Source organism: Tenebrio molitor, chromosome 1 (assembly GCF_963966145.1).
Source record: "Tenebrio molitor chromosome 1, icTenMoli1.1, whole genome shotgun sequence".
NCBI classification, from domain to species: domain Eukaryota; kingdom Metazoa; phylum Arthropoda; class Insecta; order Coleoptera; family Tenebrionidae; genus Tenebrio; species Tenebrio molitor.
Genome location: NC_091046.1, coordinates 17,418,794 through 17,562,972, shown reverse-complemented (window position 1 = coordinate 17,562,972; position 144,179 = coordinate 17,418,794). Strand labels below are relative to the sequence as shown.

Below are 144,179 nucleotides of genomic sequence, written 5' to 3'. Positions count from 1 at the left end.
TCTTCTCTACCTTGGTGTATAATTACTATTATTAATAACTATTATCGGAAAGGGTTTTAACGTATCTAGTAGTGGAAAAGATAGTATATAAACCACGGTGAAGAAGTCCCTTATAGCCTTCGCGCCTTAGAACCCTTGGCACGCCTCGGGCTCTAATTTTGGCGCTCTGGCTTTAATCATGAATTTCTTCACCTTGGTATAATTATAATATACTATTGTAACTAGATTTTGATGTCGGTACACTCTAGCGAAAAATTTTTATACCCAAGTACAGTCAAAACAAGCATTTAATTTAAAATTTAATATTGACAGTCCAGGAGTTTTTTGAATTTACTACCGGGTGATCAAGAAGGACTGTTTAAGTTGGCAATACAATTAAGAAAATTTTTATTTATAACACTGTAACTGGATATGTTTTGTTGGTTTATTTGACAAATATCTGAAATAGGTATAGCATTAACACCGACAAGCCACCAACAACCGGAAGTTACTCCTGTTATACGATTTAAAATACGATTCAGTGTTACCAACTTAAACAGTCCTTATTGATCACCCCGTATAATTGAACATGTTTGTTTTCAGCAAAGGGTGCCTTTAGATATTTACTTCGAGAATAGGAATTGTTACGTTATTCTATTTTTGATATAAAACATTGCAAAGAAAGAAAAACAAGAAAAAATGTTTGGCTCTAAATTTTAGGTTAGCTGTCAACATGCTCCAATTAATCTACGCTTTAAAAAAGCACAACAATTGACGGTTTCCAACGCCTTCCCAACCCAGGATTTCATTTGAACGCGCGATATTAATTAGATTTTTAAATCAAACAATATTAAAAATCTGAAGATTGATTTTATTTTTGATGTAGGATTTGTAGTTGTGATAAGGGTAAAGATTTACACCCCTTAGAGAACTTCGGGTGCAGGCATTTGAGATTTCACTATTTTCTCTAAGGCCACAACAGTTTTTTTTTAAATAAAACAATAGGTTTATGCAATAATGTCCTTCCACTTCGATGCAGGCTCTTTAACATAAACATTGTCTATAAATGAATTGACAAAAAAAAAACACTCAGACACAAGAATCATACTGTTCAAAATTTCTTTTGAAAGTAAGATTTGGATATTTCTTATCATTTGTCATTAATCTAAACCTACCTGAAAATTAGAAGTTCTATTTGTTACAAATTGCAGAACTGAAGGATCGTGAATTATGGAATAGTATTACGACTAGTCCGTAATTACACTCCAATGAGAAACATTTTCTGCCATATAAATTCGAGCAAAACATTTTCGAGAAATTTCATTTTCAAGCAATTGATTTCGGGAAATTGATTTCGAGCAACTGCATTCGAGGAATTTGCCGGAGACGCTATACAAACTGATTCACATAACTTTCGGACCCTAACTAAAGTTAAATACAGTCAGCAATACGTTTTTAATTCATAACTTGATGTAAAAACATGAATTATTTTAAACTTTTGTATGGTTTGGACATCCCTCACAAAAGAGTCAATTATAAAAATTTTAAAATGGCAGTAATCGAGAATATTTCTTTTTATTTAAGAAACTGATTCATCATATATCGATATCATATCGATCCTTTCGTCATTAGAGCACATTTTAATTAACAAAAATTATATCACTGAACTTCAAACTTTAAAATTGACTCAAGTTGCAAAAAACCATTTTGCATTTGCAACAGCATTTTTATGGCATAAGAGGCCGATTTGAAGTTGAGTTGCAACTTGTATTGTCATGGTAACGGCACAAAATTGCAAGTTTGAGAAAGATGACGTATATTAGTAATTGATGTGTAGGACAAAGATAGCTACACATTTGCGCTGCATCACCTATTTGTCACCCTGACTTGAAATCGGGCTCGTAGTAATTTGAAATTACTTTAAAACTGTACTTATATGGAAAATATTCCATCCAAACTATGATTTTCTGGTCTTTTTGCGCCTTTATTTGGTTTAAAAATATAGAAAAAATGCTGTTGCAAATGACAAGTTGTTTTTTGCAACTTGAGTCAACTATACATATAGTATATTTGGATGAGTAATCTGTGATCCTGCTTCTGTCTGGCGGTTAACAGTATTCTTTTACGTTTCATATCTTCTTCTTGTTCAGCCATTTCGTGTAAGTAATACTTTGAATGAAAAAAAGCGAACCAAAATGAAAAAGTCAAAAATGTATTAAACTTAACTTTGTAATAACCCAGGTATCGCCAGTCTTCCGCCAAAATTTAAATATTTGAAAATTCAAATTAAACCCGCGAAATAGAACAAATTGGCCATGTCGTGATCGTCATCGAAGCGGTAGGACCCCTACGTTGTGTCTTTTGTACAAAATGGCGGCAGACTAGCTCGGGCTGCAAATGGCGGACCTGCAGGGTGAACAAACTTCGAAATAAAAATGCATAAATCGGTGGGAGGACGCCTGTATTTATTCTCGTTTTCATTTACAGTGCTGATTGATATCACACCCAATCACATGATATATAAAAAATTCAGCGGTGCGACTTTACATGACATAACAAGAAAAATACACAATAAATTTGTCTATCCACCTCTTGAGGAGTGTAGAAAGTAATAGTTCCCCCTTTTTTTTTGTTTTTTTTTTTTGTCGGGACGAAACTATACAACAAATAAAATAACAACGGTTGCTCAGAACCTAAACTCGTAATCCAAGAACAAAGCGGTACCCTGAAACAAATGATAGTTATGTTATTACGAATAGACACTGTAAATGGGATGAGTAAAACCCCCAAAAATCATCCACAAACGATGGCGCACCGTAATCTTTTCAATTGACAAAGTTACACAACATGTTACATAAGATTGCAATGACAGACACTCTAATTCCCTAATTGAATATTACGGACCTCTGACTCTCAGCTCTTCAAGATAGCACGCGGCCTACGATCGCGAAGTTAACCTAGTTCTCGCCCCCCAGTCTCCTAATTTCTACCCTAGTGACGTCGGGTCGTTCAAGTCCCTGTGACACTTAACTCGTTATGTGTGCAGTGCCCCAGGTTGTGTCCTCCGAATCGCCACTGCGAAGGCTACATATTATTATTATTATTATTATTATTTGGTATGTTGGTTAACAGGTTGTACACCCAAACAAAAACCAACAGTAAACAGCGTTATACAATGCAACAGCTCAAAAAGCGACTGTGTACCCGTTACGGGAAACGCTCAATTAAACCTCTGAAATGCAGGTAATCAATCTCTTAAATTGTCCAAGACTAATCACAAAAATATCGCACTCACTACAGTTGCTATTGAATAATGTGCAGGCAGTATAAAGAGGGGAACGATGCAGTATATTAGTAACTGCTCGCGGAACATAAAAAAAACGACCAGATCTAAGATTTGCCCGAGGCACATTGAAATAAATTTGGGATAACAAGAAGGGAGAATTAATAATGCCGTGTACGATCTTATATAGAAATATCAGAAAACTATCATTACGTCTCATATTGAGAGAACGCAGATTTGCCATATTATAAAGAACAGAATTAGGAGTACCTCTTGGAGGAAATTCAGCAATTAACTTGAACAGAAGATACTTGGCAAACTTCCTCTGAACCGACTCCAAAGCATCAACACCTCTTCGATAGATCGGCGACCATACAATTGAACAGTACTCCAATTTAGATCTGACCAAGGTAAAATAAAGTGCCCTTAAGCAACTCTCAGACCTGAATCGTTTGCACGATCGAAAGATGAAACCTAAAGTTTTGACTGATGATGCCACAATAATATCAACATGTTCGTTGAAGGTGAATTGAGCGTCAAATGTAACGCCTAAATCCTTGAAAGTGAAACACCTAGTCAATGAAGCATTCCCAATTCATATGATGAAACAGGGGCCTTCCACCAAGGCGTTCGAGAAACTCTGCGGCCAGGGGGCCAAGATCACACGTCATGAAGAGGCCCTGTGGGCGCGACAAAGGCCCCCCCAGGTCCGGCTCTTTTGGCAGGCTCCCGTTTTTCATTGCAACGTGGTGAAATTGCCCCCGCAACTACATTCCTAACTGCGACCAAACACGTGCCCCTTTTTCCTTGTGGCAAATGGAAAGCCGTTCCCGAAATGACCTCCCGTTTTCCCTAATTAAATCGCTGACGCAATATGTTCTAACTTCCCAGCCCTACCCCGAAAATGGACTCGCCCAAAGTATTTCTAACTGTTCGCCGCTAAATAACTCTGATTTTAAAGCCTGGACGCGACCAACTGATTTCCACGGTTCACCCCTTACTCTCTCTAACTTTGAAAATGGACTCGTCCCACGGATTTTAACTACCTGACAACTTTATTGCGACGTTCCTTAAAGAATTTACCCACTCTATCAATTCCTACATCACGCGAACTTATCGGAATAACAAAACGAAATAGCATACCTGCTAAACACTACTTGTTGCCTGTAACATCATCCTACCTGAATTACAACGCGCAAACTGTCGGCGACACACGAGGTGCCCACCTGTAATCTCCTCCGCGATTGGCGAATGTTGACGGAGCACGGCCTTGATTACCTTGACAATACACAATAAAATACACGACTCGAGATTCGTAACCGCAATAACTACATTTTCAACTAAAACAATAACAATCAAAACGACGATTCAACAAACACCACCGTTCACTTCGAGAGCTGAAAATCGAGTGTCGCCTCTTTCGTATAGACTACATTAAAAAGCACAGGGGACTTTCAGGGCGCCAACAGAATAGATTTGGTAACTTACTAAAATTTTCAGTGATATTCTGTTGGTACTGACATGGTACAGCCATGCTTTTTTAAATTTTTGCCATTATGCTGTTTTGCTACTTGACAAGAGTTCACACTGGTGTAAAGTGTTCGCAATTTATAGCTAAAAACGATTTTTGGACCGCTAATTTGATATTTGCTGTCTCATAGCCATCAATCTGCTTGTTGCAGATTTATTTCTTTATTTACGTATTAATTTTTATACGTTTTATTGTCTTTATTACAAGTGCTTACAGTTAGGTTTTGCTTGAAGACAAAAGAAATGGATCATTTTCCCAGAAGGAGCTTCGGGGACGTGCCCCCTTTGTTCTAAAAGTTTTTCCAGCACCAACTTGAAGAACAGGCATATTAAGAGAGTACATCAGACAGTTGTGGAGAATTGTCGGAAGAGTCACATTATATGTCCATTGTGCGAGGAAAGAAACGAAGTGAAGACGCAGGAAAATTTGAGGAAACATCTTGAAGAAAAACATGAGGTAAGTATTGAAAATTTATCACTCCAATTTTCTAGTAGTCAGGAGTATGAAATGTGGAAGAATATTAAAAAAATTGAGACAAATTATGCAAAGAACAGAGGACTTAATAATAATGGTCATAAAGAGATTCACTATGAATACAACAGAAGCAACATAAAAGGTAAAAATTAAAAAAAAAATCTACATTATTATGAGGTATTTTTTAAGGATTTAAAAGCAAGGCTTGCAAGAGGACGGGGAAGTTAATTTATATGAGTATTTATTAAAAACTTTGATTAACATAATTGTGCTATTTGGGGGTAAAATGACTGTAAACTTTTGGCCAACACATGTTGGTCATGATGAAGAGGAACTACTAAGCAAACATCTGTCAACATTGGAGAAGACAATTGTTGTAGAGAAATTAAAGTCTGGAGTGCCAGTGGATAGAATTTTGGAAGATGCAAGGAAATTGAACACACCAAAAATTGAAAGATACAATCTACTAAGTAGGATGGATGTCACTTATTTATTGAGAAAACACAATGTTGAGAAGAAGAGGGATAAAGATGGGTAATTGTTCACTTTAACTACTTCTCGAATTTTCGCGTTTTTTCTGGCTAGACAGCCTCAGGGCGTCCTCCTAGATCGTTTCCCACGCAAATGCCTTTTTTTCTCTCTTGTTGTGTTTCAAGGTCGCGCCAATGTCTTAGTATAACTAAAGGGTAAGGAAAATTCATTTGCATTGGCCACCAGCGAACGAATGACTATAGCTACTAATATAACATGTTTTTTTTTTAATAAAATTTATTGTAATCTGGAAGCATTGTATATTTAGTTAATGTATGTATCATATTATGAATGTTGTATTTATGTAGTAAGACTCATATGTTTCTTGTAGGTTCTTCTTATGAGCAGTAATCGAACCTACTGATAAATATAACAAATATCAAAATGTACTCGTTTTATTCCACTTTCCCTATTAGCTCAATCATTTTAAAATTTAAAGATAAGATGTTAAGATGTAAATATTTGGATTATACTATTAAAAGACCTGTTAATCGTAAAAAAAAAGAAAGGAAAATACGGGGTCGTTATAAATAATTGTACCATCGTAAGTGGCTGTGCGCTATGCTTTAGGTGCGCCGCTACGCCAGTTAGATATCTGACCTCACCAATTTTATATAATGTACTTGTTTATTCCAGAATAAGTTCTTTAACCGCATTATTTCATAAATAGTAAAAATATAATTTCAGTTAGATATCTGACCCCGCTATTTAAGCAATTATAATGTCACTTACTCATTACAGTTAGAGTTCTTTAACCGAATTATAGTAAGAATACAATTGTTCGTGACTAGGACTGTAATGAGGTGCTGGTATTTGTGATTTTGTGTAATTGTTCGAAGGACCTGATGATTAAAACTCAATGTTTTAATTTTAACAATATATTCAACAACAATGAAAGTGGACCGAACTGTCCGGTGGTTAATACGGGTACATACAGTTTCGTCCGGAGAAATCTTTTAATTACCTAGTCCTTAAAACGCCCTACCTGCAAAACTTACGGTTTCGGCCGGACTCAATTTTAGGGTACATGCACTTTCGTCCGGCAGTACCTGTTGTACTTAATAAAATTTATTGAGTACCTGTCTCTACCAATGTTAAGACATGTCGAAAGACAGGGTTTGCAACAATGAAAATAAATAAACTGTATATATAATTTTATTATATTTATATACATATTTACATTCAATTAAAAACTAAAATAGTGGGAAGTCAATTTAATGAACTGAAGCCGAGTAATTTGGTTATCATCTAATTGTTTTATTTTTTCTTTTAAGTAGTTTTCTCGTTTCTAAAATCTAAAATAATCTAGGAATTTTTCCAGTTGCTGATTATGTGGCCTGATTTCATTCAGCTCGAATACTAAACAGTCACCAACACTTTCGGGTTCTGTAGAAAGAGAAAAAAAAAATATTTAAAGAGAAAAATACATGAAAATTACATTTACATAAAATTAATGTGAAATTGTACAAAATAATAAGTAATTTTTTTACCCAAAAAAAGAAGACCAAAACAGTATCCAATCCATTTTCCAACTTCGGTTCTCTCTTTATAATCCTTAGATAGCCCCAATTCTTGAACTTTCCTCCACCATGCTTGACTAATATGAAATCGACAGCCTATTATTTTAACTTCATTCCATAGAATTTTGACGGCGTTGTGAATAGATTTTTCGAAGTCGATCACAATTTCTTGTGGTTGGAACTTCAAATTTATTTCCTTACATTTGTTTAACAGAATAGTTAGACATTTTGCATACGTCTCTCGTCTTTGTTAATTTATCTTTGAGCAAACAAAATGCCAACGGAATATAATGCCCATTATAGTATCCATGAAGTGTGAATAATTGTAAGAAATACTTTGGACAGTATTTGAAAGTTCCGTCCAAGAATATACGAGTACATCTGCACAAATGCTTTAAATTTACGTCGCACGAAAAACTTATTATGTTAGATTCAATATCGTTAATCATCAAAAAATTTTCTTTTCTGTTAGTAATTATTTTTTCTTTTATGTCCTCCAAAGCGCAATGCGATTCCAAACAAGATTTAGGCAACTTTGGAAACTTCTTGCGTCTTTCTCCGTATAGTATTTTTAAATTCGTAAGGAATTTTAGCTTAAGTCATAAATAAACCGAACAAAGACCCTACTTAAAGAAATTTATTGTGATATTGTACCTGTCAATCACTAGGCGGTCTCGGAGAAAAAAATTACCTGGGGTAGTACTCAAAATATTTGTCGGAGACCGTCTAGTGATTGACAGGCACAATATGATAATAAATTTCTTTAACTAGGGTCTTTGTTCGGTTTATTTAGGGCTTAAGTCAGAATTCCTTAGGAAGTTACAAGCACTATATATACACCTTTTTACAGATTTTACGTCATCAATGGTTAGTTGATCAGATTCATTTTCTTTTAAAACAGAATGGATAATTCTTTTAGGTTGCAATCCAATATCTTCAGAAGCCTTGCGTTTAGCTGCTACTGCCACGAATTGTTTTTGTAGTGCTGACTTACTGAGTTCCTCGTAAGAATGGATTAAATTATGCCGTGATATTAAAAAATTTCACCAATTGTGTAGATCGTGGCGTTGCACTTTGGAACTCTGCATCTTCATCTCGACTCACCATTCAACAATTTATCACAAAAACTGAACTTATAATTGTTAACAATCAACAATACTTTTCCACGTTTAGAAACACTTTTTTGGATGTCTAAATTTTCCATTTTGCAAACTTAGATTTTACTTTGCAACTAATTCTGAATGAGAACTGAAAATACGGTCCTGCCGATACTGATGCAGGTGCGGGTAGGGGTAGCAGTTACCGGGTTTTTCCAAAGGGTAGGTAATAAAACCCAGCCACCCCAGCGTACTATATACCTGATCTATCGTCGGACGAAACTGCATATTTACAGTTTTACAGATTTGAACTATTTGGACGAAAGTGTAATCTTTAATTTATGCATGAAAGGATTACGGGCGAAACTGTAATCGCCGGTTAATACAGAAGTCCTCTCTGTTTGAGAGTTATCTTGCCAGGTAAGCTACCTGCAGGGTAGTGCCCACCCTTGACGGACCAAACTACCTGCAGATGCGCCAACATCGCAGGCCCCTTTGAAGGGTTGCCTTCAAATGATATAAATGAGTAAATGACCTAATTAGATATTTACAATTAATGATTTAAGTATAATGACTAAAACTACAGACATGAATAATATGAGAACAAATATGACGTCTCAAGTGAGAAGGAGAATGATTAACAAACTAAAACTAAACAATATAAACACATGAACTTAAGCTAATACATAATATAAAATGGATTATAAGAACTATGAAATCACTTGTGACAAATACATGATATGTACATTACAAACATACGTCAAATTGAATAAATTCGAACATCGACGAGCATGTCGTTATCACTCCTTTCGAATGTCATTTGTCTAACGGAAGAACGCACAGTTTTTTGACACTACGCGACACAACCGCACCTTTTGCTGTTTTAACTGACACCACTCTAACAACACCGTCGTGTCCTGGATGGACCTGGACGACCCTACCAAGAGGCCAATGTAGTGGTACGACGTTGTCTTCTTTGATCAACACCATATCTCCTGGTTGAACGTTGTCGTTGGTGATGCGTTGACCCTTTGGACGTAATTGTAGTTGCGGGATGTATTCTCGAATCCATCTGCGCCAGAATTGTTGCCCCAATTGTTCGATGCGTTGCCAACGTGATAATCTGTTTATCTTCAATTCTTCGAGATTGGGCTCCAATGGCGCCGTCATGGGTTCGCCGATAAGAAAATGAGCAGGTGTCAGGACGGAAAAATCTGTAGGATCTGGACTCATAGGAGTAAGAGGACGTGAGTTTAGACAAGCTTCCACGCGAGTTAAAAGCGTATACATCTCTTCATACGTGACTGATGTGTCACCAATTACTCTTTTGAGGTGATATTTGATAGATTTTATACCTGACTCCCATAAACCTCCGAAGTGAGGTGATCGCGGTGGGATGAAGTGCCAACGGATATTTACATTATTCATTTCCTGACTAATTAAATTTTGACATTTTGATGAATTTAATAAAAGTTTTAGTTCTCGACTGGCACCTGTAAAATTTGTTGCATTATCCGAATAAATTTCTGCGACATGTCCGCGTCGCGAGATGAATCTCTTCAATGCGTTCAGGAAGGATTCTGTAGTCAAATCGCCCACTAATTCAATATGTATGGCCTTAGTGGTGAAACAAATGAACAAAGCTATGTAGGCCTTAACTCTTTGTTTACTGCGTGAGTTTCCAGTTTTTAAATATATTGGTCCTGCATAATCTATACCGGTTTTGATAAAGGGACGAGCAGGTTGCAATCTGTCAACAGGTAAGTCGCCCATTTTTTGCGTTAATCCTTTGGGATTCGCCTTAAAACACTTTACACATCTGTGAATTATTTTTCTGACTGTGTTGCGACCTGAGATGGGCCAGTAGACTTGTCTGATTGAACACAATGTCGCCTGTGGCCCAGCATGCAATTGCCGCTCGTGCTCCTGTCTTACAATAAGCTCCGTTATGTAGTGATTTGCAGGTAAAACTATCGGGAATTTTTGGTTGAAGTTAATCGGTGCATGTGTTAATCTACCACCCACTCTGATTAAGCCTTCCTTTGATAGAAATGGACTTAATGCTATTAATTTACTGTCCTTTCTGATGGTTTTGTTATTCTTTAAATCAGTTAATTCGGTATTAAAATGTTGGCGTTGAATTATTTTCAGAATTGCAACTCTGGCCTTGTTTAATTCGTCGCAAGTTAAAAAACCTGAAACCTTGTTTGTTTTGTGGTGACAATTGTGTATGAACCTTAAACATAAGGCTATGACGCGCTGCAATTTGGAGAATGATGAAAATTTTGTTAACGTCTCAAATTCTGGTGTGGCCGTTGTAGCAACAAGCGTTATTTTGCGTTTTTCTGGGACCGATTGAGTCTGATCGGGATAAGACTTGGGCCAGTTCTCAGAAGGAGTTCGTAGCCATGCGGGTCCGTGCCACCATAAATCTGAATTCATTAACTCTTTTGGGGACATACCTCTTGAAACAATATCGGCCGGGTTATCCTTTGATCTAACGTGATTCCAATCAGCTCTTGTTGTTGTGTCTTGAATCTCCGAGATTCTATTAGCGACAAATGTTTGCCAGCTATTTGCGTTCGCCGATATCCAAGCCAATACAATGCTCGAGTCTGTCCAATAATACTGTTTTTGAAGATTTAAATTTAATGTTTTTGATATTCTCGCAACTAACCGGGTTAATAATAACGCGCCACATAACTCCAATCTTGGCAGAGATATGGGCTTTAGTGGTGCGACACGCGATTTCGCACACAACAAATGTACATTTATGTTGTTATGCTGATCAATTGATCTAATATATACACATGCTCCATATGCTTGAATGGAAGCATCGCAGAAGCCATGTAATTCTATTACGACCGCGGGTGAAGAAATTATAACCTTTCGAGGAATTTGCAAATTGGGTAAGTGCCTTAAATCTGTTAGAAACTGTGACCACAGATTCTCGATCGAAGGTGGAACTTGATCGTCCCAATCTAAGTTTAAACTCCAAAGATTTTGTAAAATGATTTTTGCCCGCACGACAATAGGACTAATAAGGCCAATTAAATCATAAATCTGAGCAATTATGGATAGAATTCCGCGTTTTGTAACTGGATTTGTAGAAAAATCGGAAATGTTGTATTTGAGTTTGTCAGTCGCGCAATTCCACAACAACCCTAACGTTTTTGTGTCTGCTTGCAAATCTAGTGTTATAAATTTTGAAATTTCGGATGAATCGGTTGATTTTGGCAAAAGTTCGGCACAGTTCGACGCCCACTTGCACAACTGAAAGCCGCCGCCTTTTAAGATTGATGTAATTTCATCGCGTATTTGAATCGCTTCGTTTAATGAATTTGTACCTGTCAATAAATCATCCATGTAGAAGTCTCTTAGGATTATTTTACTGGCTAATGGATATTTTTGAATATTTTCATGCGCTAGTTGTTGCAATGATCTCACGGCCAAAAATGGAGCGCATGCTGTACCGTATGTGACGGTTTTGAGTCTATACATTTCTAGAGGTTTTGACTGATCATCACGCCATAATATTCTTTGATAATCTCGATGTGACTCTTGCATTAAAATTTGTCTGAACATTTTAGCTATATCGCTACTGAGTACATATTGATATGTTCTGAATCTAGTCAAAATGCTAAACAAATCCTCTTGCAACGTAGGACCTATCATTAATTGATCATTCAGACTAATACCATTTGTTGTTTTGGCGGATGCGTCGAAAACTACGCGTGTTTTTGTACTGATTGAGTGTTCCTTGATTACTGCATGATGAGGCATATAGTAACACTTGTAGGTTTCTATTTGACTACCTGGTACCCTTTCCATGTGGTCAAGTGCCAGGTATTCATGAATGAAATCTGAATAACTGTTTCTCAGCGCGGGGTCTCTTTGAAGTTTGGTCTCCAAAGCAATAAACCGTTTCGTCGCCGTCTGCAAGGAATTTCCTAACGGGGTTGTATCGTTTTTGAAAGACAATTGTACCATAAACCGCCCGTCTAGGTCCCGTCTGTAATTTTGCCGAAAGTGCTCTTCACAAAGGATTTCTTCCGACGAAAGATTTCGTTTATTGCCGAAATCCTCAATTTGGAAAAACCGTTCGACTTGTTTATGGAGGATGTCTGCACCAATGTGACAATTGGTCACCAGATGATTTAAGCTGTTTTGTTCCGGGCTAATGTTCAAGGCGCCGCCAATTATCCAGCCCAAATGTGTTTGTTGTAAAACAGGCTTGTTGTGCCCTAATGAGATTTGACCTTTGTTTAAAATTTGCCAGAATAATTGGGCTCCCATTAACATGTCGATGGGTCCCGAGACATTAAAGTGAGGATCTGCTAATTGGAGTGATTGTGGTAAATTTAACGTCTTTGAAGAAAACGTTTGTGCCGGCAAGTTTTCCGTCACCTTGTCAACTACGAAGAATTGCTGTTTTTTGGAAAATTTACTGAATCGTGATTTGAATTTAATATCTGCAGAATGTGAAATGGTGTTGCCTGTATTGTTAATTCCCGAAACTGTTAGTTTGGTATGCCTTAACGGGACGTTTAAAAGTTTGCACAAAGTACTAGAAATAAAGTTTAACTGCGAACCTACATCTAACAGTACTCGGCACGTATGATATTTGCCATGAATGTCTTCGACGTGAATTTGTGCAGTCGATAGTAATACATATGGCTTATCAAATTGACAATGGTTTGTAACAACTAAAGGTTCCGTTGACGATGGTTGTTGTATTGTTTCGATTGACTGAGGTGTTTCGATTATTGTTTGATTGGGTTTGTTAAAATGCAGAAGTGTGTTATGTTTTTTGTTACATTCTTTGCAGGAACCTGACTTGCAATTTAGGGCTGAATGATTGTGTTTTAAGCAATTCACACACAAGTTTAAACGTTTAACTTGGTTAAATCGTTCAGTTACTGCTAACTTTAAAAAATCAGCACACTGGAAACTGAAATGACCCTTTTTGCAAAACGAACAAGTGAGTTTATCATTCGCAGAAGCGTGATTGGCAATTGCATGCGTTTTGTGCTGCGACGATTGTGATTTCTGATTACCTGAATTTAGCGACTCTAAAAGATTGCATTTATTATTTAAAAAGTCTTGAAGGTCTGCCAATTTCGGAATTTCTGAATTCAATTTTGCTTCCCATTCCCTTTTTGTTGGAAAATCCAGTTTTTTTGTAATTATTGGGACAATTAATGGATCCCATGAATTTGTGTTTATGTTTAGAACCTTAAGCGCCTCTAAATTGGAAATGACGGTGTCTAATAATTGTCTTAGACCTGAATATATGGTTTTGTTGAGAGGAGGTGCATTAAGTATGGCTTGAACATGTTCTTGCACAATGAGTCTTGTATTTTTGTATCGTTTTTTGAGTGTGTCCCAAGCGATTGCATAATTGGCCCCTGATATTTTTAAAGATTCAATGCATTTTAAAGCTTCACCCTTAAGAACTCCCTTTAAGTAATGAAAGCGTCTAATATCGTTTAAACCTTTGTTTTCATGAATTAAACTGTTGAATGTGTCATGAAACGAGGTCCATTCTGAATAAGACCCACTAAACTGTGGTAAATTCAACTGTGGTAAATTTACATTGACTTCCTGTGAAGTATCTTGGACATGACTATCTATGACAGATTGCATCATGCTCTTTGTATCGAAATATGAATCTTCAAACGTTTCGCGATCGTTTGTCTCTGATGCGGTATTGTCAATTAATTCAATTTGGTATTGAACCTCCCTGAACTCCTTGTAGAGATCATCTAGGGCTGACATGCGTGATTTAATTTTGTTTACATTATCACCTGGTGGGAATGATGCAACAAATTTTGATATTCTGTTAAGCTGAGCTATTGTTTGATTTTTCTTGAGTATTAATTCTGCTAACTCAGGCATTTTGAAATGAAATATGTGATTGAAATGAATTAAAGCTGAATTAAATGTGTCGCTCACGGAATGGATCTGAACGGGAATGATATAGGAATATAGGATGCTCACTGACCTGACTGGTATGTCTTGGACCAACTTGGTGGACTTCTGTTGTTGTCGGATGCTGCTATGGTGATTTCGCTGATGCACGAATTAAATCACTTATCACTAATCACTAACTCGAGGATAATCCGGCTCTATGGACCAACAATATGTTCGTGACTAGCGACTCTAATGAGGTGCTGGTATTTGTGTAAATCTGTGTAATTGTTCGAAGGACCTGATGATTAAAACTCAATGTTTTAATCTTAACAATATATATTCAACAACAATGAAAGTGGACCGAACTGTCCGGTGGTTAATACAGAAGTCCTCTCTCTTTGAGAGTTATCTTGCCAGGTAAGCTACCTGCAGGGTAGTGCCCACCCTTGACGGACCAAACTACCTGCAGATGCGCCAACAACAATGTTATCCACTATTTCCAAATATCATAGCTAGATTTGTGAGCCCATCATTCATATTCTTATCAAATTATAGATATTTAACTCTGTCACATTAACACTGTTTTCAATTAGTTTCAAAACAAGAAAAACCTATACCGGGTGGGGCATCGTATACGCGCACGCGAGAAATCGCGACTTCTAATTAAATAAAATTGTCGAAATTTTTCAGACTTACCTGGCTATTGGTAAGGTACATTTCATAATTTTTTGATAATTTTTCACTTACAAACAAAGCCAAAAAAAATTAAAATGTAAATTTCAACCAAAAAGTCAAATTCTGATTTTTATACTAACCTATACAGATTCACTTCCTATAATTATTTACGAAATCTACGGAAAAAAATACCAATTAGATTTTGAATTAAAGGCAGTTTTACATTTCAACTTTCAAAATGATTTTTATTTATGACCTGCTACTTGTGCTGTCGTAAATTTAGGTGACAATGGAAACTGTCAATTTTATGGCAAAAAGGTTTAAAACGGTCGGCTATACCCTCGGCTATACCTTTGTTGGGAAATTATACCATTGTGCCGTAAATCACCCGTCTGGTTTACGTTTAAATAAAAAAGCGAATTATTTAGCTAACCAAGTCAAAATTTGTAATTATGCCACCAGGGTTTGATGGGCTAGCAGATACAGATTCATTTAGTGTAAAAACTTTATAGGTAAATTAACAGTTAATTTCAGAAAACTAATAAAACTGTTACGGCCTTATTTATTAACAAAAAAAAATTTAAAAATTCTCAAATATACCTTATCAATAATTAGTCAGGTATATAAAATTTCGCCAATTTTATTTAATTAGAAGTCGCGATTTCTCGCGTGTGCGTATACGATGCCCCACCCGGTACAGGGTGGACCATCGTATGGCATTTTTTAAATTTAACCTATTTAAAATGGTCAAAAAAAGATGAAAATTGGAGGAAATGATCTTCAATTTTGATACTACAACATGGCATAATTATTTTTTAGAAAACAACATTGATGTGAAAGTTGATTTTGATAGCATTTTATTATCAAAGTAATAAAGCAATCCGGACTTTTTTCTTACAATCTCATCCACAGGGCAATGTCGATTATGATTATATAAAATTTGGCATTTAAATCAGGATAATAACTGAATAAATCGACATTTAACATCTACGAGCAAAGTAGTAGCATATTTATGGTAGTATTTTAAAATGATGGAAATCATCAAACGGTGGTAAAGTTTGATTTACAAGGGTCTCCAATAGCTTACAAATCCAGGACGCACCGCCAGTTATGATTTACAGCTGGTTGTTTGCGGTAAGTGACCATTGTCAATCAGGAATACGACCCATCGAGGGTCGTCGTCATAAATTACTCACATTTTGGTACCAAAAATTATTACGTCAATTAATTTGAAATCAATGCTTCCTTCATAATTTTTAATATCAGAAATGAGTTCTCTGTGGTATTTTCAATCCAGGGAGTCGATAAAAAAAATTTAATAATTCTAATTTTTTTATGTTTTAGCGTCCTGACGCCATTTGGAGCGTCTGTTTGAAAAAATAAAACATCCATGTTTAGTCCAGTCAATAGAGACATAAAAATGGTTCCACCTTGCAAAAGGTACAGAAAAGTTTATACTTGGCAAGTATCTTCTATTAGGCATATTATTAATATTGCCGAGTTTGCGACCTTGGGGGGTTGTCGCTCGCCCCCCCATATTGGAGAATAGGGGTGGAAAATCACATTTCTGCGATTATTTCATTATCCGTGCGAGATACAATTCTCTACATTTTTTGTTCTTTATGTTTTTTTGTCAGATCAATAGTTTCGTAGTTACAGCCTGTAGAAATCGAGAATTTCTATTATTTTTGTACTTTTTATTCTTTTCCACACCACCACAGAGGTAGAGCAATAGGGTGCGTTTTTTTTTGATGTGGTGTCCCCGGTGGGCATAGTCCACGATGCAGTAGAAATTTACTGTTTTACTCTTTTTGATTTCTTTGTAACGTAAACGGATCCAAATGATCTGGATCGATCGGTTTAGATGAGCTGAATTCATCAGAGTTTATGAAGTCGAGAATTCCTCTTGAGAACTTTCCTCTTGTTCCTCAGGGTCATCATCATCATCATCAGGATCATTTGGCGTTTACCTGTTTCATTAGTATACACGTTGGAGTCCGATATGCCCGTAGACGGACAGACAATAAATGCTCGATTTCTACAGGCTGAAACTACGAAACTATTGATCTGACAAAAAAAACTTAAACAACAAAAATTGTAGAGAATTGTATGTTCTACATTTTTTCTAATTAGTTAGATATACGTATCTCGCACGGATAATGAAATAATCACAGACGTTCCAGAATCTGAAGATCAAGACCAACAAATACCTGAAATCAATGAATTTCTATTTTGGCAAACGCCAGATGATCTTGATGATGATGATGATGACCCTGAGGAATAAGAGGAAAATTCTCAAGAGGAATTCCCGAATTCATAGACTCTGATGGATTCAGCTCATCTATACCGTTCGATCCAGATCATTAGGGTCCGTCTACGTTACAAAGAAATCAAAAAGAGTAAAACAGTAAACTTCTACTGCATCGTGAACTATTCCCACTGGGGACACCACATCAAAAAAAAAAAACGCACCCTATTGCTCTACCTCTGTGGTGGTGTGGAAAAGAATAAAAAATACAAAAATAAAAGAAATTCTCTATTTCTACACGCTGTAACTACGAAACTATTGATCTGGCAAAAAAAAACATAAACAACAAAAAATGTAGAGAATTGTATGCTCTACATTTTCTATAACAACTTAGATAGAGGTATCTCGCACGGATAATGAAATAATCGCAAAAATGTGATTTTGCACCCCTATTCTCCAGTATGGCGGGGCGAGCGGCAACCCCCCCAAGGTCGCAAACTCAACAACATTAATAATATGCCTGATAGAAGATACCTGTCAAGTATAAACTTTTCTGTACCTTTTGCAAGGTAAAACTCCCTATTGGTTGGACTAGTTGTAGTACTTTCAGTGTAGATCACTGACCACAAAATTCAAATTTCTAGGATGATTAGAAATATGGTTTATTGAGAAAATGCTATACGATGGTCCACCCTGTATATATGTCTGTAAGAGCAAGATTGATAATCAGTTGTTATTAGTCGTTGTACCGCCGTTGTGTCTGTAAATAAAGTTCTTTTTTAAAAAGTTGTTTATTTAACAAGAAAATATAATTTGCCCACTAGTTGTTAGTTGTTATACTCGTAAACAAACATTTATAATGACCTCGTATGTACCGGGTGAGATGAGTTTTATCGTCAGTGGGAAAACATCCACTTCTAATCAATTTAAAATTCTCAAAAAATTCAGGAATGATTGTGAATCAGTCTAGAACAGTCTGTAAAAATTTCAAAATTTTTAATAAAACAGGTAAAGATTTTGTTTTAATTCAATAACTGATACATTAATTTACATAATTTTTCACTCAGAGTCCTTTCAAACATTCAGGAAAAATTTGGTGTCATTGAAATCATGAAAACATCACCGGTTTTTGAAATAAATGTAATTTGATATTAAAGCCTAAAATTTAGCTATGATTTATTATTAAATTGGGCGGTCAGTTCCACAAAAGAAGTTGACGTAGGTTATTTATGATACCCTTTAGGGACTTAAGAATTACTAGAAAAGTGGTCAACAGATGTTCTCAACAATGAGATATTTATTTATGACACTGCAGTTGTAAATCTTGATCATTTTTCGCTCTTAATGTTAAAATTGGAATAATTCAAAAACGAATAATTTTCTTTTGATGCGAATTTCGTAAATGTGTTCTTTGAATTAATTGTGAATTATAAGCGTGTACGAAAAAAAAATTTTTTTTGCTCAAAATCGATTTTTTTAATTTTATGACTCTGAATTAAGTGATAAGTGAAAATTGATTACACACATTTGAAGTTTTATATCAAGGGAATGTAACCCTAAAGTTTCTTAATTTTTACTATTTTTTTAATAGGGTTAATCGTGCTGACGATAAAACTCATCTCACCCGGTATAATGAAGTATGACAACTTAAGGCTGGGATTTCAAGTGACCGTTACGGCTTACTATAGAATGACCCATGACATGCTGCCACCTACTTAGGGATAGCTAAAGTAATTTCTTGTGCGGTCCGAAGCGGTTCCCTACCGTAAAGTCACTAAAAAGGTATCTTTTTAGTAACGTTACCCCACCTTTATTGTATTCTCAATTTGGTTGTAGGTCGTAAAATTTTATTGCATATTATGAGCGATTAACGGGCACAATGGTTGGGTTTGAAAAGGTTGGGAAGCGGCGCGTGCCGTTTGCCGTACAATGCAAATATACAAAATGTACAATACAACCCTGCTTAAAATATTACCTGCTAGTGGTAAACTAGGATTTATAAGCCCCGCAAGATCTTTAACTTAAAGTACCATAAAATTTTACGACCTACAACCAAATTGAAAACACAGTACTCTAATAGTGCTTATCACAAATCACAATGGACATAAGCTTGACATAAGGCATAAAAAATTCATGATACATGCAGTGGATATACTATTAATTTTTCCGTAACTTATGAGAAGTGACCTCAGTGAACATTATTGTTGTGTACAAAAAGATACGAAGAATCATATTCGAGTTATATGGACACATAAATTATTTTCCAATTGCCCAAATTTACAAAGTATTCTTAGGTATCTCTTATGTATTTCTTATGTCATATGTCCATTGTGAATAAGCACTAAGCATTGCGGCAAAATACAAAAAAGGCGGTTCTTCTTTTATACTGTTTTGTGCTGTGTTTGCTTAAATATTGTTGTTTGTTTGTGTAAACCGAGGTGTAAACCATGGGGCGATTAGTACTTTCAAAGCAAAAAAAAACGTTCAAAACACGCGAGATCAGCGAAAATTTCTGCTGCAAGAAAATCAGCTGTAGAAGAAATTTTAGATAAAATAATTTCTTCCAGTAAGTTTATAAATTATTATTATAAATAAATAATAAAAGTAATAAAATAGCTGTATCGGTTATACAGGGTGTTTCTGAAATAAGTACATTAATTTTAACTGGTAATAGAACTCATCAAAAGGAACAACTTTTCTCTCTGCCATTTTGGCGAAAAACGTTGCGTAGTAGCTTAAAAAAATAGGAAAGATTTTTCTAAAACCGTTCATATCTCCAAAACTAAGCTACCTAAAAACAACCAGATTCTTACGAAGTGGATTTTTTGCTATACGACTTCGGCGTTAAAACACGTTTTGTGGATGAAAATGGATGTTTTTTTCATATTAGCGCTGATCCAATTAGCCGTTGCAGTATTTAGTGGCGTAAGGTTATTTTAGTGAAAAGTCTCTCCAATTTTTTTTTTGGAATTAAACATCGTTTTTCGGCAAAATGGTAGATAGAAAAGTTGTTCCTTTTGACGAGTTCTATTACCAGTTAAAATTAATGTACTTATTTCTGTTACACGTTGTATATCGCACAGTTTTAACTGACATTCACATTCAGCATAACAGACCAGACATTATTATTCTAAATAAACAACAAAAGCAAGCATATCTTTTAGATATAGCTGTTCCAAATTCCCATAATATAACACAGACATATAACACAAAAATTAATAAATATTTAGAGCTCTCCGTTGCTATGAGAAATCTTTGGAGTTTTAAAAAAAAATCTATTTTACCACTTATAATTTTAGCAACGGGAATAGTACCGGAATCTCTTTTTAAAAATTTAAAAATTCTGGATTTAGAAAACACATACTCATGTCATATCGTGAGGAAATTCCTTAACATTGACACAGAACATAATACACAACAAAGTCAAAATGCGGAGGCGAGACGCCGGTAATTATGTTGATAAGCACTGCACTATTACTTGATAGTAATATCCGTAATAGTGTATGTACTCCGGCAAAATTGCCGTGCCGCCAGGTGGCGGAGGGATAGTAATAAAATAATAAAAGTAATAAAATAGCTGTATCGGTTATTTACTCCTTTGTCATTTTTTCATTTTTCGTAGTCGGAGATGAGAGCAACGTACCTACCAAAATTAGCAGAAGTTCAAAATCATCCGTTAATTTCTGTCAATAACGATGATGTTTCAGAGAGTGAAGAATATAATTTTACTTGGGGTTCAGTAGCAGATTATTACACCAACATTTATTTTAGAGTAAATAGTCATCAACTCTCAATGGCTACAGAAAAAGAGATTCCTAAGTTAAATGGGTAGTGAGTACTTTTACTTAGGCCCAATTTCATAATCAGGCCGTTAACGGCCTGTTTGTTAAAGTGAACTTTAAAATAAAGTCCACTTTAAGTAAGCACTAAAGTCAAATGCATTTCATAAAACGATAGCAGCATTTTTTAACTAAAGTAACCTTTATCGATTCCGACAACCGTCGAGCATTATGTTGGTATGCCTGAATCTTCCGTTGTTACTGTATCCACTTCTACGCGTCTTTGTTTCGTGTTGACCACGTGAAAAAGTAAGGTTCTGTTTTGTGTTATTGTGTGGTTATTGTTAGCCACATTGTCGGTTTTGCCGGTTTTTGCGTTTTTTTATTTATATTTTTCAATAATTATGGCTAGTGAACCAAAAGCCAAGAGAATGCGATCTAATAATTATAGAAAAGAGGAAGAATTGTTATTGCTAGAAGAAATTAGCAAATTTTGATTTGATGTAACAAAGCCATCGCAGTTGCTTTTGTAGGTACCTAATCCGAAATCTGTCAAAGAAATCGAGATCATCATAGTGTTCAAAGTAATTTTTCCTTTGTCTGTAGACTTTCGTTCTTCTGACAAACAAAAATTCTTCATCTTCTGATGATGATGAACTTGATGAATTGTTTATTACGTCCATACTTTTTATACTAATCACAAATTTTAACACTGCAGACTGCACATCCAAGACGGCGAACTGTCATGTCTGCTCCACAGTGTGCTTACTTAAGGTTCCTTTAAATTATTTTATCTAATCCCGTGGGATAAATGACACTTATCCCACTCATTTGAGTGGAATAAGGAACTTCATTACCGGGCGCATTTCATTACTCCACTCAGTGGGATAAGTAAGTCATTATTCCACTGAGTGGTGTAATGAAACTGGCTGAAATAAATAAGATGTACTTTTTTTTTTAATTGGGGGCGGTCTTAGATAAAATTTTGTACATAACACGTGGGCTAAAGCATATTACAGGAACCTCGTGTGATTACAGATGAACTCGGGCTAACGCCCTCGTTATCTGCAATCTTCACACTCGAATCCTGTAATATTGCTTTTATCCCACTAATTGTGCAAATAACTATAAAGGCACTACAATGTCACTTTAAGTTAAAGGTACGTTAACGCGCCATTAAAATAAAGCCTACGATTATGAAACTGTTTCTTATACATAAAGGGACTTTAAAAATTTAAAGACACTTTAATTTTATTATGAAATTGGCCCTTACAAATGTAATGTTTGTGACGAATGTGTATCAATACGAACCGAAAAAGCCACAGAGGATTCCGAATCTGTTGTCATTACTTCTGCTGTGTGGGGGACTCTTGCAACCGGGAGTAGTTATGCCCATTTGGTAGAACGTCTAAGTACTTTAGACATTCCACCTTTATCCGGACGACATTTTTTTGACACTCAAAGAAGACTCGGCTTTGTAAGTAGAGGTAATTTGAATAGAGAAGAACCTGTCACGTGATCTTTGCAATTTTGTTGTAATCATTATCAGTCTCAAAATGAATTTTACTTGTCAAGAACTTAACACGGGGTCATTATAAATGATTGTACCATAGTAGGTGGCTGTGCGCTATGCTTTAGGTGCGCCGCTACGCCCACTAGTTGTTACAAACATTTATAATGACCCCGTATATGTACTATATTAATTAGATTTAATTTCTGAGTTCTAGATTTTTACATTCGACTATAAAAACCCTATACCATTGGAAAGCTTGTCAAAAAAGCTTTCGACTAGTGCAATTATAAATACAGAGTGCCATTTGAAAAAAAATGTTTTTGACATTTTGCATATGCGACTGAGCAGGTTGTTGAGTAAACACTCAACAGATGCAGCAAACATTCAGGAATCAAACAGCGTCAATTATTTTATTTATGTATAACGATTTGGAAGGTACAAATTTTCGAACGGACCCCTGCAATTCGGCGAGGTAAATCATTGGGCCCCTTTTTCTCGAAAAATATCAACATTTGTATAAGGCATCATTGGCTCAATCGTTATCTTTTGTGGGGTTCTATCACAGGTTAAAATATCTGCACAACCTTCAAAGTCACGCTGTACATATTCATAACAAATAAATTATAGTAGTTTATTTAACGAGTTCGTGCGTAAATTGGCACGAGTGGGCCATTTTAAAACGCGAGTGAAACGAGTGTTTTAAAGGCTCGCGAGTGCCAAAAAAGGCCCAATTTACACACGAACGAGTTCAATACAACGTTTTTTTGTTCGACGACCCCCTTAAAGGCTCCAAATCGCTTAAAATCATTAAAATTAGCTTGACGTTTCGTTTTGACAAGTTGTGACATTTATCAAAATCCGTTCACACAGGAGAAAATTCTCAAATTCTGACAGTGTCGAACAAAAAAATATTTAATGCCTGTGATTACATTTTTTAAGTCTCTTGTACCCGATGAACTGATGCGATCAATTCAATACTTTTATTGCTTTAGTAAAAGAAAAGAAAGCTTAACTTGTAATTTTCTACTTCGCACTGAAATGATAATCAAAAACCACCTATTGCATCGGAATTAGTAAAAATAGAAATTACTTTTTTTAATTTTTTAATAGAATGCTAATAGTAGATCAAGTGAAAATCGAGATTATATTATTATTTTATTGACATAAAACACGGGAGTGAACAGAGGCAATTAACGCCAAAGAAGGCCCGTCCTTTCTTGAAAATGGATATCCGATATAGAGCATTCATTTTAAATGTTGGGTTTTGTAATAAAACTTGCCTGCTTTGACACTTGTCCGAAACTCAGTGAATCTAAAACTGTGTTCAATATATTCGGGTCCAAAATTAAAGAATGGTGGGATCGAGATCAACTTTTAGAAGACTAAGTGAAACCATTAACATTTGTTGCCAATACTGGTGAATCATCTAGTGAATTTGATTCAGATGACGATTAATCTTTTATCTGTTTACGTATTTATTCTTTACTTGCTGTAAAAGATACATGTAATGGATACTTTACTAATTACTGTTATTTCTTTATTAAGTAATCTTATTTGTCAAATACATTATTTAAAATCAACAATCTGTTTACATTTTTTTGGTCACTGATCACAAAATGTGTTTTAATTTTTTTTTACTTGTGGATATTTTAACGTCTCTTTCTTTTGCTCGTCGATAAGATGGTGAAAGTACGACGTGGTACCAGTTTTATATGAACAGAGGGATTCCTACTTTACCGTACCGATACAATGAAAATTTGCCGCTTTCGTAATTTATGGTGTTTTGAGATTACAACTTTACCCAACGTTTAAAATGAATGCCCTATATCTTTGCGTTGCACGAATTGCACGTGTTAAGGCTCGCGTTTACCTGAAAGAAATTTCGAACTTGATGTACAGTGGGTCCTCTATTTACAAATTTATATTTTGGTCAAACGGGTCAAACAAACCGAGAGACGCAGGTATAATTAGTCACAGACGCTCAGTATGGGGTAGAGAATTACGATCCTGTCCTGTTCCGTACCTAAATACGGAGATAAAATTTTTTGTTGGAAAGACAAGTCCTCAATGCCAAATCTGAATTGGCTGCACTGCAAACTGTTGTTTCATTCCATTTTATTATTTATTAGCTGACCCGACAGACGTTGTCTTGTCCAATCCAAATTTCAGTAAATTAGTTTGTGATGATGATTTATTTTCTTCCATTAAATTTGAAATAACAATGAATCTCAAGGTGTTTTATTTACATTTCGATTGCAAGATCGATGTTCAAGTGAACAATCCGATAGCGAAATAAATTGGTATAGAAATAAAATAATTACATTTGTTGGACAGATCGCGAAACAACAGAAAAGTAAAAACGGATGTAATTTTAATTTAGGCTGGAATGCGTTTTTCCAGATTTTTCTCCAAATTTTCCAAAAACATTTTTTCAATTGAGTTATTTCCATCCCGGGAACAAACCGAACAAAAAAAAAAAATCACTTAAATATGTCGTCAGTTATGATCGAGAGTGCATACAAAAATTATAATTTTTGAAGTTTGCCCTAATTTTCCGACTTTCCTTTGTAATTCTCCCGATTTTTTTTTTAACAAAAGGAACATTAAATTTTAAAAAATTAAAAATATTGAGCTAAGAATTTGTTTTAGTATTTTTTTGTAGGTACATAATATACCTACAATTTGATCGTATAGGACATTTTTCTGACTTTGAAGGTCCGACTAATAAAACTATAATATTCACCAAATACAGGGTGCAGCATTGTGTAGTTGTATTTTCCCAAAGTATTACGATTAAATCTGCATTTACTCCCTGCAGATGAGGGAATGAATATTAGTTCGGAGTTTCTACCTGATTTGTCAAGAATTATGAATGAGACAAAAATGACCCTTATGGTAAAATATTTTTAAGGTAAAATTACAATGAAACGGTTGGTTTCATCTTGTGTCCCTTCGGTGAATAATTGAATATTTTTAAGGTTTAAAGGTTTATTAGTCAAAAAAATTTGCTATAGATAAAGTATAGGGTTATATTATGTACTCGCAAGTAACGATTTTTATTCTTTACTTATTCTGTACTTGCTCATGTAATAGTAATAGTATACTATTATTTCATACTAGAAGTCTGTTCTGTATCATAATTTTATTGCAAAAATAAAAAATCATATTATGTATTTTGTGAAAATCGCATCATCTTTTTTCCTGTGGTAATGGCCGTTGCTATTGACCAATCAAAACGAGAAAACAAAAAATAACCTGATAAAATTTCTCTAAAATGCACATGTGCAATAATCTGATCAAAAATGCCGGTACCTGATTTTTTTTTTATTTACTTATTTTGAATAAAAAGGATTGGAAATAATGCGTTTGTTTTCATTCTATTCAGGAAATAATCAGCCGTATACCCCTCGTGCAAAATTTTATTATCGGCAATTTTTTTGCTAATGAACTCAAACATCCATAAATTATTCGGTCAGAAGACCAATTATTATCAAATAAAAGCCCTCGACTTCGTCTCGTGCTCTTATTTGCTAATAATTGGTCTTCTGACCTCATTTATGGATGTTTTCGTTCATTAGCAAAAAAATTTCCGATAAAAAATTTTGCTCTTGGGATATAATATGTGATTATTTCATTCATCATCATTTTCGACCAATCGTAAGGCTTTATTTTTTTAATTACAGCGATAATTTTTCGATAATTTTTTATTGTCCTTCAAATGTTTTTTTTTTAATTTTTAAGACAACGGCGAATACTAGTGTCACATTTTTTATTTTTATATCAAATGTCAACATGAGTCGTCAACTTCTGACGAAAAACTTGCAACCATTTTAAAAAATGACATTCGTGGTTGCTAATCAACTTTCGTATTACAACTCGATCATTTCGAAGCACTCAAGTGAATATTTTTCGACTTTTGCACTTTTCAATGTCAGATTTGATTTGTATAAATAAAACAGTCTCTGATACTGTTATAACTAACCTACCGGACTCAAATGGATAATGTAATCGAACATCTACCGGACAGTATAAAATAAAATATTTTAAATCGTGAATTTTGACATGAAATAAAGGAAAAAATTGTGCTTATTTCATGGTGTATTATTACTGGAAATTATTATTGCACGTAAAAAAAAAGGATAGAGATTTGCATAATATTAAAATGGGTGATACGCCGATGTAATTTGTACCCTTGTATAGTCCCCTTTTCGTAAGCTGTTAGCTCAGGTAGCATGTAGGGTTGGTTGTCTACAACGTGAAATTTTAACGTTGAGAAATGACTTCATTTTTTTCATTTTTTTCAACTAATATTCAAGTAGGAAACACCACTTTTCGTCTGCGTCACATTCATAACAATATCTAGTGAATGACGTGAGATATTTTCAATATCTCTTTTCATTTTGCCTACACAGCTTCCAAGCAGAGCATTTTATTTGTGGTTTTTCAACAAATTCGTCAAAACAAAATTATATTTTTCTCTTCATAGTTCACTAATAGAAATGTTCATAATTTATGTAGTAAAGAGAGAAAACGTTCATCTCGTACTGTTTTCTCAAAAAACGTGATCGAAAATCCACTTTTTCGACCGTTTCAAACTCAGGTAAACGCGAGTAACTCACTCACTCCAGCTCACTCACTCACTCACTGAACATCTAGACAATTTTCTTTAAGGTAACTACATCAACACACTACGTATAAAGGTACCGCCATCAGTGATTTTTTATGCCTGTCCTTGTCGCACAATCCACTCAAACTGGGGATAAAAAAAACACCATCTAAAAATGATTTGACGTAATTTGACAAAAACTAGTGTCATTATTCTGCTGCATATTTAATAATCCTAGTTCAAGATTCATCTAACTTATTATTTCGTTACAGTTTTCGTTTGTGTTTAAGTATTGTCATTTATTTCTTTGTTCTCGTTACATCTTTTAACTTGGTTCAGTTACTTGCGTTTATTTTAATACTTTAACATGGTCAGTAACAAGTGTTGTGTTAGCGGCTGTTCAAGTTCTAAAAAAAATGGATTTCAATTCTTTTATGTTTCAAACGGTAAGACACCCGTTACATATACTTATATACAGTAACAAGCAATTTAATATTAGGAGTCAAAAACAGAGTACGGAGGGAACAGTGGCTAAAATAATTTAGACTGTCTGTGAGTTCGTGCTCCAACCGTGAACTACAAATCTGCTGTGTAAGTATCTACATAGATAATAAAGTAAAGATTTAGTTTTTCTTATGTTAGGTGATATAGGTATGTGGCTCTAGTATACTTAATATTATTTTAATTTGCAGAAACATTTTAGTAAAGATGACTTCTTTTGGGCTGAAGATTTTCAGCGATTGAAACCTGAAAGATCCGCAAAATGTGACAGTAAAAATATGGGAATGAGAAGAGTAGTATTGTATTTTTAAACGATTAAAAATTTGGTAACTTGTTTGTGTTTTATTAGTGGTGTTTTTGTAAATTTTAATTAAAAAGATATCTGCAACCAGTAAAACATTTCAGTTAAAAAATTTTGATTAATAATGGGCGACATAACCTAACATATTTTTGACATTGTAGTAATGCCATTATTTAATTTAAAAAATCCCCAAAACTATTGTCTTCCTTATTTCACTTGTGCAATTTGCATTTGATATCTTTATCTTACAATCCACTCTCGCGAGGAATGGAATGGCGGTACCTCTATACGTAGTGTGTTGATCTAGTACCTTAATTTTCTTCAGTGATCAGTGCGATCTACTTAAAACTTTCCACATTAACAAAGGTCACGTGTGGGTAAAGTTTCAACACAGAACACTGTAAAATTATTTTGTTCTCGCAGAGTCACCAATATATTGTAAGCAAATTAATCTTTTAATGTTTCTTGTTTTTTAACGAAACCGGAAGACTGAATAGATTATGAGATGCCTTAAATTAAACCTTAATATCCATTATTGGCTGTGAATAATGACTAATTTCTCAATGTTGTCACAATTCTGATATTTTACTTATTTATTAAGCCATAAAGTTGACAAAGTTTGGTGTTTATGTATTTAATACTTTTAGTCTTTGGAACCATATCTATTACTTCAGAGCCAATAAAGAAGCTTAAATATTAAACTGTGTTTTAGTTTTTAACTTAAAAATGCATTACTTTTCTTGAAAACGAGAAATAATGTCACCATGTTTCCCTATACCCAATACATATACGGTATCCCAGTGATCCCAGCCTTAACATTTAAATTTACCGGTTATTACAGACGCATGCGCGTACCGACCGTCCCCTGTGCTTTTTAATGTAGTCTGGTACATACTGTGCTGGTACAGACAGTTATTTATACCATGCCATGAATACACTTTTGTATACATTGGCCTAGATAAAGAAGCACTTTGGTATTTAGCCGCTACCCGCTCGCCGCGTCGCCGCTCCTTTAACCTGTAATGTGCTTTAGTAACACTTACGGTAACACTCCCATCCCCCATGTAAAAAAAGATATTGTTGGGTGTTTAGCAGAGGTGTTTGGTATGTGTTCCATTATTTTTTTCATAAGTACGTCACATAAGTGTTACTTCCTCTGATTGTAGGCATTACATTTTGGCTGATGTAGGTATAAAGTACACAGGAAGATGAAGAAACAAAAATTTACGAAAACATTTAATCTAAAACATTTAGATAAACTAATTAAAGAGGACAATTCCTGTGTTCACTTGCATAAAATGAAACATCACATTGCATTACATCCTTATCACTTGGGAGATTTAACTAATTCTGTTAAGGATATTTTAAATAAGAGAATTGGAAAATTTTGTTCAAGGTATTTATAAGTGTAGTAGGTTCCAACAAATATTGTAAAGTAATTTGCATTTATACCAATATATTGCATATATTTTACTTTAGACAGTGAAGCGATTAATATAATGTTTTAGGTTAGGTGGAATCCTTTGTGGTTATAAAAATATCAAGTTCTTATCAGAAGAAGGACATATTTGTGATGACTCTAGTTTTATTCACATCGATATTCAAGCCGATTTCTTTATATTTAAACCAAGTATAGGCAAAGTTATAGAAGGTGTCGTTAGCAAGAAAAGCAAAGATCATGTTGGATGTTTAGTTCACAATATCTTTAATGTTTCATTACCTAGGCCAAAACATGTGGAAAATTGGATAGGACAGACTTTAATACCAAATAGTGAAGTAAAATTTAAAATTACTTACACCAATTTTAAGGGAAAATTGCCTTATATCACAGGAGAAATAATAGAATAATATTGAGGTTCATTATTCTATTATTTCTTTTTAATTAAAAAGCTAACGAACATTTTTATCAGGTCATTTTAGCAGGAATATTTTATGATTTTCAATTAGCAATCAATCATGTAGTAGCAAGGATAATTTTTTATTTTTGTGGTAATACTGATGTATGTATGTAATTTCATATTGATAATATGTAATTTATAACTGCTATAGTCTTTGCCAAAACCAAATAACCACCAACACCGCATTCTACCCAAAAAATCAACCGGCAACGTTGTGTAGTTAGATTTGATTGATCTATAGTGAAAATTTTTTAATAAACAATTGTCAATGTCACGCTGTACCACCCTAAAATATGCGCCTATGGACCAGCTGTATAACAATTTGACACCAAATCATAGTTAAGGTTATGTTGACTTCACTTCCTGTACCTTTCTCCCGCGAATTCATTTTCAAAACAAATTGAACGAGAAATCAGCAGAAATGTTTTTCGAATTTGAAATAAACAATCGCTCGTCAGGGCGCAGGCTCAGTTACATTAAAAAAATGTTGACACTCAGTGTGACTAACCGTATTATCATGAAAATCACTGTTTGGCTCATACCAACATGACAACGTTTTGACAATTGTTTATTAAAAAATTTCAATTATACATAGGATCCTAGTAATATCAAAATTACCATTATACATTTAGTGTAATTTTGTTTTCACCAACTAAATTCAACAGGTGGTGGTTATTTGGGTTTGGCACGGCCTATATATTTATGTTTGGTGTGCTTAAGGGACTACTAGTTTCAGAATTTATTATTTTGAACTTGAATGTCTGATTATTCTAAGTATTTTTGTCTCTTTGGTTACGTGTACTAATCTGGAGTATTTGCTTATGTTTGGCAAAGTTTTATATAACTTATGCAGAAAACTCCTGTGACATTTGCTGTCATTTGCAATTTTATATGTAAATGTTTTAGTTTATTTGATAAGTACTAACCACCTAATATTTTAAGCAATAAGGAGCAATACATTTTAGTCGTCAATGGCATTTCAAAATTTGATTAGATTGTCACAATTTTAAAAAATGTCCCTGCCTGATTATGCCCGTCAACAGTGTCAAAAAATTGAGAAAAAAAATGACAATGTCAGACAACATGATGATAGGTTATGATGATATTTACGACTGTTTTACAATGGAGCATTTTCGATTGCGTCAAAGAATGACCTTGACGACCAAAACTTATTGCTCGCGACTGTACATAGGACCTAATCATCCTATTACCGCCCCAAATTTGAAAAGATTATCATTAATTATATTATTTTGAGAAACTTAAAATGTCAGGAGTATTTTTCTAGCAGCTGCGTGGTTTCGTAGTTCACTATTCCTCAGACGACGACGTGAGGTTCTGACGGAGCCCGGGAAATTACTGATATTCACTGCTGCAGTAGCAGTAGTAAAAGGACTGTTTCGTATCACAGTTAAAAGTTGTTCGTCTTCATTACGTGTAGAAATTCGACGTCCCCCGGAACCTGGACGTCGTTCCACTGTTTGATCTTGCCTCCATTTTTTAATAATTGCACTTATCGTGCTTCTTCCTATACCCAAACGTTCCGAAATTTTAGAATGTGATAGACCATCTTGGAACAGGGATATTATCTGCACTTTATTAAAATAGGGTATTGGTGCCATGTTCGCAACTATTTGAATGAAGTATGACAGTGACAAATTTTTGGATGTCAATTCAAAAAGTCAATCATAATGACAATAAAGCATGGACTACATCCATTTTTTTTGAATTGACATGAAAGTGACGGCCAAAATTCCGTGGCCGCGATAGTACATCTATACTTGGGCCAACCAACAGATATAGTAATAAAAAAAAGGGGATGTGGCCTAGTTGCGTAGAACGATGTACGCCGAAGCCTGTTTCACAATGAAGCAGGTTCTTTCTAACAAATAGAGAACCAAAAGTCTTGAAAAAAAAACTATTTTGTAATACAAATCGAAAAATGCCAAGGAAAACAAACAAACATAAACACGTGGTCAAACTCCCGAAGCGAGGTTAAAACGAATGAGACGCCGAATGTCGTCAAGTAATTTTTGTGGATGTAAATCAGGCTTTCGAAAATCTGCGCACGTTTTGAATAAGCCAATTGGAAGCTGCTATTTAAAATACGCGGGCACTAGGGGGCGGTTTTATTACTATATCTGTTGGTTGGCCCAAGTATTGTTACCTTTGGAATTTTTGCACATGTAAATTTTCCTGTACCGCTCTACTTTTTTTTTTTTTTGAAGTGCCGAACTATTAGTTCTGTCGATGTCAATAAATGTCATCAATCGAATTGACAATTGTTACAATTTACTAAATTGAATTTACAAACGTTGGTGGCCACTTTCAACACTAGCTGTGACTTGCTTTTGTCACAGAATAGAATGTACTGGGCGGGAAAAGTCCGCGCAGATGAAGCGGCCATAAGTTCAGAGTAGAAGTCAGTAGCGTATCATAACCGCGGTTGACGCAATTGGTTTTCTACCAGTGGTGGCGATACATGAATAATATTAAGATGAGTAAGCTCAAAGGTGGCATGGTTTGTACGGCAAAAAAATGTGAAAACAAAGCCTTCACTTTTCCAAAAGAACATAATCGAGCAAGGTAAGAAACTACTATTATGTAGGTACTTTCATTAACTTTTGAACGTAATTTTTCTGTCACATAAAAAAATACTCTAAATTATGCTTTACTGAAATTGTCACATATGGATGACAAAATATTACGTTGTTAAGTATTATTTATTTATTTTCTATTTTTTATTAATAATTAAAACCTCGTTCTATTCCATTTGTGTGATTCTTGATACTTCTTGAATTGAATTAATTATATTCATATTCGACTCCGTACTTTGTAACATTTCTGGAAAAACTTTTTTATAAGCTCCTATCACAATAATATCCCGAGTGCATGTCAAATTGTGGATAATTTAATTTTCTCGAGTGCGCGAAGCGCACGAGAGGAAATTATGAGACAATTTTACATGCACGAAAGGAATTTTGGCAGACTATTTCCTGAGAAAAATTTACATGGTAAGTACAAATAAACGTAATTTTGTGTGTCGTTGACAGTCATGACATTTGCACTGAACTGGTATCTAAGGTAATTTCTTGACGACCGTTTTGCTCTAGTGCAAATTATCGCTGTAATTCGATGTACTTTTCGCACAAATAACTCAAAACAATTTATGCGAGTCCGGACTTGAACCTCGGGCTCACATGTTGTAAATGCGGACCTGATATTCTACTCTATAATAATGGCTGCCGCTGGCTGACTGAGATCAAAGGCGATTTTGCCGACTTTGCCTTCTGATTGATTCTATTCTGTGCTTTTGTTAGCTCCTTTTTAATTTCAATGTCTACTTTGCATTCATATCATCCCTTCGCAATAAATCACTTTTGGAATATTTTGAGGTTAGGCTTTCTTTTTTTTTTGTAGAGCGGCATTTCGTATTTTTACAAGGGTAATGCAAAGGTAACTATAGTTTGTTTTTTAATCAAAGAACCACGACCTGTTGATTTAGGTTTGCAAATATAAAATTTTACTAAATTTAGGAAATTTAATGGTATCTGTTGGCTATACCAGCCAACGCCTGTCATTTTTAATGTCCTTGAAAGTACGTAAACTCGCATCTAAAATTTGAGCGTGTTATTAAAAATGCCTTGCAAAGTAAGACATTTATTAAACTTACAAGTTAGTTGTTATTAGTTATTGTTAACTTTATTAACATGCTGCGCTTCTAATATCTCTAATAACCTCAATTTCTGTATGATGAGATTTTTCACCCTAGGTCAAAAGTGTACAATGTTGTCAGCTCTATTTTAGGTGTAAATTGCGGTGTTGTGGTTTTTTGATTAAAAAACAGACTGTAGATGTAAATCATTTTATTCCACACTGTACTTATTGTAATGTCTGTCTGGCATACTCTTCAGACACACTAAAATGTGGCAGTGACTGGCAATAACATATAGGCTTTGCCATTTCTATTGAAACACCACCTGTTGATTGACAGTTTGGCAACGCTGCAAATATGTTTAGTAATTTTTTGACTATTATTGCCAATCTTGAATGTCATGTCACATTTGACTCAACGCGTCTTTCATTCAATTATAACCCAATAATTATCAAGAATTTATTGTTTTTTCGCGAAAATAGAGCAAAATAGAAAAAAAAAACGTCCTTATGGGTGCTGACATGAAGAGAACTCTTATTAAATTATATGATAAACTGCATTTAAGTCAACCAATGTGGTCAGTCGAAAAAATTTGTGTTCAAATTTCAGAAATCTTTTCCGTAAGTTAAAAAAGGTGTTTTTCTATCATTCTAAAAAGCGTCAGCATCTTCAGCTTAGAACGTATTTACATTTGCTAACAATGCTAAGATTTAGGTAGGTATAACATCAAAATTAAATCCCGCACTTTTTATCACACGCCACTTGGCACATGCGTCTTGAGGGGACACCTTAAATTATTGTTCTAAATTGGAATTAATTGTAACTTTGATTTTCATCTCTTCAGCTAAACTTTAAGTGCAGTTTTATTTGTTATTAATTATTACAACTCATTTAACTTTAACAGCAGAAAAGTGAGGTTACGTGTTAGTTTCGTCGATCCTCTGTGGTTTCAGTATAAGAAATATTCAATAAAAAAAGCATTTCAGCAAGTGTAGTTTATTAAAATACTTAATACATATAAGTACATTAAAATAAACCAAAATAATTATTTTTTAACTTAAACTTTTCCCCAGTTCATTCCATTATGAGTTCCTCAAACTCCTGATTTTTTAATCCTTACAATCTTATCCCACATTGCCTATATACCCCCATAATACCAATTTCTTTTTCCAGATAGGTATCTGATATTACTGTCTACAGAATTATCCAATCACACCTGAGAGGCGAAATCCTTCAAGATTCCAAAACTGGCGCCAATCCTTTGATTTTGTAATTTCCTTATTCATTGATTAAAATTCTTTGAGTTTCCCTTGGGTTTTACCTTCCACCTTCCAGATAACCACGCTAAAAACCACTCACTCACATTTGTAGTGGTAGGACTCGCAGGCGTAAAATTTTTAGATTTCTATTGACATTTATATTAAATTATTATATACAGCTGGTTTCAAAAAAATCGGGAAATGAAAATTTTCCTAATGTAAATTTGGTTTTGTCGATTTGTCAATTAATTGTCTAATTGACAATACCTATCAAGTGATTTTTAAAAATGTGATTGAATTTTGACGTTAAATCTAACCTATCTCCCGTAAGAAGGTTTCACACTATGGAAAAATTGCAAAAATGTGTCAATTTTATTCTGACAGTTCCCGTTTTTTTTGCAACCAGCTGTATATTAAGAATGCACGATGCGTCGACGAGATAAATAATTGCTAAATGTGTAGTTAGATCATTGATTTAACAATTTATCATACTTATTTTGACAGTGATTTGCTTTGACGTTTTAGGAACTAGAAAATGTCTAAATTTCCAATTTCTCACTAAAAGCCGTTTTACAACCAACCGAACCTGTTACACATTGCTAAATTTTAGGAAAAATCCAACAGGTGGTGTTTCAATAGAAATGGCAGAGCCTATAGGTAGACTCCGTCCACTGATAGATTGCACTATTTTAAATATCCTTAGATAACAAAATCCCCAAACCATAACATTAAAATATTATCAAAGTATCGTAGATTGTGTTGGTAATACCTTGAAACATTCGCGCCACTGATTCTCATTGGTTCTTATAAAACCCACGCGAAAAATAAATTATATGACATTTCAGATTTGAAACTGTCAGTGCTGTCAAGTGGTTTAAGCATTTAGATTTGCGATTTTTCATCTTTAGAGCTATGTTTTGCGTTCCTCTGGTTTTAAAAGTTATTAGTTTTGATCGTGCTGCTGTTTTGATCTGTTCCGTTGCGATTTTTGTTGATTTTTTTGAATTTGTGAAGTGAGTGCATGCCTCAAGAATCTAGCATAATGAACATTTTAAGTGACATTACAAACATCGAAAATGATTCAGAGGTAATTTTTGTTCATGCATTAAATAAATCTTTTGTTTGTGTTTAGCCATTTCCGAAAAATGCTGGATATTTTAATTTCAGTAGCCAGCTTTTTTCGGAAATTAGAAAATGAGTTGTGCCTTACATTTTTAATTCCGTCGGGCACATTATCACTCGTGAAATACCCTGTATTAATAAAACCCAATATATTACTCCTACTATATTGAAGTTTTCTTTCGTCTTTCCTAAATGCAAACATGCAGAATAATAATAAAATATCACGTCTAAAACTGGTCTTTCCATTTTTTAAATTTTGCGCCGAATCTATTTGTTGTAGCGTAGAGCGAACACTTTTAGTAACATTTATGTCAAGCAATCTATGAGTGGACAGAGTTTACAGTCTATTTTTTAATCAAAGAACCACGACCTGTTGATTTAGGTTTGTAAATATAAAATTTTACTAAAATTAGGGAATTTAATGATATCTATTGGCTATACCAGCCAACGTCTGTCATTTTTAATGTCCTTGAAAGTACGCAAACTCGCAGCTAAAATTTGAACGTGTTATTAAAAATGCCCCGCAAAGTAAGACATTTATTAAACTCTCAAATTAGTTGTTATTAGTTGTTATTAACTTTATTAACATGCTGCGCTACTAATATCTCTAATAACCTCAATTTTTATATGATGAGATTTTTCACCCTATGTCAAAAGTGTACAATGTTGTCAGCTCTATTTTGGGTGTAAATTGCGGTGTTGTGGTTCTTTGATTAAAAAATAAACTATATTATGTATTGAATTTGATTGCATATATTTTTTTTGCAGACTTTGGGGTTCAACTCCAGTATAACGATATAAATTATAAAATTTCGGTAGTGAAATCTGTGACAAAAATGCTCACTGGCTAGACTATTAGGTTTCATTGGTTGATTTAAATTTTGTTTTTTGCATCTAATGTTACAGTTGCTTGCAAAAAAAACGGGAACTGTCAGTATACAATTGACACATTTTTACAATTTTTTCATAGTGTGAAACTTCTTACGAGAGATAGTTTAGAATTAACGTCAAAATTCAGTGTAATTTTTTAAAATTATTTGATAGGTATTGTCAAGTAGGCAATTAATTGACAAATGGACAAAACCAAATTTACATTAGGAATATTTTCGTTTCCCCTTTTTTTTTGCAACCAACTGTACCATCAATAAAAATATTTGTCGAAGGTTTATGATTTTGTTTGTAAAATTCTACTGTTTTAGATCCTTAAATGTGAAATTGCCAGAAGTAAATTGTATGAAATTAATAAAATCTAAACTTATTTTGAAAAAATAATGAATTTAACTGCCCAATAAAAAATTTAATCCCATTGCTACACAGATAATACAGGGTTATTATAAATGTTTCTAACATCGTAGGTGGCTGTGTGCTAGGTTTTAGTGCGCCGCTACGCCCACTAGATGTTAGAAATCACGACCTGCTGTATAATAACCGGCCTGTTCATTTCATTAAAAAAGCATTGCGAAAATGTTTCCGAGAAAGAGCCAATTTTCGCCGATGAGGGCGCCACAGTACGGGCGCTTCTGAAGAATAAAAATGCGGAAAAATAGGTTTAGACATGATTTTAGAGTTAAGATTGAGCACAGTAAGTTCATATTTTCTTTCTAAAACAATACTGAATACAATTGTATTTTTGTGTTTTCGATTTTAAATTCGAATGTCATTTGAACGAGAAAAACTCTCGGTGACAAAAACTTAAGATGAATAATATCCCCAAAAAGCGCCCGTACACTAGCGCTCTGCGGGGATCACTCAAATTACACTTTTGAACAGGCCGGTTATAATACAGCAGGTCGTGTTAGAAATATTTATTACCCCGTAGATACAGATGGCTACGAAGATTGGAGTCAGTTTTCCTCATATTGCTAAGAGATGTCGCTGTTTTTACAAAAAATCCAAGGTTGGTAGAACTGACTAATTTGTATAGTAGGTTGCCTTGGTGCCATTTAAAACAATAGTTTGCATCCCCCCCACCCCGCAAAAGTTACTCGTGACGTAATAACGCACTAAACTTTTATGACAGAGTCTTAATGTGCATCTAAGCAAGCCATGAAAATCTGATTTTCTGTTGGTTACTTCGACTTTCAAAGTTGCTTGCCCTGCGCGAACCTTGATATACTCGTAGTTGGATGACGCGATATTCGACACGTCTTATGCATGTCTTTATAACTCAATAATACTTTTATGAGGCCTCCAACATTTAGGAGAGCCCGTTGCTGTCGGCCGTCATAAATAACTCAAATTATTGAAGGTTCAGAAATGGGCCGTATTAAAACATTTCTTACTGGGGGTCTTAACACATTTTTTGTGACGTTTTCCTGTTCTGATTAATGAAATTAAAAATTAAATTCATCAACTACCATTTTGACATTTTTAGCCAAATTACATACAGGTGACTGACGAAAAACCTTTGATGCTGTATCTTGCTTATTTTTTATCCGATTTGAATAAATGACACATCAAATGAAATAATTTTGAAAACACTTCAATACCAACTAAATAAAAAAAAAACAGAGTGTCGTAGAGACGCACGATAGAAGTGAAACTTTTGTATTACAGGGAAACATTGTAATTATTCATCAATCACTTTTAAATAGCATATTCACAACAAAATTGTATATTTTAATGAATAATAATAAATTATAAACAACGATAACACTAAACAATATCGAAATGCGTAGCTCATTGTTCATTTTTAAGCCTCCAGTTTAAAAGAGACGACATTATCGAGAAATGCCGTGAGTGTGACAAAGACAGAAGTATACACAATTTAAAGGAATGTTTGTATCGTGTCAAACAGATTAACTTACATTTAAATGAGATAGAAATATTGGCGCAACCCATGATTGCGCAACCGTTGTGCGCGCACTGCTCCCACTCGACTCGACAGTGTTTACCCCCACCACTTTTCGTCACACAAAAAGGTTGCCGATCAGAATTTCAAAACCCTCCCATAAAAAATTTCACTTCAAAAAAATCTTGCGTAAAGTTTTTGACAGATGAACATCAGTTTCTTTTTTTCAAATAGTACTGTAAGTACCTTTTTTTTATTCGGTATTGTAGAGATTTGTCTTCTGAATATAAAAATGTAAAGGACTATACCCATTCATTAAACAAAAGTCAAGAAATTAAAGAGTAGGTAAATGTACAAAATTTAAAAATCAAGTGACTAAAATAAATAATAATAATAATAACTGTAGGAATTAAAAAAAAAAAAAATTATTCCTACAGGAAGCACCCAATTACAGGAAATAATGTGCTGAGAGCATGGTACATACAACAAGATTACAAGCCGATAAGTCATAATAATGATCTCAACTCTCTAAAGACAATAGTCGGCAATCTACAGCGTCAAGAATTGTTTTTAGAGAGTCAAAGTGAATGTCACACCTTGTAGTGTTACCACCGGGGCTTCTGGTGGTCGAGCTAGGACCACTGTGGGTACCGGTGATAGGTGCGATGTCTCTTATCGTTCCCGGCTCGGGGACACTGACGCGACGCGGTTGAAAAGTCGTGCACTTACTTGTTAGAGGGAAATCAGTTAGGTACAACCGTAGAGGGATATGGAGGGAGCACTCTTCAAAAAAGTGGATACGACCGCGCTTTTCTGTAGATCTAATAAAAGGTCTCCAGATGAGCCGAGCGAAACCGAAGTTAACGCAGATATTTCATCTTTCCAGTGGCGTCCCTTTAACTTTTTTTCTGGGGCCAATTTTTGTAGGAATTGTAGGAAGACGACCGTAAATATTTAGTTCAAAATAAAAACAGATCAGAGTTATACAACTGAAAAAATACAAAGACAATTCAACAACCGGTTCACGTGTAAAAAACCAAATCCAGTAAAATGACGGAACACCGACGCCTATGAAGCATCTGATGCCCAACGACCCTCGTCACGAAATTTCACTGTACTGGTGGTCATTTTAAAAGGCGTCATAAAAGGTCTCCGCACAGGTCTCGCGACGTGCCGCTTCCTTTACATTGCCAGCATAGGCAGTGCTCCCTCCATATCCCTCTACGGGTACAACGAACACAAGACAAAGCCGATTTGCGGACGGTGGTGCCAATTTACGTAAGTTGGGACCGTTCAGTCAACAACTAAAAAACTTCCGTCACTGTCATTCCCCTTTCGCCCACTTTTTTAAATTTATTTATTCATTTATTTATTTATTTTTTTAATCAAAACCGATCAAATCATCTCGGTCCGGAAGTAACAGTAGCGAACTGATTAAAGTATTTAAAGTTGTTACACATTAAAATAACTTAGCAGACTTAAGCAACACATTTGTTCTGTAGCTAGGAATTATAAAATGTAGTGTAGTTTCGACTATTCATGCGAGGAACATGAAAGCTAATTTTGCTTAAAAGAAATGAACAATCAATTTTGTGATGTATAGTTGCGGCCGTTGAAATCTCAGACAGGAAAGATTTAAACACTCTGTATAAATTCCGAAATTTGATTAGCGTAAACAGGATTTTCATCCAGGTTTATAAAGTCAGTGTCAGTATTTGACATATTAGGTCAGAATCGCGCGTAACTTTTGAAATGCAGCAATTATTTGATTTGCAAAAATGTGTTTGACTGAGGGACGGTGTGAGTATAAGAGCCATTGCGAGAGAAATTAATGTGGATAATGTTTGAGTGACATTTTGAGAAATGTCACTTTCAATACCGTTTACAAAGCCAAAAGTTTGGCGTTGTCAAAGTGTCTGAGATTTCAACGGCCGCAACTGTACAAGCTTATACAGAAATGATTTACTCTGCGAGTATACAAAGACTTAAGCTTAAACCTACCTAATAACATGTTGTTATCATAATTTCTTACAGGGTAAACACCGTCAAGTTGAAAACTTAAAAACTTCAAAAATTTTCGTTGGACTTTCTCCAGTTCATTTATATTTGTGATATACCGAGGCATTTAACCAAGGTAACAAAAATGAGTACTTGACAGTCAAGTTGTTTGAAGAAGAAATACACATAATGCAGTTATTCTATGCCGAGTCCGATTCGAGCAGTCGAAGCGAGCGGACCTGTTTTACGGCGCGCGATAAGATAAGCGGCAAGTAAAAACGAGGTAGAATGAAAAAAAGTGATAGTGAAAGCGAGAGAGACGAAGATCACAAAAGGAAAAGAGAAGAAGGACGAGAATCAGAAGAGAGGATTAACCCATTTCGGAAAAGTAAAAAAGTGGAAAGATCACCTGTTAAAAAGGCAATGGATGAGGAAATGAAAAAGATGTTGGAAAAAATTATGGAGGATGTAGGGGAGATAAAGGAAGAGAATCGGAAGATGAGCCGGGAATTGGAACAACTGAAAAGTATGATGCGTGAAAAGGAAGAAAAATGGGAAAGAGAGAAGATGGAATTAAAAGAAAAAATGACAAAATTGGAGGAGAAAATGGAAGAGCAGGAAAAAAGAGTGAGAAAAAAGAATATTGTCGTAACGGGACTGGATGAAGAGGAATGTGAGAACGAGAAGAAACTGGAAAAATGGATGAAGGCAGAATTAGAGGTTGAAGTAAGGGTGAAAGAGATGTATAAAATAAATGGAGGAAAAATGATTGTGGCAGAACTTGAGAGCTGGGGGGAAAAACGAAAATTATGGAAAATAAGAGGAAACTAAGAGAAAAAAAAAGGAAAGACAGTGTACATAGAAGATGATCTGACAAAGAAGGAGAGAGACACACAGAAGAAATTAAGAACGCTAGCCAAAGAAGAGCGACAAAAAGGACTGCGGGTGAAAGTGGGTTATAAAAAGATATGGATAGAGGGAAAAGGTTTTAGGTGGGATGAAGAAAACGGAAAGTTACATACAGCAAATTTTTGAATAAGAGCGTAAGAAAAAGACGACAGGGCAGAAATGGGAAACGAACATGGAGAGAAATAAAGGAGAAAACGAGCAAATAAGAATAGTATTCTGGAATGTAGCGGGAATAAAAAATAAAGAGATTGAGTTTTGGAAGTATTTGGGAGAATTTGACGTAGTGGAATTGGTAGAAACGTGGGTGGAAGAAAAGGGGTGGGAAAGATTGGAAAAGAGAATGCCGAGAGAGTTTGAGTGGAAGTGTCAATATGCAGAGAAGGAAAGCAAGAAAGGGAGAGCGAAAGGTGGGATAATAATGGGTGTGAAAAAGGGACTGGAAGAAGAAAACGGATCTGGAGTAAAAGAAGAAAGAGGGTTTATGGAAAGAACGGTAAAAAGAAAACAGAGAAAATGGAGAATTGTAACAATATACAGCAGAAGTATGAAAGAAACGAAGAGAATAATAGAAGAGCGAGTAAAAGAGCAGGAAGAAGGAACTCTGGTGATTGGGGGGGAATGCAAGAATTGGGGGAAAAGGAAGGCGGATGGAAGAACAACAAGCAACAATAGAAAGAAGACCAACAAAAGATGGAATAGAAAACGCAGAAGGGAGAGAACTGGTTAGCTTAGTAGAAGAAAGAGGGTGGGACGTACTTAATGGAAACTGCATAGGAGACGAGAAAGGGGAGTACACGTATATTGGATCGATAGGGGAGACAGTTATTGATTATGTTATGGTGAATGAAGAAGCATGGGATGAAATAGAAGAATTTAAGGTGGGAGAAAGAGTGGAGTCGGATCATATGCCATTGGAAGTGAGGACAAAAGGAAGAGAGAAAGAGAGAAGTATGAAGGATGTTAAAAGAAAAATTGTGAAGAATATTTGGACGGAAGAATGAAAAGAAAAGTATAGAGCAAGACTTAGGGAGGCAAAATACGAAGAAGAAGAAATAAACGAAAAAGTGAGGGAGCTGAGCGAGAACGTAAAAAATGCAACAGAAAAAAAAGAGATAGAGATAAGGGAGAAGATGGGGCTGTGGAAAAACGAGTGGTGGGATAAAGAATGCAGGGAAGGGAAGCAAGCAGCAAGAAAGAAACTAAGAAATTGGAAAAAAGAAAAAGCAACGAAGGAAGAGTACAAGAGAGCACGCAAGAGGTACAAATTAGTATGCAAAGAGAAGAAGGAAAAGAAACGGATGGAAGAAGAAATGAAGATGAAAGGTATAAAGACGGAAGAAGAGGTGTGGAGATACATAAATAGGGAAAGAAAGAAAAAAGGAGAAATAGTGAGTGATAGAATTACTATGGAGGAATGGAGAAAGTACTTCAGTGAGTTGTTGGGGGGTGAGGAAAACAGACAAGAAAAGAAAAAGAGACAACACAGAGTGGGAGAAATAGAAGAGATAACAAGAGAAGAATTAGAGCAACAACTAAGAAAACTGAAAAGGAAAAAGGCACCGGGGAGGGACGGTATACAGAACGAATCGTGGATATATGGAACTGAAAGGGAAGTTGATAGGCTGTTAGAGATAATGAATGGAGTGTGGAAGGGAGAGGGCTTCCCCCAGGAGTGGAAGGAGGGGATAATATGCCCCATATATAAGAAAGGAGAAAAGGATACAGCCAGCAATTACAGGGGGATCACGCTCCTTAATACGGCATATAAGGTATACGCGATGATTGTGGAAGAAAGACTGATGAAGGAAATGAATGAGCGGGGTGCGTTACCAGACGGGCAGGCGGGATTTAGGAAAGGTAGAGGGACTATGGACAACGTATATATCTTGAATCATATAATAGGAAATGAGATAAAAAAGAGGGGTAGCAAGATATATGCATTTTTTGTAGACCTGAAGGCGGCTTTTGATAATGTGGAAAGAGACTTACTGTGGGAATACTTGAGAAAGAAAGGGATAAATGAGCATCTGGTAACAAAAATAGAAGAGATATATGAAGAGACGATAAGTAGAGTGAGAGTGGATGGAAGAGTGAGTGAATGTTTCAAGACGTATAAGGGAGTAAGACAAGGTTGCCCACTAAGCCCCAGCCTGTTTGCAGCGTTTATTGGAGATATAGAGGAGATGTTCAGGAAGGGGCAGGCAGGGGGGGGTCGTGGTGGGCAAAGAAAAAGTGTGGTCTTTGGCATACGCGGATGATTTGGTGGTGCTAGCGAGAGAGGAGAAAGGTATGAAAGGTCGATGAAAAGGCCCATACACAATGGCGTTAACGTTACGTCGATGTTAAAACGTTAATGTTAACATTAGATCTAGAAATTCAAAATTACATGTATTTCATTGTGGACCGTTCACAATGACGTTATGATGAAAATTAATGTTGCATAATATTGTTAACGTTAACGTTAGTTCTAGAAATGTTCTGGATTCTTAACGTTACATTCTAACATTAGCCAACGGAAATAATTTATAAAAAGTAATGAAATACATGTAATAAGATCTAACGTTAACATTAACGTTTTAACATCGACGTAACGTTAACGCCATTGTGAAAGGACTGTAAAGGACTTGGATACAAAGTTAACATAGTGGCATAAGAGAGAAGTTTGTTCTAAATGCTCGAAATGACTAAGTAAGCTCTGAATATTCATTTGTCAAAACAGTTTGATAATAATAATGTTGTTGTGGAAGAAAATTTCCAAAGACAATTTAGTGTTAACGTGTGGTGTGGCATTTTTGGAGATAGCATGGACTAGTGGGTTCCTTTTTTATTTATTATCAAACGAAATAAGCAACTTTCTGGATGAGATACCTACCATTAGCAGTGGTGAATAGATCGTGTTTCATCAGGACGGCACCATATCACATAATGCACGCATGAATTTTGTATTTTTAAATCATTTAAATCATTTTGGTGAACTATGAATGGGTGTTCATGGAGCTATTCGATGGCCCGCTAGATCCCCAGATTTAAATCCATTGGATTTCTTTATATTCATTCGAAACTTTCGAGACAATGTGTATTTGATCCCAGAAGGTACCCAAAAAGAGTTAAGAAAAAAGATAGTGCGAGTATGTCAGGAAAAACCGTGAAATTTTTTACTGAATGCAAAGGTGGGCATTTCTAGAAGATATCGACAGTGTCTGCAACAGCATTGAGGAAATTTTGAGCAACTAGAATAGATTTTGTATTGTTTACAAATCTGATTACATACTTAATTTTTGATTTTCAATTTTTTTCAATTAAAATTTTTTTTTTCTTTTAATGTACGAATATTCAGAAGAAGATTCTTTATAAGAACGAATAAAAAAATATATAGAGTGTAATTTGAAAAAAAAAGTTGGCTATCGTCTGTTAAAAAAATAGATGTCGAAAAAAATACCGAATAGAATAATAATGAAGTGTTTTTCGAACTATTTCATTTGATGTGTCATTTATTCAAATCGGATAAAGAATAAGTAAGATACAGCGTCAAAGGTTTATCGTCAGTCATCCTGTATATTACACTCCGTACGCTGATAGATCGCACGTTTTAAAATGCTAGTTCCAAAACATAACGCAGTGAAAAAGACTAAACTCTCCATCTCAACTGTTTCACGTTATGTAAAGTCCATTCAAAAATCAAAAAACCACCAACGTCGCATTTTCCTCGATAATTACTATCGGCAACGCTGGCTAGTGTTAAATTTGGTGACACTTGTAATTTTGAGGTTAAATGTTTATTAAGTGTCTTGTTTTTCTGGGCATGTTTAAGTAAAAATAATAAGAATCAATAAATAAATTAAACGTGGTGCTAATAAAACAATATGAACGAAATTCAAAGCTATTGAATTTTATTTTTAATCAACTAAATGTTATAATTTATAGTTACCAACATAGTATGAAAAATATCTACCTAGGGTTTTTTTAAATTTTACCAACCTAAAGCAACAGGTGGTGGTTTTTTGATTTTTGAATGGACTTTAGAAAACCATTACAGCCTTGCAGATTAATTCCCGCCACACCTGTTTCTGTGTCTGTCTTCTATCAAAAAACGTGCACTCTATCAGAGTACTTTGATTACTAAATTAAATCACATTATAAACGGTATCAAGTGGTCAGCGTAATTAGTATTTTTGGTTGCCTACAAAATAAATTCAGAAATAAACCTTATGTGACTTGTCCTTATAATATGTAATGTTATGTATATTATTTCGTTTTCCTCCACCACCCGACGGCACGGCAATTGTGCCGGAGTACATACACCATTATGGATGTTACTATAGATATACCTACTATAGTGCAGTGCTACTGCTAATCAACATAATTACCGGCTTCTCGCCTCCACATTTTGACTTTGTTGTGTTTTATTATGTTCTATGTCAATGTTAAGGAACTTCCTCACGATATGGCATGAGTATAATAATATACCTTTTTGAATTTCAACTACCAATGTGTTGCGGTAGGTACTATTCCAGTTGCTGAAATTATAAGTGGTAAAATCGATTTTTTTTCTAAACACCAAAGATTTCTCATAGCAACGGGCTTTTTGGGCTTTTTTTGACATTGTCGTTTATGCCAAACGTCAAGAAATAGGTTAGGTGGTAAATGTTAGTTGATATACGAATTTTGAGCAAGAGTTGTACTATTTTTTATTGTCTGCAACTGTATCTGTGTTATATTTATGTAAATTTGGAACAGCTATATCTAAAAGATATGCTTGCTTTTGTTGTTTATTATTTCAATTACAATTTTACGATTATTGTTGCTCACGCGTTCAATTATTTAAAAAATGCAACAACCTGGGAGCAGTGTTCGGTTGAATTACAACCTAAAATAGATTTATGTTCGACTGTGACAAATATAGATGGTTTATGACGTTATTTTGAGGCCATAAACTACCACTTTATCGGACTAGTCCGATAAACAAGACGGTAAGGTAAATTTGTATTTAATCGACTTACACACATAAATTGACATGAAAGTTGAAAGAATTATCATAGATGTCACTGTTATTTTTTTGTAATTTGAACAAATAATGCAGTCGAACATAAAATATTGTAGGCAACTCGTCCATAATGATGCTTTATTGGACTCTTCTATTTATGACCTCGCTCGCTCCTCCATAAACTCGACTCCTCCAATAAAGCATTACATTATGGACTTGTTACACAAATAGCTATTATTATGACAAATCACAATACTGCCAACTAAAATGTCAGATTTTCATAGATTGTCCGAATTTGAAACAATCGTGAATGGTATACACTGCGTTTTTTATTTCGCTGAACATACAACGTAAAATGGCTATGTTCAGTTCTAAAATGGACAAGTCAATGCATTTGAAATAGGCAACCAAACTTACAGATTCATGAAACCTATGTTCAGTAAAATAAAAAACTCATGGTATTTGCATTGACATGGTTTTTTTAAAGTTGAACATGCGGTTAATAGTGATGATGTTCAGCGAAATAAAATCCTCACTGTATGTACAGTTAATTTCAAAATTATTGAGTACACCTCAAATATCAAGAAGTCGATTTATTACAGTTTTTTCTGCATGTAAAGATGGCTTTTTGAAATTTGAGCGTCATATTTTTTATATAGGTTAGTAAGTTTGACAACATAAAATGTCGCTGATATTTTAGTACACTATAATATCGTCTATTTTATCCTCTGCACAGTGCTCTTCGCGATGTTATAGTCCTGGGCTACCCTCCGGATCGACCACCCTTCTTCTAATTTGGAAAGAATGAGCACTTTCGCGTTTTCGGTTAGATTAGGCATTTTATTTGTCAAAATTGACATTGATCATTGACAAAAAAATGTAAGTGCATTTCACACTGTAAAAAATTAGGTGTACTCTATAATTTTGAAATTAACTGTAGTAACGTGCGAGCGAATAAAAAACAATTGAGTTACCTGGATTGTGCTATTCTGATGCTTTGATTGGTTTAAACCACCATTTTCGCCTATTCTGATTTTTTTTATTCGATCGCACGGTAGAATATCAGGTTTTCATAAATGATTCATGCATCAGGTGTGCTGTGACTTCATGTATTTAAATGGACACACATCCTTGTTGTGACACGAATCATTTATGAAATCCCTGTTTATACACGACACTACATAGTTATTTATATAACTATGTAGTGTCGCAATATAAATACTTTCTACAGTTGACTCAAGTTGCAAAAAACCACTTGTTATTTGCAACAACATTTTTTTCATATTTTTGAACGAAATAAAGGCACAAAGGAACCAGAAAAGGCGGCCTTACACCAAGGCAACAATTGGCAACATGTTGCCTGCAACATTTTTTAGTAATGACCGGCAACATTATTAAAAAATGTTGCAGGCAACATGTTGCCAATTGTTGCCTTGGTGTAAGGCCGCCTTTACAATCACTCGTTGTCGTAGAGCATAATACTCGTATGTACATAGTACATATGCCGTATCTTTAAGACGAGTAAACAATAACTAGGTTTAGGTATATTCGTAAATAGCATCCACATACAGGGTGATTTACGAGGAATAATGAGCCCGACGGAATAGAAAATGCAACCCGCAATTCATCACGAGAAAAACCCGGACATTTACCGCTTCGATGTCCGGCTTTTTGTTGCAATGTATTGTGGGTTGCATTTTCTATTCCGTCGGGCTCATTATTCCTCGAAAATCACCCTGTATTAACTTAAATCAGTTTATTGCATCCAGGAAACGTTTTGGTTGTTGACCAGTGTTAAATAATTATTCTGATTGTTTATTTTGAATTACTTTTATTAAATTCAGAATTGCGAAACGAGAAAAAATACAAAAGTGAATGTAACAAATCTGTAGGGTTATCGATAGTTCGCTGTCCAAGTCATGCTGCGTCACATCCAAAAATCCAAAGTAAGCTGAGCAGAACCCTGAAATCTTTGTACTTAACCAAAACAAAACCCCCAAAAAAAACTATTTGAAAACCGCGGCAAATTAAAAAATTATGCGCGAAGCCTCAAATTATTAGCATTTTTTATTATTAGTATATACAGAGTGCTTCACGAGTAATAATGAGCGCAACGAAATTTGTGATACAGCCAACATTACATTTGTACCAATTTGTGGATTTAAAGATATATTTTAATTTTATTAAACACATTCGTCAAATTTAATCTAATTTATTATGTGCAATTGCTTAACTCAACAATCTTTGGTCGTATGGGGGTTATGTATTGTTGGTTGCATCACAAATTTTGCAAGGCTCATTTTACTCGTAAATCACCCTATAAAAAATACATTTTCGTGTTCGTTTCCTGGGATATACATATAACCGGGAAAGTGGTATATAACTAAATATAACACGTGTTCAATTGGAAAGTTCATACGAACACGAAACAGTAGTTTATTAACGAGTTCGTGTGTAAATTGGGCTTTTTTTGGCATGAGAGGGACAGTTTAAAACGCGAGTGAAACGAGCGTTTTAAAGGCCCACGAGTGCCAAAAAAGGGCCAATTTACACAAGAACGAGTTGAATACAAAATTTTTTTGTTCGACGAGCCCCTTAAAGGCTCAAAATCGCTTAAAATCTTTAAAACACAGAAGAAATTTCTCAAATTCTGACAGTGTCGAACAAAAAAATGTTATTCAATATTCGTGCGTTGTCAGTTTGCAGGTATTCGGCCTCTTTTGCAGCACTTGGCTGATGCCTCGTGCTTCCAATTTCGGCCTCATACCTGAAAAGTGATCTGACAGCGCTACTCATATGAAAATAACTATTATTTATTTATAGATACGGACTATTGCGGGCAAAAAAGTGGGACATCAATGTCATTGTCTTGACTTTTAATGTGCAATAACCCTTATCTGATTCTAACCCTACTTTGAATTGATTGATGTTGTCATTAAGTATTGTAGGTAATGATTGTAAGTAATCACGTAGTGAATATTTATTTAATGTTAAGTTCCCATCAAAATCTACCTTTATCAAAAGAAGAGGGCATTTGGAAAAGGAAAATAGGAGTATAAAATAAACTTTTAAACTGTCAGCTGGAATAGTGTCAAAAAACTGACAGAAATTTGATGTCCCACTTTTTTTGCCCGCAATAGGACATAACATGTTTAATTCAGTTTTCAAAAATATTTCTGTACATGAAGTACAGCGTGATCAACAATGACTGAGTCTGTTGGCAATGGAACAATTGAAAAATATTGGTGTTTTTCTGTTTCGTAATTGGCACTGACCGGATGTTTTAACTTGACACGACATTAAAAAAAAATTAGGTTATGTCGGATATGTTACATTAGGTGCGTTTTGTTGGGTCATCCAGACTGAACGGAATGCATCCCACCAACAAAACGGCTTAAAATTTTTGACAGTTTTGTCATAAAATCCCCACTTTCTAACATTCAAACCGACCATTCTATGTAGTTTAACGGAATGAAAAGTTTCGTCGGAGTCGGTTTTGTGCACCAATAAAACGGTCGTTCCACCATAAACCGATTCCGGTTATGTCCCAACAAAACGTACCTTATGTTTATGCCATTACAAAAATGACCCTTTGATGGTAAACGTCAAATTCGCCTGTCAACTCTGTCAAAGCTGACAACCGGAAATGCGTTTAAATTACAGTGGTACCAATATCATTCAAATTTTCATTGTTACCAACAGATTCAGTAATTCTTGATTACGTTGTATTACCGTGTTTTTATGCCTGGAGGGCCGGTCTCGCTTGTTTTGCTTCCAATTTAGTATTGGTCTGCGAATAGCCTGTACCTCCCTGAAATGTAAATTAATACATAGATATTATGAATCAGATAAGTACGTTTTTGCAATCTTGAATTAAAATACTGTCATTATAGTTGTCATTTTGAATTTTGAAACAGCCTTCTTTTTTTCACCCTACACAAAAAAACAGTATCGAATAGTAGTTTATTTGACGAGTTTGTATGTAAATTGGGCCTTTTTTGGCACGAGTGGGTCATTTTAAAACGCGAGTGAAACGAGAGTCAAGAAATGTATTTCAAATCATTGTGGGTTCGATTTGTGCTATTTTAATTCAAAATTGCAAAAAATGGCGTATAAAATTCGTAGTAAAATGAGTGTTTTTTCACATGTCGTATTGTCCAACTCGGCAAGTGAAAAAAACACATTCATTTTACTACTCATATTATAATGTACTATGTATTATGGTCAATTATTTATACAGGGTGATTCATCTTTTACCGCCGGTAGCAAAATGACCCTTAAGGATTGAGAAAAATTTATGAAATTTACAGATTTGATTTGTCGAAAAATTTACTTTCGGTCGGTATAATTTATTTCAAAAAAAGTTTTTTTTTTATGAGCAGATATTTATAAAAAGCTGTTTAAAAAAAAAAACATGTTTAAATTTTTGCATCAGAATGTGGCTAATGGCGTATAAAATCAACATCTGCAATCCGTTTCGAAAAATGTTTGATAGTTTTTGAATTAAATCGATTTTAACGGAAAAATTGCTTTTATTGGAACATACTCGTTGACTTTTAGTGTTGTAAATTTTCTTTAACAATGACTAGTGCGTTTATTTCAATAATACCATATGCTAAAATTAATTTAACATGGTAAAATTATGTGAAAATACCTGAGTGTGCATATACCACAAGGTTGAATAAATTAAACAACTAATAATTGTGAAAATGCCTTATGAAATGTGCCTTATGAATAATAAATTACGTCTGCAAAATATGAAAACGAAATTATAATTTTTAAGGTAAAAGATGAATCACCCTGTATACACTATTAAAAAATTGGGTGTCTAGGTAAATAAAAATCTGGTCAAAAATATGTACTATGGCGAACAATAAATTTAGGCCGGCCCGTCATTGGCTTGACATCAAAATGTGAAGCTGGCATTATGTTCAACTAACCCCATTTTCGATTTTTGTCATTCTTGTCATCGTGACAGCAATAATCAAAATTAAAATTGGGAAAAAAGCGTGCACCCGAGAGAAGTGCTACTACAAATCAGTTATGCTAGTGGGTCATGATCTGTAAGTTACGAAAAGGGCGAAGGACACGCCAAACAGCTTGAAAACCTTCAGTTTGACAAACTGACACATCAGTCATAATGACAATAAATGGTCGCTTGCATTGACTTTTTTGAAATGTCAGAAATTTGCCGGCCTAAATTTATTGTACGCCATAGTACATTCATGTTTAAATAAATCTGGGCCAACTTTTTTTTTTGGGTTTTAAATGTGACATCCTGTATGTTGTAATTTATGAAATCTCACAGCGGTCACTGTTTTTGTTTTTCATTTTGTGCTTTACTTTTGTTAAAAACCAGTTTTTTTTACTCAAAACAACGCAACATCTTGCGTCTGCCAATTTAGAATATCCAAACCGTAATTACAATTAAAGTAAAGTATCATTTATCACTGGACTACTACGTATGACTGCATGCATCATGCAGATACATGTGTGCGGTGTGGGGACTGCATGTCTAAATTGTCACGATGCACATGACGTTGTCACACATTTGATAGCATGGCAGTTAGTTGCTAACAGCTACCCCCGAAAACAACCCCAGGCCGCTATAGACACTCTGACTATCTAGCAGGTCGTGAGAGGAACTCTAGTTTAAACTACAGGGTGATCAACAATAACTGTTTCAGTTGGCAATAAAAAAAATTACATAAAATTTTCAAGACTGTGAATTGTACCTACTTCGGTTTGTTTTATTGACACAATTGACAGCTGGTATACATTTCATATTTTATTTCATACTGTCCGGTAGATGTTCGATTGCATCATCAATTTGAGTCCGGTAGGTGAGTTATAATAATATGAGAGCCGGAAAGTGTCATTTAGCAACACCTACCGGACTGTTTTCCTTTTATACATCAAATCTGACATTGAAGTGAAAAAGTCAAAAAATATTCGATCTAGAAAAACAATAGCAACGGCCGTTGCCACAGGAAAAAAGGTGATGCTATTTTCACAATATAATGTGATTTTTTAATTTTTGAAATAAAATGATGATGCACAAGAGACTTCCAGTATGAAATAAAATACATTACGATATACATCCGGTAGTACTTGTAACAGGTACTCGTTTAGACATTCTAGACTCGGCTCCTAACGTCGCCTCGTCCATAATGTCTAACTCGTACTGTTACAAGTAACCTACCGGACTTATAACGTAAATTACTATAAACGTATTGGTTTTTGTATTCTTTTATTAATAAAATGGTTTTCTCGTGGGAACATGACATAAAAGTCACCAAAAGTCACCAGAATTGATTGCCAACTCAATCAGTAATTGTTGTTCACACGGTATTAGGTTATGCGTTATGTCACTTTGTGGCATATTAAATGTTTCACTTTGGCTAACTATTCTTATTTTAAAAAATAAATAATTTCCACCTAGATATCTGTGCAATGCATTATGTGTTGCCTATTGCTAAACCGTAAGGCGGGAAGAGATAAAATGGGCATCCTGTACATACAGATGCGTCCTAAAAAACGCCGCAAGCCAAATAAACTACTATTAAAAACACTATAAGCACAACATAGAACTTTTTTTTAATCATTCAAGGTTAGTCAACTTTCTTTTTTCAAATAGCTTGGTATACCTTTTTATTTCGATTTTGAAAGAGATTATTTTTCTGAATCCAATGATATGCCACATGTTAGAATGCATTTAATAGTAACCGCGAAAATAAATACACAAAATAGCATTACATATTGGAAATTTTTTCTTCGAAAAAAATCAGGTATACTGTGAAAAACAATCCTAAACGCAATAACAATACTTTCTGAAGTTTTAAAAAATAATAATACTCGTATGACAGAACGTGTAATAAATTTTGCCGTTTAGAATTGTTTTCCATAGTACACCTGATTTCTTTCGAAGAATAATGCTATTTTATTTATTTATTTATTTATTTCATACTGTCCGGTAGGTGTTCGATTCCATCATCAATTTCAGTCCGGTAGGTGAGTTATAACAGTATCAGAGCCGGAAAGTGTCACTAAGCAACACCTACCGGACTGTTTTATTTTTATCCATCAAATCTGACAGTGAAAAGTCAAAAAATATTCAATCTAAAAAAACAATAGCAACGGCCGTTGCCACAGGAAAAAGGTGATGCTATTTTCACAGAATGTGATTTTTTAATTTTTGAAATAAAATTATGATGCACAAGAGACTTCCAGTATGAAATAATAGTTCTTTGTATCACAAGGCCAGAAACTGCACGTTTGCGAGCATGAGTACGGTTTGCAAATACGAGTCGATAGACGAGTATTGTAAGTACGAATGCTCGCAAAACAGTTTCTGGACGTGTGATACACAACATTTTTCGTGCCGACTTCTGCGGATTTTTGTTACATGTTACATGTTAAAGCACTTGTTTTAATAATTGGTATTAGGGACTTTTTTTGTGTTGGCAACACTTACATTTAAACATTTACATTTTAAAATCAACATCGCTCTTATTTCTTGACATTTATTAGATTTAATTAATTTGTTTTGTTTTTGACATTTTCCTGAAACATTTGTTGTAATAAATACACCAGCCCATATTCAAGAAGTGGCTCGAAACGTAATTTTAATTAATTAATTTTAGTTAAATATTGCTTCTTTGTATGTAGTTTGTACGTTGTTATAAATAGAAAAACATTTTTAACGAGCCATCCACAGAACAAACATTGACGTTTGATAGAATTCTGATAACAAATGCCAACCGAAACCGATGACAACTCAAAATCCCTACATTTAGCCGGACTAAGTCGGCAATGCATGTGTTTCTGGACGATTTCGAGATCTGTAATTTACCAAATTCCGGCCGGCGGCACGAAAAATAACGGGTGACTATTAAAATTTTCACTTGGAGTTGGCTTTGAACGAGTTTTTATTTTTTCTGTTACTTCAGACACACGCAAGAACGAACGACAAATGTCAGTCAGTACAATTGAAACATAACCAAATTAAGAGAAAAACGTTTATTGAAATGTCAAACTTGTCAGTGTCTAAGGTGCAACGGAAAACAAAGAATGATCCATAGCCAACCCTAAGTGAAAATTTTAATAGTCACCCGTTACATTACGGTATAGATCCGGTAGTACTTGTAACCTACCCGACTTATAACGTAAATTACTATTTCGCGGTTACTACTAAATGTATTTTAACATGTAGCATATTCTTGGATTCAGAAAAATAATCTCTTTCAAAATTGGAAAAAAAAAATGTACATACTCGTACCAAACTATTTGAAAAAACAAAGTTGACTATCATTTGACCTTGAATGAAATTTTGAAAAAAAAAATCTATGTTATGCTTATAGTGTTTTTTAAAGTGAATTATTCCAGTTTTTGTTTTATTTAAATCGAGCTATAAATAACGGAGATATGGCTTGCGGTGTTTTTTAGGACGCACCCTGTATACAGGATAGTCAAAACTATGGAATGGGCGGTTTATTTCGGTAAATATAAACTTTATAACAAAATGTCTTTAACAAAAGTTTTTTACTCATTATTCTCCATTTCTTACCCTACTCGTTGTTTTTGTGTGTCAACTCATTTCCATGGAAACGTAATTATTTTTTTTAATGGCAACCAAGTATTTTTTTTTTTGCTGATTTTGATTCCTTTTTTTCTTCAAATGACTTGATATTTGTTTACTATGCTTTAATAACAAAATTTTAGAGAAGATGCTCATAATACTTTATGCAATGAAATAAAACTTAACTCAAATACGTGTTTAAACGTCTATTACGAACCGTTAATAGACAAAATATATCGGGCCTTCAAATAAATATATATTTAGAGTAGGCGTAGGCGACATTCTAATTCTGTTAACAGTGTAAAGATAATTTTTGTAGGTAACCATTTATTCTCCGGAGTTTCACAGGTTGCATAGTAAGCTTTTCCCCAATTTCATATTGCCATATTCCGTGGAGGAAGAATAGGGAGAATGCACTACAAAAATTAAAAATATCTTCTAACCTAATTTTATTAATGTTGCAAACAATTGAATTTCCATAGGTTGCTCTAAATATATATTTATTTGAAGGCCTGTTATAAATCACATTTTTTAGAATTATTTTTTTTATGTTTAGATACAATTGTAATTTAATTAGGAATCAGAAAGCCCGTAGGGCAAATAAAGTATACTTACTACTGTACCGGGTGTCCACTCTCAAAGTCGAACATAGGCAATTAACACTGTGCATTCAGTTTATAGATATTATGCCATTATTTCGATACAAATTAATTACAAGAATTAAATTATAATATTAATAGTTATTTAATAAACTAGTTTGTTAATGAAGGCGATTAATAATCGAAACTGTTTAAAGCATGAACGATTGTAGCGAGTGAGTGCCTTTAATAGTTGAGATTATTAATCGTCCATTAACAAACGAGTTTATTACAAAATTTTTTCGTTGACCGCAAACTTTTTTTTTTGTGACAAAATTTCAAATTAAAGCCAAATCAAAACCACTTTAATCTTTTTCGATAAAGATGAGACCTTATAAAATACCTTCATCCTTTTTTTTTGTCCTCGGGGTAGGCCATTTTTAAATTTTTCAACACTTTCTATTCACTTTTCCACAAAGAGTGTCAGAAGACGTCAACTCCATTCACATTCAATTTCACGTAAAAATCACGGTTGCTAAGAAAACCTAGTTACCTTTGAAAAATATGACATGCGAATTATAACCAAAAAGGTCGGTTTTTGAAAAAGTGAATTCGTAATTGTGCAGTTATGGAGCTATAAAATATAGAAAACCCTGCTGCACTACCTGCTGCAATGTTGGTAAGTGCAAACAATGCATGTTCGAGGTTGTTTATACATCAAAACGTCAAAATCGCAAAAATCGTTGATTAATGAAAAATAGTGTATTAATGAGGTCCATTAATACACTATATTTTAGACAAAATAATTCATTAATATTGAAATTAACAAGCGGTCAACGGAAAAAGTAATTAACAGTTTAAGCAGTTTTTATTATAAATTCTTTGAAAAAATTACAAAGCACCTACCTTAGTTAATAATAAATCTAAATAATTGGCTGAATTTAAATTTCCCTTTATTACAAATGTTATTAAAAATCCCAGCCCAGATATGAATTTTTTGAGGAAATTTTGGCATGTCATAAAAATCCCCAAGTTTTAAGTTAGTATTTTAAAATAAAATAGCTGCTATTGCTATTGATACTATTACCTGTAAGTTCAATTGGCGAGCAGGAATCAGCAAAAACGTTCAATACAATGTTAATTGCCTATGTTCGAGTTTGAGAATGCACAGGCTGTATAAATCACAGCCTACTTTAATTCCGAATTTATTTGAAGACATGGTATAAACAAAACAAGATGTCAAAACTATCTCCTTAGTTAGGTATACCAATGTTCATTTTAGATTTTAAATGTATGTATGTGTTTTGTACATTTCAATAGAGCGGGTAGGTATTCTTCTAAATTGGCTTTGTTGATTGTTTGACATAATGGTTTGTCAAACATGTTGTTGTGTTGGATATGCATTTGCAAAATTCGTCAAAGCATTTTTGACAAGATTTTCATTTAACTACCTGATAAAAATATACTAAAAATTCTTACCCTCTGCATTACAATAATATCATTTTCTGATAACTTTACATTTGTAAGGGGGTGTATCCAGTCCTTTTTAATGATTTTTTCAACACATTCTAGTGTTACAACATCACCCCTACAATACAATGTATAATTTATTTATTAGGCAAATCATTAATTATTACTCACGTAGGTTTCAAAACTGCACATGGAACAGAATTACTTAAGATGTCATGTGTAACTGCACAAACATAACGATTTTCTTTAGTTATCAATGCCTTTTTATTATCTTGTTGATCAATATATGGCTTAAATTTAACATCAATTAAATCCTTCACTTTCAATGGTTTACCAGATACTGGACAAGGTATAATATTAACCTAAAATGTATTATGATCAATCTATTCTATCAACAAAATTTATGACAGTGACACCTACCGGTTTTTGAAAATTATTTCTTTCAACTGTTGGTGTTTTGGATGGAATCCAAAAACTAGGTAATTCTTTGTCATGACCAGTGGACATATTGGAAATTGAAGATGCTGCTTCTATTCAAAGGTACACATGTAAAAAATATTGTTACAAATTAGCTGCTGAATGATTTGTTAATCTACAGTTCAAATGTACGGGGTGATTCAAGTTTTACCGCCCGATCGAAAACACCCACTTCTAATCGATTTAAAATTCTCAAAAAATTCAGGAACGATTGTGTATCGCTGTAGAATAATTCTGTAAAAATTTCAAATTTTTTAATGAAACAGGTAAATAACATTTACCTGTTTCATTTGAAATATTCACTTTAATTCAATAACCGCTAAATTAATTTACATAATTTTTCACATTTAGGAAAAATTTGGTGTCATTGAAATCATGAAAACATCACAGGTTTTTGAAATATGTAAATGGATTTGATATTAAAGTGCAAGATGTAACTATGATTTATTATTAAATTGGGCGGTCAGTCGGTCACTTCCACAAAAGAGGTTGACGTGGGTTGTTTATGGTACCTTTTAGGGACTTAAGAATTACTACAAAAGTTGTCAACAGATGTTTACCAACAATGAGATTCATATTTATTTATAACACTGTAGTTGTAAATCTTGGTCATTTTTCGCTCTTAATGTTAAATTTGGAATATGTAATTCAAAAACTAATAATTTTCATTTGATGCGAGTTTCATAAATGTGTTCTTTGAATTAATTGTGAATTATGAGCCTGTACGAAAATAGTTATTTTCATATGAGTAGCGCTGTCAGATTACTATTCAGATATGAGACCGAAATTTGAAGCACGAGGTGTCAGCCGAGTGATGCAAAACAGGCTGAATACCTGAAAAGTGGCAGCGCACGAATATTGAATAACGTTTTTCGTGTTCATTTGGGCAAAGTCTTAAAAAACATTAATTAATTGTAAATTTTGAGGTTATCTTTGACAAATGTCAAGTTGGGTATACAACCGGGAAAGTTTATATATTTAGTTCTCGGTTATGTATCTCAGGAAACAAACATGAAAACATTTTTTTTACTCAAAATCGATTTTTTAAATTTTATGGCTCCGAATGAAGTGATAAAGAAAAATTGATTGCACACATTTTAAGCCTTATACCAAGGGAATGTAATCCTAAAGTTTCGCAATTTTTATTAATTTTTTAATAGGGTTTATCGTGCGAGCGGTAAAACTTGAATCACCCTGTACATCATACTATGTAAACTATAGGATCTTTAAGTAAATAAACCGAAAATGTGGTTAAACATTTTAAATTCATGAAGTCCAATTTATCTTAATTCCATCCCGAACGAGACGCTTCTAAAGAACGATCAAATTAATTTGTAATCGAGTTATCCATGAATCCGAAACCGTATGTCGTTACTTGAACTCCATGCTACAATAATCAAAGGGCGAAACACAGGTTAGATCTCGACATATCAGTCGCAAGACATACGGATTCAAATCCATGGATGACTCGATTACAAATTAATTTGATCGCTCGATAGAAGCGAAACATGAATTGCCGCAAAAACGCTTTAAAAACAGACTGTCACAAAACCTTACTCTTACTATTAATGAAATAGACGAAAAACACTTTAAATACACAGGGCCACAAAAACGTGTAAGAATACGATGAATGAAAACAAAAAACTTTTTACACCTTTTTTTGTGTTATAGTCTACTTTTTAATCAAAGAACCACGACCTGTTGATTTAGGTTTGTAAATATAAAATTTTACTAAATTTAGGGAATATAATGATATCTATTGGCTATACCAGCCAACGTCTGACATTTTTAATGTCCTTGAAAGTACGCAAACTCGCAGCTAAAATTTGAAAGTGTTATTAAAAATGTCTCGCAAAGTAAGACATTTATTAAACTTTCAAATTAGGTAGTTGTTATTAACTTTATTAACATGCTGCGCTACTAATATCTCTAATAACCTCAATTTTTATATGATGAGATTTTTCACCCTATGTCAAAAGTGTACAATGTTGTCAGCTCTATTTTAGGTGTAAATTGCGGTGTTGTGGTTCTTTGATTAAAAAATAAACTATATGTACTATTCTTCTTAACGTGATATCAGTGACGTACTTTTGTGCACGTGATTTTTACAATTGGTATGAAGATCCTAGAGTTTTAATATTCTGATGTATTTCAATTTCAGCCTGTATATAAGGTGTCATAACCTTAATCCTCAAATAAATGGAGTACATACTCCAGGGTTATTATCGTTGTCTGCGCTGATTTTCTCTACTTCTAGTCTGTGCAATAGAGCAAGGTCGTACGCCGGCCAAACTAAAAACGCTATGAGATGGCGCTATAAACTGAGGAAATGTAGGTCTCTGCAAAATTTTGACCCATCGTTGGAGGTAGATATTATTTTTTTCGGTCAAAATTATTCATAAAAACTGTTTTTACTGAGATGTTCTGCCATGAACTTTGATTTCTGACATTTTTGACGCGTTTATTTGACGTTTAATGTTAACAGCGAATGTGGAACACCTGTGGTGAAAACGACAAACCCCAATTTACAGTTTTCTGTAAGTCCCAGACCCACAGCGCCTCTAGTCTCACCAAAAACGTATTGCACAGACTATAATGAGATCAGCGCAGACAACGGTTATTATAAATGATTGTGCCATCGCAGTTGGCGTTGAAAACCCACACAAATTTTGATGTGCCGCCAGACTCGCAACGTTAGACAAACTAGTAGACAGATTTCCACTACCACCAGTATCGCCACCTATCTAGTAGTCTCACTCATGTTATGAGGGCACGCCAACTGCGATGGGACAATAATTTATAATAACCATGTACAGTTGCGGCCCCTACAAACTCACGACATTTTTACAATTTTTCCATAGTGTGAAACCTTCTTACGAGAGATAGGTTAGAATTATTGTCAAAATTCCGTAACATTTAAAAAAATGATTTGATAGATATTGTCAAGTAGACAATTAATTGACAAATGGACAAACCCAAATTACATTAGGAAGATCTTCATTTTCCGTTTTTTTTGCAACCAATTGTACCTAATTCTTGACGGTTTTGAGGCAAGATCTTATTATTAATTTCTTTGGCCATGATACCCCAAATATTTTCAATGGGGTTGTGGTGTGGGCTTCCCGCTGGCCAGTCTAATGTGGTTACTTCATTAGCTGGGGCAATTATCCTGTTGGAATACAAAATTATTTCCAAAAACGGGTAGAACTGAAGGTAATGGTGCTTGCTCCAGAATATCTCTATAAACTAAAGCTGTCAATCGTTCTTCCACTATAACACATATTCCCGTTCCACGGGAACTCACCCACCCCCAAACATTAATAGAAAAACGTCCACTGCGCTTAATTTTATCAACGTTTTGTTCAGAAAATCGTTCACCAACTGGTTTATAAACACAAACACGTCCATTACTGCATGATTGATTGATTGAAAAGTTTGTTCATCTGAAAAGACTACATTTTCCCAAAAGTTGACATTGTTTATATGTTGAAAGGCGAAACGTAGTCTTTCCTGTTTATTTGCTTCTGACAAAAATATCTTATTGACCGCACTTCGAATTCGTAGTTCACTCTCTTTTATTCTTTTTTGACTGGTTCTTATGGAATCGGGAAAATTGGTTTCTACTTTTGTTCTTATTGCGGCACTAAAAGAATTCTCCCTTAGAAAATTAACTAAACGCATATCTTCATCAAGGTTTGATATTCTCTGCCGCTCTCAAAGAGTTCACAACATTTTAAGATCCTCTTGTAAGATTAGCAAAATGCCTATGTTGTCACTTTCTTCTAATAATTCCAGTTTCCTCAATTTTTCGTTTTGTCAAAAGTATCAATGTTTATTTCATTTGCGATGTGCCTAAAGCTCATACCATTCTCTTTACCAACTTTTGTAGTTTGTTTAATTGAAGCATTTTAAAAATTGTGCACGTTTCTGATGGACAAAAAACTGACACTGACATTGCCATACTGGATAAAAGTCAAATTTACACATTACATTTTTTTTTTAATTTGGTAGAATGTGTCAAAAGTCGGTGTCTGAGTTTGTAGGGGCCGCAACTGTACATGTTTTGCATTTAACATACAAATATAATATAGTCTATACATGCAGTAGAACTCAGCTATATAAAGAATCTGGAAAACTCCTCGAAAATATCTATTAAACACATAATTATATTATCTGTTCCCTCGACATCCGCACTGTCAGGTTGACAGGCTGTGGGTAATATTTAAAATTCCTGTTATACTAAGTTGGTAATTTACATACAATAATGTTGCCATCTTGGAGAAGTATATGGGTCATTTATTTATTGCTGATGTTCCTCCTATAATTATTTTTCTTGCCCCATCAGATTCAGAATCAGAATTGGAGTTCTATTTAATTTATACTCAAAAGAAAAGTCAAAATTTTGATGTACGTACATTCAACCAATTTGGATCAAAAATGACACTGACAGTGCAGATGTCAGATGAACGGATAATATTTTCGAGTTATTATGACAGAGACCCTAACAGTTACATCAATAACTATTTATAGCTAGACTACTTTTGAACATACTAAAACAAATCATACAATTTGATAGAATTGCTAGTAAACAATCTCAATATAATATACACAAAACAAGTATACATTTATAATGATTATTAAACTAAACAAATATAAGGAACATATATTCTTCAGTGCCTTAATTATAACCGAGTTCCACTCTATACTTATTTTAAAATGAGCAAATTAAGTTTACCTTGTTTCCCACCACTTGATTTGCTTACAATACTATTTTCTCCTTTTAAAAATTGATCAACTTTTTTACTTGTCTCTGCAACAGCTTTATTAAAATTTACATCTGCTTCCTTTTTCTTCAGCCTTTCGTATTCTTTTAGTTTATGACTGTTTTCATTTTTTTTTGCTATTATATATTTTAAAATAGCTTCTTTATCAAATAAATATCCTTCTTTACTATAACAGAATTATTTATTTTTTACACATTGAGCATATTTCAATTACAAAGAACTCACGTTATTACTGGATTCTGACAAGGTTGCAATGAAAGACAGCAACAGTCAAAATCTTTTACAGAATCTTTACCTAGCCTTTGGGCATTAGTTCCATATCCAGAAGCTTGGGCATCTTTCTTCTTTTCATGGTAAGTATACACAGCTCCTGCTGTACAATTTCTTGCATGTCTGGTCATCCTGTTTTCAAACCCTTGGATTGTTTTTAATGGGTTGTTTACAATGTACTTTTACCAACTCTTTCTTTCTCAAAATTATTAAAAACGACCAAACAAACAACGTACACGCAACACAGGAGTGTAGGACCTTAACCTTAACAATAACATGACATCCACAGATGACATCTGTCAGCTCTCAGCTGTCTAGTGTGAGTGGCAACACTGATTTTCATTTCTAGTTTCTTTCATAGATTAAGAAGGTTTCTTTCTGTTAGTTGTTGTCTATGGTTGCTGTGTGGTTGTTTTGTGGTCTGCCTTGTTGTTTTTGTTTCTCCAAGAAACATGAGTAGAAATAATGGTATATCATCTTTAATAGATATTTAAAATTATATTGTTTATGCGTTTTTATGTGGATACACAAATGATTTTCGAAAAGAACCAAAAGTAGTTATGCAGAGCAGTAGCCATCCGCAATCCGTAATGATGAATATGCGCGAAAAAGAAAAATATATTGAAACTTTTAGTTTTCCATTCTGCGATGAATCAGACAAATATGAGAAAATTGCCAAAATTGGGCAAGGTACTTTTGGGTAAGTTCAAACAATTTAATTGAGGTTGAGTTGACATTCTGGAATTCAGGGAAGTGTTTAAAGCGAGGGATAAAAGTAATCCCAAAAAATTTGTTGCAATGAAAAAAGTATTAATGGATAATGAAAAAGAAGGGGTAAGTATATTATAATGATGCAAGATAGACAAATAATATGTTTGTTTCAGTTTCCAATAACAGCTTTGCGAGAGATTAGGATACTACAATTACTCAAACATGAAAATGTTGTTAACCTTATAGAAATATGCCAAACAAAAGCGTCACAGCGAAATAGATATAGATCGACTTTTTATTTAGTTTTTGACTTTTGCGAACATGACTTGGCAGGTTTACTATCAAATGTTCATGTTAAATTCAGTTTAGGAGAAATAAAAAAAGTGGTGCAGCAATTGTTTAATGGTCTATATTATATTCATAGTAATAAAATTCTGCATAGAGATATGAAAGCTGCTAATGTGTTAATAACAAAAAATGGTGTTTTAAAATTAGCAGATTTTGGTTTAGCTCGAGCTTTTAGTACCAACAAAAATGGATTGCCTAATAGGTATAACTTACAAAAATGTAATAAACTCACTACCAGATTCTTTTAAGGTTTACAAATCGTGTTGTGACTTTATGGTATAGACCTCCTGAACTCTTATTAGGAGAAAGAAATTATGGACCCCCAGTTGATCTTTGGGGGGCTGGCTGTATTATGGCTGAAATGTGGACTAGATCACCTATTATGCAAGGCAATAGTGAGCAGCAACAGTTAACATTAATTTCACAGCTATGTGGAACTATATGCCCACAAGTTTGGCCTGGTGTGGAAAACTTAGAACTCTATAAAAAAATGGAACTTCCAGTCCAGAAAAGAAAGGTAAAGTTACTTAATTTTATCATTTTATGGTATAATTTTAGTGCACATTGTTAAAAAAAAGTAGTTTTTACAAATTTAATAGAAATCACTTAAAAAGAATGCCACCTTCAAATTTATAAATTTAATAGAACATACAATGGAATTGGGTTTTAATCTAAAACTCACTTTACAAGGTAAAAGAAAGATTGAAACACTACATGAAAGATCCATACGCCTGTGATTTACTCGACAAACTTCTGGTGCTTGATCCTTCTAAACGAGCTGATGCAGATACTGCTTTAAATCATGATTTCTTCTGGACTGATCCAATGCCATGTGATTTGGGTAAAATGTTAGCTAACCATACTCAAAGTATGTTTGAGTTTTTGGCCCCACCAAGAAGACCAACACAGATGAGGCATCATTCACTACCTAGACCAACTACTTCGGCTGTGCAAGATAGTGGATATCAAGACAGAGTTTTTTAGTTATAAATTGAAATGCTGCAGAGGATATTCCTAGTTATAAGGTTTTGATAACTACACATGCTGTAATATGTCTAGAGATCAAATTTAAAGTTATGAAAAACCAACCTACATCAGATGAAAAATCGTATGTCTCTTAACAGCCCCAACTTGTCTTCTCCACGTAATCTTTAAATTATTGTAGGAATATGTTGAATGTGAGAATGTGGAGGTACAGAATCCTGAATTATGAGAAATATAAAATTTATTTTATGACTGTATATGCGAAATTACTTAATTGTTGGTGATGATTTGTATCAGTAAAAATTAAATTAAGTAGTATTGTGTTTTTAATGTGTAACGATATTAAAACAAACGAACATAAGAAAATAATTTGCAATGATATCATGTCATAGTTTGGGATATTTTTTCACGTTTTAATACAGTATTTTGAAGAAATTTTTATGTACCTACTGTATATTCAAATAAATAACTATTAATTACTCACAAGATGCAAAATAAAAATCAGTTATATAGTGATTCATACAGCTTTAAGTGTTATTTTAGTGGTTTAAATCCGTTTTCAGTGGCCATGACAAAAGTGCTTTTGATCTTCGAACAGTTTTAGAAACACTTTTTAAAATGACGGTTTTCTTTTTGATGGTTTATTTTAAATTAACATGACGTCTTATTGTGGAGTATTTTCGAATGTTCATAAAATTATTCGGTAAAAACACATGTAGTAACATTGCCCCTTTCCTTCAGGGATACCAAAATGTCTGAAATTTATGTTACTGAAATGCACAACTGCACATCTATTGCTTATTTTTTAAATTATCTGGCACTTTCCACAATCATCGATTTAAAATGAACTTTTTACCGATAATAGTTGTTTCACAAAACCATTAACTGATAGTTTTTTTTTGTACACTTGGATTAAAAAAAAATCTTAGTACATATTATATATTTTATTGGTTTGACTGCACTGCCATCCGGCCTTACAATTCAACAACATGGCACACTGTACATGTATCTGTAAAATAATATATATGTATCTGTACATATCTGTTAGCTTGTTTCATAGATCCTCTACATAGGTAAATAACATTCTTGAAGGAGAAACCTTCGTTCAAGGCACTTCAATAATCATTGTCTTCTCTTCAATTTATATTTCTGGTTCCTAATCATTTAATTTTTTAAATTAATACAATAACATTATAACTCTGTTGCTAATTTACTTGAGCTTGCCGAATTTTTAAGCGCGTTGTTCAGTTACGAATTGGGTTGAATAAACAATGACTGAAAATATGTGCCAGTACAATACATACGTGCGTTGCAATGTTTCTGAAATTTTAAATATCCAGTAAAGTAAAAACTGAACAACTTGCCGTAAATAACTCAAATAAATTTTTGGCAAAAAGAATTGATTGATAAAGAATAAAATGAATCAATAATTTATAACAATAACCATTATTATGGAATACTGATTATGAAATCGCAGAGAAATTTTGAAGGCAAATATCACAGAATGCCCAACAAATTACACATTAAATCACATATACTGCAGAGGACGCCAAACGTAACAAACAACTACAATTTGTCAATGTTAATATTTATATCATTTGTATTTACAACAATGAATAAAATTGATTTTTTTAGTCATGGTAATTACTTTCCAAACATTTTATTTGTTCTTATTATCTATTTCTTAATTTTCATTTAACAATTGTACAACAATGCAAATAATAATTTAACGCCCTCGACTTTGCTAAATTAACTTAATTTAAATTTAATTTATCAAAGACATTCTGTATTTACACATATAATAGCAATTCTCGTTACCAAATACCAAATATAACGTATTGTAATTATTTAAATCTTTTGAATTACAAGCAGCTGAAGATATAAATCCTCAATATAGAAAAAAGCACAGAGTGAGGTATATGTTACGATAATCTAATAATAACGCACAATTCACACTTGTAATAATAATTACGACCTTTAAGATAAAGACATGGAGGGAAGTGTCGTTCATTCCACATACTTTACTGTATCACAGCCAAGAATTCACATGGAAATCAATATAAACAACATTAAAAAGCAATAAGGTTTGATTCCTCTCACTCAAGATAATCAATTGTTATTTTTCAATACTCTAGAGTAAAAATTTACATAAGTAACGAACGCTAGGTACATGTAATCAGCAATAGCGTCAAATTCCATCAAACATGATAATCGTACACTAAATCATCAAGTTTTTCAACTATAGGAACATTTGGCGTTATTGCTTCACATCAGTTCGTGCATAATCATTTCATGAAAATTCATAGTAAATAAAATACAGATCTTTATGAACAACATTAAAAGCAGTTCTATCACACAACTCATTTTGAGATCGACAGTAGCAGTTTTCCTTACTACCATAGTCCTCTACGTATTCAGAACTTCCATTTATATCAACTGTTCTTGTCAGTACATATCACTCTTTTATAATACTCCAGTTCATAATCGGCACAGTGACGTATGTTACATCCTGCCCTGTCTTATATTGTCATGAGAAATTATAATTGTTTTAGATAATTCCATTGCACCAGCACAGTTAATTGAGGATTTACGTTGTTTGTACTTGGGTACACTCTGTAGATACAATAGTGCAAAACAACAAATACCCCAAGGATGAACTTGCTAATTTTGAAAGAACCCTTTTTCCCAACGTATTAAGGTCGAACGTACATTAAGCTTTTATAAGATTTGACTGAAATATTGACTTATTGGCTCACCAAAAGACAAAGTTTGATCGTCAGTTTTGGTAAGTTCAACATCTTGTTGGCGATCTAGTTAAGAGAGCAATATTCAATTTGCTGGATGTTATATAGAAAACTTTCAACCCAATTACGGCATGCAATTTTATCACTATCAATTTTTTACCCCTTTCATTACGCAGTTGTTATCAATGCAAAGGTCTGGTACATGTACTACCAGGCGTCTTGAAAGGGTTAATTTAATTCATTAAACACTTATTTTTAAAAACCCAGTTAGTAGAGTGATGAGAATTATGTAAATTGTGAACGAAACACAACAATTACTACAACAAAACTGTGAACCGTCAGTTCACATAGGTTTTAGAGATAATCTCAATAAAAGATTCATAATTTATGTTTACAATTGATCATAAAACTTTATACAAAACATCATCAAAAACAAATTTATGTTAGTTATTTATAAATGGCTACGTGTTGGAACTTTTTGAAAGTAAGTCCTGTTATTGGCCACTTTTCAGTTGTAACAATACCGTTTCTAGCAAAAAACCCACCACACACAGAAGTTACTCTCAAAATTAAGACATGTTTAACAACTGTTAAACAAAACAAACAATTGTAGGACGTTCCAGTACACCAAACACAGCAAAACATCTTTTTAGTTCATTAGATTATTTATATTGCATGTAAGTGCACGATATTAACTGTTATTTTAATCTTAATACACATCAGGTAGTGTACGTACACAAAGCCAACACAGGGTTTTCTTCAAATTGTAAAAGTAAAATTTGCATGAAGCAATTGGGATTGTCCTGGTTGTGTTTAATGGGTTATTTCAACATGAGCTAACAAGGCGGGATAATATCATCTCAGAAGCAAGAATAGATCAATATGAAACTGATCTAGGTTTTAAACAATATTAAAAAACAGTCTACTCCACGGTGAATTAATTAATCAGTTCTGTTTATACACAATCACCTTGCAGTACCCTAAAATAACAAAGTTTCATTCTATTCTATGCCTTCTCATCGAACGCTGTTCTTCATCATCACAGATTTGATCAGGGGCGGATCTTTTTCTTACTGATAAAGTATTATCAGGAGACGTCTGCGGCGGATGGCTTGAACTGTGCAAATTTATAGGTTGCATTTGACTATTAGTTGATTGGTCGGTTTCGCGCGGCATCTTCGGTACACTGTCCATGGACAACTGTCGCACTGTCATTGCCGTACTGGTTGCTGTCGTCATGATGGTCGTACTGCGGATCGACGAAGGTGTACCGAAGTGCTCTCTTGGCGTCAAGGAGATAAGAATATCGCCCACCTGCAGCCGATGCACTTTCAATCGATAGCACTGTTGGGTTCGTTCAGGACAACACGATGCCCATCCCTGACCAAATACGAAAAATGGATGTTCCATCGTAGACTCCACCTCCACCTACAAAAATGAGATGTTAACGTGACAGCCACAAAAAATGTATCCAAAAACTGACGGACACCGTTTGTCACTGCAGAAGCAACAATTCGTTAATGATAAAAAACAACGATAAATTGTCTTTATTAAATCGATTCGTGCGGGAATATGACATGGCGAAGTCTACCTACGAGTTACCCTACTCCATCACGTCCAATTCCAAATGCTAACAGCAAAAAACTAATTAATAATTTAACAGTTCAAAATTTATTACATTCTAATATGAACTACGGCTTGCAAAATAAATGACCAGTTAACAATTTTGAAAAGTTGTATTACTGAGTGTTGAAAATATGTTTTCGGGGTATGAATTCTGCATTTTGACTGCGTAAAATACAAAAAATCCGATGAATCGCCATTTTGAAGACTTAAAATTGTGTAAAATAAAAATTTTCTTCAAAGAATCCACAGTGTTATCAAGTGTTCAGTGTTATTTATTATACAGAAAAATACCTACATAAAGAGATCTTCGACCTTCCAATTTAATTTATTTATATAGTCCCTTATGTGATCGTGCTTACGTAGTCTGTAAATTTGGGAGCAACAGTTATTTTGCACTTTCTGAATTCGAATTTTATTCAATGAATCAAGGTATGTTTCAACAGGAACACAATAATTAAAGTCAGACACTAAGGATTCAGATAATTGCTTTCTGAATTTGCAGGTTCAATATACATACTTGAATTATCAGACACCACTTCGTAGTATAAAAATTGTTAGCATTAATATTAAATTATCTAATTAACGATTAATCTAAATGTTAGATCCAGAGCAATGATCAAAGCAATCATTTGTAAAACAGGCACAACACAAACAACATTATGCGTACGGAGATTGTGCAAGAACAATTTTTGAATGTTGGAGTGTGGTTCCATCTTTATTTAAGAATTCATGTTTGGTGCTCGTTAATGAAGCGAAATTTACTGCACGGCATTTGGGTTAACGCTAATAATACTGTTCTAAATATCAAATCAATTAATATACATAATAAGTAATTCTCGTATTTATTTATAACAATCAATAAATTGATATTTTTCATTATTTAGAAATATTATTTACTCAGCAGTTTGTGCACAAAATAATGCACACTTAGCGACATCTAGGAATGGACGTCGATATCATTAGTTTGTCAGCGAGTACATATTTATAATACATGAATTCAGGTTTTCAATAATGTTGTAAAAATGTATAAATAATGACGAATCTGCATCCATCACTACAACAACATTCCATTGAGTGGAAGATATAAAACGTGCTGTGGAAGCCTCCGGCAAGGTCGCTGATCTTTTTGAACGCATCTGAACCCGAACAACTTTCCGTTTACGAAGTTGACAGTACCACTTGGAGAGTGGCCTCATGTTTATTCGTAATAAATTCGAATGATCGTTATTCGCTGATAAATAAATGAGGTTCGAGGTGGAGAAATTCGATTCGGCGCCAGCTGCTATTGAGGAATATGAGAAGAGAGCGTTTACATCAAATAACAAACAAGTCTGTCCTGTGATCAAAGAGTAGGCCTGGGTCGTTCAAGGACATCGAGCCCCGGAACCGAACCACTTCTTTCTGCTCCGACTGGGTGTGGAGTAGTACGAGATTTGTACTCGATGCATTCCACTTGCGCGATCAAAGAACTTGTCTGATCGCTTGCCGGATTGTATATTACACAGAGCACATACGTTGAATACATGTTTCTATCGATCTTACATAGATGTCCGGAAATTAACCTGCGATATGCTTGAAGATGATGGATAGGTCTCCACAGACATCTTCATGTTCAATTTCTATAACATGGTAACAATGAGGAATATGACAATGTAATAACGAGACGTGAAAAGCCATCGATTTTGGCGAGTCAATCTTCTGAATTTTTTTTATTTGTTACCGGAAAACGGTAGCCACTACTTTCTAAAGTAAATTATAATACTGGTAGTCATAATTTGCAAGAGTGCATCTGTCAATTCAAATGAGCTTTCATTTGAATTGACACTGTATTTACAAGCGTAGTGTTGATTATTATTGATACTTTGTAAAGACGTCGAACATGTACAAAAAGTTCTCCGATTTAAAATCACTTGCCACTTTGTCAACTTTAGTTTTGTCTATCGTCTCGCTCAAATGCTAAATCTTACTTTGTAAAAAAACAGTGAAGTTCTGCAGTTCACTCTTGGTTGCTACTATTTTTGATGCGCAAGTCTAGTCTCAAGCTATTTTAATCCGTGTATTTACAATTTTGAAGTATCAAAGTTTTGCCAAAAAAAATATTACGACATTACTATACTACTGGCAGTGTTTTCCTTTTCGACTAAAATTAGATGCCATTCTAAATTTCAAATTTCCAAATGGCTCGCAATTGAAAAACTAACTTAGTCTTTAGCAGTGAACATTCTTCCATTGTGTCTAACAATATGTAATCTTCATTCTGAATATTTTCGACGAACGTGGGTACGTATATTTAGATTAATTTTTATCAAAAGTAAATACTACGACGTGACTCATCAAGTAAAAGTACTCATCATGACTTCCACTACAAAATCGTAATTATCATATGTGATACGTAGGTACATTTTACGATTAACGGCTTTGTCTATTCCGACATTTTTAATAGCATGATTTTCCCCTCGTAAGATTACAGGAGTTTTACTGAAGACTAGTTATTAATGTGGTCGCATACTTATTTCGTTGATGACATCAGCAAACCATAAAAATACGTACTCCTCTATTTATATGTACACGCTTCTAATGAACACCTGCGGTTAGAGACAGCACGAAGCTTTTTCTTGGAAAAGTTTAAGGTCATCAAAATTGCACCCGAGCATAAAAATATCTGATTTAGCGTTCTACACCAAACATTAACCTTTTAATTATTTAATTTGTTGTATTCACTAAACAAACAAATTCCTAATCATCTTTTGTTGAATTTTTATATTTCATTATCTTAATTAGGGTATTTAACAGAATAAATGCGATAGAAAGTAATATTTTAAGCTTTTAGGAAAAATATTTCGAAACAAATGATATTTTTGAGGTTGCGGTTTATCTACATAGTTCTATTTCCCGCAGAGAAGGAAATTTGTTAATTTAAACTTTCAGTCCTATGTTATATGACACCCACCAAATTGTTAGTAAAATATAAACAAAGAAGAGATAAAGGAAGACTACGAAAACTAGAATTTATAAAAATGATAGTGGTCTTCTACTGTATTTCAGTTAATTTTTCAATGCAATCAATTGAAGTTATTTTTAAATATGTAGGTTTATTACAACGATGTTTCCACCTGTGCTACAAAACTGATAACTAAAAGATACTTTAGAAAACCGAACTGTTGAAGTAGTTGATATTTAAGTATATCTATCAACACAAAAAAAATGTTTTACAAAAATCTTATGCTTGTGAGTAAAATTCTTAAAAAACATACCTACCGAAGAATTAAAAAATTGTAGCTCTCAATCATACATATCCGTTTTCGCTAACATTTTTGTCAAAATTTACTTGTAATAAACCCAAAATATTATGACAATTTTTCGGTTCTCTGTAACTGATAATACCGGAGTTGCATTCTACTGCATTTCGTTACAACACATTTTAAAATTAAATTCATTAATGAACTATTATGTCCGTTTCAACTTGGAGGGTGAACACTTCTGAAAATATCAGATTTTGTAGGCCAATTAAGAATAATAAGAAGTCGTTGACCTATAGAAATATCCCCAAGCAATCCATATTGCCCTGAGAATTATAGCCTCAAGTAATATAGCCAGATGGCGTTGTGAAATGAACCGCAATGTTCACCTTCATTTTTACTTACTGTTTTCGTCAAAACAAAATGTAGACAACAATTAATAATTCAACAATATATAATTCTTTTACATTTTTCCAATGTACATACATGTGTGACAACTTTAGTTGAACTCTGCAAATAAGCAAATAACGACTTTAACTTTGGTAGACCTAAATAAGCTTAAAGCACATATGAAACATGCTGGGAACAGCAGACTACAGTATACCATGTTCAAGTATCTAGTTAACAAGTTTATGAATGTGGGTTTTGTTTACTTTGTAATTGTATTTAATTGTCAAGATCAATGTTCATTGAATAAATAAAATGGATATGATTTAACTGGACATTACAATTTTCTTTTGGTTCGGTATTCTTCGTCGACTTGACTGATAAATTATTTACTACGTCATGTATTTTTTTATGGTTTTATACTAACAATCTCCCTTTATCGCTTTTTGAATAACGTAAGATTTTTTATTAACTGTTAATACCTGTGTACGTCTCTGGTTATAACTAAGCGTAATAGTGGCAGTTCCGGTTGCAGGATTCTCTTCTATTCTAACAACAGTACTTTCCGCTAGTCGTAGTTCTGGACTATTTTCAGCAGATGACACAAAATCTTCAGTTCGCATGTCTTCAATCTTTCGCAGCTCGCCGCTGGCAAGTTGTATTAGAGATCCTTTTGTAAAATTACTCAAAACTGTATTATTGTTATTGACAGCTTTTTTGGGCGATCTTGGTGGCGACATAGTCGCGTTGAGTCTTTTCCTGGGTGTTTCTGCTGGTTTCTGTAAATCTAAGGGAGCAATGTTTCTTCCACCATCTTCTGGTCTTGTAAGTATTCGATGCTTTAAAGAACCCTCTTTTCCAGAAGGTACTTTGAAGGCTACTGACTGATGGTTCGACTGAGTTTGTGCTGTTTGTTGTGCAGTCTGAGATGTAATTCTTTTATCTCTTAGAACACTTTGGCCAGGCTTAACGGGTGACGGAGGACTAAAAGTGGACGGGGGCGATAGGAACGTTGAAGAAGTGATTGCCGTGGGAGTGGTCGGAGAATAGGTCTCCAAAGGCTGCAAGGAGGTAGCAGGAAAAGTTGATCGTATCATTGGAGGGTAGTGGCTCTGGTACATTGTGGTGAACTGAGGAAAATGTGATAAATGTGGGGTCGTGTATAGCCTGTAAAATGGAAGCTCTTCGACGATTTCATCTTTGTGTTGAGTGAGGTTTACTGGATTTGTTATTGATGTAGACGATGGATACTTGTTTATGGGACGCTGAGATGGGGCTAGTCTCATCCCATTTGGAGAGGTGCTTACCCCATTGTATCGACTGCAATACAAGAAGATTACTTTTAATAACTAATCATCAAGTAACATTACAACAAGGGTTATATTTACAATGAAAATGTTATACTCTACAAAATTTACTGCTAGTTATATGTATGTATTCAATGTTAAATGTTCAACAATAATTTATTTTAACTAGGGGTTAAATTGGGTAGTCATGTTATGAGGTTATTCACTTTAAAAACGAAATTCATTATTTTATTCGTTATCTATTGTGCACCAACAACTTCTAACTCAAAATTACAACCGGCAAAGCTGTTCATTGGAAATGAAAAAGTGGTAGTCAGTTTAATTTACTGCAAGTTAATTATGTAGTTATAATTAGCTATTATTATACAGGATCGCTATTAAGTATGGGTACAGTTGATTATTTTGAAAACCCTTTTAGGGCATTCAAATCAACCAAATAAACAAAAATGAATTACATACTGTGGTGATTTTTTTAAACTCACAATTTAATTTAAAAGGTTTTTTGATTTTGGCACAGACCACGTAGTATATCGTATATCAATTTATAACGGGTGACTATTAAAATTTTCACTTGGAGTTGGCTTTGAATGAGTTTTTATTTTTTCTGTTACTTTAGACACACGCAAGAACGAACGACAAATGTCAGTCAGTACAATTGAAACATAGTTTTGAAACGTCAAACTTGTCAGTGTCTAAGGTGCAACGGAAAACAAAGACTGATCCATAGCCAACCCTAAGTGAAAATTTTAATAGTCACCCGTTATTAACTTGTCACTTAACACGTATGTACAAGATGCATGCAGATTGGAAAATTATTATCAAAATTATTATTTTCCACGATCACTATGAAAAGATGCATTTTTCTCATGGATCATATGACGACAAAATAGACAATTTTTCACAGCGTGTACAAACAGCAGTGAGCAATAATTTCCCACTCTGCACATTGGGTATTTACATCATCGTAAAAAACATACTAGTGTATGACAAGGGAGGAATGTGTATCATTTCCTCCTGTGGGTGAATTTTGTTGTCCGAGGTATAGCTGAGGGCAATAATCATCCACGGTTACTTCAGCCATACGTCCACATAATTTTTTTATTACTTTCTTTTTATTGAAACAAAAATAATTAAAATCCAAATTAAACTTTCTCAAAATCAGACCACGTGCATTTGCCGTTACTACGTAAGATTGCGTTTTATAATACATACAGTTGCGGCCGTTGAAATCTCAGACAGGAAAGATTTAAACACTCTGTATAAATTCCGAAATTTGATTAGCGTAAACAGGATTTTCATCAAGGATTATCAAGTCAGTGTCAGTATTTGACATATTAGGTCAGAATCGCGCGTAACTTTTGAAATGCCGCAATTATCTGATTTGCAAAAATGTGTTTGACTGAGAGACGGTGTGAGTATAAGAGCCTTTGCGAGAGAAATTAATGTGGATAATGTTTGAGTGACATTTTGAGAAACGTCACTTTCAATACCATTTACAAAGCTAAAAGTTTGGCGTTGTCAAAGTGTCTGAGTTTTCAACGACCGCAACTGTACATAGTTATTTAAGTTTAAAATATAAAGTGTAAAAAGTTATCCTTCATTGCACGAACGGGTTTAAACTACGGGCGAGGTACGACCGAGTGTTTTAAAGGATATGAGTGCCATACTGGTTATTTATGTATTAAGGGCATAATCAGGAGATTATGGCACGAGGGAATGTTTAAAGCCCGAGGAACGAGGGCTTTTGAATTCCCGAGGGCCATAATCGACAATTGTGCCCGTGGTACCTACAACGTTTTATTCTATTTTATAATTTCTAAAAGATTCAAACAAATATTTCGAATTCCTTAAAGGAAATCAACTAAAAGTTGTGTCCATGCAAATTTATATTAAGCTTGAATTACATACTTGTAAACGCTGGTATTTTTTTCAGATTTTTTGAACGTAAGGTAATATAACTATCTATTTTCATTAATCATTTCATTAGTTCGTTTAGGGCCAGTTTCACCAACGCCAAGTTAAAGTTAACTGTAGGTTAAAATGCTTCCTTGCTTTAGTTACCTATTATTATAACAATGTTTTCGTATATTTTAATCTGTAGTTAAATTTATTTAACTTACATTGGTGAAACCGGCCCTCAGTGAATTTCATCACCTATTTACAGATTTACTGATACGAAATTATTTTTTTGAGTAGGTAGAGGTAAAGTCAAAACGAAACATAACATCACGTGGTTTGGGCAGAAGACGAATGTGGGACTTGTAGATTAGTTGAATCCAACTTACAGTCGCGAGCATTAAATCTTGGTTGTCACAAATTTAAAATTTTGTCTGCTTAATCAGGGCCAATGTCAATAAAACGTCAATCAAGAAAAATTTGTCACAAGATTATCCTAAACATTCAAAATTATGGCCGCAATGTCGTATTTTAACAGAGTAACAATTATTACACTGATAGAGACGGATGTGTCAGAAGCTAGGGTGGCAACTCAATTGAGATTTACAAAAAGTTGACAAGACCTTGACAAGACAAGACAAATATCGGGCCTTCAAAAAAAAAAAAATTTAGAGTAAGCGTAGGAGACATTCTAATTCTGTTAACAGTGTAAAGTAATTTTTGTAGGTAACTAATTATTCTCTCATATTGTCATATTCCGTGGAGGGGAATAGGGAGAATGCACTACAAAAATTAATATAGTTATTTATTTAACGAGTTCGTGTGTAATTTTGGCTTTTTTTGGCCTGAGTGGACCAGTTTAAAACTCGAGTGAAACGAAAGTTTTAAAGGTCCACGAGTGCCAAAAAAAGTCCAAATTACACAAGAACGAGTTGAATACAACGTTTTTTTGTTCGACGAGCCCCTTAAAGGCTCCAAATCGCTAAAAATCTTTGCTTGACGTTTCGTTTTGACAAGTTGTCAAATTTATCAAAATCCGTTCACACAGGAGAAAATTCTCAAATTTTGAGTGTCGAATAAAAAAAATATTTTCTAACCTAAGTTTATTTCGTTAAACTGTCAGACGTTTCTTGTGTCATTTTCTACGCTGGAAAAATGTTGCAAACAATTGAATTTCCATAGGTTGCTTTAAATATAAATTTATTTGAAGGCCCGTTAGAATTTATTAGAGTTTCACATTAGAACACCTTCCATTGCGTCAAAGAATGACCTTGACGACCAAAATTTATTGCTCGCGACAGTACATATATGACAGTGGCGCAGTCAAAACCTTTTTCTTTTGTTTATGCTACAGGGTGTTAGGGGAATGTTCTGAAGAAGAAGATAGTTTTCATTATTCTATTAGAGGTTCTACAACAAAAGTAGATGATCTCGGTGTAGAATTTCTTTCATCAGATGAAGAAAATGAGTTTTGGTTAAGTTTTTGTCCCTAAACTGACGATTGTATGACACGCCAGTGCCAGTGGTAAATTGGAGAGCGCGCATTTTAAGCTCCGCCCTGTCATGTTTCGTTTTGACTTCACCTCTATTTTCGAATGGTGTTTGACAAATTTAGTGAGTTGTTTAAAAGTTTATAGGTACGACATTATTAACGCTCATCTTGTGAAGAATTGCTTCACGAAGCCGTAGAGCAATTCGTGGGGCAATCGTGTTATTTAAACGCACCAGTCGTGTAAAAACGTAAGATTTAATTAAACAGCTGATCCGTAATCCGTAGTGGGTTCACAATCGACTTTGACCGGAAATTTAAGTGAACACCCGATAGTAGTGGTACTGAATAACAACAAATAACAATAAACAGGAATTTTAAATTTTTCAGAGATGAAGCTATTGTTTTGTGCTATAATTTACTTGTTGTTGTTACCTTCGATTTGTGTGTTGTCAATTTCATTAGAACACTAGGGCACAAGTGCGGTAATAATTTTATTGATTATATTATAATTATGCAAAAATGGATGATGGAAACAAATACCAAAAAAATTTGAGAATATGTCATGTCAAGCAAGTCGAACAGATTAAAATCATGCTCTATGTTAAGAAGAACGCTACCGATTAAGGAAAATACCGTCCACGCGTTTTAGGATGGTGCGAGCCGGCTCACCACGATTGGTGGTTCGGTAAATAAGAGTCGTTGCAGTGGCGTAACAACAAAGAATTAGATCGAATATCTAAGTTTCTTTTAAGCTGATTGCAAATCCAGTTAACTGTCTACCTGTGTGTAAATAATAGGCCTTGCTTTTATGTTTATCCGGGGTTAAATAATTCCTGGACATTTCTTGAAACTGAGTCATAAACCGATAAGACTCCGCCACTGGGACTTTTCAAAAGGCAGGCTGGCGCACTACATTATGAGTATTGCTAAAAATAATTGTTTGAAAATTTTACTTTCATAGCAGTTCACTGTAAAAACCATGCTTGATTTCTGATTTGTACTATCGCGGCCAAAATACTTTGGTCGTCAATGTGACATAAATGATATTCAATTGTAAAGCAAGCTTTAGGATGTTTAACCTTATTTTTTACTGTTGTCAAAATTATTTTAATCCATCAGTGTCATACGGGTGGGGTAAATCCAAGCTGCGGAGGCAGGGTTCAAAAGCAAAAGATCAACATAGTCGCGGTTTAGACAACCTTCAGAAGCAAGTAAGACGATTCTATACAGGGCAAGTCACATAAGGTTTATTTCTGAATTTATTTTGTACGCAACCAAGAATACTAATTACGCTGACCACTTGATACCATTTATAATGTGATTTTATTTAGTAATCCACGTATATGCCATTCACGATGTTTTGGCATAAGGGGAGGCTATGATTTCATTTTTTAACGTTGGATACATGTTTGATTTCTGTCATCTCTGCTGTCACTAAAGTGCCTGACATGCGGACCTATCAAAATGAACGTAACATGTTGCCGAATTTACCGTAATCATAATTAAGCGACATTAAAACGTATTGATGGCGTTTGTATTAGACTGCAGAACATATTTTCAGTAAGTTACAGTGAAGTCAAGTTCTTTTTATGTATAAATTCAATCGTAGGTGAGTACAAGATAAATATGTAGCACGGATAGTGAAGGATGAAACAACGACCCAATTGAATGGCACAGGGGTTTTGTAAGCCCTATTATAACTTCGCGATAGAGTTGTGAATTTATGGCTTGAGTCTATTTTAAAATGTACTCCTGAAATTTGCCAACATTTTTGTAGATATTGTGAAGAACTTATTTCGGAAGATTGGGCAAAATTAATGAGAAATCTTTCATTTGAAAACGTTCTTCCTTTAATAATTTCATTAGGAGAATCTGACTCGGAATTTGATGCAGGTAATGATGATTCAGAATTTTCTAATGAAATTATGGAAGTTGAATAGTTTTGTTCTTTTTTTTGTCATGGACGATGGGTGTGTAAATATTTTGCAGAAAGATTCGAATAAAGTAAGGCTTAATAAGTAGGTACAAGATTTTATACAATCTAGTTCTAGGAACGTTTTGGTTAAAATAAAAAATTCATTGACAAGTTACTAACTGGTTGGTTAAGACACTGTATAGGTGGGTTATCTAAGTGGTGCAGGAGCCACTTTAACTTTCGGTCCCGGTCCCTACTATTCTGTAGTCTGTTCTAGTCAGTTTCCTGTTTTGTTAAATTGGATTAAAAATGTGTGAGTATTTTATATTGCAAACTAGTAAAACTGACAACAATGCACTAGACAATGACGCAGTTTATAACCTCAAACTTAGAAAAAAATAACCTAATTCAACAGACAGCTTTACTGCCAACTTAAATGCACTTTTTCCATAGCCTCCCCTTATGCCAAAACATCGTGAATGGTATATAGACATGTAATTTGGCTAAAAATGTCAAAATGACAGTTGATGAATTTAATTTTTGATGTCATTAATCAGAACAGGAAAACGTCATTGTGACATTTTTAGCCAAATTACATACCTACGTTGATTACTAAATTAAATCACATTATAAATGATATCAAGTAGTCAGCGTCATTAGTATTCTTGGTTGCGTACAAAATAAATTCGGAAATAACCCTTATGTGACTTGCCCTGTATTTATCAAAAACTGAAGGTGCCATATTTTTGACAAGAATAATTTGAAATTGTCATGTATATTGACATTAATACTTGATTTACATTTGAAGTGTCAAAAAGTGACGACCAAAGTATTTTGGCCGCGATAGTACAGACCATACGCAAAGTTATTTAATATATTTAATTTTATTCCAATAGACGTTTATTATCGTTTTTAAACACATAGAATTAGGAACAAATTTTAATTTTATAATCCCCACAATTTTGAAAATACGATGACAAATCAAGGTAATTTTCCTAATAAAAATAGTTACATATTTGTCAAACTAGACAGGAGTTTTTACTATACCTGAATCATAATCCCTGTTTTTGACACTAAAATGCGTGCGAAAAAAAGCTCTAAAACACTAAAGCTTTAAAGTTGCTTACGTAACAACAAATTCACCTATATTTTGAACAATGATAAATACATATAGTTGAATTTTTTTAATAAACAATTGTCAAAACGTTGTCTTGTTGGTATGAGCCAAACTATGATTTTCATGATAATACGATTGGTCACATTGAGTGTCAACATTTTTTTATGTAACTGAGCCTGCGCCCTAACAAGCGAGAGTTTATTTCAAATTCGAAAAAGTTTCTCCTGATTTCTCATTAAATTTGTTTTGAAAATGAATTCACGGAAGAAAGGTACGGGAAGTGAAGTGAACATAACCTTAACCATGATGTGGTGTCAAATTGTTATACAGCTGGTCCATATGTCCAAATTTTAGGGTGGTACAGTATGGTTTTTTACTTCATTTTGACATTGACAATTGTTTATTAAAAAAATTTCACTATACATATTTATACACAATTTACATGACAACGAAACAACAACAATTGCCCATTCCTATATCAACGATTAATGACATAGATTACTTCGCAAAAGGTATTTCAATTTACTTTTTTTCTTATAATTTTCAGACTGTAGTGCAGGTATAATAAAAAATAGCGTATGATACACATTTAAAAGGACCCTTAAAGCACTTGCGACGTTAAAAGCACTGGCACGTGCTTTAAAGGCTTCCTTCATAATATACTACGTATTTTCTGTGCTCCAAGAGTAATTATGATCTTTTTGCAATTTAAACAAATTTCGATATACAGAAAATAATTGGTGATTCAAAATGGTTCTGGATAAACATGGCAACTATGTACGAAAATGTATGTGGCAGTTCTGTAGGTAGGATAGAGTTGACATTTCTTTGCAGTTCACAGGCACGTAATTTTGACAAATGTCAAGTCAATTTGCAGTGGTATAAAAAAATCAAATGCACGCATATGAAATGTCAACTCTCCACAAACATTTTCGTAAATAGTTGCCACATTTATCCACAACCATTTTGAATCACCCAATATATAGGTACTTACATACTGTATAATAGTGATCTCCATAGTTACAACCAAAACAAGTGAGAACATGTTTTATACATATTTTTCACAATTCTTTTACTTTTGTTTTTTTTTTTTGAATGAAGTGACAAAAAATTTAGATACCTACGTACACTTCTATTAAAAAAAAAGCGTACAAGTTGTGAGCACAATTTTGGCTAGATTGCCATATTGTAAACCTATCCTTTAAATGTTGTTACTTAGAAACCTGTAACAAAACCCATGCTGATAGCCGGATTTGATCGATGTATTTTTCAGAGATTTTAATGTGTGTAAATGTTTTGCCTTATTTATTAGGCAGGTATTACCAATTACTGAATTACTACAAACACAACTCAAACTTTTATTCGTAAATTTATAGAAAAAGGCAACTCTCAACAATCTAACAACAATTTAAAAATTTATAAAAAGCAATTTTCACACATTTGACATACAGTTGCGGCCGTTGAAAACTCAGACACTTTGACAACGCCAAACTTTTGGCTTTGTAAATGATATTGAAAGTGACGTTTCTCAAAATGTCAGTCAAACATTATCCACATTAATTTCTCTCGCAATGGCTCTTATACTCACACCGTCCCTCAGTCAAACACATTTTTGCAAATCAGATAATTGTGACATTTCAAAAGTTACGCGCGATTCTGACCTAATATGTCAAATACTGACACTGACTTTATAATCCTTGATGAAAATCCTGTTTACGCTAATCAAATTTCGGAATTTATACAGAGTGTTTAAATCTTTCCTGTCTGAGATTTCAACGGCCGCAACTGTACATACAAAATGTCAGTAATACCGTAACAGGTTTTCTTGGAAACGATTAATTAATTTTATCCCCATTGACATTAGCTCTCAATACGTGTACGCTTTTTTTTTAATAGAAGTGTACTATCGGATAGCAAAAAAAAAACTGGTACAGTATGTTACTGTAGACACTTCCAAAACTTATTCAAACTCATTCAGTTTGGAAGTGTCTAACTGTCTACAGTAACATACTGTACAATTACGGCCTCGGCCACGGAATTTTGGCCGTCACTTGTCATTCCATTGACATGTAAAGCGGCCCTTACTTATTCGTAACCTCACTTTCTACTATTACAAGACTTGTCATTTTGATGCTGGCTGACTTGCAAGCAAACGCGTTTCCTCATTTCGTGCAATTTTGGAACAGGGATATTATCTGCACTTTATTGAAATAGGGTATTGGTAGCATGTTCGCAACTATGAATGAAGTATGACATTGACAAATTTTTGGATGTCAATTATTCCAAAAGTCAATCATAATGACAATAAAGCATGGACTACATCCATTTTTTTTTTAATTGACATGAAAGTGACGGCCAAAATTCCGTGGCCGCAATTGCACCAGTTTTTTTTGCTATCCCATAGTAACGGGTGTTTTTTTTTTAATTTAGCGTCGAAGTTGGCGTTGAAGAGTCGATTGTGAATGTACCTTCTATACGGATAACGCATCAGCTGTTTGAATCTTACGCTTTTACACGAGCGGTGCGTTCTCAATCGACTCTCCAACGCCAACTTCGAGGCCAAATTTAAAAAACACCCTTTACATACTTCTAAATAAATAAATGTATACCGGAACTTTTTTTAGCTCTGAACATACTCCCTATTTTAAAAAGCACAGATCAATGCATTGAGAGTACATATTTGCTATGCAACCAATTTATACTCGACGCATCCGTGGTTGTTACATTTTAAAATAATGCTAAAAAGTGTTCCGACTAATGGAATTGGTCTATAGCGGGTTACACACGGACGTGGATGTCTTGATACATGCGCGTGGATATATCAGCGTGAGAGCTAAATTTCTGGCGAAGACAGAAACATCGTCGCGGCGTTCAACACAACGTGCTTTATTTTGCGTCCATATTGACAACATTGCTTACGTTTACGCGTTCACGTATGCACAATGCACATGCATATCTCAAGGCATCCACGTCCGTGTGGCGTGTGTAGGGGCCTTTTCGGGATAACTGACTAAAAAAACGTTACGCACATTTCTTATTCTCTGATTAATTGGCATGGTATAAATGCATTATGCGTAATTTAATTTATTTTATCACAATAATAATTCACACAACTTGACTTTTTTTATTGTCAAGTAGCTATTTAGACGTAACGTTGCTTGCCTGGTTACATATATCCATTGAACTGTGTTTTTTAACACTGGACATACCGTGAGTTTTTTATTTTACTGAACATAGGATTCATGGATCTGTAAGTTTGGTTGTCTATTTCAAACGAATTGACCATTTTAGAACTGAACATATAGGCCGTGACAAACCCAAATAACCACCACCTGTTGAATTAAGTTGGTGAAAACAAAATAATAGCAATTTTGATATTACTAGGATGCTTGACCAATCAAATCTAAGTACACAACGTAGCTGGTTGATTTTCTGGGTAGAATGCAGTGTTTGTGGTTATTTGGTTTTGGCAAAGACTATAGCCATTTTACATTGTATGTTCAACGAAATAAAAAACGCAGTGTAGGGTCTAAGTGGTGTTTCTTTAAATTTGAGGTCGAAGTTGGCGTTGAACAGTCGATTGTGAATGAACCACTCGTCTTAAAAACACTGATTTTTAAATAGCAGATTAAAAACACAAACAACGAAAAAAGTGAGGTTAGATTTAAATAGCTGATCACAGATGTAATCTGGTAGTGCGTTCACAATCGACTCTTCAACGCCAACTTCGGCGTCAAATTTAAAAAAAAAAAAAAAAATCCGTTATGTTCAGAGTTAAAAAAAATGTCCCGGAATGTTTTTGTCATGTAATTGTCAATCACTGTATAAAGTTTTAAATAAAAGTAATACATAATAACATTTTGTTAATTTCTACTTAATGTAAACCTTGTACTTCATTAGAAAGACAAGATTTTATAAATGATTCGCATTTTTCTAAAATGCAACTCGCACGGTGAAAAACATAAATTGTACATTAAATTAAAATTCTAACAATTATTCAAATTTAATTTTGAGTAATAATACCTGGTGGGGGGAATTGGCTTTGGTGCTGGCCTAAGAAACTCCGGTGGCTGTTTGGGCGGCCCACGCCAAGGCTCGGGGTAGGTCATGTAGGGCAATCTTCCCTCCAAACCTGCGGAAATCATCGGCACCGGATGTGCTCGCCGCTTTTCTGAAACAAAATAACGCACTGTCGTTTATTTCTATCTATAAAGAATAAACATTGACTTTACCAACAATTCAAAGTTACCGTCTAAGTGTTAAAAAATAAATAAATAGATTGACGTCTATTCATACCATTCGAAAATTAAAATAAATTCATGCTAACTACGTTTACTAACCCAACTCTCCTAGAAAAGGTATAAAACCGAACATTATCACTTTATTTGTAAATGTAATATGTACCTATAATTGTCACGTTAAATATTTAATGCAACAACTTCACACTACAAATTGATTTACTTTTCAGGGATCACTACACTAACTAAAGATGAAATATTTTGCAAAATTTTGTACCTCCTGCTTCACTCCCCGCCACCTATCTTATACTACTAACTGGAACCAGTGGGACCTATCCAAAACTACTCTAACTGGACAGAGTCGGTCGGTAGCGCAAAGAAAATTTTTACCGTTGTAAATTATTATCTCTTGCAGTTTCGTTTTAATTTGCTATTCCGTCTTCACTTTTAAAAATTGATATCTCAAGAAACATCCGTAAAAAGGTCATACATGTACAACATACGAGTACATAAATCAAAAGTTGATAATCTACCAAAATTTGCAAAAAAAATAAGGGTTGACATTAAAAATCTGTACCAACTTTTGTAGAAAAACTTAACGGGGAAAAAAATTCCTTATTCCAAATTTTGGCGGGCGCTGTATATTTTCAGTTAATGTTTTCTTCAATACGTAATACAGACATATTAGAATTACACTCCTTTATTCATTGATTAAGAGTTACATCCTTTGATTCGTGTAATACTCTTGTAATCCCATGTAAAGCACATTAAACATTTCCACAAAAAGTGTTGCTGTCTAGGAATGTGGCACTACATTTTTCTATTTTAACCATGTTTTAGCAATGTTATTAGTATCACATACTTATTATTAGTCACAAAAAAGTTTATTTGATTCGCCATGAATTTTGCAAATACGTACGTCATAAAAAAAGCTTTCTGTAAATGACCTATACTGAACTCACTTTTAATATACCGGCTGCCCCAAAATTTGCGGAACAATTCAATGGGAAAATGTCAACTTATCATATCTACATATATGTAATTAGAAAATTATGAGAAAAATAATAAATAAAATCTATATCTTTAAGATTTGAAGATATGGGGGCTCAAAAGGTGCAACTTTGATCTCATTTGTTTTAAATATTAAAAAAGATTTTCACTAGGTATTTGTTTTTTACTATCCAGTGGTACAGGTGTTGGTCAGTAGCGCGCCGCGGTCAGTTTACCCTTTGCTAGAAGTTTGACGGCCCCAAAAGGTACAGGACACTTGCGCGTAAATGAGGGATTAAGATAATAAAATACAGCTATACCGTTAAACAGGCAGGACTACTTATTGCCCTTTGCACTGCACATGTTTCTTTTCATTTTGCTATTCTTAGTAAAATCTGTAGGTAAAGTCGGGTTGTTTTGTGGAATTCTGAAATTTGAGAAAATCTTCAGGGGGTGGATAAATACAATAATTAAAATTCGAAATATGTATAGGAAGCGTTACAAATATGTAACCAATTTAATTAAGTTCTACATGTAAGAATAATGGTATCTACCGATTTGATTTTGTAAAAAGTGTTTGTTACCAATATAGCAAGAAATTATATAAATATTTCCCCTAACATTTCAGTGTTTTATATAAATCTGTTACCTAGGTGCGATTCGCAGGTAAACTGACCGCCGCGCGCTACTGACCAAAAGCTTATTACTACTTGGCGCGCAACTGTCCTGTAGGATTAAGCCCACCCGTAGATTTTTCTGACCGCGGCGCGCAAGTGACCCATGCCCAGTGGTACATATAATAGTAATGAATGATTGTGATCAGGTTTGCAATTACATACATATTTACTTTATTATTTCCAGCATTTTCAAGAAGTGATTTTATGTCAGTTTTACCTCAGATTACATAATTATGTATAGCCTTGATCGTTCTTTCTTATTTCCATGGATACAACAAAAATGAAATACATATTTGCAGATGATTGACATACCTGATATTTTAATGACTACGTACAGATATTTTCATATTTGATGGCGGAAACAAAAGACTGGGAAATGTCACAAATTTGTTTTGTCAGTGTTAAATTTTTCAAAGACGTTCGTGATTTCGACAGAAATGCAGCAAATTGGCAATAAGAAAGTTATTCATCGTCGAACTAGAGACAAAATTTGTAATAAGTTTGATTATATGAGAATAACTTTTCCTTTTGAACCACTGACAAAAATTGGTTTCCTTAGAATTTATTTTTTAATCTATTTAGCCAAAAATTTAAATTTACCTAGACAATCCTTTTTACGGCGTTTATGAGAAATTTGACATTGACAATACATTTTTGTGACATTTCTCAGTCTTTTGTTTCCGCCACCAAATATGAAAATACCTCTAACTACGTATTGCTAAGATGTTCCGCGAATTTAGGGACACCTGTATATTCATGTCGACCATTTTATTGGAATACTCTTTACATGCATTTACGCCTTAAAACTGATCAAAATATGACCAAAAATACGAAAATATGAATTAGGTGTGCATTTATTGTTTATTTCGTGTTTAGAACAAGACATCAGATCGTATCAGGTATAGAATACATATTTCTGTAACTGTAACTACAAGATATTAACCAGAATTATAACGACTCGTAATGTAATTTTGGAAAATCACACCCACTGGGCAGTGGAAAAGTAGAATTAAGTAAAGTATAAATACAAAGAATTAACATTGGGCATTATTTACGTTTCTTGGTAAGGGATTTGAAGAGCTGGGTAGACATCCATGGCCAGTGTCAATTCTTTCTCAGAATTTATTCTTTGATTTAAATCCAAGTACCTGTAACAGGTAGATCCGAGCTCGAGAACGAAACACGTGTATATTTTTAATAATATCTATGTACATACTTTAATGACTTTATTATTAATTTATCGTCTTTTTGTGGCTAACCTATAACGATTTTCTTATAAACATCCTTAGTTGCTGGTATTTAAAAACAAATCGTCATTAATCAGATTTCTCTTGAAACTAATAAAGATGTACATACAAGGAGCCGAACAAAAAACTTAAACTTTGCCCACATTGATCTGCTTAATGTACGTGATACTTTTAGTGTAAACATTTATTTATCCAAGAAAGACAGATCGGGGAAAATTTTTAGAAAAATAAGAAACTACTGTTAAGTATTGAGCTGCAAGGCTTTTGTCGGCATTTTTAAAAAGAATATTATCCACCAATAAAACTAACCCGACACTAAATACCGTTTAAGATTCTACCAAAAGTTTACCTAGCTTATTGTAATGTAAATGAATACCTTTGAAGTGTTTCTACAAAGTACTCCGACCGACGACTAATATCTGCCAGGCATGATGAATTTTTGAAAAAAGAACACCGGAATCAATAATCAATATCAATTAAACTGAACAGATTCAAGTAAATGGTAATAATAATTATTATTGGAAGATATGATGCACCCAGAAATGTATTAAGGGCCACAAATTGGAATCAACGGGTCAATGTAAATCATGACCTAGTAACATAATACAAGGAAGCGGACATACGATCGATTTCCACTGAAATTAGAGCCGTTTTCATGAATCAAGTGTAACACACGCCTACGCTGCAGGACAATGCTTTTCGCCCCAACGGGATTATTTCTCTCCCCTTTCAACTCACATTATTTATTACGTTCAACTTTCAACCCTTATAGTACGCGAGGTCACTACAACCCAAACAACTACAATAACTACATATATGCTATGCAAACTGCGAACAATCTAACAATTTTAACAGTGATTTTTATGAATCACGATAAACGAACAAGCGATCAGTTTGAGTAGTATGTATATTTGTAAAGTATTTTTTACTACCACATTGTTACCTTTCGTTAATCAACAATTCTGTGATTAAAATTACGTTGGAGACGGCGGCAAGGTCGGCTAGTCGTCATTAACTGTGGACGGACGAGTACAAGGCGAAGGTTGGTGTGCACCTAACCTTCCTCAACCAAACGAACCGTGTAAGCTGCTGTTCAGCGTTTGATTCAAGAATACATAACAACGATTACAACTTGCATTACAACCACTCTTTTACAGTTCGATATTCCCAACTGACATCAGTAGATGTCTAAGCAGGCATTTATCGTTAATTGTCCAGATAAATGAAAATTTTGCTTGCATTAATTTTAAGAGTGCAAAAATGTGTGCGTGATATAAATCGATTTATTAGATCCTATCATACATTTGTGCCGAAGGAAACACTCGGGTAATTGTTTAAAACGATTTGTAAAAATTGTTGGACTTTTGAAAATTTCATGTTTGCACCTTAATTATTTGTCTCCGTGTCGAACAGACACTACAAATTTGTACAAAGTGTCTATAAAAGAACGTATATCAACAGTCCTGTGGAACTGTGAGGCTCTATAATTTTATTGTATCAAACTATAGTGTGATCAAAAAGTCTTTGGATCGCGATAGCTATGAAATGTAAAAACCATCTATAGAATTATGTACGGGGTCATTATAAATGACTGTCTCATCGCAGTAGGCTTTGGTGACGTTTGAATGTGCCGCAAGATTTATAACATGAGGGAGACTAGCATCGCCGATAGGTAGCGCTGCTGGCGGTAGTGTAAATTTGTCTACTTTTAGTTTGTCTAACGTTGCGAAGCTAGCGGCACATCCCAAATTTGTGTGGGTTTTCAACACCAACAGCGATGGGACAATCATTTATAATGACCCTGTATTTACTTGTATTGCCCGTAGTTTTTATGTGTACTTCAAAGTAGCGCTAATCTTTCACGGAACTCATTTAAATATAAACGAGGCGACTAAACCCAATTACCATTGTCACCACGATTTCCATTACTGTAGTAGTGTAGTATAATTTAATAATAAAAATTGTATGTTCTCTTTGAAACATTTTGAATTATAACCTGCTAACTTGAAAGTTGTCAAGTAAATTTTAAAAATAATTGAAATTATGTAATAAGTTCATAGATGGCTTGTTAATTTCACGGGAACCCAGATCCAAAGACTTTTTGATCATACGATATGTATGTGGAGCCGTTGAAGCCGTCAAATAGATGTCAGCAGTCAAATGTCAAATTATTAAATCTTAGTGTCAGTTGTGAGTTCGATGTCTTAGTTGTTTTGCTTGTGAGTTTCTTCAGTTTTTCTATATTCTAATTACTTTTCATCTTACAACAGTCTTTATAAACACCTGTCATTAATCAACTTACATAACCTCTGTTTTTCAGTTTGGTACTATGTACGGTCGGTGGACGGTGGACAAATAAAACTGGGACACTTAAAATTTAATCTATGTAAATCAGACCATTGAATTGTCAATATATTTGTCAGTGTCTATATAATATGTCATACCAAAGTTAATCTATTTGTGATAAAGCCGTAATTAAACCATGCAAATTTTTAAATTTTGACTTATGTGATTGTCATTTTTGTCCCAGTTTTATTTGTGCATTGACTGTACATACAATATGCTACAGAGCGGCAAAAATCAAATATACAGGGCAAGTCAAATGTCAAAATGACAGTTGATGAATTTAATTTTTGATTATAACGTCATTTTGACATTTTTAGCCAAATTACATACCTACCTACGCTGATTACTAAATTAACTCACATTATCAACGGTATCAAGTGGTCAGCGTCATTAGTATTTTTACTTGCGTACAAAATAAATTCAGAAATAAGCCTTATGTGACTTGGCCTGTATTCGAATTCCACAGGACTCTGGATATACGTTCTTTTATAGACACTTTGTACTTCTTTTAAATAAAGCATAAACAAAGCCTACAAAGAAATCACGGCGGCTACACGAGTATTATTTAGTCGTGGGAGATGTTTTAAAAACGCACCCAAAGATCTTCCACTTTCGTATCACAATATAGGTATAGTACTCCCAGAACTCTAACGTTTTATGACAGGCAATATCGTTATGAAGTTAAACAGCTTAACAAAGAATTAGGAAATGGCCGTAAATAAAAAGACCTTTAAGGATGGATCTTTAGAAAGAGGGCAGACGGTACCAGGTAGTCTCTCTTGAACGAAGTGCTCCTCTTCCCACTAGGAAGTGTCAAATACTAATCCCCTCCTTATTAGTATTGCCTAGAGTTCTGGGAGTACTATACAGTGCATTCACTTTTATTTTAGACCAGAGTAGGCTTTGGAAATTTGGCTAGTTGTATGGTTAGACTGTGGCTGAATGACAATATACATCATGTAAAATATTAGAGGTTAGGCTTTCTTGTCACAATTCATGAGCATGTAGCCAAGAATTATCATTTTCCAATTAATTACATAGTTTCCAGGACTCAATAATGTATTTATTGATAAATGTAAATATTGCACAAATTTAAAAATAAATTATCTACCTTAATACGGCAATTTATTTTAACTGAAAAGGAACTTATCTGATTTGTGAATCATTCAAAAGTTTATTGTAATTGATCAATATAAAATTATCGCTTCAATAACCTGCTGATTTTCTTGTCGCGGTTGCTGCACTGTGACGTTTCCAGTTCGGGGTGTTCTTTGGATATTATAGTCAACGCGGTTTATCTATCTATATCAAGAATTAATTGGGACATAATCATTATAAAACAGGTGAGGCACTAACTTCAAATATACGTATCTCTAATCCTTGCTATGAGTTCATGCTGGGGGGCGTTAGGCATGGCATAGCAGATATAAAATTGAAGTTTCGGCATTTGGAACACAAAACACGGAAAAAAAAGAGTCAAATTTGACACTGGCAGCTCGAACGATTTTGATTTTGTTATTTTGACATAGCCCCGATACCAACATTTAAAAAAATTTAAATAGCCTACTCTGGTCTAAAACAAAAATGAATGTATTATACTTATACTTACAGATTCGTCGGTTTGATTATATTCTATTCAACTTAAGTACATGAACATTTTTGGTTTACAATACAAAAATTTCCGATAATAATGGGGAATCTGGAAAAGTGCCCCGAATGGTTGCAGCGTTTCCACGTTGAATACCAAGGGAAATCCTCTCGAAAAGGAATTTATTTGATTTTGAATCTCCTGATTCCGCAATAAGTCGGTTTCCGATGACATTAATGAAATTGATGGCTTCTTTGCACCAAGGGCCTAAGGTTTCAAAGGCTAAATATGTAATTTGACGAAATAATTGAACTATACAGGGTTATTCACGAGAGGGGTATTTCTGAATTTCTTTTTACGGCAACCCATTATACACATTGCAACAATATCTTGATTTAAAATTTTGAAAACAATTATAACTGAATCCACGATGGCTCTTAGTTCTGTCTCTTTGACGTTAAAACAAAAATCTTTGTCAATTCGAAAAATGTGTTTTTATAATAACGACAAAAAGACTGACATGCTCCTCATTTATGGAGAGTGTGGAAAGAATTCTGTCGCCGCTGCGGATGTTTAGAAGCCGATGGTAGACACTTCGAACACCTTTTACACCAAATTAATTTGTTGAATTTTGATTAAATACAGGTTATCTGTCAATCTCACAAATCTATACAACTTACTTTGATTTCTAATTTAAAAGAAATAACACATTTGATTTAGTAGTTACTGCCATTGGTATTGTTGGTTGCGGCAAAATAAAAATTCAGAAGTACCCCTCTCGTGAATAACCCTGTATTTGCTATGTTTGCGTTTGCAAGCCATTTCAGCCGCAAAACCTGAAACTTCAGAAGTTTTCAAAACGTAACTGTCTGCAAGTGTATCTACAATAGTAACGTCTCAAACTTAAGGTTGACCTTTAATCCATGATACTAAAGTCATCCCATCTGGGCGTTTTCCATCATCTTGACAGTCCGTTTGGTTCTAAAGTTGAACATAACATGACAAAGACCGGTTGATAATAGAATTAATTTCAGTAATAATTAATTAATAATTAATTAATTAACGATAATTAATTAATAACTACGTAATGATAATTAAATTGTATATGTATTTTGGTATCTAGAATTTTGTGACTATTGAATATTGAGTTGCATAGATCTCGAAAAGTTATGTGAAACACCTTGTAGGTACCCCTAATTGGGTAAATTGTAGGTATAATTACAAAAAAAAATCATGGATTTTATTATTGATTACATATTTGTGCAAACTGACAAAAAAATTTTTAAATTTATTTATTAAATTTTTTTGGGAATATGTACTTAGTGAAAATTTTGACTTTTAGTCTTTTGGGGATATTCAAACATAACATTATGACCACGTTTCTTACCTCATTTCCCAGTTGTAATATGTAAATGTAACTTATATTAATTCTAGATGACAAAAATTAATTAATAATTATTGAAAATTTGAAATAAGTTAAATGTTGGGCAATTTATCAGTATGTAGTGAAAAAAATTCACAATTTTACCGTATTTATCCAAAAGGTGTTTGTATTTTCAAATTCCACCACCTACGTTACAAAACATACCGCTGTTTCATTAAACTGCCAATTACATACATATTTCCAAATATGTAAGCGAAAACATAGTAGACACGTACGTTGCAGCAGAATAATTACCACGAAAAATATATTTTGATTGAAAAAGATCACAGCTAAATTAACACTAATTTATTTAGAACCTCTAATACAGACCTGTAATAGGTACGTACTTTACAAATCACACTCGATTTAATGAATGCATGTACATTCCGGCAAGCTACTGTAACTATAGATCATATCGAAAAGAATTTACTTGTGAACTTTCGCACGTACGAATAAGCGAAGTAAGAGAGGTTAGCAATTTCGCATTCAACATCCAGTAGAGTGATAGTATAATGGTCACAAGCTGTTTAGTTCAATTAAAATTTTGCGATTGATTTCTAAGATTGACTCTAATTGTAAAAAAACACAAGTCTAACATAAAATACAATCTTCAAAATTCAAAAGAATTTTAGAAAATTAAACCAAAAACATTATACGAAATGCTCAAATAGTTCTCCCCCTTGAGTTACACAGTACTCTAAATGATTACAGAAACCTTGTCTCACATTTTCTAACATCGCTAATAGGAAAGGATTTTTCAATTTTTAATTTAATTAAATTAATTCCCTAAGATCATCAGTCCATCTGCACAAAAGCTATAAATTTTGGTCTTAACATATTCCGATAAAAAAATCATTTCAGGTTAAATCTGGAGATGTAGATGTCGACTCATCCGTAAAAACATTTCTACTAAAATATTCATCCTTGTTCGCCATTTCTATTACCGTCTCCCAAAGGTCCACATGTAATGTAGGTACTCGTGAAATATTGTATGAGGTTTTTCTTACTTGTATGCTCGATAACTATTTTTTTAAATCCTTCATAAGGTGGGTTGAGACCAAGTGAGCGAGCAAATACAATATGATCAAACAAACAAAAATTAGATACTATACTAACAGCTACGATGAAGAGAGTTTGTGTGAAATACCAACAAATAAGGTTGTGTATGGTGATAATTTTTAACCCGGGGTGAAATTTCGATAGCGCCGTGCATATCAAAAACATAAAGACCAAACTCCATCGTGTTTATGAAATGAGAGCGAGCAAATCTAAGCAAATGGTCGCTCTTGCTCATGCTTGCTCATGGGCGTAGACCAGTTGGGGCAATGGTACACGCGGTTCCTAATCTCAGAGTCAGAGTTAGGCCAAATATGCAAAGCCAGGGGCTTAAGAACCCTGTCATAATCCACCTACTTAAGACATTTATTGGATAAGGGCCCAATTTCAAGTCATGGTCTAGTGAGACCTGTAGAAATCAGTAGGGGTAATAACATTCAGCCGACGTAAAATGTTTTAAGCCGAGGTTAATTCGAAAATTGTTGGTGACCTTAGTATTTTGTTTACTACCTAATAAGTGTAAAAGTATGAGACTTCAAAAGTTTTGTGACTATTTAGTAAAAAATTATATCAGCGAAGGTGCTTTGTTCTTACTGGTAGATACTACATACGGGCTAGTGAGACAGCAGAACCACAAACGCTTGCGAATCGTTTCATTCGTATTTTAGTAGCAATTTTTACAAGGCTCATATAAATAACGGGTGACTATTAAAATTTTCACTTAGGGTTGGCTATGGATCATGCTTTGTTTTCTGTTGCACCTTAGACACTGACAAGTTTGACATTTCAATAAATGTTTTTTCTCTTAATTTGGTTATGTTTCAATTGTACTGACTGACATTTGTCGTTGGTTCTTGCGTGTGTCTAAAGTAACAGAAAAAATAAAAACTCGTTCAAAGCCAACTCCAAGTGAAGATTTTAATAGTCACCCGTTATTTATCAGTTTACTGAAATGTTACTAAATTTTCAAGCCGAGACGTACGTAAAAATTAATAAGGAGTTCATAAAAAAGTTAAGGTCACAAGAGTAGATTATTTTGTCAAGTATAAAAATTGTATACATACTGGGTGCCCCAAAATTCGCGGAACAACTCAATAGGGCAATGTCAGTTCATGTTAGAAAATAATAAGGAAAATAATAAAAAAGTTCTATACCTCTTAGATTTGAAGATATGGGCGCTCAAAAGGTGCACCTTTGATCTCATTTATTTTGAATATTAAAAAATATTTTCTATTTGCCTTTTACTAGTCAGTGGCATAATAATTCTGAACGATTGTGATCAGGTTTGCAATTATTTTCTTCATTATCTCCACATTTCGAGTAGTAATTTTATGTCCGTTTTACCTCAAATAGCGTATAGCAACATGGCTTTGATTTTTCTCTCTCATTTCCATGGATACAACAAAAAAGAAATATTTGCTGACTATTGGGATACATAGAATGTTTTTAAATGTTGCCACATTTAGTGTAACGAATGGGCATATGCGAGTTGTTTCCCGTTAATCCTTTTTTCGTAAGTCTTCCAAAGGGTTAGAGGCGAGTTGTCTCCCGTGCTTCAGGTAAAGGCATTAGGATTACGACTAGGTACACTAATTGCCGTGGGATGCATTGAAATAGCTCGTAGATATTTTTTAAGGAGGAACAAACAAATTAAAATTCTAGAAAACACGCTGTATAATTCAAAGTTATAATTATAATAAAAAAATACAACTTCGAGGATACAAATATACATATAAAAATGTACTCCTAATATTTATAATAGTATATTATGTTATGATAATATTTATTTGTTTATTATAACAGAAATAATAGGACATCTTTTTCACAAAATCAAAGAAAGTATAACTTCCATTACTATTTTTATGTTTATTAATATTTGTTTGATATACTCGGAAGAGTCTTTTTGAAAATTAATGAGGATATCTATAAATAAAAAAATATATGTTAGCGAAACAAAGAAACGCATTAAATTTGGAATAAACACTTAAAATCTTCACTTAGAAATACGAAGATTATCACCGCATAGGGTTAATTTGAGTGGGAGACAATTCGCCTCTTGTTGGGAGACAACTCACCTCTTGGAAAAACTACCTGTGCCGCGAATTTTGAGGCAGCCAGTATATGTAAATTTATAAATATCTGTAATCCCTAATAAATAATGATTAATACTCCTTATACATTAACATTTGAAGGTGTCTCCTATAATTTTTATCATACCACTTTCAAAGAATTTAGAAATCTCTTCTCCTCTTCAGTAATTATTTCGGTGAACATTATAGGATTTTTATTTATACCGAGCGATCATTTAAAAAATAAATCGAGTTTGCTTTGGAGCCTATGCTATAGCATGGGTTGCCATAGGTAACACGCCGACTCGATTTATTTTTTAATTGATCGCACCGTACATACCTAGTTGCTAATATTATTATTTACCTCTCTTTACTAACCGTTTTAGGGTTGTTAGCGCAAAGGTACGCCTATTTGAATTTGTTGCTTCAAACGCGAAACAAAATAGCACCATAATATAATTTAACAATTTGAACTTTCTTATTTTGCATCCCCAGGTAAATTCGTCCTACAGTATGTTCTATGGTCCTAGTAGTAGCATATGGTAATAGCGTGTCGCCTTCTCTATACATATAACAAATGAAAAAAAAAACCTAACAACATTGTATGTTACTCATTTTTGACAACGTTAAACTTGATACGAATTATTTACAATAGACTCCCAGATTATCGGAAATAATGTGGACCTGACCCATTTCGGATAACCGAAAATTGTGATAATATATTTTTTTATCTTGATATAAGTATATAGACATTATATTGATTCATATACAAATCCAATAAAAAAAAAACATCAAGTTGTTATGTATCGAGCGATCAAATTAATTTGTAGTCGAGTCATCCATGGATTTGAATCCGTATGTCTTTTGAGATTGATATGTCGAGATCTAACCTGTGTTTCAAGCTGTGTTTATTGGAGCGTGGAGTTCAAGTAACGACATACGATTTCGGATTCATGGATAACTCGATTACAAATTAATTTGATCGCTCTTTATATAGAGGGTATTTCACGAGTGATAATGAGCCCGACGGAATTAAAAATGCAACCCACACTACATTTCCGAAAAAAGCTGGCTATTGAAATACGAATATCCAGTTTTTTCAAAAATGTATTGTGGGTTGCATTTTCAATTCCATCGGGATCATTATCACTCGTGAACCCTGCTCCCAGAAATTAACGCATCACTAACATTTTCTGTAATAATCTAAAAGTCTACAAAAGATTTGTCAAAAAAGGACATGCAGAAACTAGAATATAATCGATTCACGATGAATGTGGATAAGGGGTGGCTGTGATCTATTTTTATCACGTTGGATAAACTGACTCAATTTTATATTTTTTCCTGTCAGAAAAATTACATGATTGTTCCGACATTCAAATTTGAACGATGTTGTCTACTTTAATTTGATTAAAAAATTACGGATAGAAAACGGATGTATACAGTTTTCCATTACTACATAATGTTATACATATAATAAACTTTGCACATTTGTTTTTATAAATACATATTCAAGTTTGAATTTCAGAGGCATTCATGATTCAACTCGAAAATACATTCAAGCTGGCAACGATATTGCCGTTTCCGTCACATAATTTAACATTACATAATTGAAATCAACTTAACCTAACACGAAAGCTATCAATTTCTATTAGGGGATTTTATTTGTTTTGTAGCTACTACCATTAATGTCACCCCTTATCCACATTCATCGTGGATCGATTATACAGAGTCATTATAAATGATTGTCCCATCGCAGTAGGTGTTGGTGACGCAGTTGAATGTGCCGCTTGCCTCATAACATGAATGAGACTAGTATCGTCGGTAGTGGAAATCTATCTACTAGTTTGTCTAACGTTGCCAGGCTGGCGGCACATCCAAAATTTGTGTGGGTTTTCAACGCCAAAGCGATGGGACAATCATTTATAATGACCCTGTAGGTTTTGTGTCGACATGCAACTGGATTTTTTGTGGGAAAATTATGTATACGTTTAGCGTTGCCATATCAATTACATATTTCCATGAAAATTCTGAGTGGCCATCGTCTTGTTGCACGAACATAAATACATACATATATTCTTCGGTCATCTTATCCCCGGTACAACAGCACCTTTGGTCTTGTTATAATGAATATTTATTTCTGTTTGGTTCTTCTCATCACCAGTTGTGTCATTACTATGAAACTGAGTGGAGAGCAAAAGAACAGCTTTCATTCTCGAAAGGCGGCGTTACGGAGGTGGCTTATGGAGTGGTGTATGTTCTACGGCTCGTACCGATTTGCATGTTTTTCCCAGAGCAACAATGAATAGCACAGTTTATGTAACAGATATGTGGAACCATTTGCCCCATTTATCTCGGATAATTTCATCTTCCAGTATGACAATGTAAGACCGCACAGTGTTGTGCCCAAGTGTCCGGACGAAGTCGGTATTGCTTCTATGCAATGGCCAACAAGGAGGACCTGATGCGGCGACCAGTCCGGGCTCTTCAGCCACCTCCATCTACGCTGGTTGAACTTGGTGAGCAGATAATCGCTATTTAGGACAATCTGAACCAAGCAGATGTCCTGTCCACGATTAACCACATGGGTAGAGGTGGTGAAGCCGTCATTCATGCTAGTGATGGAAATACCGGCTACTGAGCCATTTTCTCTAGTTTATTTTGTAGAGGTAGTTGTGACAATTTTTCTTTTTTTTAAGTATTGAATAAGTTTTATTTTTTTTATCAAATTCTTATTGCAATTTAAAACACTCCTGAATAAGAACTGATCTGTTGTAATTTATTTACAACTATCAACTATTTTCACATTTTCCAAAGTGATGAGTTAATTTCTGGGAGAAGTGTAGTTATTTATGTATTTTTAGAATCTGCGTCTCTAATAGGTCTATTATTGTATTCAATTTGGAGTCGTTTATGGCTATCTCTTAAAGCACTCGTTGTTTAATAGATCTGCAAGAACATTTTTTATCAATATTTCAGTGTATTATTGTGATTTACACCAAAAAACTTCCAATATTAATGTACAAACTCTACTTTTTAACATATGTTGCAGATATAGTTGCATCCGTTACCTTGAATTACCAATTAATACAGAATTCCCTAGAATTTGAAAATTTAATTTTTTTATTTAAAAATTAAAACAAGGGTGCAAATTCTAAAAAATAACATAAAAAACTCGTTTCATAAGGGCATTGTCGCACTCGTCCCATACAAAACTCCCCTACGGGTCGTTTTCTACACTTGGGACTCGTGCGCCAAATCAACCCTTATAAAACTCGTTCTTTAATATACTACCGAGCGATTATTTAAAAAATAAATCGAGTTTGCTTTGGAGCCTATGCTTTAGCATGGGTTGCCATAGGTAACACGCCGACTCGATTTATTTTTTAATTGATCGCACCGTATTATACAATAATAACTCATACCAATATGTATGTTCGTAATGTAGCCGATTGCAAAAAAATCGAGTACGTCAAAAAAATCAAGAGCACTAATATTCCTATTACACATGTAAATCACTTGTTTCTGACTTTTAATGTACTCGATTTTTTCAATCTACTGTATACAGCGTAGAAACTTTAACTGGAATAAAATTCGTAACTTGGACCTAGGCGATTCTTGTAAAAAATCCCAAAACCGGTCAATTCTTGATTTTCCTTATCCACATTTTAGCGCATAGGGTTTTTATTTATCTGCTCTCGGAAGTGCACACTTCTAACTTTTTTCAAATGTAAGGGTATGTCAACTGACACCTGGTTTGAAAGGCCACTTCGCAAGGAATACAACTGACTTCTACTGAAATTTTAATACATTCAAACTGTGAAACGCTTTTATTCAAACTTTCTCAAAATGAAAAAAATGAGTTGGGCCGCCTTTGTATATGTATACTCGACTACACGTACGAGCAAGCTTTCGATCAAATGATTAATAGTATCCTGAGGTAGCTCAACTCATACTTCTTGTAGCCGCAGCCGAAGGTCGTTCAAGTTTCTTGGAGGTGACGTAAATTACTCAGTTATCGTCTCATCAAATCCCAGACATATTCGATTGGGGACAAATCGAGAGACCGAGCAGACCATAGATGGTGTCAACGTTGGGTTCTTCCAGGAACTGCGTCGTCGTCCTTGACATATGAGGGCGCACATTATCGTGTTGAAAAATGGGGTTTACCAACTTCTGAAGGTGCGTGCATGCTGCGTGAAGGCAATATGACGTTCCACATAAAATTCTGATTTTTCCAATCTCCACGCATACGTCTCACCCTCTTTCGGCAATCGCGGACTCACAAACAAAAACAGGACTCGACACTGAATACCATTTGATGGCATTCCTTGTTCCCAATTAATTCGTTCGTTGCGACAATTTAGTTTGCGAACGCAATGTATTGGGGTAAGAGGAGGACACAAAATGGACGGTAGGAACGCAGTCCAAAAGACCTTATTCGGCGATATAGGAATGACATGGAGATTGGGCGTACTACTTGGCACTTCACTCCACTCATTTCCAATAGTATTTAATTTATCTCTTATGGCCAAAGTTCTAAGAGGGTGTTCTTCATGATCTCAACTTGTATGTAGAACTCTAGATCCACGATGACGATCATGAACCCCTTCATGAAACCATCTGGACCAACATTGTAAAACCGTTGGCACACTACGTTCTACGCAGTCAGCGATTGAGTATACACTGTTTTTCTTTTGGTTTTCCTCTTTTGTCAATTGTATTTCACTATTTGTCAAAACTATTTCATATTTACGACACTTTAACATTTAATAGAGAAAATAGTTTTCAGAAACAGTAAAATACAATTGACAAAAGAGGAAACACTGTATAATTTTCTCGTTAATGAACTATACCTAGGCATTTTACAAAACAGACTAGCGAAAAGAAAAATTAAAAATTTTAGGCAGCTCTTAAAACCATAGCTCTTGACAAAAATTAAGAGATGATTTTTATAATAATAAATTCAAACTTTAATCATTTGTTTCTTTTAGTGAAATATATAGTGTTTTCGGAAAAATTGAATAAAATTAACGTACTTACAGGTGTTATGATTTCAATGAAAGTTTAATATCTATTGTTTTTAACTAACTTTGAATCTTCATTCATTACCTTAACGTACTGTAACTGTAATTGTGAACCTATGAAAACAATATATTTTTTTAATCTTATGTTTAGACATATTGAGTGATTCAAAATTATTGTGGATAAGTATGGCAACTATGTACGAAAATTTATGTGGCAACTGTGTGGGTTGGATAGAGCTGACATTTCTTTGACAGTTCATAGTCGCGCAATTTTGAAAATTGTCAAATCAATGTGAAATGGTATAAAAAAATCAAATGCACGCTTACAAATGTCAACTCTACCTCACCCACACAGTTGCCACATAAATTTTCGTACATAGTTGCCATACTTATCCACAATCATTTTGAATCACCCAATAGTAAAACGTATTGGGTGATTCAAAATGATTGTGGCCAAGTATGGCAACTATGTACGAAAATGTATGTGGCAACTGTGTGAATGGAATAGAGTTGACATTTGTATGACATTTCATAAGCGTGCATTTGATTTTTTCAATTCCATTACACATTGATTTGACAACTTACAAAATTGCGCGACTATGAACTGTCAAGGAAATGTCAACTCTACCCTGCCCACACAGTTGCCACATAAATTTTCGTACATAGTTGCCATACTTGGCCACAATCATTTTGAATCACCCAATAAGCTTGCCGTTAGATTTAACTATGCGCATCATGACAATGACTGACCATCAGCGCCTTCAATTATTACACCCATCATTAAATGATAAAACTGCACAGCCACAAACCCACACTCGTCCACGTGTTTCTAGTATAAGGTCAATTATTTATTGACTTCAATATGTTGTACACCAACAGATAATTACTTTAAGTGTTCTTTTTTATTTGTCCAATGCTGCAATGGAACACTTCGTAACCATAACACAATTTCATTCGGTTGTGTTGCTGCACACAAACACCGTAACATAAATGGAAAAAAAAATCAAAATCAACATTTTACGTATCTAATAGTTTTCCCAGAATGGTGGGATGAATTAGAACCTTGGCACTGACCCTAGATCCACACTCCCATTAATTCACACCGAACGAAAAAGATCCTCTTACGTAATCAAAGACTCGCTTTTGATGGAAATGAGAAGATTACATCTACGCCCCAATGAATAAATGCTACTATTATTTAATTTCACAACCGTCATTGTGTAGGTAACTGTTTATATTCAGTGAGTAAACGCTTAAATAGATCGTAAAACTGAAAACGAAACCTAAAATCACAGATGCGTCGTTATCCTACTTTCCAGAAGCATATTATTAAGCAATCCCGCTTGCTTCAACTGAGACAACTTCACTTTCGTAAACAATTTGGATTTATTATAAACCACATACCCCAAACTGCCACGAATTTGTGGGCAATAAAACATCTTCCATGTCATTTTACAATTTATACTGTGGAATACACATTAGTATTAATACATAATGTATGTACATAATTTATGTACTCAGTTTTACTTGATTAGTGCATAACAACAACGTTATGTAATCAATTCCTCAACTATTATGTGGATGACATTTAGTTTAAGATGAATGAGCGTCATCCTCAGAGAATTAAAAAAAAAATGTGAATCAAGCTACCTCAACATTGCTAATGTTCTCGCTGTCTGTGGGGGTGGTCCACGTCAAAGTTCATTTTATGCACCGCATACCTGAGGATGTTGAACATAGAGGATAGAGGTAGCTTTATTCAAAACGTCTTCAACTTTTTCGCTGTCGGAACTGTAGTTTCTGTGAAAGATCTTTGGAATTTCATTGTTTTTTTTTTACTGTTTCAATACAAGAAATGAAATGAAGGTCTCACACGATAATGAGAGTTGATGGCATAACAAGCCACGAATTGATGAATGATTCGTTTTGTAAATTCGGCAACGCTATTCCGACCTGAATTCAACCTTGTAGTAAAAATCAATGCAGCCTTGGCGTGTTGTGGTTGCCGTGGAGACGGCGCCCATTCATCCCGGTCGCGCCGCCCTCGAGCTGTGATTGCAAAACTCGAACCCGTCGCAACCAAATATACACCCGCCCCCGACGTACTACTGCCACGGGCCAGACTACTTCCTTTGTCTACACAACCATGTCGAACTACATGTTTGCTTGCTGCATTAACGCGCCGTCAGAATCAACGTTCCTCGTCGATGGTGGCGACGGCGTTGGCGGCAGCGGCGGCGGTAACAGCAACCCATTCATAATGTAGTGCGATATCCAACCGTGATCGACAGAAATTTATCATTCCTCCCAGGGTTATCGATTTTAATCAATTAAACGTGGAATTTTCAATGCGATCACAAATAACTTATAACGTTATCGGTCAACTGAACAAAGTTCTAATATTTTATCATCGAATTTACCAATATCTATACCAAATTTATAAACCACTAATTATCTCCATTAACTGGAGTATAAATCGTTCCTGACTTTCTTTCGTAAGTAACTCCACTAACAAATAACTTTTGTGAAGCTGTAAGTCAAAATTCCTACCAATTACTGCGTACAACAATTGGGTAAACGTGTGTAACGGTTGCAAATTTCTGAACTTTGTGAAAAATGTAAGAACAAAGAAAAAAATGGGGAATGTAATTACATTATATTGTTTAAATCATATCTGCTTCAGAATTATCTTTTTTATTAGGTATCAGACAGCCTAGTAAAATTAATATCTAACATGATAAACCCCACTTCTGTAAGCTCAGCAATTATGTCATGAAATATAATAAAATAATGATCGCAAATTTAGTGATGACACTTTCCGACTGTTTTTTACTATCACAGAGTTATTGATTGAGCGGCGCGTTGATATTTATAGAACAAAACCAAAGCGTTTTCTCTCCACCACATATAGGTACTCATGAACTGATGGCTTTAAAATGTGAGCCAGTTAAAAACAAATTTCAATTTCATCTATATTTCCAAAATTTTGAATGATTCCATCTGGAAAAAGAACCAGATTCTGCTTGTCGATTTATCTTCGAGTATAAATTTTAGTTTCATATTTCTTCACATTGCTTTATTTTACTTTTTCCTGTTAATACTGAACCTAGTCGAGTGCACAAAAAATTAAATCTAAACCAAAGTAAGTGACTTTTAAAGGGGTAAAATTAGCCTAGTGAACGAAAGGTCAATTAGGTTTACTCTTATGTACGTGTTTTCAGTTATTCTTCACAAGTGATTATGAAAACAGAATATGTATCTATTTACGTATTTTTTTTTTTATATACATGTATATTTCTGTTTTAACCACACAGTTGGACTACAAAATTAAATAAGACACAGTAACATAAATCAAAATTGATAAACAAGGTTTTACCATTAAAGTACATACATAATTTCATTTTGGCTGAGATTAACAGCACGTGACCACATACTCGTACGATAGAAATGTAGGTAGCTTTGTGTATGTTATAATGTATAGTTATGCTTATGGTGATGCGTATGATGTATCGTCGACTGAGATAGTAAGTATGTATTAGCAATGAATCACGTGCTTGTGATTTGTAAAAATGACGGGAAGTGTATAAAGTTTGTTGCTGTGTTAAAAAAACTAATGCACAGTTTTGTTATAATTGATAAAGCCAAGAAGCGAAATATTTATTTATCCCTCTTGTAAAATATGTATAAGAAGATCACAACAATAATTAACTGTAAGCAGTCAGCTCTTGTTGATGTTGTCTTCAACATTAATTAAAATAAACATTTATTTATATTAAATGTATGGATGATTGCATGTACATATTGAAATATGTAAGTATGTATTCACAGTAGTGAAATTTGAAGAGTTTAGCGAAAATTTCCGGTGTTCCCGGATTGGGTTTCACAAGAGGGAAAATATTTTTATTTTTGATTTTACGCAAAAACTTCAGAGGAATTACATTTTTTGCTTCATTTGAAACCCCCATTTCCGTTATTAAAATCTATTGTATTGATATATGTACTGCATTCTTAAATTAACATTTTCTCTTAAAATTTGGACTTGGAACTAATTTTTATGTTATACATTTTATTACAATTGGCCTCGTTTTTTCACAAACAGCTTATTACTTTTTTCAAAATGTCTTTAGAACAAAGAATTTATTTAATCCAGTGTTGGACCAGTTTTCGTCACATAATTACGAAACTTAATGAAACGTTTCACAACACGCATGTATCACACATGAGTGTTTAGAAGCTTCAACTTCGATGTAGGGTTGAATTATGTGCAGAAAACGGCGAAGAGTTAATACTTTTATATTCAATTATCGTTTGATTTTTTCAAAAAAAAGTAAAATATTTTTTCTGCATTTTCTTTTATTTTAATGCCAAGTCTTCCTATGTGTTGAAAAAGACTTTTTAATAACAGAAATGGGTTTCAAATTAAGTAAAATCAAAAAAAAATTTTTTTCCTCGTGAACTCAATCTGGGGACATACGGTATATTCATTTATTTGATTAGTTTAAATAAAATAATGAAGGCAATAGTGAAAATTTGAATTATCGATATCGGAAAGTCTATACATTTTCGATGAATAAAAAAATGTGTCTCCGACATATCAAATATGTACATACAGAGTGTCCCCAAAAAAGAAGACGAGTCCATAATTCCGTTATTTATCGGAAGATTTTAATTATCTGTACACCAAATTAAATGGTTGTTAATAGACTACAAAATGGCTTAATAAATTCAAGTATAGCCCCATGGGCTTCAAGAGCAAACTGTCAAAATATTTTTTTTCAAATGAGATTACATATTTTTTTTTTACTAATTCTGATAGATTTTTATTCTGAAAACAACAATGTATCACAAGTATACACTTGAATACCAAAAATTCACAATTTTTTTTTTTTTAAAACGCTACTATCGTCTATGTTCCATTTTGCGCTAAACATTGGCGGCATATCTGCGCAATCCCACATGTTATTATTTGTTATTTGTTTTTCCAGCTACCTTAATTTGGTTATTACATTGTAACGCAATGCGTTTTGATAGCTTTTCGCTTGGTGCTCTTCATTTGTTTCAAAAGTTAGTGTTATTTTTTTTTATGTGAAGTTATACTTGTGATACATTGTTGTTTTCAGAATTGAAATCTCTATCAGAATTACTAAAAAAAAGGATGTAATCCGATTTAAAAAAAAAATATTTTGACAGTTTAGTCTTGAAGCCCTTGGAGCTATACGTGAATTTAGTAAGCCGTTTTGTAGCCTATTAACAACCATTTAATTTGGTGTACAGATAATTAAAATCCTCCGATAAATAAGGGAGCTATGGACTCGTCTTTTTTTTTGGGGACACCTGTATATGAATATAAATAAAGATAAATCAACACAAATCTCTTTACATAATTCAGTTGGAAAAATTAGAACCAAATAAGAAAATATGTACATATAACTTTCAATTTCAGCAAAAAATATTAAATTTTATTGAAGAAATTAATATGGATAAAAGTAACACATATTTATATGCAAAATTTAATAACATATTCCGTTAATTAAAAATGAAGTTTGATGTTTTACGTTTCCGGCAAAACATTTGATTTTCTAAAAATGTGCCTTTTTTAAAAGGCAACTAACAGATAAGCCCTGAAACACTATCTGCTACTACAAATACCCTCTTACTTGCCTAGAAACCAAAAAAAAAAGAAAAAAAAATCTGTTCGAATGCAATCTTTTATGAACCCCATTCAATGATCTTAGGAAGGTATAAAAAAACTGCGATGAATTTCCCACATTCTGAAGGAAATAAACGTGCAAATGCTTTGTTCTTGAAACATACCTACTTAATTTTGATTATCTTTTCGTCTAAAGAAGAATACAATTATTGCAGATCAGTATTTTTTCTTCTTAATAAACTGTTTAAAATTAAATGATTTAAATGTGTAATATATGTACATACTTAATAGATTACCTATAATTCTTATGCTCGTATAGGGAACATGGAAGCATTGCATAAAACGGAGATTAGGTGAACAAATATTTTTTTTCAACATACACTTTTAGAAGTGGGAAGAGGTGATTGTTTTCTGTCGACACAATACGCCGGGCACGGATGATTTTCATAACTTTACACGATAATGATCTAAAGGTACAATACGTTTGTCCCGTGTAGCGTGACTTCGCGTACTCGATCAACTTGCTTATCTGACACGGTCGAACTTGAAATCACCATTAGCACACACCGGATCAATACTGGAAAAGTTCATTCAGTCACTATGAAAGTTCGAAATCCACCACACAAGACTGCAAACTACTACATAATTATTTTACAATACCAGCACCATCACAAAAAAGAAGCAATTCTAACAACACAATAAGTCATTTATAAGTTCATGAAGCACAGATAATGACTTATGGTGGTGTTACACAGAATAGCCACATCCTAAACGTCGACGGGAAGATACATAGATATAACCTTGATGGTGTACCTAGATATTGCAGATACATACATATACATACATACTTTGTAGTACGGCATTTACCAGCTGTAAGCTCATTACTGTCTACAGCTTCAAACGAAATTTAGTTGAAATATATTTTTGTTCGTTCTCGGTAAAGCCCGTGAATCACGACTACTGTTTCTTGATAAACTGTCCCACATGCCCGTAATCGTTTCGGACAATGTTTTTACTTCAGAGGACTCACAGTTTTTCAATTTATTGACACAACACAAGTTAACACTTGTGAACTTGTTCTCTTCTAAACAGAAAAATAATCAAGTTTAATCGTTAGCGCATATGGTCTCCGATTGACTCTTTTCTGTTACTTCAGTGACCTGAACAGATCAGGACGAACTTCAAGTAGATGGTAAAATTTATTCGGACAGTGAATTTATTCCAAACTCCTATCCTGATAATACATAGATGTAGATACCTGTTGGAAAAGGTAGATTTGTTTTTTACGTTGTGGTTACTGTTACCGTTGAATTGGTAGTTGTATAATTCTATGTAGTTACAATAGGTAGTTAAGTACCTCCCTACTTCACAACAGTTTCTCCGGCATCATCTAGCCTTAACCTCGCTATTGAATTTCATTGTATAATGTCGTGATGGAAGTTTTATTGTTACATCCATATTTATAGGTACGCGTTTCGGTCATATTTGTAGATTTAGTAACTTGTTAGCTATTGTAAAATTTAAATGAACAACGTTGTTAAAACGTTCAGCATTAACATTTCATTATGTGCTAGTACGTATTTTTCACTGTATTATGTAACAAATGAATAATTCACGATATGAGTCATCCACTACCGTCTATTTGTGGAAAAAATTCATGATTTGTAAGTAGATTCGCAGTTAAAAGTTTAATAAGCGGTTGTAGAGTGAAGTCATTTATGTCTGTTTCTGACAGACGGTTTGCAAAAATACAAGCTTTTCACGGATGGAGAAAATATTTAATTAACTGAATGACAAAGTTGGTGGTGGTTCCAAAATTTATACCGATGACTTGGGTCCTTTTTCAACCGTATAAAATTAATTACAGCGTTTACGGTCGACTAGCCGACAATAATATAACATGTAAGTCAATTCCTGTAGTAGAATGGCAGAATGTGGAATTTGTAGGTTTTCAAATTGCCTGCAATCTGACATTCACTCGACCGAAACAGCATAAAAAATTAGCTTTATAAGGCAACGGCCATTGATCCTTTCTTACAATGACCATGCGTTGCCTCCTTCGCTACAATATCGCAAATACTGAAAGTCGGTTTCAGATTTCTTTTGCAATATCTATGCGAATTTGTCGGCGCAGTGCAGTTGAAACTAGCTTTAAGTTATCTTGTTTGTCTGGATCCAGTCCACGCATCAATTACGGATTCTAGTCAGCCTTTCAACAAGCTCGACCGTTTTCAGTAATGACTGTAAAGTAGACATTGCCATAATGCAATTCTAATAGGTGTGTATGGTATGAATATCAATTTGTTGCAATTTTGACATCCCTGACATTCCCAGAATGCACGCGCGTCACCACAAACCATTGTTCCTTCTGAGACTGCAAGGCCGAGACGAACACGGATCAATTTCAATAGTTCAGCTCAAAGAAAACAGATCAAATTTACAAAATATGCTACTACTGTCACCCATAACAGTTTAAACCATTTCGAATTACTCAACTGTTTATCACATCTTAACTGGTTAATTAGAACATCATCGAAAGTATTATCCGTTGGTAAAACCTTAGAAAAACCTGTTAGCTTATGAGTCAGAAGCTACAATTATGCTATCATTTCGGACTATAAGAAATCTTTTATTTTACATATTTATTAAATATATTTTACAAAATACCTACAAATACAAACTGGGAAAGTTGCAAACAAATTACATAATATGTATGTGTACATGTATATTTTGACCAAGCAACTTCAACAATTCTTTGCTATTATGTTCTCCTAATTAAAACAGCAAGCTACTTCATAAAAATTCGTATACTCCGTACGGTGATAGATTGCACGTTTTTAAATTCTAGTTCCAAAACATAAAGCAGTGAAAAATACTAAACTCTCCATCTCAATTGTTTCACGTTATGTAGAAAACCATTGTACCCCTGCAGATTAATTCCCGCCAAACCGGTTTCTGTGTCTGTCTTCTGTCAAAAAACGTGCAATCTACCAGAGTACGGAGTATAACAGTATTCATATTAAGTACATACTCGTATGTAAAAAAAATAAGTTTTAATTCTAATTTGAAGTCGATATCCAGAAAACCAGGTCATGTATTACTGCATCTGTCACAAAAATTCAGTCACAAATTTAGGCACTGTGTAAACTGTCTACGAGCACTTTGTTTTCGTTAAAAATAAAAAAATAATTAATAAATAATTAGTGTCTATTAATTTTGATTAATGAGGACTAATTAACCTTTGAAGAACAGTGCACATGGTACAGCAAAAAAAATTTCAAATTTCGGTCTCATTAATGTCATGAAATTGAATCAATTAATACTTTATAAAAAGTCGGCAGTAGTGTTACTACGGTTTGCGTCAACGCAAGTTTCTACAATAGAATAATTTCTACTTAATTTCCTACTTTGAAATCAAAGGCACAATAAAAAGATTTTTTTTGTTCGACACTGTCATAATTTGAGAATACATATTTTCCTGTGTGAACGGATTTTGATAAATGTCAGAACTTGTCAAAACGAAACGTCAAGCTAATTTTAAAGATTTTAAGCGATTTGGAGCCTTTAAGGGGGTCGTCGAACAAAAAAGCCCAATTTACACACGAACTCGTTAAATAAACTACTACATATTTCGTGTTCGTTTCCGGAGATACATAATGTGAAAAGTGGTACTATTCCGGACACGGAATCTTGGCCACAACTGACATTTAACTGACAAATATGTGTGAACTGGCCTTTATTGAATATAACCCAACTTTTTGACTCGTTAATGCCATTTCCTTGCTTTTTTGATGTCACAAGAAAAACTTCAAAACGATTTTTAATAATTGTCATTTATTAATGACACGAATGATTGGTTTACATCATTTTATTTAGAAATGTCTAAAAAATGTTGGCCAAGATTCAGTGTCCGGAATAGTATATGTATACAGTTGGTTGCAAAAAAAAACGGGAACTGTCATCACACTCGGCTGGCTGCTCCTCCACTAAAAAACCCAGACTCGGACGAAAAAGATGCACTTTTTGGGCCTTGATACATAAATAACTATTTTACTGATTTATTTACAAATAAACGGTGGATAATAAATTATCTCGTGAACAACTCGCGAAACATATTAGCATGATTGACAATGATATAAAAAAACAATAATGTTATCTCATCATTAATTTGAGTATTTTAAAATGTTCCGACCACTCGTTAAATAATCAACTTATCAAGGCCGATAAAATGTAAAAATAAGCAAAGTTGAAATTAGAATTTAAATGTAAACGGCTGGCAACGCTGAAACAGTTGAAACAATGGCGTATAGTAACAGCGATAGTAAAGACTGAAATTTACTACAAGAGCATTCCTGCAGCTCAATCGTTACACGGACCCTGCTACTGTGCAACTATCCAATCACGCAGCCGCCAGAAACTACATCGTGTTCTGTTACGTAAATCTCAACCTTTTACTGGTCGATTGTAGAGTTTACTCGAAATAGAACTGAGGAAGGAATATGCAAATTAATTTAATTTTTTAGACACGTTTCGGCAACATTTTGTTCGGCCTTTTTCCACACACTACTGAAGATCAAATTGTAAGGGAAGAATGACGTTATCCGAATGTTGGACAAAAGGTTTTCCAAAATGAAATGATGATTTTTTCTTCTGGGTATATTTTTTTCTAATGATCTAAAACTCGAGTGGGGGGTTCGCATGTTTATAAACAAGTTGTATGAATTGTGAGTGCAGTGGGAGAGAAAGAGATCGGGCGACAAACGACAAGAACAACCAATAAGAGAGCGCTTGGCAACAAGGCTTAGAACCGCACTTTTCGATACTTTTGGTCCGCGGTCCATACAAACCGGCTCAACTAGGCCTACATTCTTTAGGTGCGTTCCTGCAGACATTCGTGACCGATGACGCCACATGACGCCCGTTGGAGCTTTTTCCGATCAAAAAACGATTCTCAGTTTGGTTCCCGTGCGCTCCTGCTGCAGAAGCAAACAGGTGGATCTAGTGCTAACCTTGTGGCTTGCAGAGATGATTTGAAAAGGTACAAAAGGGTGCTCCATGTGCGACGAAATTCCAAGGATGCCACTTAACTAGAACTGCCGAGCATTGCAGGACCGCACTCACCACAACACTGTAAATCTACCAGCTGATTGCGTAGCCTAGCAGGATCGGACTGGCGTCACACCTACTCACACGTTACCGAGAAACTGAAATGAAATGAAACGCTGAGGCTGAACTCAAACTGGCGGCTGACGGTGACGGTGGTGGTGGTGGCAGAGAACGAAACTCTCCAGCGTCCTCTTCTGACTTATTCGCCGAACGATGGCGTTGACTCTCTCGCGCTCCTGATAATCGAAGCGCCCATTTTCCGCCTATTCCTGAGGATTGATTCTTCACCGACAAACGATTCGAAACGAATTGATGTCTAAAATAAACAGACATAGCCTCGTAAAGATTAGGGGTGGGACACCTCGCACCAAGTTAACGCTGATTGCTGGTAGCGAGGCTCATTCAACTGGTTTATGCTTGTCCCAACTTTACTACATTGTTGTACAATTCATATTATCCAACCGGTTGAATTGATTTACAGCAAAATACCTACCCAGTAATTTTTTAACACAAACTATACATCTTGTGTTTGCATAAACAACATTTTATTTTCTCTGTAACAACCGACGAGTATCCCTCAGTTACCATAATACATTTCATCTGTTTTAAAACACAGTGTTTTAAACTTTTTACTGCTTTTTCTACAATTTTATTAAACATTACATATTATTAAATGATTAGTGCAGAAAAATATTTGAACTTTGTTAAGATTGTTTTTTAAAAACCTGTAAACAACCAGCACAAAAATTATACGATTACATATTATTATATTGTAGATATATAATTATAATTGTATAACAATTGAAAACAATTATAACTGACCACATCTTTAACCTACCAATATTATTACATATCAAAGTAACAGTTACTACAAAACAAGGAACAAAATAATCCGAATGATATTATCAATTGTCCTTAATATTATATAAAATATATGTAATTGATTATTCAATAAGTTTCTTCCCAGAATTGATGGGAGTAATACCATAGGTTTCGAAAAAATCTAGTCAAGAACGGCTGTGAAAAACAAAAAGATCTGAAAACTTATGATTTAATCAAAAATGATTTTCGATTGAGAACGGTTTCGATAATATGTATTGGGTGATTCAAAATGATTGTGGCTAAGTATGGCAACTATGTACGAAAATTTATGTGGCAACTGTGTGGGTAGAATAGAGTTGACATTTATTTGACAGTTCATAGTCGCGCAATTTGAAAACTGTCAAATAAATGTGCAATGGTATAAAATTTTGAATCACCCAATATGTGGTTATATAGGGGCATTCACGAGTAATAACGGGCCTAACAACGTACCGATGCAACCAAATAAACATATTTCTCAAACGAGTAGATACCAATTGATCTTTTTATTTTTTAATGAATCCAAGACTGCTTTTATTAAGACAATTTTCAGTTGTCATTACGTGACATCTATGATGTATTTGTGTTTAAATAAAAATAACCTAAAAAAATTACAGTAATTTAGATGTCAACTTCATTTCAAATAAAAAAAAAAAACTAAAACCAACTACAGTAAAGTCCGATTATAGCGAACCCGTTTGTAACGAACTCTCGGTTATAACGTACTATATTTCAAGCAAAGAAAATTTTTCCATAAGCTCAATGTATTATTTTACCGGTTATAGCGAACCCGCTTATAACGAACTTTCGGATATAGTGAACTCTGGTTCATATCTGATATGACTTAAAATGTGAGGCAATTTTCCTTTTATAACGAACTCTTGAGGGGTTTCCCCGATTACTTTTCGCTTCACCTTAAAAGACAAGTACGACATTATTCAAAAAATACAAAGTTGTGTTAAACAAAGTGATATTTGCCACGAAATGAATTTAACAAAATCTTCCGTCTGCACAATATGGACGAAACGCAAACAGATTCGTGTCAAATGGTTGGCGGGGGATAATTTCTACATTTGAATTAAATTTTATCATTGAACTTGGTGTTTGTTTGTTTTTTTTTTGAGGTCAATTAAAATTTTTACATCAAGAATCAAATTAATTTTTTGAAGTAAAGTTTGTCATTTTTTCAAAAAAAAGAGGGGGTTGTCATTTAAAAAACATTGGTGATGACGTTATTGCTCAAAAACCAATAACGTTATTTAAACAAGTTGGGCGTCACAGGTTTTTCGAAATAAAATCGACCTGTCCGAGCGATTTTCTTAAAAACATCACATAGGTATACATAATGCTATTATGAATTTTGTTCCAAACTTTATGTTCACACTGTATATTACCGTTCTGCAAAGGATTCATGTTATTTTTCAATACTTATTTACTTCATCTCATTTCAAATGTAAAATAAAAAATAACTATTAAAAACACACTTTACTTTAATTTACCTATTATAGCGAACCTCGGATATAGCGAACTTATTTTGATACATTTTCTGGGTTCGTTATAACCGGACTTTACTGTACGTTTATTTTTTTTTTAATACATACATAAATATAAATGATCCACGAAGGCGATGAAAATGTATAACTGGTTGCGTTTCAATGTTTGTAAGGCCCATTATTACTCGTGAATAACCATGTATGTATACAGGGTGATTCTGAAATAAGTTTGGAAAAAAAATGTAGAGTATCCTTGACAAAATAATTCTGCGTAAATGACTTTTGGAAGTGAAATCAAAAGGATGGAAATTACCCTAGGTATATCCTTGTATTTTCAACGCCTATGAATAAGGAAAATTTTTCCGAATTTGTTCATTTCATTAGCAATCATGGTTCCAGCAACTCCACAATAAAGTCGTAGCTGCAAGCACACTGCTTTGTAAATGTTTTTATGGAAATGATCGAGAAGATTAAGGTTACGTTTGTGATTGACAGGAACCGTTGATTATTATTATTGTTGCTAAACTACCAAGATAATCAATTAATCACCTTTAACTCAGCAGCGTACTAGGAATTTTTACCAAATTTTCAATCATTTGTTTCTCGAAAACAAAAAAACTTTGATAAGAAAAATTTTTTGTCTATGACTTCTCATCATCACCAATTATCGCTTTTTTTTCCAAACTTATTTTAGAATCACCTGGATAGGTATTAGGAACAGTAATTTAATTTTAATTGCTTCTATTCTAATGATATCTTGTGTTTTTCTCATATACATAGTTGTAATTACCAATAACCATTTTATGTTCTTAATTAATGTGAATAAATATTCCACAGTAAAAGCCACACCTACAAGAAGAGAAATATGCAGGTAAAATGATACTGTGTATCACTTTGGAACTGCTTTTGTGATGCGCATACATTTTAGTTGTCAATTCCAATGAAGTATGTAATACCTAACTACCTCAACATAATGTAATTGTCAATTAATGAAACAAAGTCGGAGTAAATTAAAAACATTAAGTAAAAATTATTTGGCGAAAAGTATTCAATGACTCCTCGTTAAAAATGTAATTAATTCATTGTTGAGTCATGATAGATCAACGCAAATGTTTTCCTTTCACAAAGAACAGACAGTTTATTAAGCTTTACATTTACGAATGTCATTTATTACTATATTTGTAACAACATTTTATCTTATCACCGTATTCAAACAAGTTTTGTAAGGTTCTATATTTAGTCTTCTTCCGCACAGATGCATTAGTTCGCTTATCTCGTGATAAAAACTGTAAAATGTCAAAGATTCGCTATGCAAAGTTAATGCTATTCATGGAATGTGGGAGACGACCACACTGAAAAAGCATTCGCTTTTTATTTTTGTCGAAAGATAGTGCGATGTTTTAAATGTTATTCCTAATCGATAAAAATAGGTAATTAGGCGATTTCTTGTAAGACTTCGTATTACAACTTCGCGACATCTGATCTAGGCTTTTGTTATGGCACCTAATAAGAGCTAGATCCTGGGCCAGGAATAGACCCTTTGCGCGTCCCTGCGGTCGTCCTGGCAACTCGGAACCGAGCTCGTTGACGTCCGCAGGATCTACGACCTTCACCTCGCTCGTCTCGATTCACCTTACATACCTGTGTTACCTAGCCTGGGAGTTGTTTCGATTTTGCATTCACTATTGCTACTACATATTACTATCGTTGCGACTGGGAATTTTATTGCTGAAACGACGTCGGTACAATCTTTGATTCACCGAATTGAAAGTCAGCACTTGCAATAACTGTCACAAAAAAATAGTATTCATTGATTATTTCTTACTCTTAATTTCATAAAGTAATTAACATGTAGATTAAAAAAATTGATTTGAGCTAGACAGGCAGTAATTGAACATTACACATTTCTAATTTTCGTGGCGTAACTAGGTAGTGTTTAACACTTCAAATGAAACTCTATAGCCAGTATTAACAGTTTTTGCATCTATTAATGGGACCTTTTCAACACGAAACCGTAAGTCATTTTACATCATTACTTTCTACTGGGTACCACAAAATTCGCTGTTGTTAACATTTAAAAACATTCCATGTATCCCAATAATTAGTCTGCAAATATTTCATTTTTGTTGTATCCATGGAAATAAGAAAGAAAAATGAAAGCCATGTTCCCATACGTTATTTGAGGTAAATCGATGTAAAATCACTTCTTCGACATGCTGCAAATAATGCACCTGACCACAGTCAATCAAAATTATTATGCCACTGGCTAGTAAAAGACAAATATTCAAAATCTTTTTTAATATTTAAAATAAACAAGATCAAAGCTGCACCTTTTGAACCCCCCATCCCTATATCTTCAAATGTAAAAGATATAGAATTTTTTAATTATTTTCTAACATGAGTAGACATTGCCCGATTGAGTTGTTCCGCGAATTTTGGGGCACCCAGTATATTTGTGGGAGTTCCGAAAAAATAAAAAATATTACCTTAGCGTGTCAATTAATATGTAGTATAATAATCTCACTTAATATCACTTACTTCTCGTTCAACATAACTTTCCGTTCTGTGCCCAATTATACGTTGTCAATGGGGTACTTCTGCACAGCTCAAAGCTATTTTCAATTGTCGAAAATACACTTAAGATAACAAACATTATAAGTGCCCCACGAAATTGCTAAACAATTCAATAAGTAATTTAAACATACAACCAAAATTGTAATTAAATTGTAAACCAGGATAGTATCAGTTTTTTGATGTCCAAACAGAACTAAAATAACTCCAGCTCAACTGCGCCGAGTATAAATAAACTTTTCGGCTAACACATAGTTTACTTAATACAAGAACAGCCATTACTCATTGCAAAAATAAATGTTTAACAGTTCGAAAAAACTAAGCATATGTTTGTTGTCAAACATCTTAAAATTTAATCAAATACATGGCGGCTAAGGTTGATGTTGAAGTCATGTGTTTTATACATTTTAGATCTTTTGCAACACTTTTAGTAAATTGAAAAAATGTGATAAAAAAAAAGAAACGAGTCACCTACTTGAAAATTTATTTTTCTCTCGTGTGTACTCACTTCCACGTTGACACAAATTAACTAATTTTTAAGCTGTATTCGGTGTTAATTATGCTAACAAGTTTTTGTGCCAACATTCTGGAGTATATCGTGATTATTGCAAAAACTAACAGATAAACTTAATTTATAGCTTTTAATTATATAATTGGAAACAGAGCAATGGGTACTCTTTTCATACTTTTAACTAATTAAATATAACTTAGGTAATTAAATGCTCCCAGTTTTATTAAATCGTTAAAAATAAAAGGCAAGCCTTGTTTTAATTTTGTTAAGCTTTTTGCATTTCGGATATTAATTTTATTTTTTAAAGGGAAAATTCTGCTATGGCAATCATATCTAGAAGTGCTAACGTAGATGATGCACTCAAAAATTGACTTTTACTCGTATTATTGTTTGAATAAACAGAAAATTATTGAATATGTAATTGCAGAACATTCTGTCACATTTTTTTATACATATGTATTTCCAAAATTAAAAACACTTTCAAAGTAAAAAAAAATTAAACATTCGTTAGGTTCACAAATTATGAACACATTCTTCCCCTATAAAGAAAATACGTATTTATTTTGCTAGATTTAAAACAAGAGAAACAAGAGAGTAAGTAAACTAGGCAAAAATGAATAGGGAATTCTACAATTTTTCTTGGAAAGCAAAATAATTGCCCCAATCTTCCCACGTATTCTTAAACACAAGATACATTTGTGATACAAATGTGACAGGTACTTGAAACATTACATTAAATGTGCATATACATATATTTCTAACACATTTCATTACAAATTTTAAACTGTAGATATAAAAAATTCAAAAATGGAAAAATTCCCTATTCATTTTTGCTTAGTTTATATTAAAAAAACATTTCACATAAGCATAACGAACATAAAATTCAATAAAAGATCTTGCAAATTTCAAGTATGTACATATAATGTAACAGTCTGATAAAAATACCAGTTTAGATACAGTCCAGTAGAGTACCCACGTAAATTACTTGTGCACCCATTTTGGTTTCATTGACAAAACGTTGAACTAAATTGAAAACTGATTTTTTTGGCCAGTGCGTCAGTTTTAATAAAAACATTTCAGGAAACTTTAGCTTATAAGTAGATACCATTATACGAGTATGTATAGGGACATACAATATGTATGTATGTAGTCCCATTTTAAATACATAAACTCACTCACCATTCAGACATACCTATCTAACAAGGTTATTACATAAATATTTATTTGTAAATGATGTAAGCTTTAAACAGGATTTAATAAAGCATTTTAATTGTTTTGTTTACCCAATTCATTCATAAGCGATTTAATTATATTGCACCTGTTAAATTTAGATCTATCGCAAAATTTACGTAACATAGCAGTCAACAATCATACTTTTCACTTTTAAATTTAAAAAACACATTCAGGTACGCTAAAACCTTTTAATATCAATTAAAAATATGTATGTAGGTATGTATATGTATACATAATACATGATGTAGTCACTCCATTATTATACATATCTTGCATATATAATTTTGTCTCTAAAACTACAACTTTTTTTCAATTTTTATATAAGATTGAAAGTAAATGTGCATTGTTGTGTAAGCGTGCAGATCATACGGACACACCGTGTGCTTTCACAATTGTTTCTTTCCTTTTTAAAAAATGTTGATAATTTATTCTTGGCAAACATTTAAATAAAAAATGTGCTTCTTCTAGTCCGAATCGAAATTAATCCTTCATTAAAAATGTGCATAACAGGCAATTAAATTAAACATACAACAGGCACTGTCTGCATAAATTAAACATTTAGGCAGACGGCTGTAATAATTAATATGTTGACTGCGTTCCGCCACCAAATTTTTGCACATCCGTTGGTTGAAGGTCGTCTCAAATAATTTATTGTCTTTATTTTCCCAAACAATATAAATTAATGGACGCCAACATGGTCAAATTCCGGTTCATCATACTACACATAGGTACCAACTGTTCCGCGCCGTAACTCGAAAAACAATTCACTACGTGATGTGTGGCGAGGTGCTAATGTTTTTACTCCCAACAAAAAATTGAAGTGTTAAAAATTAAGCAAATTTTATTTTTCCAACAATATTTACTTACTTGGAATTTTATGTCTTATGTTAAATCACTGCAAGTCTTTAATTAATGTTAATGGACTTAATTTTTTTTTTACCAGGCACAACTGAAACCTGTGCGTCATATTCGAAATAACGCAATATGCCGTAATTCAGAGTTTTATGAAAATGTCTTCAAGGAATTTTGAGGAATCAGAAGTTACAGTAATTTTTAATTCACTGTAGAGAATAATATCGCCTTCACCTGGATCTATTTAAAACAATCTAAAATCACGAATCGTAACACTATAAGGTACTATCCGCCGACATTGCCAACGTGAAGAAGAGATATAAATACACGATCGATAAAAATGCGTTCCGTTGGTAATGTCATAATTTGCTAAACTAAGAATTGCCGTTCTTAAGATGATGTTACAGATTATCTTGAAGAAGATTTATATTTTGACATTGAAGAAAACAAAAAAGGAATGTTCTCAGTTTTCATTGAAATATCGCATTCCTAAATCTGGATACTCAACATTTTATCATGTCTCGACATATTTTTAATATGTAATACAAACTGCAGCCCTACACTTCTTAATATTAATATAGATGTGGAGGATAGGTAATCCTTCCTAATACGATTATTAAATGAGCGTGTTGAGAAAAGTCTAACCCACCTCCTAAAAAATTATCTGAAAGTGTTAAAACTGTATGTGTTTAAAGTGCAAATTTTTCAAGAGTTTAAGCCTGATCTTTAAACCTTTTATGAATTATGAATATATACGTACCATTGTAACCACCAATGAAACTATCACTGTCCACCAGAATCAGGACAATCTAAACTCGTTTTTTAAATATGCGAACAGGATGTTGAGCATAATTTTTTGTAATAAGCCTAACACAAAATAAAGGCAGATTATTTTTGTAAACCGTCGAAAGTCGTGGATAAAAATATATTAAAAAAAAAAGTTTCTCAATATAAAGCACGTTCAGATTAAAGTTTCGTTTACATCGTACAAATTACAAACTGAAATAGCGTTTCACTATGTGGTGCCATATCTAGGTACTTCATTTGCTTTATTCAGCTCAGTCGGACTTCCTACTGGTTCTCCGGCTGAAAAAATGTATTACTTTTTTATTCATTCAACGACCTAAGTATTTAATGAGAATTATATCATCAGTGTTCGCATCAAGAATGATATTAAAAATTTAGTCTTATCTTATGTATCTTATTTATTTTATCATCCATCAAGAGGATGATACAATTTAAACTATCAATAAACAGCGCTTTTCATATTAGTTTTGATGAAAAACTGATATTACGTATTAAAATTTTGAAAATTAGGTATTTATGTATAATACGTAATTATGAATAAAAAAATGTTTCAATCAAACTGATGAAAATAAATTTGAACTACATATAAGTTTTTAGTAACTGTTAACAATAAAGGGCGATCCAAAAACTTTTATCAAGACAAATATGAAATGATAATGCAGGAATGAACTTCTAGACGTGATCGGGATTTTGCGGTGTATGACATGGCAACTCCCGCAAATCGCAAATAAAATAAAAAGGCAATTCCAGTCGGTGTAACATTCTTTAACGATGGTGTAATATTTTATTGTTCAGCGTTTCCATATCGATGTTGTGACGTGTTTGGTAAAAGATCATATTCAATTTTATGCCACACGAATGTCAACAAAAGTTCGATGACCGCTCTGAAACCATTTGCGCCGTATATAATTGCACCAAATTATTCTCCTAATCCTCTGGTGTTGATTGTCTTAGTCAATCAACAGGTTACATAAACTTCACCTTTGAGACGCCACTTATCTTCAAAACTAGACAATATCACAATAAATAGGGCAGATAGTGCACCTATCTCATGAAGAAATCAAATAACAAACTTTTGTCCATTACATATGTATATACATATTTATCAATCGAAAGAAATTTCCTACTTAAAACCTCCACCCGCATGTTTGATGATCAATTAAATTTATAGCTCACTATCGCTGTGACGTTTTACAAATCAAAGTCAGCAAACAGAAACCTTCCAAAAAAATATACCTAGAAAGTCTACATAATAAATGCCTGATTGGAGATGAGTTTAGCAACAAATAACGCAAAACATGAGTGATTTCCTGGTTGCCGACGTATAAATAATGTGTCCAAATAAAAGGAAATTGTATCTAGTCATGTAACGAACAAATTATTTTTTCATTGCTGTTGCTCCTTTGAAGAAGCAATAAAATTCGAACATTCAAATATGTACAACAATTTTTCGTTTAATTTTTTATTTTCAAGGAAACTTTCAAGGTTCTTAGACACCTAAATTTACCAGATTCTAATTATTTTAGTAGTAAATTCGTAGGTTTATTGATCTACTTATCCTCCAAACTGCATTTTTAATTATTCTATTATTCAATTATTGAAATTATAATTACTGGTTATCTCTAAATAGATTTTAAGGCATTGAAATTATTATAAGTCAAGGTACTAATAAATATATAAGATTTTAATAGCTGCCGATTTATCGTAACAACTATACCTTTACAAAAAATACATAACCATTTACAAATCACACAAAACAGGGATACCGATATTGATTACAACAGGAAACACGGGCAGAAAATGTTTCCTACCGTTTCAGATCTTGGCAAAATAAATTATGTATGTAGTATTATAAGCAGATATCTATGTCTTTCCAAAGTTGTAAATACATACATACATTCACCTAGAATAATTATTAATTAGGTTATTTCCGGTTATTAATGTTGAATATAAAACGTTTACTGAAAATTTATTTTTAAACTTTTTCAACTTACATATTCTGTTTGCTCGATTTCTGAATATTCGACGTACGTAATAGTATATTGTATATCAAGAGTTGAAAATGAAAGATTTCATACGAGTTTGCAGAATTGAGCCACAAGCCGTAGGCGCGTGGCTTAAGCAATATAAAGCTGAAATTATTTATTATATATTATTGTTCACTTACACCCTTTGGTACACGATTCACAATTTATGACGCTATAAGTAGGTATGTATCACGTACATATGTATATTAATTGTTGATCTTGTACCTTAAAAAAGACGAATTCATGTTATTGCACTGCCTTTGAAGGTACATAAATATGTTTTGTTTGGTTTTATAGTATGTAATTAGGTTTACAAATTCTACTAATGTTACAAATTATCTAAAAAAAGATTGAAATGTTCAATACGGTGATGTTAACATTGTACCGAACCACCCTAGAACGGCCTAGGTCTAAATATGTACTTAAAAAAATCAGAAAAAATGTTTAACATCTTTTTGCCCACGTTTATCTATTAGAAATAAAACATAGATTGTTTTTTAAAACTTTCTTGTTTTATAGCAACTATAGATTTCCTAAAAATTCTTGTTAATTTCGTACAAATAAAATAAAATATGTATACCTAAACAATAATGTTTTACGTAGCATTATCAGCTTAGGTAAATAAAATGTTCAGGTTCAGAAACAAAATATTTAGACTCAGATTCTGAGATGTGTGCGTAGAATTTATTTTATTTAGCAATGAATTAATTTACTACACTTCATTGCATTTCCTTGTAAATTCCTGGTAACAAATGCATGTGTAAAATTTTCAATTTCAAAATTGGTTCACTGGAAACATTAATTAATTGATTGAACTCTTTCACCGCAGCTTATTATAGATCCTATGGATGTGAACGTGCTACTGTTACATTTTTCTATCTTGAATACAAGTTTGTTTTTAGTTTACATCGTAGCAATTCACTCAAACATTTTAGACAATATTAATAGCCAGCTATACGATACCTTGGTGACGGCTTCTTTGATCTCTTTGTCATTTACTTCCACAACATTACAGACATTTAACTGGCTGCTAAAATATGTAGTTCGAACATTACGCGGTTAGTTTTCAAAGAGGTAATTCTGAACTTTATCGTAGTTACAGTAAAACTGTTGATCATTGGAAATAATTTTATGGTTTTAACTTACTGGATAATAACAGTATTTCTATTGCATCTGATATCATAAACAAACTCATCCGTAACTCTGTGAAAAAGAAAACTTCCCAAATATGTGTATCTAGTATTGTGTTTATTGCTCAAATCTTAACCCAGCTTACAGTGATTACTACAAAAGTGACTAGCTCGACCATAAAAGGACATAAAACATTTGTCACGGCAAAAAGGTACGCAATTTAATAAAACAAACTTCCGCGGCTTTAAAGGACGTGCATAAAAAGTTTTGCGTGTCTTGTTGATTTAGTTTTTTGGCCATTATTTTTTTTTGTATACAGCACAAAAGAGTACTTTCCTCATTAATCGTACATAAATCCATAAAATGAGGCAAAATCAGTTTTAATGGTGACTCTTGTAAGTGACTGATTGCCCATTCCATAAATTTCTTTGCGGACAAGTGACCAGTTGATTCAAATCACGAACTACAAAACAAAACATCATAAAATATACGAACTAATACGGGCACCATTGTCCACTGCCTGCGACATGATGGCTGCATACAAAATAGATTGTTATTATTATTGTTACATTAATTATCGTTGTTTATCATAATCCAACGGGTTTTGTCTGCAACACTTGAAGTTGAATCATATTTGTGTAGATAGCAGATACATGAAAACACTGGTAGATGACCAAATTTTGCAGCGACTGCGTCGTGCTATAAACACAGTTCTCTGAGTCATGCCTTTGGACACTTTTGTTTGAGTACACTCCAAAGCCGAGCACTAGCTAACAACACCCATAACATGCGATGCATCGACTCTCCTACACCAAGCCGCGCTACTGTATACAGTTACATTTATATTTTTTGTAATGTTTGTTTATTATTTGGCAAACCGTGCACATGCTGCAACATCTGGATTTCTCCCGACCATCGCTTGATGTGTAAGAAAAAGGTTGTCGTCGAATGGACGATCGTATTGCCGTATAATGATGCTGTTTATACGAGTTTTACGAGGAACAGTAATGGGTCACTTTCTGGCTTCAATCCTGCAACGTGGGTTTAATTATCTGGTGTCGGGGGCAAGTCTATTTCCACATACTCAGCCAAATAGTGAACAGGCATGCAAATGAAAAACACAGGCGCTTGCATAAATACAGGAGAGGTCATTGGCGCCACCGTAAATACCTTCACCAAGCTCTGCCACTTCTTCTTGCCAACACGGTCATAATTTATTTGCCTGATTTTTATTAAACAGCACATTTGCATAGTTTACTTGTCTCATTCAGTTTTATTTTTGTGCTTAACTTGTCGTCCAACAGCCGTTATGTCAGAAACAGGTTACTTCCCGGGTTAAAAATACTTGCAATATGTAATGAAACCCACGCTGCAACGAAACCTGACGGTGTAGGTATGTTTATCCCGTTCTAGTCTTCATCTTCGAGCAACACAAGGTGAAGCTGAAGAGCTCGGCAAGAGATCCGCCGTTGTTACCTACTGTTCTGTGTGAAGACCTTTCGAAACCAAAGTGCACATGTACCTCCTGATTGTAGACAACCAAATTGCAAAATTGTGAAGAGATACAAGAATATTACTCGAAACTGCAATACAAACAGATAAGTACTGATAAGTAGGTACAACGATAAAAGCAATGACGTATTTCTGAATGATTATTATTGTTGGAGACGTTATCTTTTTATTGAATAATTGAGGTTCGAGTACCTAATTCCGGCGATAATTTCGTAGAAACGATCATTAAATCTTTCGGGGAAAGAAATCCAGAAGAAACTACGATCGCTCAAAACAATGGAGCTGGTACTTACTTGGAACTGGAACTGTCTGGGGTACCTACACTTCGGACAAGTTTCCACCGTGAAGACGTCGCGACTGGCGCTGATCACACTGTTCACATCTACACAACCACCAATTGTTGTTAATTGTGCCAAGTATGCATTTTTTTGAGCGCCGGCAATTTTATTCGGTCTGTGTGTGGAACGAATTACGTATCAACTGTTGCTGGTGCTCGATTTTACTGAGTGCGTACGCAAACACTTTACTACTACGCTACTACAGGAATGTAGCGGGGATACTACGAGAAGTGGACCTGGCAGAAGCCTCCGCATGAAAACGCCTTCCGAACGTCAAAACTTCAACGACCGGCTGCGGTAAGAAAGTTCAGGGCGTGTGGATGTTTTGAAGATGAGTGGATGAGATACGCGCGCCTGTGCCTGCGGAACGCAAGACGAGAACGAACTTGTGTCGGACAACGTTGGCACTGTTTTGGTGGGTACAGTTTTGGACGGTTCTGAGGCCGACGGACTGCTTAAAATATTGATATTGAAGCACTTGCCAGACTACAGTGTTGCTCTGGTGGCGCTGTCTCACCACGCCAGGTAGAGGACTTAAGTTTCACTCGGGAGAATTTACAATTGGGTTGACTGAATAAATCTCATTGTCAAATTAAATCTAACTCTACGTTGTGCTACAGACGCAACACGTTTTTCAGGGTAACTATTTAATTTTTTCGTTAAAATTAATGCATTGTCTTCTCGGTATTCGCTTGTTATTTATTCAGTCAGTGGCGTAGATAAGGGGGGGGTCCAGGGGGTCCGGACCCCCCCCCCCCAGAGCTCATCCATATTTTTTTTTACAACTGAATAACATTTTTTCAGTATATACATGAAGTCATCAAGCATGACATTGACGATCAAAATAAATTTATCACGGCTGTACATATTTTATTTTCTCGTCTTTTGCTTTTGCTTATGCCACCTCTAACAAAAAGAAATCACCAGATGTGCCACGGATTTTGAACAAAAAAAAAATGAGGGTGGTTGTCCCACTATCCATATCATCACCTGAAAGGAAACGCCCGAACGTTCGTAAATTTACGAGAAAAAAAAGTGGCAAATTTTAACGCGTTTCTCGCGATGGCCCACTGCCAAGCCGAACGCTCGAAGCTCCTCGTATTTAATGTGCGGTATCCTTTCATTATATGGACTTTTTTATGATTCTGTTATAACCCTGTTAGGAGGTATTAATTAAAACAAGACGACAAAAAAAATGGTCAAATTTGTATTTTTTTTTATTCAGTTGAAAATAGTATATTTTAATTAATACCTCATAACAGGGTTATAACAGAATCCTAAGAAAACGTTCATACTATTGAGTCGGCACCACACATTAAATTTACCACAAAAAAATTCAAATTATTCTTTAATACGACTGACCTGTTTTATTTTAGCTGACAATGCTGTACCGGGTAAATCAAGTTTTCTCGCCCGGTCAGGCTCTGACGCCTTCAGTGCCTTGTGCATAATTACTATTTAGTTAAAAGATTGAGTTCAGTTCAGTTTAAAAATAATTTAGTGTTGTGTTGAAAAAAAAAGGTAAAAAAATTTAATATTGCATTCGTTCACGAATAATTTCGGATGGTTTCTGTTAGAATTAGAATATGTCAAAACCAAAACGGCAAAAAACACAGACAATTGAACAGTTTTTTTCAAGACAAACAGCATCAGATGATAATAATTGCGAGTCTGTATTGAGGCAGCGAGAGATAGAAATTGCTCCCTCAACATCCAATTCAAATTTCCGTTCGACTGAAATGGAACATCAAAATACTGCTGCGTTCCTTTCTCAGACACAAGAAAATCCAGGCCCTATCAACGACATTAGTCTATTTTGTAACAGAGTTCTGTCTCATGCAGAGAAAGTTACCGTTTTAAACAATATTTGGAGTCCAGACGTTTCATATTCGTTTCCGGTTATTAAATCTGGACCTAAAGAGAAAAAACTTAAATTCCAGTACTCTTGGCTTAGTAAATGGAATTGGCTGGCCTATTCGGAAGTTGAAAATGGAGCCTACTGCAAATTTTGCGTTGTATTTTCTAAGGCTGGTGCAGGGATAAATTCTTAGAGTTTGGGTGCGTTATGAAAGAAAAAGTTTGATACTTGGAAAAAAGCTATTGACACATTTGAAAAGCATTCACATGCTCAGTATCATTTGCAGTCACTTGCTGATGCAGATTATTTCCTAAATGTCGATAAAAACAATTTGCTTTCGGTGGAAAATAAACTGTCTGCAGACAGAACTCAAAAAATCCTTGAGAACAGGCAGAAAATTGTGCCTATAATAGACGCGGTAATTCTTTGCGGTGTCCAGGAAATGGCACTTCGCGGTCATCGTGATTCTGGCAAGATTTCAATCATCACAGCGCCAACTGACAAAAATCAGGGCAACTTCCGAGCTATACTGCGTTATAGAGCTAAAGGGGATGCACTGCTGAAAAATGCTTTAGAGGGACCTGGAGAGAGAAACAAGTACACGAGTTCTACCATCCAGAACGAAATTATAGACTCATGTAACGCATTGATTCTAGAGCGTGTGGTTTCCGAAGTGAATGCGGCTAAATGCTTTTCAGTTTTGGCTGATGAAACTGCTGACATTTCGGGAGTTGAACAAGTGTCATTATGCGTGAGATATGTGGACTTGACCACACTGAAAATCAAAGAACACTTTTTACAATTTGTACCAACTGCAGACGTCACCGGAGAAGGGTTGGCAAAGGTCATCTTGAATAATTTGCGCGAATTTGGTATCGACAAAAAGTATTTACGTGGACAAGGATACGATGGAGTAGCGGCAATGTCTGGTGAATTTAATGGTGTTCAGGCTCACGTGATGAAAAATCATCCAACTGCATTGTATGTGCATTGCGCTGCTCATAGCCTCAACTTAGCTGTTTCAAAAGCTAGCGAGGTGCCAGAAATTCGAAATTGTTTAGGTATTGTCGGTCAAGCCCACAATTTCTTTTCATATCCAAAGCGTCGAGATGTGTTAAATAAAGCTTTAGCAGAAGCAGAGAATATCCCTAAAATTAAGACACTAAAAAAAATGTGTACTACACGATGGATTGAGAGATTTGACTCCGTAAGTGACTTTAAAGAAATTTACGTCTATGTCGTAGATGCGCTTTCTGAAGTCTCAGAATGGAAAGATAGGGTCACTGCTAATGAAGCGAGATCTCTTGTAAATGGGATTACGCAAGGCAAGTTCATTATTGCTTTATTTGTTACTGCCAAACTTTTTGCTCTTGGGTATCCACTGAGCAAACATTTACAAAAGATAAGTATAGATTTAAAAGAAGCCGTATCATTAGCAGAAGGCACAATTTCCGAAATGCAAAAATTGAGAAATAATGCAGAGGATGAGTTTAAGGAAATATTTAAACAAGCGACTCTATTAGCAAACGAAGTTTCAGCTTTTATTGTAATTCCAAGACTCACCGCTCATCAAAGACACAGATCCAATCCAGGGAACCAAAATACTCCAGAAGATTATTACAGAGTTACTCTCTTCATTCCATATGTCGAACGCTTCCTGAGCGAATTGAAAAAAAGGTTTATAGACCATAAAGAAGTCTTAGCAGGGTTCCAGGCATTATTTCCAAATAAGGAAGGCTCGACACCCGAAGAACAACAACAATTCGACAAAGAATCCCAAAACAACTTCGAGTATTTAATCAAATTTTATTCAGAAGACTTCAACGACAACCCAGAAATAATCATTGCTGAGAGAAAACTTTGGTTTGGCAAAATTTTCAAAGAGAAAATTGTCCCAACTAATGCCATGGAAGCACTAGCAATATGTAACCCTATTATATATCCAAATATGCTGAAATTATATACCATTCTTGCGACGCTTCCTGTATCTACTGCTTCTGCAGAACGATCATTTTCAGCGTTGAAACGAATCAAAATGTACCTTCGGAATACAATGTCAGAGGTAGTAATTGTGTTTAAAGTATTTTTGATAATTCTACTTCTCTCTTAATTTTAGCGAAGATTGAATGGTTTGGCTGCATTATCCATTAACAGAGAGTTCGTACCTCCAGCTGAAGCCGTGCTAGATCATTTATCTAAAAAATCTCGAAAGCTAGAATTTGTTCTTTGAGATTTTTTTTGTTTTTTTTTCAACATGAGTATAAACAATTAAAATGTGTTCCTTTAAGCCGTGTTGGGATAATTACATACTCTAGTTTTATAAGTAGACACCTACATTGAAAATCAAATTTTCATACCTAATACAAAAGTAAGTACGTGGACCCCCCCCCCCAAAGCAAAAAGCTATCTATGCCACTGTTCAGAGTTGTTTCTTTATGATATGATGTACCTAGTGTAACATTTTAAATGGACCCAAAAATTGACCAGAGGATGATTAATGGTAAGGGAAGGATGCGCCGATACGATAAAATTTTGGTCGATACAATACCCCAAGATGCGAAAGAGCTACTGAAGCAAGAACTAGAATAAAAAAAATTGCATTAGAAATGAATAAGGTATCAGCACGTTGGATTCCGAAATAGCTTAATCCTGAAGAAAAACAGTGTCGGCAACACATTTGCTAAGAAAACTTGGGAGTTTGGCTGACGACGAAGAGCTTTTTTTCGAAAATTATAACAGATGATGAAACGTGGGTGTATCACTGGGATCCACCGACAAAACAAGAATCGATGGAGTGGGTCTAAAAGCGATCTTTACCGCCAAAAAAGGCAAGAACGCACAATTCCTTAGGAAAGCTGATGGTATCGGTGTTTTGGGATATGGAAGGAATCTTACTGATTGAATAAATGAAAAAAACTCTATAATAACAGGAGAAGAAACAATCAGAAAGTTGAAACTGCCATTCAACAAAAAAGGCCGCACAACTGTGATCAAAAGATTATGCTGCTTCATGACAATAATTACAGAGTCCACAAAGATCGCCAAGTCCATGAAGTAATCGACGAGTGCGGCTTTGTAAAAATGGAACATCCATCCTACAGCCCAGATTTTACACTGAGTGACTGATATCTCTTTGATATTTTTTTATTAGAATAATTATGTACTACATCCATATACATATCTACAACAAGTAGATATATAGTGCGATTCTGTTTCAAAATTTAGCAATGTTGTTATTGAACAATATTGATTTTGCATAAATCCAACCAATCAACAGCTTCATATCATAGCAACTACAACCTTGTTATATAGCAATATTGGTAAATTTTAAAACAGAATCGCACCAAATGACTGAAAATATTTCCAAGACCTACTACATGTACTTACTACATACAGGGTGTATCTAAAATGCGTGTGTTAATTTTAACAGGCAATAGAGCTTCTTAAATGAAACGTTTTTTCTATTTGAATTTTTTACAAAAAACCGTTACAAATTGATTTAAAATGTGGAATAAATTAGTCATCAAAATGTATACCCACCTATGGGTAAGGGCGAAAATTTTCTATTGTGATGGAAATGGAGCATTGTCAAAAAAGTTACATTATTTTAGAAAAAATAAATACATAATTAAAATTCTCATGGTTACAAAAAAAATAGAAATTAGTTAATCATACGAAACGACTCGTTTGGTAAAAATTGGGAGGCAAAAAATCTTGGAAAATGTTTGCGAATTTTGCAAAATATTATAGAGAAAAGTTTCATGAATTGACAAGTTCTTCCACTGGTAAAAATTAACACACGTATTTCAGATACAACCTGTATATGAGAGTTTATTGATAAATATTTAGCCTTGGTCATTCCTAGTAAATGAAACTCAATGTCGTTACCATGGAAATGAAGAATAACTGTATAAATATTAATATGTGTACGTGCAAAGTTTGAAATAAAAAAGCCCAGTCATTTTCTAATTATGATTTTTCCAAAAATTTATGCAGGGTGAAAATTTGAATTTTGACAAAATCTAACACCGTTCAGTGATCAGTTTTATATGCTTTTGAAGGGGTTATCTGACAAGGAAAGTTTTGATGACGTGTGAACAATATTAGCAGATCAATATTATCTTCTGGCTTGTAGCATTTAAGTAAAAGAAAATAAGTTAAAGACGAACAAAGAATTCGAAGACCGATTACTGCGCGAACAACAGAAAACATCGATGTTGTCTGTGTCGATAGGTAACTGTGGAAACGCATGATGGAAAACTTTCTAAAATTGTGTGTTATTGCAAAACAATGCACCTGCTCACAAATCACTTGCGGTTTAAAAAAATCTATAAAATTGGTTTTAAAATTGTCGGCAATACGGCCTATCCTCTAGTCTTGGCCCCTTCGGATTATTACCAATTTCATAAAACTCGAGAAATTTCTAAAAAGACTAAAATTAATGTTCAATGAAGTAGTGATCCATGCTCTGGAGACCTGCTTTAGAAATCAAGTAAATCCATTTTTTCCTGAAGCGTTGAAATTAGGTTATGAACGCTGTGTGCATAAAGTTGAAGGGTGGTTAAGTTGAAGAGAATAATATTATTTCGCAAATATGTAGGTTTTTTTGCACTTCCTAGGCTACACACCTCAATACGTTCTCCTATTTTTGTTGTCAGCAGGGATGTGTACTGAATATTATATGCGGTAATAATTACACGCATTTTCAGAATTTATAGCAAATTTTGTTCATACAAACCAGAACTCATGACACTCTTATGATTGTTTGAAGGCTGTTTGTTTCTTTTCAACCCACAGACATAAGATACCTACCTACTTGCAATTTTGTACAAGGGTTCGATTGTATAGAAATAATTGCAGGACATTATCACTAGATAAATAGAATTAGAAGGCCAGTTAACCCAAACTTTTAATTTGGTTTGAATACTAACATAGCCGTCACACATAAAGACATATGTATGTATGTACATATACAGGTGTCCCAAAATTAGCGCACTAACTACTTACTCCCTTATCGAGGATGTTTAAATGTACATGAAAAAATATGGAAAATTTTTTCAGACAAAAAAAAACAAAAAAAATCAATTATTCAATTAACGATAATACAATGTAAACAAAGATATACTCGTACATCATTGCCTTGCAATGTGGCCGTAGTGGATTTAAGATAATTTTTACGATTTTTAAAGCTGCTAAATTCTCTATTATGCAGGATTACATATTGGTAGTCAGTGATCTTGTACTTTGTGATAATACGTTCGATTCGAGGTAGTTTTCATGACAATTTAATACATATATTTCGAAATAATTGACCTATTAAGTGCCACTTTCACAGACCGCCAAATTAGTAAATAAGTCCAATAGAATTTTTTTAACATTTTTCTGACGTTTACTGTAATCTGTTCTACTTCTATTTCTCTATTTTTGGGACACCTGTATGTATTATTTCTTAAAAGTCTATGAAAAACAAATGCAAAGAGTTTATTAATAGATAAATGATATCACCAGTAAATGCAGATTAAAATATAGCTTTTTTTAAATTCATCAAAATCTCAACAAAAACATATTTTGGATTTGGAGCCTTTGGGGGGCTTGTTGAACAAAAAAACGTTGTATTCAACTCGTCTTGTGTAATTTGGGATTTTTTTGGCACACGTAGACCTTAAAAACTCTCGTTTCATTTGAGTTTTAAACTGACCCACTCATGCCAAAAAAAACCCAAATTACACACGAACTCGTTAAATAAACTACTATTGTCTAAAAATAAAACTGCCATCATGCACTTTAATTTTAATAATGAAAGGACTTAATATATTAATGAAATAAACCCGTCGCCTTCCCTAGATTGAATTTATTATTTATTACAAAATTTTATTATTCTTACAAGATTTTGGTAAAATTATTATTAACTAATATGTACCTGGATCCTTTCATAGTATCGTAGAAAGGCTTCATTAACAATTTTATAGAAAAAAAGCTCGTGGGCCTTTCAAACGCTCCCTTTCACTCGGGTTTTAAACTGGCCCACTCATGCCAAAAAAAGCCCCATTTACACACGAACTCGTTAAATAAACTACTATTATTGATAAATATTTTAAAAATTATGATAAAATGTCTCATGAAATTAGTGTATTAATCCATAAAAATTCTCATGAAGTAATTAGAGTAATCAGTAATCACTAACAATTACAAGAAGTGTTCGAAATGACCGCCGTTATTGTCAATACAATAATGAAGGCGCCGACGAAATGATTCTTCCACTCTTTCCAGCTGTTATTGCAAATTGTTGTGGCAGCATTTTCCACCCGTTCCACTTCAATTGTACCAACTGGGACCGAATATACCAAGTTCTTCATGTACCCCACAAGAAGAAGTAGCACGGAAATTCTTTAGGCTCGAGGAGCACTTCCGACGTTTCACCATACACCATACACACACAATATATACAGTATTCACTACTAGAAAATAAACTCGCCATTTTCACAACATTTTAGCTTAAATCACAAAATCAACACGTAAACACCTGCCACTAACTAAAAACTACACCTCGGGCGCAGAGCGGAAAAAGTGTATTCTAAAAGCACAATGTTTTGCGTTGATTTTACAAAAAGTATTATTCAGAGGTCGAGTTATATTCATCTAGACAAATTCCCGAATGAACAATTAAAACAAAGATAGAGCTTTATTTATCTAAAAGTACAATTATTAAATACATAGTTAACAAACTTGGAATCCGATTCGGAACTTCACAAAGCGAATTAAAGGTTAGTTTGTACTCACCATGGTACTTTTCCTGCAACAATTTAGCTGTTGTGTTCCAAATTGTTTTCACACTGTAGTCAATATCAACTGTTTTCATTACATGAGGGAATTTGTCACCGTAAAAACACTGAAATAGTATATTATGATACGAGTCTTATTAGAAGCATTCTATCGCACGCACGGGTTTAGAGCACGACGAGCGTAGCGAGGAGTGCCCTAAAGGAGTAAGTGCGATAAAATGCCTGATAAACGAGATGTCATACAGTCTTTTTTCTACTTTGCCACTTTTTCAATGAAAAAAAAATAATTCAAAATTTAAAACCGTTAAAGTTGAAGGATTCCACCCAAGGTCACGTCTGCGGTCTGCCGCGACACCACAGTATCCGTCAACATTAAAAATTAAATTTCACTGTTTTTAGTATTATTATTATATCACGCCTTTTCCTATTACGATACGCAAAACAGTATCGTAATAGCATCAGTACGAACGCAAAGTAGAAAAAAAAAATTATAACATCCAAGGAAAGTTTTTGACAACTATTTTTGATCTATCAAAAAATGACATACTTTGCGACTTGATAATGATACATAAATGTCACGTTTTTTGACGGTTGTAGAAAAAAATTATTAGTTTTGATCTTATTGCTGTTTTGATCTGTTCCGTTGCGATTTTTTGTTGATTTTTTTGTATTTGTGAAGTGAGTGCGTGCCTCAAAAATCTAATATAATGAACATTTTAACTGACATACAAACATCGAAAATGATACAGAGGTAAATTTTGTTCATGCATTAAATATTAAATAATCTCTTGTTTGTGTTTACCCATTTCCGAAAAAAGCTGGATATTTTAATTTCAGTATCCAGCTTTTTGAGGAAATTCGAAAATGTATTGTGGGTTGCATTAATTCTGTCTGGGACATTATCACTCGTGAAATACCCTGTATTAATTGTAGGTGAGGAAAATTAAATGTTCTTATAGTCTTTGATTTTAATATGTAAAGTTCATTCACGTTGGATTTTCCTCGTCAAGGTCAAATTATTTAATTTTTTGGCAGTATGATTTGTACTTCAATAATATGTTAGCTGTGTATGTCGCCAATACGGGCTGATAAAGTAACTATGTCATGCGTAGACTGCAGAGGTTAGGTTGGGATAGGCATATTTCACTATTTCAGTTCTTGACTACATTTAATAAACGCAATTTTCAAATTACCTGTTATTTATTAAGGAGGTTTTATACCTTCATTTTTCTTTCCGCCATGGTAAAATTAACCAGGAATAGGAGAGGAATAGAATTTTATGAAGAAATCTGTAACTTTATTTGACACGTCAAACTAACATTCAAATTAAAAACGTCAAATCGATCTAACACGATAATGTGAAAATTACTAGAAAAGGAGGTGCAGGTTTGCAACATGACAACAATTCGACAGGGAAAATCCAACGTGAATGAACTTTACTATGGCGGCCAAAATTTTTTGGCCGTCACTTTCTTGACATTCAAGTAAAGTGTAAATAAACCTTTAGGAATCGTAACCCCACTTTCGATTCTTGTCATTTTGATAATTAATTTAAACTGTTTGAGGCTCAGATATTCCAAAAATCCGACATGAATGAACAAAATTAGAGCAATCGTACCTAGATAACCTGAGGCAAACGTTCTGTGTAGTAGAAATGACAAAATAATTTTGAGTTTTGAAATTTACCACCCAAAAAATAACGTTCATAATCAAGACGGTAATCATGATGACAATAAAGTACGGATTACAATTTTTTTTTTTTGAATTGACAGACAATGACGGCCAAAATTTTTTGGCCAGCATAGTACTGTCGCGAGCAAAAAAAACTGGTCGTCAAAATCATGCTTTGACGCAATGGAAAATGCTTCATTGTAACACGGTCGTAAATATCATAACCTATCATCATGTTGTATGACATTAATTGACAGTAGTTAATTAATTTTTTGACATTTTGTTGACATGGACATAATCAGGCAGGGAAAAATGTTTTTGTAATATCTAGTTGTTAAAGGTGGCTTTCCGGACTGTTTGTCACCATGTAAACAACCTCATAACGGCCGGAGTCCGTTATAGGTGTCCGTTATGAGCGGGAGCGGCCGTTATAAATGACTAAATAACTATAGCAACGTAAATCTAAACTTTATTTTTCAACTTTTTTTACAATTGGTACAATAATTAATGTTTAATGTTATGGGACACACCTTGAATTAATCGAAATCCGTATGCCACTAGCAGATGTAGACGAGATCGAAGATGATGCTTCAGAATTTTAATACCAACACAAGCGCGATTTTGCAGGGAATAACGATGACTTCACTTGCTCTGCGGCCATCCGGACATCGGGAATATCTTGATCGCGATTTTTTATTCATTTCAGTCGTTTATTTTCAACGGAAAGTTAAGTGTTGAACAAACCTGACAAACAGCAGCAAATGGAGACAAGATTGAAGATGATGCTTCACTAACACAAGCGCGATTTTGCAGGCAATAACGATGACCTCACTTCCGGACATCGAGAACATCTTGATTGCGATTTTTTATTGATTTCAGTCACTTATTTTCAACGGAAAGTTAAGCGTTGAACAAATCTGACAAACAACATTGAAACAATTTTTTTTCACAAACACCGGTTGACATGACGACGTCCTCCGCACACTTATTAATCATTCGGTTTTTTCGATGGCGTTGAAAAAAATGTGTTTCAAAAAGATAATTTTGAACGAATCGTAGAGATATTACAAAAACTATTGTACAATACACGTCCGTTAGGGCCTTTACAACCTCGCCAGTATTATTCGACTCGCTCTGCGAGCTCGTCTCACAAAATTTCTGGCTCGGCAGTAAAGGCTATCCTAACGGACTTCTACTGTAAAATACTATTAATTTGTGACAATCGAACCAAATTTTGAAATGACATTGACGACCAGAATTTTTTGCTCGCGACAGAATAATTAGTTTAAGAAAATACAAGTGGTCGGTTACACACCCGTTCTTTGCGCAGACTCTTTACATCGAGAAACACAGTCTAGAAAATTCTAAAGTCAGGGAACCGGACTCGGCGCCAAATTCAAATTTTCAAATTTCTGCCTGCATACTTGTAATAAAACCTAATATATTACTCCTATTATACTGAAGTTTTCTTTGGTCTTTCCTAAGTGTAAACATGCAGAATAATAATAAAACATCACGTGTAAACCTGCTCTTTTCATTTTTTTAAATTTCGCGCCGGATCTATTTGTTGTAGCGTAGAGTGGACATTTTTAGTAACATTTATGTCAAGCAATCTACGAATGGACAGAGTATACCTACTTTATCCAGTACTAACTGTTGGTGCCAAAGTGCAACTGGATCGTTCTACAATCTCAATATCTTGTATTCACCTGTAGAGATTATTCGTTTTTACCAGGAAGTACATGACATTTTAATAATTTGGCAACATTATTAACATATAGTCGTTTTCAATGACATCCGTGCTGTCAGTATGACAGTATGTTGGCATCACTTACTGTTTCAGTTTAGTAATTTTGAATTTCCTGATTTGGTAATTTACCTTCACGCGGCAAATTCAAATTATTATCTATGATTTCCGACAAAGCTAAGCAAATATGTAGTCTGATTCAGATTCCGAGGATGACTTAGTTTAACCATGTTTTACACCAGGTTGAAGATTGAGTTTTATTGTTTGTTGTTGATGTTTCACGAAATATAAATTTTCTTTTACCATAACCTCAATTTCTTGTTTGACATTTTTTTAACTAGGATTTTCTTATACTCTGAATACTGGTAATGAATGTGTATGTACAATCTGCAACAACATATTAAAAACGACACTGACAGCACGGATGTCATTTTGTAAAATTACAATTATTATAAACATTAATGTTACAATGCTCCACTATTGAGAACAATCCAGGAATGAATTGGTTACTGTCAATTCCATTATTTCCGAGTTGGAGGTCAATATACATATGTATGTATAGTCGAATACAAATGTCGTACGGGAGGTATTTTCCGGCGCTCCAACTAATCAGCCACTCGGCTGCGCCATCGTGGCCGAAACTAGTTGTCGCCTCGGAAAATTTACCTCCCGTACTATGGTCGCCAAAAAAATCATCGTGTAAATAAACTTTTAGGAACCGTAACCCCACTTTCGATTCTTGTCATTTTGACATGCATAATGCATATTGTTATTCTGCGAATCAATTTAAACTACTTAAAGCTCAAATGTATGTATTCCAAAAATCCGACATGAATGAACAAAAATAGAGCAGTAGTAGGTACAGTTGCGGAATTAAAATTTCGGGCACTATTGTCAATGTCATGATATAAAGTCTAAAACAACCTTTACGTTAATAACCTTATTTTTTACTCTTGTCATGTTTTTGTCTTTTTGGCATTCAAAAATTGTCATTTGTGGCATAATAACGGGTACGCAACATATCAAAGCGATGATTTAATTACACTCATTGCAACTAACTGAAATCTCAAAATTCAAAATTGATTGGGTGACTGACACAGAAAAGTTTAATTTTTGAATGTCAGTCATGATGACAGTAGAAGGTGCTTTACAGAGATTTTTTTGAAGTGACAGAAAAATAGTGCCCGAGGTTTTAATTCCGGAACTGTACATAGATAACCTGTGTAGTAGAAAATGACAAAATAATTTCAAGTTTTGAAATTTACCACCCAAAAAATGCCACTTATAATCATAATGACAATAAAGCATAGATTACAATTTTCTTTTTTTGAAATGACAGAAAATGACGGCTAAAATTTTTTGGCCGCCGTAGTAAATAACTAATGTGCGATCGAATAAAAAAAAATCGAGTTACCTGGATTGTGCTATTCTGATGCTTTGATTGGTTCAAACCACCATTTTCGCCTACTCAGATTTTTTTTTTATTCGATCGCACGGTATTATACAGCGTGATCAACAATGACTGAGTCTGTTGGCAATGAAACAATTGAAAAGTGTTGGTGTTTTTTCATTTTTTGTCTCATAATTGGTACTGACCGGATTTTTTAACTTGAGACGACGTTAAAAACATTTTTGGTTATGTCGTTTATGTTTATGCTATTACAAGAATGAAACTTTCATGGTAAATTTCACATTTGCCAAATTTCATTGTTACCAACAGACTCAATCATTCTTGATCACGCCGTAGAAGTAAAAATTTCAAACTATTTTTTTGAAGATCAGAGGAAGATTTGTCAAACGAATCGTAATGGAAATTTTCTGTTCTTTGACATAAATATAGCAGACTTATAACAGTTTTAAAAACCGTGTTAAAATCGCTATAAAAATAATATCTATAAATTGTTTTCTTTAAACTCACAATTTTATGTTTGAATTTCGTTCCATATATAGACTACACGGAAGTTTTTTTTTTATTTGTGTATGATGACACCAATAGCTATTTTTTATGTTTGTTCATTTGCAAGAAATAGGCACAGTTCCATATAATTCGAATGTTTATGCACCAGTAAGCAAACGTTAAAAAATTCATAGGCAGTTCATAGGCACTAAGGCACTTGCCAATCGCCACACGTTGGTCTCAAGTGTTTACGAGGAGGTAATCAAAGACAGGCAGGCAGAGTTAGTTGTTCTTTAAAGATCCATCTACCTGCGGTGCTTTGTGTAACGTTTTGTCCTACACACCTACATCGAGTGGCTTCCCATGGTGCCATTGTGATTTCGACTGAGCTCTATTATTTAGCAATGTCTTTTTACAGGCGACTTGGTATACTCTTCATTGTTTATTTCGTTTCGCTGTTGCTTTGTTCATAGAAGGCGCCGTGCCGATAAGAATTATTCTTTTCTCCGAAGGTCGGACAGCGTCATCTTAGTCCACAAGTTTCACATGACTTTTAAGCCAGTCAAGCTTTCCGCTATTATTACTTTTTTCTTTTCTTGTGCTTTACCCAGACCCTTCTCAATATCTGACAGTTCTGTGATTAACTGATTAATAAGTAAATTGAACATATAATTTACGTTGGATTTCAGTGATCCACTAATATTAACATCAATATCTCATATCTACTTTCAATCAAAATGATAATAAAAACCAGTTTTAAATAACAACTAATTTATTACGAAAACTAGTGTGATTTCTACAAAAAGTTTTAAACATTATTACAAGTAATAAAAGGTTTAGTGACAAAATAAGCCAAACTGATAAATTACTATTTGATATTTACGGATAGCAGAAATATTAATTATGTATTAATATCTATCAATACGTGACTATTTTTAATAGAATGAATTAATTATGGATGTACACGTTATTCAGTTACAATCTATTCTTTCTTGAACATTAAAATACTTTAATAAATGATAGGGAATAGCTATTTATGTAGTTAGTTGCAAAATGAGAGTGTTTTTCGCATGAGACGTGAAAATTGTCCCAACGAACGAAGTGAGTTGGGCAACACGTCGAATGCGAAAAACACTCGGTTTTGCAAATAACATACACACATACAAGATTTTTTCTAATTCCTCATAAAATTGTTAACAAAAACAAGAAATATTTAAATTTTAGTAAGTACCTAATTAAATCATTCTACCATTGAATTTGTCAAGGAATTTATGTTTCGCTTTACTATGACAATATGTAAACAGAAAAAAAATCCACAAAATTACAATTTGGTATCAATTTGGTCCTTCAAATGAGTGATTCCGAAGAAAGTGTGGGTGCAGATATTGAAGCTGCAGCGGAAGCTGCTATTTCGACCTTGTTACCAGCGAAGTCGCGAGCTGTTTATGAGTTAAGTTATCAACGCTTCGACCAGTGGTTGGGTTTGAGGAAGTTGGAATGCATATCCGAAAAAGTAATGTTAGCTTATTTCATGCAAAGGTCTAAATTGCTGAAACCATCAACAATGTGGAACGAGTATTCAAAACTAAGAACAACCATTTATTTGAATAAAAAGGTAGATATTAGCAAATTCAACAATTTGATTGCATTCTTGAAGAGACAGAGTCAAGGCTATCGCGGGAAGAAATCGAAGGTTTTTACCAAGGATGAAGTCCATGCATTTTTAAAAGAAGCCAACGATGAAACATATTTAATGTTAAAGGTACAAGAAAAAAATTATTAGAGAAGAATTACATTACAAAATAATCATCTTTTTCAGGTTTTATTAATTGTCGGTATATCAGGAGCCTGCCGTAGGCAAGAACTACTTCAGTTGTCTATAAAAGACATAGAAGATATGGGAGAATTCCTGAAGATTCAGATCCTTGAAACTAAAACAAAAGTACCACGAGAATTTACCATAACTCCGGGAAATGTTAGTGGATTAAATTTATTAGAAGTCTTTCGAAGATATTCTTCATTGCGATCTAAAAATACACGGCACCAGAGATTTTTTGTTGGTTATAGACTTGGAAAATGCATTGCCCACCCTGTTGGAATAAATACTATTGGCGGCGCTCCAAAACAAATAGCCACTTTCCTTGGTTTGAAGAATCCCGAAGAATACACCGGTCACGCCTTCCGCCGTAGTTCGGCTACATTATTAGCTGAATCCGGAGCAGATACGTCGATTTTGAAACGTCTTGGGGGGTGGAAATCGACCAATGTTGCCGAGGGTTACGTTGACGCATCAATACAAAATAAGAAGAAGATCGCTCAAATGATTTTAGGCAAAGACAACACTACCAGTAAAGCCTTATCTTTCAAAAAATTGAAAACACATGATGCTACGTCTTCAAGTGGTCAAATCCCAGAGAAAAATAATTACTTATCGGTTGATAGTTATCATGAGATGTCTGCTGTATCGTCAAACAATCAAATTTCAAACGAACTTAACTTGTCATCATCATTAACAGAAGGTTTCCATATTTCACATTTACATAATTGTACTGTAAATACCGAGTGACTATAAATGATTGAAAGAAAATAGTGGATTGGCAACACTGACGGAGTTGGTAGTGCAAGTCTTCTCGTGCATCTTCTGTCACTCATTTCTATTTAGGTTAGGTTAAGTCACGAAGTACATAGTCACTCGGTATATACCGACTATAAATGATTGAAAATTATTTTGTTATGTTGGTAACACATTTGAAATCTTTAGTTGGCAACATCGTTGGCATGACACACGTAATTTTTAAAATTGAAACAAACGTCAAAAAAATCTAAATCGACAATGTACTTCGTGACTTAACCTAACCTAAATAGAAATGATTGACAGATGATGCACGAGAAGACTTGCACTACCAACTGCATCAGTGTTGCCAATCCACTACTTTCCTTGAATCATTTATAGTCACTCGGTATAATAAATCATCCACTTAATTATTCTTAATTGAATTTGACACTTTTTTTTCGCATTAATGCAAAAAAGTGACAATCAATACGCATTAGTGCAAAAAAGAACGTCATTTTGACATTCAAAACGACAACATAAAATTCGACATTTTACATTAATTAGAAAAATATTATTTTTAACGAAGTGTAATCTTTTCTTATTTATCTTGTAAACTCAAAAGAGACATTAAAAACTCTCTAAAAATACCATATGATTCAAAAAATGTATGGGCAACTATGACTGTGAAAAACAAAAACGTTGAAAACGTATGGCATATAAATCGATTCTCGATGAATGTGGATAAGGGGTGGCTATGATATCTGGCAACATTGTTGGTAGTAGCTACAGAACAAACAAAATTCCCTAATATAAATTGATGGCTTTCGTGTTAGGTTAGGTTGATTTCAATTAAGTTTACGGAAACGGTAATATCGTTGCCAGCTTGAACGTACATATTTCATCATCCAGATGTCCAGTGATTATTGTAATTAGTGACAACGAATAAACAGAAAGAATTGTTGTGTCAGTTTATCTCGGTGTTCTTTGTGTTTTTACAAAGAAACATTGCTCAAAAGCCTGTAGAATGAAGGGAAACTGCTGAGGAAGCGTTTCCGTGTATACACCTCCCGAAATTGTAAGTGTAGCAAAAGAACCAGAATACACACTTCCAAAGCATGGATTACTTTTCAAAAACTGTAATTATTGTACTTTTAATGTCAATATTGTGAATAATTAGTTTCTGATTTTAATAAAGTATTAGGTACATTGATTTGCTCCAAATAAAATAATGTGTAGTAAAGGGATAGTTTTAATGGCAGCACTAAAACTATCCCAATAATGGAAACCAATATTGGCGTTAAGATGGTTGTCTCGGCTCGTGCAGCTGCATCCCTTTTCCTTCGTTCAGGGCAGGGATTAAAAAGTTGTGAAAGAACATGTTTTTGATGTTTATTGTAAATTTTGTTATTGTAACGAAATTCCCTTTAGTTCTTTGTGTTTTGAAAACAGTAAAGATGATTTGTAATAGTATTGTATATTTAATAAATAAATATATTTTCGTCGGTACCCATTTGTTTTGAGGCCGGCTCTGGAATTCACAATAGAGAATTGCTTGAAGCATGATTTATGGTTGGGCTGACCGCCTACTGCAATTGCGACAAAAGGAACGTTTATCTCCGGTCAAACACTTTTAAAGGGCCATATAATCTTATACCTTAAGCGTTACTTTAATCAAAGTTGCGAGCGCAAATGTACATTGTCGATTTCGAGAAAATCTCTATCAACAAGGTATCACTTTGCGCTCTTAATACACAAATAACTATTTAATATTCATTTTGAACTTAATAGTTATTTATGATGTAAGTGTTAAAAGTGAGATTTTGTTTTGCAAGTGGGGTAGATTGGGAAACGAGCGCAGCGAGTTGACCAACCCCACGAACAAAATAAAATCACTTTTAACACGTCCATCATACGAGTACATCTATTTTTTATACAACTGGTTTGCATTGCATTTAAAAACGCAGTCGTATTTTTGATGTTTATTTTAATTTCTGCGGCAAAAATCAGGTACTCGTAGCTAGTCTTGTATTGACATTTGTTTATTAGAAACGTCAAAAAAGTTTTCATTACGTTTTGTAAAACACTTTCAATTCCACATTATTGCATTCGTAAACATGGAATGCAAAGAAAACGACGTTAACGATTCCGATATCGACGACAGATTTCCCGCAGATAATGAAAAAGCGGCAAATAGAGCCACTTTAACATTTATAAATAAATAAAAAATAACTAGTGTTAAAAGTTTTTTTTTTACTAGTGTTAAAAATACTTTTAACACGGTAAGTTATAAAGAGCAATTCTTAATCAAATTAGCTTCCACTAAAAACGTCACTTTTAATGTCAGTTGTATAAAAAAATAGTTTCCTGTCATAAAGATATGCGGGAAGAGATCCACAGCGTAGAACGCCTATCAAAATAAAAAAAGATCCAAAA

The 144,179-nt window shown here is 34.0% G+C and overlaps 6 protein-coding genes and 3 long non-coding RNA genes across 11 annotated transcripts; 5 read left to right on the top strand and 4 right to left on the bottom strand.

Annotated features, from left to right (window-relative positions):
- Positions 1-6,937: 6,937 nt before the first annotated feature.
- LOC138141169 (uncharacterized) lies at positions 6,938-7,873 on the bottom strand. The gene is made up of 2 exons (XR_011163027.1): positions 7,289-7,873; positions 6,938-7,184 (listed from the first exon to the last, which is right to left on the bottom strand). It is a non-coding gene; the product is annotated as an uncharacterized lncRNA (long non-coding RNA).
- Positions 7,874-9,231: 1,358 nt separating this feature from the next.
- LOC138141612 (uncharacterized) lies at positions 9,232-14,552 on the bottom strand. The gene has a single exon (XM_069062347.1). The coding sequence runs from the start codon at positions 14,311-14,313 to the stop codon at positions 9,232-9,234; it is 5,082 nt and encodes a 1,693-aa protein (XP_068918448.1). The 5' UTR covers positions 14,314-14,552.
- Positions 14,553-24,618: 10,066 nt separating this feature from the next.
- Positions 24,619-25,131, top strand: LOC138137373 (uncharacterized). The gene is made up of 2 exons (XR_011161708.1): positions 24,619-24,776; positions 24,817-25,131. It is a non-coding gene; the product is annotated as an uncharacterized lncRNA (long non-coding RNA).
- Positions 25,132-26,899: 1,768 nt separating this feature from the next.
- LOC138122229 (uncharacterized) lies at positions 26,900-27,984 on the top strand. Its single transcript, XR_011156384.1, has 3 exons — positions 26,900-27,595; positions 27,649-27,740; positions 27,842-27,984. It is a non-coding gene; the product is annotated as an uncharacterized lncRNA (long non-coding RNA).
- Positions 27,985-28,806: 822 nt separating this feature from the next.
- On the top strand, positions 28,807-31,114 carry Polr1F (RNA polymerase I subunit F). Its single transcript, XM_069036409.1, has 3 exons — positions 28,807-29,055; positions 29,118-29,347; positions 29,460-31,114. Exons 2-3 carry the CDS (start codon positions 29,160-29,162, stop codon positions 29,797-29,799), a joined length of 528 nt encoding a protein of 175 aa, XP_068892510.1. The 5' UTR covers positions 28,807-29,055; positions 29,118-29,159; the 3' UTR covers positions 29,800-31,114.
- A 17,261-nt stretch (positions 31,115-48,375) lies between these two features.
- On the bottom strand, positions 48,376-63,007 carry LOC138141392 (nitric oxide synthase-interacting protein homolog). The gene is made up of 7 exons (XM_069062109.1): positions 62,677-63,007; positions 62,403-62,617; positions 57,611-57,720; positions 57,362-57,552; positions 57,200-57,308; positions 50,297-50,375; positions 48,376-48,527 (listed from the first exon to the last, which is right to left on the bottom strand). Exons 1-6 carry the CDS (start codon positions 62,850-62,852, stop codon positions 50,304-50,306), a joined length of 873 nt encoding a protein of 290 aa, XP_068918210.1. The 5' UTR covers positions 62,853-63,007; the 3' UTR covers positions 48,376-48,527; positions 50,297-50,303.
- Positions 63,008-63,050: 43 nt separating this feature from the next.
- On the top strand, positions 63,051-66,400 carry Cdk9 (Cyclin-dependent kinase 9). Of its 2 annotated transcripts, XR_011163131.1 has the most exons (7): positions 63,051-63,189; positions 63,268-63,421; positions 63,471-63,555; positions 63,606-63,982; positions 64,030-64,297; positions 64,471-64,888; positions 64,946-66,400. XR_011163131.1 is itself a non-coding variant. In XM_069062107.1 (6 exons), exons 1-6 carry the CDS (start codon positions 63,174-63,176, stop codon positions 64,762-64,764), a joined length of 1,194 nt encoding a protein of 397 aa, XP_068918208.1. In that variant the 5' UTR covers positions 63,051-63,173; the 3' UTR covers positions 64,765-66,400. The 2 variants fall into 2 exon arrangements, 1 of the variants encoding a protein (XP_068918208.1); XM_069062107.1 differs by having other exon boundaries at positions 64,471-66,400.
- Atx-1 (Ataxin 1) lies at positions 65,694-125,451 on the bottom strand. 2 transcript variants are annotated; one of them, XM_069062106.1, is made up of 4 exons: positions 125,193-125,451; positions 84,511-84,658; positions 73,243-74,080; positions 65,694-68,936 (listed from the first exon to the last, which is right to left on the bottom strand). In XM_069062106.1, the coding sequence occupies exons 2-4, from the start codon at positions 84,630-84,632 to the stop codon at positions 68,505-68,507; spliced, it is 1,392 nt and encodes a 463-aa protein (XP_068918207.1). In that variant the 5' UTR covers positions 84,633-84,658; positions 125,193-125,451; the 3' UTR covers positions 65,694-68,504. The 2 variants fall into 2 exon arrangements, with proteins under 2 accessions (XP_068918207.1, XP_068918206.1); XM_069062105.1 differs by lacking the exon at positions 125,193-125,451 and adding an exon at positions 111,805-112,025.
- Positions 125,452-127,537: 2,086 nt separating this feature from the next.
- Positions 127,538-130,221, top strand: LOC138141605 (52 kDa repressor of the inhibitor of the protein kinase-like). Its single transcript, XM_069062341.1, has 2 exons — positions 127,538-128,958; positions 130,026-130,221. The coding sequence occupies exons 1-2, from the start codon at positions 127,538-127,540 to the stop codon at positions 130,219-130,221; spliced, it is 1,617 nt and encodes a 538-aa protein (XP_068918442.1).
- Positions 130,222-144,179: the final 13,958 nt, after the last annotated feature.

What these genes read in the sequence shown, in the direction of transcription:
- Atx-1 (XM_069062106.1), bottom strand. Translation starts at nt 84,632, where the DNA reads ATGATTTCCGCAGGTTTGGAGGGAAGATTGCCCTACATGACCTACCCC. An exon ending in AAGCCAATTCCCCCCACCAG is followed by an intron (nt 74,081 to 84,510) that starts GTATTATTACTC and finishes CTTGTATTGCAG; the next exon opens with TCGATACAATGGGGTAAGCA. An exon ending in ATAACCAGAGACGTACACAG is followed by an intron (nt 68,937 to 73,242) that starts GTATTAACAGTT and finishes TCATTTTTGTAG; the next exon opens with GTGGAGGTGGAGTCTACGAT.
- LOC138141612 (XM_069062347.1), bottom strand. Translation starts at nt 14,313, where the DNA reads ATGCCTGAGTTAGCAGAATTAATACTCAAGAAAAATCAAACAATAGCT.
- LOC138141392 (XM_069062109.1), bottom strand. Translation starts at nt 62,852, where the DNA reads ATGACCAGACATGCAAGAAATTGTACAGCAGGAGCTGTGTATACTTAC. An exon ending in GAAATAATTTTCAAAAACCG is followed by an intron (nt 57,553 to 57,610) that starts GTAGGTGTCACT and finishes AATACATTTTAG; the next exon opens with GTTAATATTATACCTTGTCC. An exon ending in ATATTATTGTAATGCAGAGG is followed by an intron (nt 50,376 to 57,199) that starts GTAAGAATTTTT and finishes TTTACATTTCAG; the next exon opens with GGAGGTACAGGCTATTCGCA.
- Polr1F (XM_069036409.1), top strand. Translation starts at nt 29,160, where the DNA reads ATGAAGAAACAAAAATTTACGAAAACATTTAATCTAAAACATTTAGAT. An exon ending in ATTGGAAAATTTTGTTCAAG is followed by an intron (nt 29,348 to 29,459) that starts GTATTTATAAGT and finishes ATAATGTTTTAG; the next exon opens with GTTAGGTGGAATCCTTTGTG.
- LOC138141605 (XM_069062341.1), top strand. Translation starts at nt 127,538, where the DNA reads ATGGCACTTCGCGGTCATCGTGATTCTGGCAAGATTTCAATCATCACA. An exon ending in ATTGCTGAGAGAAAACTTTG is followed by an intron (nt 128,959 to 130,025) that starts GTTTGGCAAAAT and finishes CTATAATAACAG; the next exon opens with GAGAAGAAACAATCAGAAAG.
- Cdk9 (XM_069062107.1), top strand. An exon ending in TGGATAATGAAAAAGAAGGG is followed by an intron (nt 63,556 to 63,605) that starts GTAAGTATATTA and finishes TGTTTGTTTCAG; the next exon opens with TTTCCAATAACAGCTTTGCG. An exon ending in AAAAATGGATTGCCTAATAG is followed by an intron (nt 63,983 to 64,029) that starts GTATAACTTACA and finishes GATTCTTTTAAG; the next exon opens with GTTTACAAATCGTGTTGTGA.